Raw genomic sequence first — 144,088 nt, 5'->3', positions numbered from 1 at the left:
CTTCCAGAGATGCGTTTCCTGCGCTCTGCTTCCCACTGGCACAAATAGATGAACAGATTTCCGTCTCATAATAATAATAATAATAATAATAATACATTTTATTTATATTGCGCTTTTCTTATACCCAAAGCGCTACAGTGCAGTACAAAAATAAATACATTAAAAATACATTAAAAAAAAGAAAAAGAAAACAACAACAAGTATAATAGAATATACATCGAGTGTCACCAATTAGGACACAGACATCTTAAAAAGATGGGTTTTTAACTGTTTCTTGAAACTTGTTAGTGTTGGTGCATTCCTAATAGTTGAAGGAAGTGCATTCCACAATCTGGGGGCGGACACAGAGAAGGCTCTTTCACCCATCGTTTTCAGTCTACAAGAAGGCTGTTTAAGTAGAAGAGAGTTGGCAGAACGGAGAGATCGAGAGGGCATATATAATCTAATTAAATTACATATATATGATGGTGCAATTCCATGTAAAGTTTTATACGTTAAGATAAGAGTTTTAAAATCAATACGGTCATGGACCGGGAGCCAATGCAGGTTCCTAAGCACCCCAGAGATATGTTGACGAAAAGGAGTATGTGTAAGAACACGAGCAGCTGAATTCTGTATATGTTGGAGGCGCTTAATAGATTTTGCTGGTAGTCCAAGATAAAGGGCATTACAATAATCAAGCCTAGAGGTCACAAGTGCATGGACAAGCCTTTCTGCATCAGGTAATGAAAGAAAGGACCTGATCCTAGCAATATTCCTTAGATGGAAAAATGCAGATTTTGAAATGCTCTTGATATGTGCTTCAAGTGTCAAGTGAGAATCAAAAATTACTCCAAGGTTGCGTACTTGTGGTGATGCAGACAGTAGATTGTTTTCAATCTCCAAATTAAATTTTTTACCATTACAGGTAGCTGCAGGGGTACCAACTAAAAGAACCTCGGACTTTGTACCATTTAATTTTAGAAAATTTTGGTACATCCATAATTTAATTTCCTGGAGACAGTCAGAAAGGGTTTCTGATACACCTGTGATAGTTTTTGTGCTAATATAAATCTGTGTATCATCAGCATAGAAGTGGTACCCGAGACCATACTTTCTGATAATCTGCCCTAAAGGAAGCATGTAAATATTAAAAAGTATCGGGCCAAGGACAGACCCCTGAGGAACACCATGACACACCTGTCCAACGTTAGATTTATTATTTTCTAAAATAACAAACTGGGTACGATCAGTCAAGTAAGATTTAAACCACTCCAACACTGTTCCAGAAATACCAAGCCAGGTCTCGAGTCTCTCAAGCAGTATAGAGTGACACACCGTGTCGAAGGCTGCACTCAAATCTAAGAGCACCAAGATAGTAAGGGCACCAGAGTCAGCAGAGACGAGGAGATCGTTCATAACTCGGACCAAGGCAGTCTCAGTACTATGTCCAGAACGAAACCCAGATTGAAAAGGTTCTAAAAGATCGTTCATGGACAAGTGTGAATGAAGTTGTGACACAACAACACGTTCCAAAACCTTCCCCAAAAAAGGAAGATTAGATATTGGCCTGTAATTAGACAGATCAGACACATCACACCCAGGCTTTTTGAGAACTGGTGTGATGGAGGCAACCTTAAGGGCTTGAGGAACAAGTCCAGTGGTAATGGAAGTATTTACAATGTTCAAAATGAGAGGACTGATAGCTGGCAGACACTCTTTGAGAACATGAGTTGGAATAGGATCCAAGGTACAGGTAGAGGAACTCATAGTCATAATTAATTTGGAAATGTAATCAATGGTGACCGTTTTAAAACTAGAGAACCAAGTAGACGGACAATTTAAAGGCTGAATCTCAGGAGGTACACTTATAGAGGCACAAGTAATAGACTGATAAATATTATCAATTTTATCAGCAAAAAAATTTAAAAACGTATTGCACTGCTGCACAGTGGAACAAATAAGTGAATTGGAAGGTTTAAGAAGTTTGTTGATTACTTTAAACATCTTATTCGGATTAGCAGTACCATCATTAATGATTTGAGAGTAGTATTCAGCTCTTGCTATTTTGAGGGCATCGCTGTACTGAACCAATTGCTCATCATACATAAGTTTATGGACAGTGAGCCCTGATTTTTTAAATTGTCGTTCCAACTGCCTATTTTTTGCTTTTAGAGCCCTGAGCTCAGTAGTAAACCAGGGTGATGATTTCAAAAATGAAACAACACGTTCCTTCTTGGGGGCCAGCACATCTAGTGTTGATGATAAAATTGAATTATAATGATCAACAGTATTTCCTGCAGAACTGTCATTTATCATACATGAAAATTGATTAAGATCGATATTTTTAAGATTCCTAAAACTAATAACCCTCTTTTGCAGTTTTTGCAGAGAAACGGATAAGTTAAAACTCAAGAGCTTATGGTCACTAATACACAAATCTTTACCTTCAAGCTGATTTATGTCAGCACCGGCTGTACATACTAAATCCAGTGTATGACCTTTTCTATGAGTTGGAAATTTGACATGCTGTATCAGGTTAAAACAGTCCAGAATCTCCATCAAATTAGCAGTATGATTACAACTAGGATTGTCAACATGAATGTTAATATCTCCAATAAGAATCATAGATGGACAAAGGGGATTCACAAATGCAATTAGCTCTGTGAGTTCATCAAAGAACAGAGGGTTACTCTTTGGTGGCCGATAGATAAACAAGATCAGAACAGGAGAAGCACCGCTAATTTTAAAAACAATACTCTCAAACGATAAAACAGAAGGAACAACAATTTCAGTTACAGAGACATCAGAACTGTACACAACAGCAAGGCCACCGCCTTTTCCAGTTGCTCTGGATTTGTCAAGATATCTATATCCCGGTGGAGTACATAAATTAAGATTTAAAAAGTCATTCTGTTGGTGCCAAGTTTCAGAAATACAGAAGACATCAAGTTTTTTGTCCAAGATGATGTCATAGAGTAAATCAGACTTTTTGTTTAAAGAGCGTACATTGAGATGGGCAAACCTGATGGAACCAGGGCGTACTTTATCAGAGTATGTTGTAGACACTTGTTGTGGATAACATAAGTTCGCAGGGCAAACACCACGAGAGATGTTTTGTTTAATAACAGTACATGCGGGACGGGAACATAAGACCTTAATGTCAGTCCCTGTGATGTTAAAATTCCGCTGTGAACCCCTATGAACATATTTAGGTCGACGTAGAAGGTGAAGTGATCGTAAAGTTTCACGAACACGTATATTGAGCCCCAACTGGTGTTTCTGTGAAAGCAGTTCAGGCAGAGAGTACCTTATCATAGCGTGGTCCGGGAGTTCGAGGATCCGCTCTCCACAGAGCCCAGTCACTGGCAAAATACAGATGACAGCAGATAGCAGACAGATCCACATAGCAATGTCAAAATAAGGACAAAGATGTTGTGATGAGCCTAAGATCAGAGACTGCTACACAGGACACCGTTAGATCCAGCCTAAAATGTCCGAGTAAATCCAAAAGCGCAATAAAACAGATCTTCTGAAGCACGGTTACACGAGTGAGCGCACAGGGTTCTGGTTCCACTGAGTGATTGTGTGTGAATTGCACTTAATCAGCTCCTGTGTTCAAATATCGGCTGTGGCTGCCAAGCACTGGGTCTGCTTATACACTCATTAGGTAAATGATAACAATAACAGCAGAGTGTGTCATTTGTATTTGTGATGTCATTGTTATTAGCGGCGGGGCTGACTGCATCAACCTGTTAATGTGCGGTTTGGTGTCAGACACGGCCAATAAAACCGTTAGCGCTGGTGATGTAACACTGAAACTCTTCTCTGCTGTCCGTATGTGGAGTCATAAAAGTGTATGATGTTTTCTTTTCCTCTCTTTGTCATTTTAGTAGCTCCCTCTCTCCTCCGAGGCCTCTGTGTCAACATCTAAACTGAATTATGCGGCTTATCCTGAACCGAGAGAAGGTTTTTCATTTTCAAAACAAATCATGAGAATATTCAGCCCCTGTCCGAGGAAAGGCAACCCGAGAAAGTGTCGTCTTGCTCAGTTGCTCCCATCTGACTTCTGTGAAGTATGTAAATACAGTCAAAACGCTCACACCTCGAGGCAGAGGAAGACGATGAAGGTCAGTCGTGGGCTGAAGCTGTTTTGTGCTGCAGTAATGCTTGACAGTGTGCATGAATAAGTCCTGTGATTTGTGCATTGCACCTGACACCATTCTTTGAACTATTCAAATAATGTAATGGCAACTGTGGTAAAGCAATACTTTTAAATGAAAATGTTTTGAAAAACAATTGTGCAATATAGATAGGCAGACAGATGTGACATTAATTATAATAGATAGATGTGACAAATTAAATTTACATTTTGATCATTTATTATACATTTATAATAAATAATAATTACCAATACTTTTCTGCAGAACTTTTTTTTAATTTAAATTAATGAAAATTGTTTTTTTAATTGCAAATAATTGAATTGATTATATAATATTTGATACTTTATTATACACTTGATTAGATTTATACAGATTTATTGATAAATATATTTCTTACAAATAAAAGATGCATTTTGATAGTCAGACATTGATTTCAGTAGATAAATGCAACAAAATTAAAATATTTATAATTTATGTAAATAAAAAAATGATAAATGTTGCAAAATTTGATTAAAAATACTACAAACATTTAATAAATAATGATTTATAATGATATTTTTAGAATTTATTACACCATTTTATATTTTATTCATTTTTATTTTCTATTAAAACTATTGATATTGATACAGAATTAAAAAATATATATAATGCATTTAAATTATTTTTGATTATTTAGAATGTATTTTCGTTTTGATGGTATATTATAAATAATTTTAATAGATGATTTCTGGTGAACAAGAGACTCTCCTTCTTTCCATTATGAAAGTCAATATTATTACTAATTCTATAATCTTACTGTACATATCCTATCTTCCCATCTTATTTACATTTTTCAGAGAGCATGTGGATAGCAGTGAAAATCAAATGCTCATATGTTGTTCAGTGTTTAATGTGGGTTCACATAAGCCTCTGTTCTTCAGATGAATACAGCATCTCTTCATCATACTGTAGGGTTTGAATATGTAGATTTGGAGCTCTGGCTGCAGTCTGTGTCAGTGATTATGGCAAAAAAAAAGCCTGAATAATACTCCCTCATCAATGACCTCTGACTCCTACGGCCCTCATTTCTGGCCCCCAGGCATTTAGTTGCAACAGAATGACTCCAAATCACTCTAAATATACAAACCAGGTCTACGAGGACGAGGTTATATATGCAGAAATGTGTGGGAGAGAGCTTCTCATTGCAACCTCTAACAAGTTTAAGCCATGCGTAACAATCTGTCAGAGAGACTCACGAATATCACCTTTTCAAAGCTGACATCTTGATAGGAAAGTACTTAGTTAAGGACATACATGTATTTCTATATTTTTATGTTACTTTTACCACTTCCTGCATGCAACACCTTTAACCTGATAGTAATAAGAGGCCAGTTTCTTTGTTTCTTGGGTTTGCAAAAAGAAATTACTCTACAGTAATTATTCTACAATAAATTATTCGGCAGACAGAGTTGAATGAGCTTTCGTTCAAGATATATTCAATGATTTTTCACAAGAGTATCTTAAATTGCGTTTCATGAGGACTGTTGTTATTTGTGTTGCAATACCAAGCAAATCATGCAAGGAAAAGAACTTAGAAATTATATTTTATTATTTTATTAAAACAACTTTCCTGCTTAGTACATTAATACAGCTGCATCAATTCCCAGTAGTGGACAAATAGACTAATAGCTGTAAGTTAAATTTTTCACAATGTCGTTTTCAGTTTTGATTGTATTAACTTATAATGTGCAACTATGTACAAACAAGTGAAAATTAGATACAGAGTCAGATCTTAAATACACAGTCCTATGTTACTAGCATCTTAATTATCTTTGTTAAATCATTATAATTTCAGATGTGATATTTCAGATGCATAATAATAACAGGTGATGTGATAGTAATAAAACATTTAGAAAACTGCTAAGTGCTTTTCCATATATTTTAAGTTGTAAATATTCAAGACTAGATTCATTGGATATGCATTTGAACTAGTTTGCTTCCAATACAATATAAATGTATTTTATACTTTCTGTTTAGAAAACTAAACAGAAAACTGACACTAAATAAAAAATGTCTATTGTGTGTATATATATATATATATATATATATATATATATATATATATATATATATATATATATATATATATATATATATATATATATATAAAACAAAAAAAACCTATTCATAAAAAAAAAACTTTAATTAAGCAAGGATGCATTAAATTGATGAAAAGTGGCAATAAAGATGTTTATAATGTTACAAAATATTTCTATTTCCGATAAATTGTTCCTTTAAACTTCATAACCATCAAAGAAACTAGACAAAAAAAAAAAAAAAAAATCACAGTTTTCACAAAGAAATAATAAGCAGCTGCTTTCAACACTTACAATAATAAGAGAGCACTAAATAAGCCTATTAGAATGATTGGCGGCTGTAAATTGCTTTAAAATATAAACATATATTAAAGTAGAGCAGTTGTTTTTAAATTGTAATATTTCACAATAGTACTGTTTTTCTTTTTCCTTTTGGCGAGAGACTGATATTAAATAATCTTACCAACCTCAACCTTTTGAATAGTATTGTGCATCCCCTCTTATGAGAAATACTGTAACATATTCAATGGACAGGAACTAAAAGGCAACTTACAACAGAGAGCTAAACGGCGTCTAATATTGCAGAGGGACATCATGCACTGCTCACCAGTCGTTTTTCAGAATGATGTCATACTGTGTGCTTGCCAGTGCCCTGTGCTCTGATAAAACATGACCCTCTCATGTCCACACTTTCATGATTTGGAGCATGCGAGGACAGCCTCAACCCATTATGGAAGGGGCTGTCATTATTTAGATATGCTCTGCCTAATGTTGTGGTGTCACATCATGTCTTCCAGAATCATTTTCTCGCACACGCTCCATCAGGTGACACTAAATGCTCTCCCTCCTGCTGAAATGTCCAGTCCAGAGCAGAGAAGCTCCATCTGGGGCACCATCTGCCAGTTCGCTCTCATTATCTGTGGGGGCTGAAAGTCCAGTGCTCCCCATGTTCTATCAACAGGTAAGCAGCCTCGATTGATTTCAAATGCCAATCTCGTCCTTTACGAACCGGAAACAGTGCTGCCTCATGTCTTATTTTCTTTATCTGAGTGCATTTCTTTACTTCAAAAGAAGTTTGGATTAATAAAAGCCCTCACATTCGATCGCTGCCATTTAAAGATGCTCTTTGTCGACTCTGCGAAATGAAAATATAATTATGGCAATCCCGCTCTCATCAAGGCGTTCTGAGATTCACGGTTGAATCCGAGCCATACATGTGAAATAAGCATCAGATGCTGTGTTTCTCCACCCCCATCCACTGGCACTAAATTACAGACCAGTGTTTGTTGGTCCTGAGAGCCTTGAGTGGGTTTTGTGCATCGTTATCCTTCTCATTCACTTCTTTTTATTTATCTCTTGTGATAGTGTCTCAAATAGATATTCTTGGATAATAAGAGTTCTGTGAAAGTGAGCAATAGTCCTGTGTCATTTACTGGTGTCAAAAGTCTTACTTTAAATACATATATTTGCAAGACAGTCTTGACAGTCTTTCACCCTCTATTTTCTTCTTTTATTTCTGTTTTCGCTATAAGTGGAATACATTTACAGACATCTGCACCAGCTTTTCACAGATAGGAGAAAATGTTTTAACATAAAAAAATGGCATATGGACCTTTTAAAGAGTTTGTTCATCCCCAAAAATGCTAGTTTTCATTTATATTTTGTTAAATATGAAAGTTTGTCATATTTACTCACCCTCATGTGGTTTTACTGTAAACTCGTGCACTGATATTCCCAGTGCAACACACACACAAACATAAAATTTTTCTCTACAACAATAATTCTGGGTGTAAATCAGTAACTGACGAAAATCCACCATAAAAAAGCTATGTGACTATATTTCAAGTCTTCTGTTTACGCCTGTGTGATCACACAAACCCCAAATCTTCACCTTCACATCAGCTCTTACATGATATATGGCACTTTTGCTGCAAGTTGGTAATTACATCAGCATTTACATTTATGCTTTTAACAAAAGCAATTTACTGTATTCTGCATTCAGAGTACATTTTTATTAGTTCATGCATTTACTGGAAATCAAACAATGACCTTGACAATGCTAGGGCTAGTGCTATTGCTGTACAGTCAGAGCTATAAATAGCATCTGTAGTTTTGTTTCTGAGATATATTTTATGTTAGAGTCAATGGAAATGAAGATTATTATTATCAGGCTATACGTTTATAAGAAACTGTGTAAGAATATTTTGTTTCATCTTTTTTTTTTTTTTTTGCAGGTTTTCTTTTTTTGTAGTATAGAGTGCTAGTTTAGAGCACCAGTCGAATACATTTACAAGTATCTGCACCAGGGCTTGTTCAATAATTCTTTTTTAATTCTGTTATTTTTGCTTAGCCCCATGTGGTTTTAAACTAGCTTGTGTGCTGATATTTTGATTGTAAAACACACACACTTACACAGAACTGACAGCAATTATTCTGAGTGTAAAACTCAGTAACATGATTAAAATGCCATTCGACTATATTTCAAGTCTTCATATATTTCCAACCTATTGTAAGTCACCATTCACATAAACCATCACTGCAGCTCTTAAATTAAAAGTGGCACTTACTGTATGCTGCAAGTTATACATCAGTTTACAGTTTACAGCTATGCTTTAAACCGAAGCAACTTACTGTACATTGCATTAAGAGTACACATTTTATTCAGTCAATACATAACCTGGGAATCAAACTCATGACCTTGGAGTTGTAAGCACCATTGCTGCACAGCTTGAGCTATAGAAACGTCTTTAGATTCTTTACAACAATGTTGTAGAAAATGTTGCAACAATAACTCTGTGTGTAAAACTCAGTAACTGACAAAAATCCACCATAAAAATGCCATGTGACTATATTTCAAGTCTTTTAAAGTCATACTGTAGGCCTATATTTCTGTGTGTGTGATCACACAAATGTATTAAGTCATTTTTTACTAATCTTTACCTTTGCTGTGGCTCTTAAATCAAATAAAGCACTTCAACACTTTTAAAATTGACTTACTGTATACTGCATTCACTGTACACATTTGATCAGTTAATGCACTCCCTGGGAATTGAACTCATGACCTTGTTTTTTTTAATGCTATTGCTGTACTGTTTGAGAAACATCTTTCATTTCTATTGCCAAGCAACATTTTATTCACAATGGAAATTAAGATTATTCCCAAAAATAGGCAATTAAGTGTATACAATATATTGGATATTTCATTGCAACCAAATCATAATTTTAAAAAAGTTATCTTTTTTAACATATCACAGATGCCATAAATCCTACTTTTATGTTGTTTTCTTTTTAGACATTAACATTGCCACTGTAAAGTTTTTTTATAAATTAAACAAAGATTTATTTACATTTTCTTGTCAAACCATGTGTTCCATGCAAATAAATGAAACAACATGACTGCTAGTAAATTAAATATATATATATATATATATATATATATATATATATATATATATTTTTTTTTTTTTTGAGTCAACAATGTCTTTAAGGAACTCGAGGGTTTTTTGCATGAGTTTGGAGTTTAGGCGTTTTGTTTTTGACTTTATTATTATTTTTTTTTCTTACCAGAAATCTCTTTGATATTACCGGCAGTAATCTCCCACTCACAGGAACACAATGTAATCTACAGACAAGTGCTTTGGGCCTAATAGAGCTGTGTATTCCAGTGATTTTGCAAAGTCATTTCCTTTCTGATATCTGTTATGACCTTTAACATCTCTGCATTTAATTTTTAGGTTCAGACTTTAATGCTGTGAATACCAACCATGCCATTAATCTCCTGGAGTTCCTCCTATTGGTTTACAAACAGCTGTGATTTTGCAACGGTAAGCTTTTCCACAATTTGTTTGACAAAGATGCTGAAGGTGATCATTTTCACCGCATCCGGCAATGCAATCCAGTGCTTAATCTCCATTGCAGCATGACTAAATGAAGTCTGGGGCTTTCATTGGACTCTTGTCAAAGGGAAGCTTTGACTGATTTGATAAATTTCCTTTGTGAAGTATTCTGGTTGAAATGATCTGAAGACTGACACTGAAAACCAAAGCAGAGAGACAGAGCGAATGCACATACATGCATGCAAACATCCGGAATCCCTGTCTCATGTGATAATGAGAGTTTGAGCAGGTCTTAATTCTCAGAGATTGGATCTGTCGATAGCAGATTAATGGAAACTAGGTTTGTGTGTTTGTAATGCATTAAGGGTGGCCGCATACCCCTGAGGGATAAGAACGAGACTTTGTGACGTAGAGTCCGGCAAAACTCTACATGCTACTAGCTCAGCCTTTTTCCTTGCTGATGTGCAAGATTTCTGTAATGTCATTTTTGTTATTTTCTTCACCGCAGTGTAATTTCCATCACATCTCAAAATGTTTTAATAGCATTCTGTGATGAAATGATGATAAAAATGAAATGGTTCATTTGTTTTTTTAAGGCTGATTTCATAGCTAATATTTTTGAGAATAATGACAGATAATAAAAAATATAGCTGATTATTTTTATAGCTTAGTAATTTCATAGACACATATTTTCCTGTTTTTTTGCAACAGTTGATTAAACAATTTGATTGAGGATCACATAAAAATACTGTAGCTATATAAGTGAATTTTTATTATTATTTTCTAACAGGCCTCATTATTATATGCTCTTCAATCATACTGTTGTCCCCTTGATCAATTATATAAACTTTTGGAAAGAAAAAAGTACTTGAAAAAAAAAAAAGGATTATAAAAAATACTGTTACATTTTTTTTAAAATTTCATTAAATTGATCAAAAGACAGTTTTATATGTTTCAAAAGACTTCTATTTATTAAAATGCTGTTCTTTTGAATGTTCTACTTATCAAAGAATTCTAGAAAAAGAATCATTAGAATGATTTCTGAAGGAAGAGACAAAATCATGTTAAAAAACGTAACAGCCAAAAGACATAAGAATGTTCAGTGTATAAGGGATATTTATCTTGATTTTTATTTTTTTTATGTTTACTGTTACATCTCTTTTTTCTCTCTTTTTTCCTTTTATTGACATATACAAACTTTCAGAAAAATAAATAAATAAATTATTGGGACAAATCAGTAATGTTCCTTGCTTATCAACTTTTTCAGTAGCACCATGGTAGCTCAGTTCTTTTTTGAAAAGTGTGCTTTTCCATTAACAATTTATATTTCCCAGTGCTATGCTGCTGTTAAATAGCTTCAATGTAGTTACTACTGTACATTTATTAGTAGCTTGCAATGTAACTACCTACATTTTAAAAGGGTTATAAAATAGCCTGTGGCTTAGAAAGCACTGTGACACGTATACTTTGCTTGTGTGTCATGTAACCCCTCATGAACGCACCGTTGCTCCGTGAGATTAGCATGAGCACTCCTGAGGTGAGGTGAAGCCATTGTGAGGTCATTATGATGTCTCAGGCCATCACACCCAATGCATGATGTTCCTCTATTAAAACACTCGATAAACTCAATGCAGCTGTCAATGTGAAAATCCTTGGCTCTGTCTGCTTTCGGAAATAATTGCCTATTTACAAACCCACTGAAGTGTTTCAGCACAAATAGAGTATAAAATGCAAGCCTGATGAGGCGATGGCAGCCCTGTCAGTGTTGCAGCGAGCCCGGCAGCGTCCTCCCGCGCCACCCTATTTGAGATTTCTGTCACCCCACACGCTCGTCACACAACTGTCGCATTACGCTGTCTCTCTCTTGTCTTCCTGCTTGTCACCTTTGGGATATTAGAGGGCGTAATTTGTGCCATTGAATTTAAACTGTGAAAAATTGTTTGAGGCCCAGATTCAATCTATCCCAAATTCAGACGAAGCCTTTCGTGGGAACTGTCATTTGTCATTCCAAAGGATGTCTTTAATGTACAGGCAAAATAGATATATATATGTGTGTGTTTGTGTGTGTGTGTGTGTGTTTGTGTGTGTGTGTGTGTGTGTGTTTGTGTGTGTGTGTTTGTGTGTGTGTGAGTGTGTGTGTGTGTGTGTAAACAGAATTTAGAGTTGTAGTAGAAAAGGGCTTGACTCATGAAATGGAAATTTGCCTTTTATTCGGCTTCACAAATGAGAGAAGTGCAGGACTTGATTTTAATATTTAATATTAATATATTTTTTTTAAGTTAAGATTACAAGTTGAAACAATGATGTATTCAGATAAATATTTTATTATAAACATTGAAATATTGAAATATGTTAAATGTTCAATAGTGTTTATAAATGCATCACATCTATACTTTTACATTTTTAAAAAATACATTTACATTTAAATTTTTTTTATAATGTTTTTATAATCAGTTTTGGTATAATTTTATTTTGTGTCCTTCTTACAGTGTAATTATACATTTGAGAACTGATTAATTAACTACATGTACTTATGGTTAGGTTTAGCTTAGGGTTACTTGCATGTAATTATCCATAATTCATTTATTTTATAATAATTAGTACACGTAACATGTATAATAAGGACACCTTAAAATAAAGTTTTACCTCATTTTGATTAATATGTAAGAGTAGTTAAAACAATATAAAAAAAACTGTAAATATAGGGTTTTACAGGTGTTTTACTCGTATTTAGAATTTTACACTGCATGCATTTTTTTAAGTTAACAGAAATGTCAATAAAATTAGTGTAGAATGTCTTGTGCAATTAGCTGGCAGTACTTTTGCTGGATTCATTTTTTACAGCATTTTATGAAAAAGAGCTGCGTTATTTCTATAATAACTCTATAATATTTGTGTTCTAAGGTGCAACTTGATTAGATGGACAAGCATTGGACATATGGTTATGGACTTTTTCACATTTCTGTGTTTCAGAGGAAGTCATCATAGTTGGGTTAACTTGAAGAGCAGTGACAGTGCCATAAATAACATTTTTTGCATTCCCATTTGCTCAAATAGCAAAAGAAAAACTCCACTTTAGTGTTTTCATGACTTTCAATAAAAGGAAAAAAATAGAGAGAGACTGATAACGTCAGTCAGAATAGAGAATGATGTCAAATTTACCATCCCTCCCATAGACGCTGCATTAGAAACACATGCATATTAGCGTAAAGTAGTGTTTTTTTTTTTTTTTTTTTTGATGCAAAGGTGATAGGTGAATAGTGTTATAAATGTACATTAAAAAAAAAATATATATATATATATACTTGGAAAAACTTTGGAGGATTACGATCGTTAAACACATCATCACAGTCTTGTGAAAAGAATCCATTATTTTTTAAGTATTAAAGTTAAAGTTGACTTTATTTGTTATTTATTTTTTTTTATCCAAGAGGTATGTGTTTGCTACTGGAAGACATTCTTTCAAACAGAAGGTTTAAATGACTGGAAACTGGCAAATGCACCATATCCACCTACCATCACTGCGCCCTGCTTACTGATCGCTCCCTTCACCACGAGCGATTAATCCAAATCTCCTCTTTTTCACACTCTGCAACAGTTGCAGCTATCTGCAACAGCCTCCCTAATGCAATATTACCATTTTCATCTGCCTATTTGTCTTCGCACATCAGCAATTTGCTCTTTTGTTTATACAGTGAAAATCATTTCAAAAAGTCTAGAGACTGGCACTTTTCTCGGTATCAGAAGTGCATAATTGTTCAATCTTAAACGGCTAATGGTTCATTAATAGGTCATGATTTAGCTCTGATAACTGCTGTAGGAAGCACTCTAAAAGATCTATTATACTCATTGCTGGAGTAGATATCCTCTAAGTAATCTAGTGGCTCTGTTCTAAAACCACCCATGTCTATCCTGTAATTCTCTGTTTATTATCTCCTCTCTGTCTGTATATCTCTCTCCATTGCTCCTTAAGCCTCTCTCGTTCCATAGAAGATAAATGTAGTGACATGACAGATGGGCATTTTCACAATTTGGCTGTTTCCTGAGCCTCCTACCTGAAGCCGAGACGCCGAACCATTATGATATTCCCAGGTGGTGGCACAACAGGCTGGCGGTGCAGGACTGTCTGTTGCTTTGGTCACTCTACCATTGCCTAACGCGGTAAATAAATGAACACTCTCTGTCCCCTGGACACAACACATTTTTCACACTAATGACAAAAAGTATGATTTGCACAGCCACATCTTAACAATCCATTACTTCCATTTCCTAAACAACCATTCATATGCCCCGTTTACACCTAGCATTAACATTTATCAATTAGTGGACAGAGCTAAACACAGGTGTCTTGGATACACATTGTGATCTGGTCACGGAAACCGCTTTTGGATGTTGTCATGGACACATTGCATATAAATGCTAATGCACCTCAGGCAGCATTTGAAGGACCCCCTAGTCATACAACATGCAATCATTGTGCCAAAAAAAAAACAGTTTCTGCTTTAATAGAAACAACCCATACATATATATTTACACAAAACATCTAATATCAGTATGCAGTGACATACTAATGTGGTCGCCAGGGATGCATGTAAAAGGCATTCTGTTTCAGTGTACTTGTAATCAGATCACCGCAGGCAGATGTTAATAACCAGTGTAGGTGTTACATATGATATAATCAGTTATTTTATTAATATCCATGTCAAGTAATATTTATAAGATCTATATAGTAGAAGTTTTATTTATATAACATAATAATATAACTATCTATCTATCCATCCATAACATAATAAATTCTAATACATATAGAATTATATATATATATATATATATATATATATATATATATATATATGGGTAAAATAAAATGGCATAAGCACAATAAATGATACATACTTTTTAGTTTAACTTAAGCCATTATATACACTGATAGACTGCCCACTTCTGGCGTATGTAGTGTAAAGACCGAAGGCAGACAGATTCCTCCATGAAATATGAATATCAAATTGCAACAACAGGGAAATGAGTTTAAAGTCATTTGTTGGCTGTCCTAAAGCACATTTACTTTGTATTAAATTTTTAAAATGGTATTAGTGCAGCTGAGAAACCTTGTTTCACCTTGACCTCGGTGGTTTATTCATTTCACGAGAGGACATGTGAAGATAAATCTGTGTTAAAGGGGTCCTCGGATGCCCATTTTCCACAAGTTGATATGATTCTTTAATGTCTTAATGAAAAGTCTGTTACATAAAAACAGCTCTTTTCAGAGCAAGCTGTTTTTTAGCATTTTCATTTAAATTTTAATGAGCTCTGCTGACTCCGCCCCTCTCTGCTCTCTGAGGGACTGTTTACTTTCGCTGCATTCATCATGAAACTTGCTAATTAGCACATTATTAGGAAAGGAGATTTGCAAAGTGTGGCGAGTGGGGCGGGGCCGAGAGGCGTGGGAACAAGGAGTGAGGCCAGGTGTAGTGATTGGAGATGAGCTACACCTGCGCCCCACCGCCAGTATCGAGTCCCACGTAGGAGATGGAAGGATATAAAACTGGAGTGACGACCGTGAAGGACGAGAGAGGACCAGGCCTGGGACATTATTTTATGTTTTGGCTTTTATTTGTGCGCTGTTTTGTTTATTTTTGAATATTAAAATTATGTTTTGATTGTGCGCCGGTTCCCGCCTCCTTCTTCCCGATGATTACAAAGATTGTATCGTTACAGTGGTGCCGAAGCCCGGGAGAAGGAGGGACGCGCTGCTGTGGTGAATCCGCGTTGCCCTCGAGCAGGCGAGGTATGTGCCGCCATGGACGCTGGAGGCGGTGGGCTGGAGCGAGTTGCCGGGGACGGGCGAGCTCGCTGCCGACCGCCCACGATATGGAGGGGCGGCTGCCGTCCGTGAGGGAGCGGAGGAGTCGGCGCCGTTCGCCAGGGGGCCGGAGCCTGCCGCCTCCGTGATGGAATCTGGAGGGGCAGGGAACGGGGGACTCCTGCCGCTGCCCAAAATCGGAGGAGCCGTCGCTGTCCACCGGGCGGCGGAGGAGTGTCGTGCTTTCGCCGAGGGCCGTCCAGTGCCACCGCCGGGCACCGCGGAGGAGATCACCCAGCCGGTGGAGGGCCGAGCAGCAGTGCGTCTGGGAACCGTTTTTTTTTTTTTTTTCCTCTCTCCCCTCTCTCGTCCCTGTCGCTCCTCCTTCCATCTCCTTTTCTCTCGCCTCGTCTGTCCTACCCCCAGGTTCCCGCAGGTCCCCGTGAGCGGTCCCCCCTGGAGGGAAGGGGGGGGGGGGGTGGGAGTAGAGCGCAGTCTCGAGGGTACCCCCCGGCCTGCGAGGGGCGATGGGGGTATGTGGCGAGTGGGGCGGGGCCGAGAGGTGTGGGAACGAGGAGTGAGGCCAGGTGTAGTGATTGGAGATGAGCTACACCTGCGCCCCACCGCCAGTATCGAGTCCCACGTAGGAGATGGAAGGATATAAAACTGGAGTGACGAGCTACATGCTACATGCTACATGCTACATGCTGGATTTTATTTGTGCGCGTCAGCCCCTCACGGCGACTGACGCGCACAAATAAAAGCCAAAACATAAAATAATGTCCCAGGCCTGGTCCTCTCTCGTCCTTCACGGTTTTGTTTATTTTTGAATATTAAAATTATGTTTTGATTGTGCGCCGGTTCCCGCCTCCTTCTTCCCGATGATTACAAAGATTGTATCGTTACACAAAGATTCATTTAAAAACCTTATACTCACTTCTTCTGGAGGTGAAGCCGGACCATGAATGATTTGTGTGTGAATGATCATGGATGCATTTAGGTAGATTGGGGCGCATCGGGGCACAAACAAACGTAATCCAATGCGTCTTCAGCGGCTCAGATGTCAGGAGTAAATAACGACTGCTATGTTCATTATAACATCCAACAACAGAACACCTCAATCGCTTAGGAGTCATTCTCTACATCTGATCCGGCGTCGAAACAATGGTGGACTGATGACGGCTCACTCAGGGTGAGTCTAAGGTAAGACTCCAGTCCAGTCTGTGCTGAAATGTTACTGTCAATCAAACTATTGTAGGAGGGGCTCGATTTGAGATCTGTTCGATTTGAGAAAGGGGAAATAATTTATCGAGATGGGGGGATTTTTTATCATTATAGGGTGCTTGTGTACACACACTGCCAACACACATTTCAGTTCAAACAACTTGTAAAAGTGCATGTAGCATCCAACAACTTCTTTAAGGCTGATAATATGATAAGCCATTATTGTCGTCCACTCTAAGGTTATAATTTACTACTGAAATCATGCATCCTAAATTTACTGCTATTCAGAGTAAAATAACCTTGCTGTAAGTGTTATGTATTAGAAAGTTAAAGATGTGGATCAAAGCAAAATGGCAAGTAATTGCCAATTACACTGTCAGCATCTGACTTCTAGACTGTGGAGGAGCGACTTGAGTGAGAACAGAACACTGTAACTTGCATTTATATTGTATGACCTGAAAGGAGAGAAAACTGAGGTAGATCGACAGATAGATGGAGGGTGAAAGAGGAGGCAAGAAAGACGGAGAACTCCGATGACAGCAGCAAGTGGGCTGATGAATGTGAGCCAAATGGACAGGTAGACAAACAACTTATCGACAAAGTGGTTGGTCTATTGACTGACTGCTTGACTGATTGTGAGTTTTGAACTAGTTTCTTGAGTTTTCCCTTTATTCCTTATGCTAGCTCTGATATTTACCCAAAACCCTTGGGGACTTTTGATAAATTAAGACTAATTTGGTTATTTCTGGAGTAGGAGCTCATTTTTCATCTGCCTTCAGAGCTGAAAAAATGAATATGGCCTTAAGTAAGTTTGCTCTTTTGATTAATTTTAATCATGTTTTCATTTTACTAAATAATAACGAGAGGTTTTGATATGTATTCTTTGTGCTTTGAACAAAACTATGTGAATTAATTAAAGCCAATCAGCAAAAAATTGAGTTGTTCCAGCTGAGATCCTGCCTTCACATCTGAATATTTAATTTTTTAGGCCCATGCAAGGAATAGAGTCTTATGGGAACTCTGAATAGTTTATGTTAGTAATTAATTTGGGTTATCTGTGTTTATCGTTCGGTTTAGATCCTTTAAGGCAATTCTGTTCACTCTGCAACCATATTTGTAAAACCCTCTGGGCCTTACGCCATTCCAGCCGTACAGCTCTTGTTTACTTCAATGGAGAAAAAACAGAATGGCTGTAACTGTTTGTCAAGATTGTGTTTTTTAAATCAGGAAAATCCATCTCGAATGTGTCTTGGAGCATCATAAACTGCCCAGCCACAAAATTAAAACCACTGACAAGGTGAAGTGAATAGCATTGATTTTATTGTTACAGTGGCACCTGTCGAGCGGTGGGATATACCCGGCACTAAGTGAGCAGTCAGGTCTTGAATTTCACTTTTTGGAAGCAGGAGAAATGGGCACATGGCAAGAGAAAGTGATTTTGCCAAGGTCTAAGTAGTGCAAACAAAAAAGTTTTTACTTTGTGTTTTTTGATTGGTTTTGCTTACACACTACAATGTTCTGCGGGAAACCTTGGCTCTGGGCATTCAAGTAGAAGTTACTTTGACATGTACCCCCTGCAGACCATGAACACCCCTTCATGGCAATGGTATCCCCTTACAATTGTTCAGGAATGAGTTGAGGAACATGAGTTGAAGGTGTTGGCTTGTCCTTTAAATTCTCCAGATTTCAATCCGATTGAACATCTATGGGATGTGCTGGACTGAAAAATCTGATAAACCTTGTTAGATTTAAAGGATCTGGTCCTAATGTTTTCAAACCAGATACCACAGGACATTTCAGAGGCCCTGTGGAGTCACTTGTTTTGGGGTCCCTATATTAGGTTTTTGCCAATCAGTGTATTTGTGAATCAAGGAAAAATACATTTTGTGCAACAATTTACCTTGAAAAACAAATGCATTTTTTGGTAAGCCTAAAAACAGGGAGATGCATCTTTTTCTAGCCTACTATTTTACCAAGCTGCTGTTGGTTAATTGGAGCATCTTATTCGGTCTTTTTATTTGCAGAAGGCTGCTTTTTGACAGAGGGCAACCCTCAGTTGCTTGTGTTTCCAGCTCTGTTAACTCAACAGATTGACAAGCACACATATGAAGGAGCTGGTTTCTGTTCCTTGTGCCTAAATTGCACGCATAGCTGGAAAATATATTTTAAACAGGAACCTTGACATTCGAAGCTCATGCAAAAAAAATCAGAATTACTAGAGCAGCCTCTCCCGATGAGGGTGGATAATTATAATAGCAGCAACAAAATCATTTCTGGACCATGTCAGTATGAAAATATTATTAACTAACACTTTATAGTTGTTTACAGTTCTGTTTGACTGGAAACTGAACAGCACAAAAAGCTGAAAATCTTTTTTTGAAAGCTTGTGGGTGCCCATACTTACTGTAGCTGCAGTGCAAAGGAAGGACAGTTTTCTGCAGTGTTCTGAACACCTCCTGGCATAGTTTTCACAGCACAAATGGCAGCTTGTTTACCAGCTGACAGTATAGTTGCTGTCATTTTTTTTAAACTACCTGAAATGGATTTCTCAAACAAACCTGCCTGTTACAGACTTGACATCAAAACATGTTGCATTTTGGTGGCTTATCTGTTAACTTGGTAGCCTACTAACACTGCCATACTGACTCACACCATTCTTAATGCCCATACAAAACACTGTGTACTATGGTAATACAATGGTACATTTGCAGTTCAGTTTTGTTTCACACATTTTCAGAATGTCCTAAAATGGATGTTATGACCTTTAGGCTTTATTTTGATGAACTTGAATAGATGTTGACAGCTTGGCCCAAACAAACTGTTTTTTTGCAGGGAAAATGTGAAGATTAAGTGAAAACTGTGGAAAAAGAGTTGGCATGTGCAGTTTCATGTGTCCTTGCTGATCAATGTAACGCTGGCTTTAAACAAACATTTTTTTCAAACAGAGATGCTGCTTTTGATTAACACACTGTCAGGAAACAGAAAACAATTACCTCAAAATACCTCAAAACCATTTTTTTGGATGATACGAGGATATCTGCACTCTACATCCGTAAATCTCAGTGCCATGAAGTGGTGTCTGCAAAATACACGAGTCAGGCAAGTGCAACAGTACAATCAGTACGATCTGTTTAAATACGGTAAACACTCTATTAATCAGCCAGTATTTTAAAGAGGTCTGTCAAATCCAAGATCAGATGTGCATTACATTTAAAAATGTTTTAATAATGTCACACATTGTGCATGTACAATTAAGAAAACAGAATTCACAATTGTGTTTAAAAGTGTTTTTCATTTATTACTCACCCTCATGTCGTTCCAAACACGTAGGACATCCGGTCATCTTCAGAACACAAATCAAGATATTCTGATGGAATCTGAGAGCTCTCTGATCATTCATAGAGAGCACTGTTTACGTTCAGTATGTACGTTCACATGCATGCTAAACATAAACAATGCTGATTACGTTGATTGCCTTTTGGGAAACTCTCCAAAATGATGGAAGATGGGAACTCGGGGAGAAGAATTGATGAATAAATTGTTATTATTGTTTTCTTTGTGCACAAAAAGTATTCTCGTAGCTTCATAAAATTATGGTTGAACCCCTGATGTCACATGGACTATTTTACAGATGTCCTTGCTACATTTCCATGCCTTGGTAATCATTGCTGTCTATGAAGGGGTCAGAGGGCTGTCAGATTCCATCAAAAATATCTTAATTTGTATTCTGAAGATGAACACAGTTCTTAAGCCCCATTCAGACTAAACATTTTTTTTTTCTGTTACGACAGTCACTGTGTCAGATTATGCGATTTTGACTAGATAAAATATTTTTGTGTCGTAGGTACCAAACATGCCAGACTACACATGACCAATCCTGACCAATCATTTTGTGACAACTATGACGTGCTCAAGAAGCCATACAGACTGACTTCTGTAAACAACAGTGACAATGAATACTGAAATTGTTTGTTTTGTACTGGTTGTGTTGTCTTCAGAAAAGCGCAAAAAAAAGAGAAAGAATTAAAACTCAACAGTGGACATGTTCCTGGCTTGCTCAAAGAGGACAATATGGGCTGTCAAAGAGAACTTGAGGTAAAATATTGTTTGTTAATAGTAAAAAAATCATGCTAAACTTAAATTATTGTGACTGAGAACATAGTGAGTGATTTGCTAGCTTACATGCTATTTCCAGTAGGTCACCAGGTTGTTGAAGCGCCTCCGCTAGTATCGATCGCCAACATTTCTCTTTTTTTATTCTGTCGTGGTAGTCCCTTGATGACACATCTTAAAAGCAAGCGTACTCTTGCCATAGCTCCACAAAGCTTTCTTTCATTTAGTAAGTCCACCTAGCAGCACAGTCATCTCTTTTGTTTTGCCATGTTTAAATTCTGTGTACAGAAGAGATTCTGTGCTCCTACTGGTCAGTGTAACTCATGTTATGGAACCCGTTGTGGACAATGAAAAAAAACAAAAACAATTAAACATGCTCAGACGTTCTGTGTTGACGACGTGAAGCGGCACAGACATGGCATTCAAACCTTACAGGTTTGGAACGACATTATGGTGAATAATTGAACACTCGCAAAGTCCCCTATACACACACACACAAGTTATAAAATCTGTAAACAATACAAACAATACAGTTGCTGATTGGATTTTTTTCAAGAAACAAATATAATATATAAAATATAATAGGGGTTTGCGATACTGAAAAAAACTCTTCTGGGATTCGAATTCTTAACTTGAATCAGTCAAATAGAATAATAAGTAATTTGTTGGATGTCACCAAGCAAATTAAATCAGTATTGACAAAATTCATCTTTGCAAAGCAGATGAAACACAGAAGCTGCATTAGAAGTGGCATTTAGATGCATCTGCACATGGTTTAATGCAGGACATAAATGCTTTAACCTGCAGTTACAAATGTATTAACACTGTTTTATACATATTTTAAACAGTATATACAGTATATAAATATAACATTGAACATATATTTTTTTATGAAAATATATTTAAAATGTGAAATTAAAACAGTATGTGCAAGTCACTGTTAGTAAGTGAGTAAGTGCGACTGAACCGAATATTTTATTCATTCAGGAACGAAACACCGTTCTGTTGCTCAGAGATGCAAATGGGAATAATATTTCTTTGCGATAAGAGAAAAAAAACAGTCAATATTGTCTCTAATGTAAGTGTCTTAATATTAAATTATTATTAATTAAATTGCTATATAGTCTTCACGTGATACTAATTATATATAGTATATATATATATAGTGACCATTCTAAATGCATTTTAATCAACTGAATCATGCAGTGAAAGAACTCACACTGGTCTAACCTACTACTAGACTACTAGAATATTTCACACCCCGAAAAAGAAAAAGGTGAAAGGTGCTCAAGACCCTTTTTATGTTTACAGTATGTGTGCATGCACCTGCACGTGCCTGTTATGTATATGTACAGCATGTACATCGATCAAACGGACATATTTGTCAACATAAGCCTATTAAAAATATTATAGTAGCCTACGTTTTATTTGAAACTTTTCTGCTATTCGCAAAATCCGAAAAATCCTCGATAGGCTCCAAATGCTCTTTACTGTCAGCTAACTCATCGGCTCTCTGCTCACTGTGATTCGGACGTTTACGGTTGAATGAGTCATAGAGTTGTTCAATCCAAAGCGTTGAGCGAATAGTTTAGTGAACCAGTTCGAATGATTCATGAAAAAGATCCGATTCTGAAAGAACGATTCGCTCATGGTTCGGACATCGCTAGTGTAACACGGTGTAAGCAAGAGAAAGGGAGGGGGGCGGATTTCAGGAGCTCTCCACCACAAACGTGTCATTACACCACAGGAATGAATCAAATCAAACGGACGCCAAGCACACAGTTCTTTTGCTTAACTTCATGGTTTATTATCTAAATCAGCGTCGTTTTAGTTTCTCATAGACATAACAGGGAAAGTTTTATATCTGAGAAGGAATACCTGCCAACGAACGGAACGCATCATCCGCAAACCGTCACACCTTCGCCTCAGTTGAGGAGATCGGATCTGCTTTCGGACTGCATTATCTTGTTTGTTTCTTTTTGGGGGTGAGGGACAAGTCCCTTGAAGTACGTATCATTTTCTTTTACAAAATGAGTTTCAGTAGGTTTGTGCGGATCATCTTGTGAAGTAGTTTTAGTTCCCGTAGACTGTTGTGTTGTCTCCCTTTTCTCTTTCTTGGATGCTGGAATTTAAGACTGACAGTCCCGTTCTCTCCTCATGCCCATGAAAACAACTCTCGGATGGTAAGGATTCCAGAGAATGGTAAATGATCGATGGAAAATCATGAACAGTGTTTCAGAACTCGAGGATGGACAGCAGCATAAATCGCAGGTATGTTGCACGCGCATCATGTAGGGATCTGTTAGACCCGTGTCAATGCATTCGTGATGCTCAGGCAGGTCAAAAACTATAAATATGACCATATACAGCCCTCATTGCGTTTATACAGGCAGCAAACAAATTCCATGAGATATTACTCAGAGCTGAATATTTTGGAACGCATGCTTCTATTGGCAAATCTCGAACACGTCATGCTTTCAAATCTTGAGGAATAAACTATTTGTTTAAACAAATGTTTGATTAAATTATTATAAATTATTATAAATTGCTATTCTGTGTCTTGTAACTAATTGCTTTGGATTAAGGGAGTATGACTAAATATTTTATATATATATATTGATATATGCATGTGTGTGTATATATAGTTATATATATATATGTGTGTGTGTGTGTGTGTGTGTCATTCATAGAATAGAAATTAGAGCATAATAATTGCACATACAGAAGAGAGTCCTTTAATAATAAGAATTAAAATTATAATATTTAAATATTGATATACATAGAGAAAAATGGTCTGCATTGCATACTCTTTGTGAGAACATGTACAATTTTAGTGAAAACAAATAAAATGTACAAAATTGGTGAATTTAAAGAAGCATTTGCTATACACAAAATTTACTAGGAATCACTCAAAATGATTTAAAAGCAGAAAATCCGTAAATTTTGCAACCGACGGCCATCCAAGCAGATGCCGATAATCAGTCATTACCAAAATATTGACTAAAGATTCATCTGTTTAAAATAAGTTTATTGCTAGTAAAGACTAAGCGCCTTTAGTTCTCAAGCGTTCAGAGTGATATTGTACCACTGTCAGATGATACCTCTCTCCATGCCCTCCGCACATGAGGGAATACATTTGTTTCTTTTATGCAGCTCACATACAACTAAGGGATTAAGCTCAGCCCCTCCATATATGAGCGACTGCATGTCTGCCAGAAAAATTTCACTCAGGAATGCTGGAAGTTCATGCATTCACTGCAGAGAGAGCACATCACAGATCTGACGGTGGAGCTCAGCAAGCTGAAGGGTGTTGCATCTTTGCTTTTTTATCTCTCACTGTCTATTTCAAAGCTTTTTTGAAAACAAATCTATATCTTGCCACTGCCTGCATTTCACAGCTACTGTAATCTGCTGCCGAGCATTTATGGGGGAATGTACATAACTTGCTGTTTATAGCAATCCTGATTATAGAGGTTTAAGGATGGGATCACGGCTGTAACAGCTGTTTATTACTGCTATCATCCTCACATGGCATCCTCTAACCTTCTCTCAGTGGGGGTGTGAAGTGTGCATAATACAATGCCCTTTCAGGAATATGTCAAGCTCTGCTTTGAAGCGTCAACATCAACACGAGCCGCTTGTTCTAATGGCACTTCTTTATTTGCCCGTCTTGTGTAACTGAGTCATTTTAACACGCAGCACAACCGAAGTGCCGTGCCAGTTTATCAAACTGCCTGGGCTTGTTTGCTTTGTGCTGCATAAGTTATTTTAGGTCTTGTTAATTAATCAACGTGAATTTGTCTGCCATCCATTTCTGACTGATGTTTATTAATAAAATATTCACTTGGGAGAGAGAAAGCGAGCGAGAGGAGGGGTGGGATCTCATGGGATGAATAAAACTGTTCACCTGCTGTGCTGGAGTGTTCAGACTTTGATGGACACAATTTGTAATTCATCGTGCAGCTCTTTGTGCCTTGATTTTTTATAGTTGAGAGTATAATAAGTGAAGCCTATGGTCCATTAAGCAGTGGTTAAAATAGGCTTAAGGGTGTGAGACAGGCGTACAGGTAAAAGGATTTGCATTTTTTAGCTTTCCTTCAGCGATGTGATGTGTGTGTGTTATATAATGGCCTAAGGAGTCACAGTAAGATAAGTTGCAGGTAGTAACATTATTGTATGGTATGGTCAGATGGACTCATTAGCTCCTTGTTCCCAGAAATTTTTCATTGTCGGCCCACCCGTGTTATTTTTTAAGGTCTACTCTTGCAGACACACACACGATCACACTCTGGAACAAAACAGCAGCAGTGATTTTTAAAACTCTCTTTGTGTCATTATTTACCAACCTTCATGTCTTTCCAAAATCGTGTGATATTCTTTTTTCTTTTTTTGGTGGAACACAAAAAGAGATGTTTAGAAGCCATTTTATGAAAGGACCTTAAAAAGACTTCACGAATCATGCACTACTGTACAATCTACAGGGCTGTTCACACACCAAGAATGTTAACTATATGTTTTATTCTTATGTAACATTCTAATTCTATGAGAAAAGGTTCACTCTGGAAAGTAAAGGTTCTTTATTGTCATGTTAAAAAAATGTTCTTCAGATGGTATTGTGTTCTTTGTGCTTTGAAAATAACAGTTCTTTTGGAAACCCAAATTGGTTCTTCACCATGAAAACCACCTTTTGGAACTTTTATTTTTAAGAGTGTATGCCCACAGCTATAATGATAATGAAAGAGAGGAACCATATTGTTGATTGTCCAGCTGATAAAAATATGAATCAATCAGCCAATCAGAATGCAGCTGATTTTAAAGAGGTCGAGCATTTAAAGTGGCAGACGACATCACTGCAGTTTACGCTTCTAATAACTAAATGTAATTGTTAATTGGTGTGGACACTAATATAATTATAATTTTTGATTTGAGTGAGCTTCACGTATTGTTTCTCAAATCCAATTCACTCATTCAAAGGTTCAAAGTCTGTGTCTTTTACCTTATTTGTGACATGCCCAATTTGGATGTTTTCATATTCACATTACACATTGAGTGCAGGTTATGGAGAATTGATCATATTCCTTCTGACTTGGAATATCGTGCACAATATGTATGGACTGCTGTTTTTATGATGCCTCAAGAATTTTGTATGTCATTTCTGGAGCTTGACAGCCCCTGGTCACCATTGACTGTCATTGAATGGGAGAGAATAGCATGAACATCCTGCCAAACATGTCTTTTCCTTCTCTTCTCGGGTTTGGAATGTCTTGAAGGTGAGTAAAGAATGACAGAATATCCGTTCTTGAGTGAACAGTCTTGTTTCTTTAAGCCACTACTGTATTTTTAACCCTGGAAACTGCAGGCTAAAACATCTGACTTGTTCTTCAGAGCAGGTAATTGATTTGCTTGTCGGCTTTTTGACTTACAGGCATTTTACTATGAAGTGCTGGAGGGATTGAGGATTTTGAAAGCTGTAAGAAACATTTGCCATCCTTTAGAGCCGAAAAAATGAGCAGTGGCCATTTAAACTCGCAGCAGACTTCATCTCAGCACAGGATGATAGCAGCAACCTGAAGTTAAATAGGGTTTTATCAATTCATTTTCCTCTCAAATGTGTCAAGCTGCTTAAGTTGTAGTAGCTATTAGGATTTGCAAAGTGAACAGACGTGCTGACAGCCTGGGTAGCTTTTCATCAGGATGGAGCGTAGATGTGGAGGAACCCCAAACACTTTTTTTTCTAAAGTTAATCTTTGGAGAATCTGTGAAGTCGTGTCCAGCCGTTGTCTGCTTTCTGTCCAGCAATTCTCCAACGGCGTGCGCAGAAATTCAATGCAGCCAAAGAAAGACAATGTGAGAGATGTTTACCAATTGTGCACTGGACACAATGGGGATGGAAAGTCCAAACATGTGGGCCGAATTTCATTTCTTCGGGATGCTTGTCAAACACGGCGCTGCCAATTAAACACTCCTCCAAAAAACCTGGAAGCCTGCTGTTCTGTAATGAAAGCTGTAACCGCATGACTGAACGTAGCCATTATGTGTGTACGGGATAAAACACTGGATACCTAGCATGTCCCCCAGCTTAATAAGTATGCTGCGACGACTCTAAAACACTTCCCGTTTCATTATGTCGTGATGCTCGTGTGCTTTTCCAGCCGTATTAATGACAAAACCCTGCTTATTCTCTTCTCAAAGCCATTTATTTCGTCTCACAATAGTACTTATGGTATTTTATGTTTAAACCAGGAAAAAAAATGGTTTAAATCAATCAGCTGTTGCTCGAATTTAATAAAAATATCCTTTAAAACCCCTTCGCTTTCCATAGTTGTGGTGTTTCACTGTTTATTGTGGCTGGAAATGCTTTCAGAATTTCATCCCTATCTTTTCAACCATACCTTATTTCTCGTCAATCCCTCCTGTATGCATAATAAAGTCTTCTGGCCTTGGTTGTAGCACATTGAAAGTGGATGGATGTGAAAGCTGTAAAGTCCCTGCAGATATATGATTTTCCCTTCTCTGCTGTTATATGTGTTGGATATCCATCACAGGATTGTGGGGCTATTTGGGGGCGTATGAAGCCCGATATATGGAGTCTCACGGGCGAGGGTCTCACTCTAAGAGTAGTTGTATAATTATAGGCCATCAATGGCTCTCCTAGATGGCGCCGGTATATCAAACTGTCATGGATCATTTTTTTAGTGTGATGGAGCGAATGTTATTTGGTTTAACCTCTGACATGATTCGGATGATCCCCGACGTGTCTCCTCCCTCTCACCTTCAACAATAAGGAATGATTTTTAAAGTAAACAATCTAATTTGCTCTGGGTCAGATCTGTTGACATTTTGCAAAAGCCACTTTTATTTAATTCAGGACTATAGACACACCTTTTGGTATTTATCTTGTGTTTGACATTTCTTCGCTTTTGAGATGAAACCCATTTTTTGTCAGCCTGAATGAAACGGGAGACGCTGTGCTCAGATAGCTAAAAAAAATTGGACATTGTCGACTAATTTAAACTCATTAAACAGCTGCACTGCTTTTGGACACTTTATATTTAAATGCAAAAACATGCATCTTGTTAAATTTCTCAATGGAAAGGTGCAGCATGCAAAATGTGTTCAGCACTTGCAAGGGAGAGCAGGACAAGATTTTATTACACTTTCAAAGTGCCACTTTGATTCTGCAGCACAATGTAACTCTCACCAGAGCAATGGACATAGTCAGTGATGTTACTTGACCGGTTGTGTTCAAGAGTCAGCAGTTTTCACAGCTTTTATTTTTGGTGATTTGTGCTATTTTTATTGACAGAGGCAGCAGAGAGGTGACAGGGAATTAGTGGGAATGAGAATAGGAGGCAGACCTGGATCTCCCATGAGGACCACAACTCAACTTGTCTGTAGAGTATGTGTGTGTGCTGCCAGGCATGCCATTTTTATGTAACATTATATATATGAAAAGTTCATATGCAAAAGCCTCTAAGTGCCGTTCGAAATTTTCATCTAACATTAGCTTTTTTTTATCAGACTCCTATGTTCATGTTTAGTGTTTTTTACTATAATGACAATGTAAAGATGCTTTTCTATGCAATTAAAGTGAAATAACTGAACATAAATATAGGAGCCTATTAGTGTTTAAATGGAATTTATATGAATTTCTTTTAAAATGAACAGTACTTAGTTTTATTTATAGCAAACAAGCGTATTTTTGCATGAAGGGTGTGCTTAAAAATAAATAAATAAAGAATACCACTTTAATATTTTGCAATAATAATTCAATGCATTTATGTATTGTTTAGTCAGAGGCCTTGAAACAGAGCAGTGTTAAAAGGGATAATGTGATGCATTGCGACAAATACAAAATAGACATAACATGGTATCAACACAGTTCTCCAAGCCAATAAACAGCCACATATGGTGGAATAAATACAAATAGACTGACATTTGCTATATTAAAATGAGCAGGGGAGTGTGAAAATTATAGCCACAAAGCCTATTAGTCCAATGTATTAGAGGAAAGATAATCATGTAAAGCAAGTGCTTAAGTCGGTCAGTTCTTGTTTGTCACCCGGGGAATAAAAAGCTGATTTTGAATGTGGTGGATTGTGTTATTAGGCGACAGAATCTCTGGAGCCAATTGGGATGGACAGATTATGATCTAGGTGGATTGAATCTGGACGTGTGAGGGATTTGTCCATGACAATGGCTGGCAGAGAATTGTTCAATGTATGGGAAGGTCAGAGCATGCAGTTTTTGCTGCTGTTGGAATTGACCCTGGAGTGGCCTTCCACTCATGCACTTTTGTATAGCAATAACAGACAGTGATAACACAGATAAAGATAACTTCTTTGGTGCCATGACAAAACCGCATGTTCCTTTGCTCATACTGCATGCGGTCTGGCTTCACAGAACAGAAATGCATCTGTTGTCTTTATCGGGATGTTTCAGGTAAATTCATCTGAGACTTTTAGCGTTGAGCTTTCTAAAACATCCACCAGTTTCTCAGTGGTATTTCATGAAGGAATTTTCCACGAAGGCTGATAAGTTAATCAATATCAGGAACACTGATTAATGATTGTAGTGGGTCGATATACATAACAAAACAGCAAAATACTTTAACATAGTCAAAATAAACTTAATCTCTTAAAGTAGTACAGTTAATTTAAAGATTAAAAATCAACAAAACACACTATATGTACAGTACAGTATGCACATAGAAAGACATATATACATTATGCATGTAATTGAAATATTGTATCAAGATGTAGTCTTGATATATAGATATGTATATATACTGTATATAAAAATATATGTGTGTGCGTGTGTGTGTGTGTGTGTGTATATAGTATCAAGTTGAAGTCAACAAACAATATACACATAAACAATCTCTTAAAAGTTAAAAAAGAAAATGTTAAGTTACTCAATATAAAAAATATGTAAATATACTCTGTACAGTATACATACACAAAATTGCTTAGTTTTATTATATCAGAATGACTTGGGTATGACACAGGTATTACAAGGAGAGGGTGACTTACAGTATGAGGACAAAACCCATGTGCCCAATTTTCAAAACGCTTATAATTCATACAGAGGTTTTTTGAGAAAGTAGAAATGCACAAAGTTTCCTGTGATGGTTAGGGTTGGTGAAGGGCCATAGAATATATAGTTTGTACAGTATTAAAGCCATTACGCCTATGGGATGTCCCTACTTTTCAACGTGTGTGTGTGTGTGTCTATATATATATTATATATATTATATATTTCATTTTGACTATTTTTTTTAGCACATCCTCACTGTCTCCTCTTACAAACCATTTCTGCAAATCCTGCTTTTGCTGTTCAGATTTCTGTTCATGTCTCTTAGAAGGTCTTTAGTCCCTTCAACACTCGGGGCAATTTGTGGCAGTTGTGGCAGACAGTTCTGTTGATGTATTCAGCCAGTTGTTAAACTAGTTTCGTGCTATCATCAGCAAATGAAATGATCCTGACACTATGGCTTGCAGTCGTAAGTGAAATGTTGAGAACATCTTGTGGTTGAATTGTAGGTCTGTGTGCTAATGAAGTTATATTGGCCATTATCATGACTGGGGGTCTGCTTCTATAGCTTCTATCAGGAAATCTGTGTACGCTGGCTTTTCAGTTGATTTCTGTACAAACGCTAATATAATTGTCAGCAGCTTGCAGGACAGGACGAGCTGCTTTCTGCCACTCAATTGGTTTGATTTACAAACTGGATGATGTTTTAGGTGCTTTGAGGAAAGGGCAGTTAATGTGAAAGATCACCAGTCTTTTAAGACTATGTGCAAGTAATGATTTAAGACAAGATGCCTCGGCTTTTCTGATCTCAGTCGCTGTGGTGGCCATTTTGAAGCTGAGTGGTTTTAAAAAGGAGAGATGGAGATTAAACACGTCTGAAACAGGACTCAGCTGTTCTGAGCTCTGGGAATCCCGAAAGCCTTCTGCATTTTTAACCTATCGTGCCCATATTTTCCCCTCACCAGACCTAGGACTACATTGCTGGGCAATATATATTGAATATTCAGAATTTTACAAAGGTAGTCCATCCAAAAATAAGATCCTGATGAGTTTCATTCTTCTGTGGGACATAAAAGAAGATTTTTTTTGAAGAATGTTGGTAACCAAACTCTTGATGGTCCACATTGGCTTGCATTATGTTGGAAAAACAAATGTTATGGGAGTTGTATTTTCTTTGTTTGTTTGTCAAATTCAACAGAACAGCATAAGGGTTAGACTTTTCCTCTTCGTATGAACTATTTCTTTAAGGATAATTGTGAACATTGCAATATTGATAATGTATTTTTATGTCATGACTTTTGAATTTAAGATGCATCATCACTTAAAAAATATGATCAGAAGTCCATGTTTGGCATTTTCATGAATGTAAAAGTACGTGTAGCCATTTATTATTTTGTTATTAATTTTAGTATAAAATATTTTTTGTTTTATGTTAGTATATTAATATTTATTGAATCATATTATATTTGTTGCTAAATTATCGATTATAATTTGTGTTAATTTATTGTAAATTATTTTGGGAAAACATGACTTGATTGATGACAACAGTGGGTTAACGCAGCATACTCCGCAAGTCATAGCAAATACAGAAATTCTGTATAGACTATAAATATATATATATATATATATATATATATATATATATGTGTGTGTGTGTGTGTATATATGTGTGTGTGTATATATTTATTGAATAGAAGTTTTGTTAGATATATAACCAGTCCTGTCTTTGTGTTTGTTTGCTCTCTTTTTTGTTTTCTGTTTTAAAGTACTGTGCAAAATCTGATCTTTCATTCTTCTTCTCAGGTTGTTAACTTGAATATGATGTGATTTTATTGTGTGGAGATTGCTACACTATTTTATGTATTGTGTGCTAAGGCCAACATATGTTTTTTGACTGCTCTGCAGTTAGGATGTCACATCAGTGATCTAATGGCTTTTTGACGTCAAACAAAACTCCCTTTTTTTGGTAGCCAAGCAACAGCAGAACAATCAAATAATCATTCTTTCTCAAAATGAACTGAGGAGGAGATGATTGTCTGCTGATACAACAGTGTTGCATATAAGTCTACATTTGGAAAACTTTGGCTTTGTTGCTGACAGCTCCTTCACTGTAGCTTGAAGCCATATAAAGATGATGCTAATAGCCATTCTGCCCTGTGTAATGTCTCACAGAGCCTTATATCTAAGGCATTGCTCATTACGACATCCAGCTCTGCTTTCTGCCAACCACCCACTGACTGTACCTAAAGATTTCCTGTTGTATCGCATTCAAGTTTCTCCATAACTTCCCCAAACCTTTGCTGTCAATAGTGGCCAGTAATAAGCCATTTAAAGATAATCTATTTCCTCATCTATTTTAGCCTCTTGTAAATGTAACACTAAAATCTGGCCAACCAACTTTACAGTGGCCACTTATATATCAAGTGTCTGATTGGAATGTGACACCTTGCAACATAACCTCAACCGAATGGAAATGAAAAATAATCAGAGTAACGTCTCCCCCATATCACATCTTACTGAAACATGGCACTGGCCTTATTATTTGAAATAACAATTATTTCTTCCTCCACCGGCTTTGTGGGTAGACACATAATATATAAAGCATATATAATATATGCTCTAATAGACTACTGTATACTGTATGTTCTAAATAAGCAGATATGCAGCATAAATCTCCAAAAAATAAATAAATAAGTAATTTCTTTTTTATTTGTTTTTGAAAGTTTCTAATGCTCACTAAAGCAAAATTGTATTTGATCATATTTTGATTAATAGAAAGGTCTAATTACATTTTTTTTTTATTTAGAAATTTATACAATATAATGCCCAGTAATGTCCCTTTTGATCAATTTAATGTGCCCTTGATTAATAAAAGTATAAATTAGTTTGATAAAAAAGATGGTAGTGCATACTTTAACATTTATTTCTACACGTTGCATTAATTTTTTTTTCATTCTAATATTTTTGTTCATATTCTGTACATATTACTATTGCTGAGATAATTTTTACTGTGCGAAGTAAAGGTCTGTAAAGATTATAATAACCCCGTCTGTTTTTGAGCATTATAAATGGTACTAATATATAATAATAATCCTACTTTTTATTTTATGAATAGAAGTATTACATTTTGGAGCTCCGGGTGAGATGCCATTAACTCTTTAAATGTTAAACCTCTAATGTAGAGCTGTCAAGAGCTACTGAAAGTAATGAACAGATCTGGAGAAAGTTACTTTTAAAAGTAATACATTACAGTATTGCATTACACCATAAAAAAGTAACTATTTGAGTTTCTTAGTTACTTTTATGGAAAGTAATTCATCAAGTTACTTTTATCACATGAGCTGGGATTTGATTTAAGGCACTTTCACACTAAAAGTTAAATGATTCAGCTTCAGCCTGAAGGAAGTGCCACTGTTCCTCACTCCCAATGTCGCTCAAGGGACAGGAGAGCTTTCAATGAATAAATGGGAAAACAAGTAACTTGTGCTACTTAATTGAAAAAGTAACTCAGATATTTGTTAACCCTGTTAACGAAGGACAGTTTGACTGTTCAATCACTATTACTAATTATAGGGAAGTCGTGGCCTAATGGTTAGAGAGTCAGACTCGCAATCGAAGGGTTGTGAGTTCGACTCTCGGGCTGGCAGGAATTGTGGGTGGGGGGAGTGCATATACAGTTCTCTCTCCACCCTCAATACCACAACTTAGGTGCCCCTTGAGCATTGAACCCCCAACTGCTCCCCGGGCGCCGCAGCATAAATGGCTGCCCAGTGTGCGTGTGTTCACTGCTCTGTGTGTGTGCACTTCGGATGGGTTAAATGCAGAGCATGAATTCTGAGTATGGGTCACCATACTTGGCTGAATGTCATGTCACACTTACTAAATCATCACCTTTTTCTTCTGCCTAGCATAAAGACTTCTTAATCAATTCAACCATTGGATCAATGCCAATGCCAATTATCACTTCCTCTTAGAAAAGTTTAGCTTTTCAAGCCCCAAAGGAGAGAGAATATGCTTTATCATTAATCCCATATATTAAAACGTGATGCATTAATTGTGAAACTGACTTTAATATAGGTGTTTTATCATTTGCAACATTCAGTGTGGTGGCTCTAGGAAAGGATTGCTCCATGCAAAATAGTAGGATCAATCTGAAAAGTTTAGTTTTTTTTTTTCCAATTGGTGACATGTTATATAAAACATAATCTTGGCACACAGTTTGAGAGATTTTGGGGCTTTATTCAAGTAGGTAGGAGTAGCTGTGTCTGCTTGGTATTGCATTGCCTTTTCTCTCAACATTCAGTGTCATCATTGAAAATGGTTGTGGAAACATTCTGTTTTGCTTTCCTAGGCAACCGTGAAGCCTTTTTCAGTAAACTGTTTTGTGACCATTAATAGGTCCATTAATGTTAAATGGCCCATTTGAGGAATGATTGGTCGGGTTGTGTATATGAGGTTTAGCAGAATGCAAACAGAGAGAAGTGTCAGACTGCCAACAGTTTATGAAAATATCACAAGTGGAGCTTCTGTGTGACCCTGTAAATGGTGAACCTCGAATGATGTTTTTGTTCAAATGTAAACCATTAGATCTTCATCTGGATTTCTCTTGAGCATCACAGCCTAAAATCTGACCCATGCGGATCAGTCACTAGGCGAACAAGTTGCATTAAATCAACCCAGACCACCTTTACTTTTACTGTGCATTTGTGTTGAAATAACACCCCAGAGCTTGTGCATGTGGCTTGGGATTTCTGATGGCTTTTAAAAGTCTGTGCTGCAGGTGGTATCACATCCTGGTGTGATGCCACCTGCAGGAGGTGCAAATGGATTTCACCTCTGCGGAGAGAGCCGGTCTTCGACTAACAGGGATTTTAGAAGTGTATACCCATCATACTTGGAAAGCCAGAGATGAGGGGACGAATTATTGCACTCAGACACACACAAAAAGCAGCTTCATACTTCACAACTGCTTTGGCAGCTGTCAGGTCACATCATATAAAGTGAGATGGAATCCATTATGGACAATCTAATTAGTTTCTGCACTGTGAAGCCCTAACCGGCTGTGTCATTTGAAATGCTCAGCACATGCCAGGATTCAAAACGCACGCCATTCAGGGGGTTTTGTGTGCAAATTACCGGCTAATTCTTGAAGGTCCCCATTTTGAAGCGAAGTGCATTTCGTGATGGTGTTCATAAGTGTGTGAAAGCTGCGATTTATTGAATGTCTGTGCATAATAAGCTGAATTTTAAAAAGATTTGCATTGGCAGTATCCTTCTGTTCTTTCTATTTTGGATTTTTAAAGATGTGACTTGAAAACATTTTGTCTGACCTTTACAATACCGCAGCGTTTTATGGAAATGTATCTCCGATTCTTTCAGCGAGACATTTCCTTCCCAGTAGTATTTCCTGACACTTTTTTAACTATGGCATTCTGGGGGAAAATTCCTCTCTGTAACAGAAATAAATGACCATTATTAAGCACCACAAGCTGGGACTTCCCATGAGTGATAGAATTTTTCCATTTGCTTTTTCTTTCTCAATTGCTGAGCTGAAACACTTCAAAGTCCTGCATCACCTGTGTTTTTAGAAATTGTGTGCCCTTTAGGATTATATTAGGGCATATAAGGGTAAGACCATTATGTTTTCTGTTCAATTCAATTCAATTGAAATTGAATGTGGTTATAGAGAAAATACAATAAATATAGATGGTCACAGCATAGTTCATAAAAGGATAGTTCACCCTAAAATAAAAATCTATTTACTTATGTCATTGAAGTACTAATATGCACTATTGAGCTGTAGTTAACATACATAGGTGTACCTTTTATTTTTATATATTTTTTTTATTTTCTCTAGCATTGAATTTTAAAGGAAGTATAATTGGAATTTGAGTTGAATCAACAATTGCTGCAGTTTCCCCAAATGACCAGAGTTATTTCAGTATTATTTATATTATTTTATAGTATTTATTAATATTTTAAATTGGCTTTTTTTTTTTAAATATCAGTTTTCATTTTAATAACAGTTTTAGTTATTTTGTTATATGCTGTAGTCATTGTTCTAAATTTGTTTTTGTTTTTTTTAAATATGTATATATTTCTAATTATCTTTGAATTTTGTTTTTAGTTTATTTTATTCATAAGTCTTATTTTTCATTTTCTTTTTATAATTTTAATAATTCAACTATTTATAAATTAATTTATAAATATTTTGTAAATAAATATTTAAAGAAAAATTTCCAAGGAAACATTTTATTGAATTTTTTTTTTCATAATTTATTTCTATATATTTTGTTAATTTATTGATTAACTTTATTTCAATTAAACAATTTTTTTTAATAAATTTAGTTTTAAGGTAATATTAATGACACTGTAGATGACTAAGTTTGTTTTACCCAAAACTAGCAAGTTATATATATATATATATATATATATATAGAGAGAGAGAGAGAGAGAGAGAGAGAGAGAGAGAGAGAGAGAGAGAGAGAGAAATTCTCTAGTTTCTGTTTAACCAAACTTTTTGCAATGTTTCAGTGAAATGATGTCAAGTTTTTTTGAAATCTTGTTCATTTCAGACTCCCAAACTAAGTGTCACAACTGGATTTCTCCTGAAAGTTTCTCATTCCTTTGAACTTTTGCTTGAAGGATGTAGAACGTCTTGTGCACAAGACAACCAAAACAACATTTCACTTGCTGCTCAAATACGGCGAAATAACATTTTGAGATCTGTTTGCTCACTGCTGGCATCACAAATAAGAGGCCCTGTTCGCTTTTAGGTTTTATGCATTTACTTTCTCTCATATGGCATCCATTGGTCCGTGTGTGTCTCTGTGTGTGTACAGGCTGATCTTTTGTCCCTTCCAGTTTTGATCCAGCATGTCAGAGCAAAGCCAGAGCTGACTTTTGTGTGTCAGCCATTAGGGAGCGGAGAGGAAGAGTGTGAATGTTGACTTATGGCATCCTCGCAGAAGCTGCTCTCTGGAGCCCAGAAGAGGCCTGAAAGACAAATCGCTGCCTGCACACATCGCTGCCTGTCCTTGGAGTGCACTGACAGGCAAGCCTGCAGAGAGAAGGCACTGTCACTGCTGCTTGCCACTCTGCCGAGTTACGCATACACAAGCCACACACACACACACACACACACACACAAACATGCACCACATGCTGAGGCTAAATCATCTCAATAGTCAGTTGAGTGGACACACACTACAGTTGCAAACTATTTTAGTTGTATATAGCAGTAAATATATGTTTTGCCTTGAAGATATTGTGCACACTCCCAAAGTTTATTTCCTCTGATAAGCTGATTTGGTGCTCAAGAAACAATTTTTATTCATATATATGTTTATGTAAAAAACTAGTGCTGTCAAACGATTAATCGCGATAGATCACATCCGAAATAAAAGTTTTGTTTTCATAACACTTGAGTGTGTACTGTGAATATTTATTATGTGTATATAAATAGAAACACATGCATGAATATATTAAAGAAAAATATGTTATGTTAATATATGAAATATATTTATATAAAATATAAATATATAAATGTATATACACAATATAAATGTAAATATTTTCAATATATATACTTAATGTGTATTTATATATACATAATAAATAAACAGTACACACAACGTAAATATATTATGTAAAAAAACTTTAATATTGATAATATTGATTAATATTTAAAACAGTTATTTTTTTAATTATTATTATTATATTAAATAAAGACAATAACAAAAGACTATGTAAATAAATAACAATAATAAATGTAAGTATAGCACAGATTATGTTATATTGTAAGATATTTTGAGACCATATTGAAGTCTTTCATTTTTGATTTTTAAAAGAGCTCAATTGTGATTTTTCTTTCCTGTAGCTGAAGAGGCAAGAGAATTTTCACACAGTCACATAAGTCCAAGTTATCTAAGGTTTGCAGAAAGGAGGTTTAGGGTCAGTGGAGGAGGACTATGATTAAAAATTGATGGCCGCAATTTCAGACCCACTTTAGCTGCACATGACGGCCATTTCATGAAGCAACATGTACCGTGGAAGTGTTTATTTCCTCTATCTGCAGTGGCACCCACTTATTTCCTTTGAGATGGTGAGAGGACAAAGAGCTCAAAGTTTGACTTCTTCTCTGCAAATCCCTTCGATAAGCGCTACATTGTGCTTTCACTCAAAAAGACCTGCAATTTTTATACAACAAATTTAGTTTTTTGACCTGCACTTGTATGTATCTCAGTTTGACATCTCTACAGTTGGGGAACCATTTTTTCCTTTCCATTTTAATTAACTGTATGTGTGCTACGAGAGAATGCACATTCGTTTTGAAGTCATATCCCCTGCCTTGTTTACCCGTCTCATCCTACACAGGAAGTATAATCATTTTTATCATTCACCTCAGGCTACAACGAGTATGTTGCATTGCTTTGACCCACTACTAACTTCTCGGAGTGTCGGCGAGGCATCGTTATCTGCTTTAGAGATGCTCGTGAGATGTTTCAAAGATATGCAGAGGGCCCTTCTCAGGATGTCATCACCTATTGGCTCAGAAAAGCAGTATCATACTTTAGCAAGATGCTGTTTTAATAGCCTCAGTGGAGCTGGAGGAAGGGGGAGAAACAGTCTTCTTTTGACAGCTTCGGGCATATCCCCCCCACCCCCAGCCCTCCCCACACAATAAACTATTTATCATTTCAAACCGGCTAATGAAGCCACATATTCTGAGCCAGCACAAATTGTGCTGGTACATGCGAATGCATATTTGTGTGTGTGTGTGTTTTAATTTGTGTGGCTGCGGCAGTGCGGATCTCGTAGTGAGTCAGTACTCAGGTTCCCGCGACTTACTGCCATGCAACGTTAGTGATAAATGAACTGAAGAAAAAGAACTAGAGTTGTGTGGCCATTTTGCAGATTAAGAATAATCCCCTACATCTGGTCTACCCAAAGCGCTAAGATTTACTCGTTGGGATTTCTGCTTTCACGTTGTATCACAAGATATTTCTTAGGCCTCGGGTTGCTGTGTAATTCAGGGCGAACAGCGTAGTGATCCCTTAATGTGTGTTGACGAGCGTTGCTTTCAGGCGTTTGGCCTTACAAGTGTCTAATTTGTAAAACAACTGGAGCTTGGCCACATTTAAGACTTGTGTGTTTTGAAGGGTCTGAAAGTGCTCTAGGGGTCTTCGGTTGAAACCTTGATATAAACCGTGGCAGCAGCTTGAACCTGAGTGCAAAATAAATGTTAAATATGTTATATACAGTGGTGTGAAAAAGTTTTTTCCCCGTCCCGTCCCGTTTTTTTTTTTTTTTTGCATATGTCACACTTAAAAGATTCAGACCATCAAACATTTTTATATTAAACAAAGATAATGCAAGTTAATACAAAATGCAGTTTTTATATTATTTGATTTATTTAGGAAAAACATTTGTCCAAACCTGCCTGGCCCTACATGAAAATGTAATTGCTCTCTCCTATTAAATCATGAAAGTACGGAGCCCCGCACATGACATGCAAGAGCAAATAAAAAAAATTGCGCGCACGATTTACTAATTCATTCCCTCAATGTGCTAAATTGTGCACACAATTACTATTGCGTTCCCTCAATTTACTATTGCGTTCGCTCGATTTAGCAAATCGAAGGAGCGAATTAGTAAATCGTGCGCACAATTTATAAATCGAGTGAACGCAATAGTACTCGTGTGCACATTTTAGTACATTGAGGGAATGAATTAATAAATCGTGCAAGCGATTTAGCCTAATATTTTTACCTGCATGTCATGTGCGGGGCTCCGTATGAAAGAAATGTGATTAAACACATTACTTTATAAAGCTGAGTTGAGTTTCACTAGCCACACCCAAGCCTGATTACTGCCAGGCCTGTTGAATCAAGAAATCACTTAAATAGAACCTGTCTGACAAAGTGAAGCATGCTTAAAGAGCAACACATCATTCCACAATCTTAAAAAATTCTAAAATGAATGATAAACTAAATAGTTGACATGCATTAGTCTGGAAAGTATTATAAAGCCATTTCTAAGGCTTTAGGCTTTAGGACTGGAGAAAACTTGGAACAGTGGTCAACCTTCCCAGGAGTGGCTGGCCTACAAAAATTACTCCAAGAGCACAATGATGACTCATCCAGGGGGTCCTAAAAGAACACAGGACAACGTCTTAAGAGTTGTCAGTGTTTATGATTCAACAATAAGAAAGAGACTGGGCAACACAGTATCCATGGGAGAGTTCCAAGGCAAAAGCCACTGTTGACCAAAAAGAACACAAAGGCTTGTCTCACATTTGCCAAAAAAATATCTTGATTATCCCCAAGACTTTTGGGCAAATATTCTGTTGAACTTTTTCCGAAGGTGTGTGTCCCCTCACATCTGGTATAAAACCAACATAGCATTTCATAAAAATAAAATCATACCAACATTCAATCATGGTGGTGGTAGTGTGAAAGTCTGGGGCTATTTTGCAGCTTCAGGACCTGGATGACTTAACATAATTGATGGAACCATGAATTCTGCACTCTATCTGAAAATCCTGAAGAAGAATGTCCGCCAGTCAGTTTTTGATCTCAAGCTCAAGCGCACTTGGGTTATGCAGCAGGACAATGATCCCAAACACACCAGCAAGTCCAGCTCTGAATGGCTCAAGAAAAACAAAATTAAGGTTTTGTAGTGGCCAAGTCAGAGTCTTGAGTTAAATCCGATTGAGATGCTGTGGCATGACCTTAAACAGTCCATTCATGCTCGAAAACCCTCCAATGTGGCTGAATTAAAACAAAGAGTGGGCCAAAATTCCTCCACAGAGATGTGAAAGATACATGGCCAGTTATCACAAATGCTTGATTGCAGTTGTTGCTCCATAGGGTGGCACAACCAGTTATTTGATTTAAGGAGCAATTGCTTTTCACATAGTGCCATGCAGGTTTGGACAGCTTTATTCCCTTAATAAATGAAATAATAATAATAATAATTATTATTATTATTACTGGTATTATTATCTTTGTGTATTATTAAAATTAGTTTGATCTGAATCATTTAACTGAAAACTATGCAAAAAATAAAAAATAAAATAAATAATAATAAGAAACAGGAAGGGGGCAAAAACCTGTTCATAGCACTATATGCAGGTTTTTTAGGTGAGGAAAAAAAAGATCAACATTTGAAATGAACAGTAAATGATGCCTTACATTTATTAATTTGAGTTTTTTATCTAAAATCACAAACAGAAAATAAGGAAATAGTTTTAATAGCGATTTGAGTTTTAAGCATCCAAAACTTTAATAAATCTTTAGTACACAGACCTTTACATTTAGTAAACACAGATACATTTGGAAGCATCATTCATTTTCTTTCATAAAATAACTAATAATTACAAAACTCACAATCTGCATCATTGACTACATATTGTCATATAAACAATCAGTCAGTAACCACTGATGTATGTGAAATCAAACATGCTAGCAGTTCAAAAATTGAAGCTAAGTGAGTGAGTCTGGGAAGTTGTGGCCTAATGGTTAGAGAGTTGGGCTCCCAATCGAAAGGTTGTGAGTTCGAGTCCCGGGCCGGTGTGAATTGTGGGTGGAGGGAGTGCATGTACAGTTCTCTCTCCACCTTCAATACCACGACTTAAGTGTCCTTGAGCAAGGCATCGAACCCCCAACTGCTCCCCGGGCGCCGCAGCATAAATGGCTGCCCACTGCTCCGGCTGTGTGTTCACAGTGTGTGTCTTCACTGCTCTGTGTGTGTGCACTTCGGATGGGTTAAATGCAGAGCACAAATTCTGAGTATGGGTCACCATACTTGACTGAATGTCACTTTGACTTTTCACTTCACAATCAGAAGGGATTTTGATTCAAGAAAAAAAAATCAGTTAATGAGAATCAAAAAGAATACATCCCATTTCTAGAACCAAAACTAACAGAAATCATTCAGCTTTTTTTAGTTCCGAATAAGACCTCTTTCTCGGTTGTCAACCCTAATGAATATAAATAGCCTTTATTCTGAATGTATGCTGTTAGTAGGTCAGGTTATGTACACATTAGCAGATGCTTTTTTTGTCTGTCTGGTATTGGTTTTCTGCTGAAGCATTGAAAACTTTAAAAGGTCACTCATCAAGACCCGTACAGTAGTTAATGAATACCCAGCACTCTTAAATCAGGAAGATCTGTACCTTAGGGGAAAAAGTAAACAACTACATATGTCTGACCGCCAGCCTGTTTATTTCACCCTCCCAATGTATGTGCACAGCTGGTAGAGCATCTTTCTAACTTAAGCTCTTATAAGAAGATTAGGTCGTGCCTAGATTAGAGCCTTGAGGCACCCCAATATTTCAGCAAGAGCTGTAGATTTGTATTGCAAGATAAAATAACCCCTGAGCTAAAGCAAATATTGTGGTAAACATTATCAAGTTTGTTATCAGGTGCTGACCGGAAGTGCTGTCCATCTGCCTGTAATGTAAAAACATTATTAAATGTTTATATTTAAGCCCTTTTTCATCTCTTTAGTGAGGACATTAACTTCTATCTCAAGAAGATCTCCGTAACATATATTAACAAACTGGCTGTGCAAATGTTGACATACTTGTGTTCTTTTCGGTTTAGCAATTTTTGACGGTCGACTGACCACTGGTACAAATACTAAGGTAAAAAATGTAGTTTTAAGGTCATCTTTGCAACAACATTATGGTACATATTAGAACATATGATACCTAAAAAGTGACTTTTAAAGCTTTGGCCTTACAATGAAGCTAAGCTGAACAGACTGTGAATCACTATTGAATCTGCCTGCAACCTTGCTGGCTGTTCATTGTATTAAAAACCCTTTAGAATACATGCATTCATTGAAAAACCAATATAAACCTGAGGCAGTTCACAGTCTCATGGTTTGTAATTGGCAGAGCTGCATTTATAAGATTAGAAGGACACACAAATGAAATGAGGTTCAGGGTTGTTTCTTAGTATTGATTGCATTATGATTAAACTATATGTGTCTCAAGGGTAGGGTGCTGACCCTTCCAAAAAGAGAGTCCTATTTTTCAGGAACAGAGAGAAGACCATTTTCCTTGGTATCTCAACTTCTATTACCTACAGTTAAACTAATGGTGAGCGAAACCACCCAGAGGAAATTTTATTGCTTGGAGGTTGCTTTTTCATAGCTCTGGAGACTTAATGGAGTTCTTCAATTATATTTAAACTTTTTCTCAGATGTTTCTCTTAATTTGTTTAGGCCTTGAAAACAACAACAACAAAAAACAAAAAAAAACAACAACAGAAGAACCCAGCCAAGTGGTTAGATGATGTGAATTTTAGAGGAAAACAAGATTGTTTAATTAAGTTGAGAAAGCCTTTTAAAATAAGTCTGAATTGAGGTAGCCAACAGCATGCAGAATTGTAATTTCAATTTAGATATTTGAGTTTATAAACTGTATTTTAAATTTCAGGTAATATTTTTCTCAATATTTTATATTTTATCCTTTCTGTCTTTCCCATTCAAATTACAGAATAACTTCCTGTGGCATTTGACCAGTTAAAGGGATAGTTCACCCAACAATTAATGTTTTGTGATTAATACTCACCCTCATGTCATTCCAAACTCATAAGACCTTTGTTTATCCTCGGAACACAAATCAAGATATTTTTGATAAAATCTGAGAAGTGCATAGACAGCAATGAAACTACCACCTTCAAGTCTCAGAAAGATAGTAAGGAAATTGTTAAAATTGACATCTGTGGTTTAACTGTAATTTTATAAGGCTATGAGAGTACTATTTTGTGTGTAAAGAAAACAAAAATAACAACTTTATTCAAAAGTTTCTTCATTCATGTGTATGCATTCCTCTCTTTGCAAACAAGCTGCAGTACATCCGGTTTCTACTTCTGAATTCTGGCTCCTGCATCGGCAGCACCACATGCGTTCATGGTAATCTCGTGAATGTGCTGTGAAGACAAACACGGAAGAAAAGCATTTTTGTAGCTTCATAAAATTAGAGTTGAACCACTGATGTCATATGGACTATTTTAATGATCTCCTTACTACAAAGCTGTCTCTGGAGGGTCAGAAAGTTCATATATTTCATCCAAAATATCTTAATTTGTGTCTTGCTAGTTTGGAACGACTTAAGGGTGATTAATTAATGACAGATTTTTCATTTTTGAGTTCTTCATTTCTGGATTTTGCACAACTCTGAATCAGAGTATATCTGAATTACTAGGGTGATTTTTCTCTAAACTTGCTCTCCATTAATTTCTATTTAACCTTATTGTTGTCATTTAGTGATCTTGCTTTAATTTTGCTTTGTTATAGCCAGGCGATGCGTTCTTTCTTGTGCATTTTCTTTTGTTGGAAACCACTGTCAAGAGAACTCGACACCTCACCTACATCTCCCCGAGTAAGCAATCACCGGCTCTGTCATGTGACATTCCCAGGGTGTCAATGCGCTTGACCTCCCTCTTAGTACCTGCAGCTGGTATCTATGTCAATCTGCTGTAGGTCTTACAGGTCTAAAAAGGGCGTTGGAAAAAATGTGGCGTTTTTTGTTCGCCGGCTCCCCTGTTTCACCTCTCCTCATTCAAGAGCCTCGTCTCAGCACGACAGATAAAAAGCCCTTATCAAATATTGTCTGCGCTCAGCTAAGCGTGGCCCTCTAATCTCAACCTGTGTCTGCTCAGGGGGCATCTGAATACCTGCTGCCCACTAGACTGTGAGAGGGAAGTAAAGGTGCGTAGACGCCTCAGAAGACGTCCACGGTCAGGGTCTACAGTCTAGTTAAGATGCAGGTCGCGGAACAGTGACCGAATGTTTTCGAGCCCTCGGTTTTTCTTCTAAACACCCGTAGAGAGGCTCTATCACAATAAAGAGGAGCAAGATTGATGGTGTGTGTGTGTACGTAGAATAGATGTGCTTGCTGTCTCATTGTGTCGGTGAGGATTTCTCACAGGGCTGCTCTGGAGGAAAAGCCAGGTCTCGCCCATGTCTTTGTTGTCACACGGCTGTTTTGTGATACGCTCTCAGCAGAGGGGTCAGATATAAGCCCAGCTAATTCCTGCAGACAGCAGGTATTGTTGCTTTATTGTAACAAATTGATCTGAGACCTGCTGCTGCATGATGAAGTAGGCCAGAGTCTTTTGTGCACATTAATTATCTTTAAAATAAATATGACAATGCTTATGCTCGGTGTGGGAATAGGACCCTCTTCACCAGGCTGCACTTGTGCTTTTGTTCATAGGTGTCTTGTACAGAGATACTTTATCACACAACTATGGAAATACAATATGCTCTGAAAAAAAATGTATCCCTTACTCAGGGACAGAACACAGGCATCGTAAATTTAGATGTGTTTTACTGGAACTTTTGCATGAGAGCAGGGGCTGTGTTATTCACCGCAATGACTGCTAAATCAACATCTCAGAGGGTATATGGATTGATATTGCATTTGTGGTTTTGTGTTTGCGTATGTGTGAGTGTATAGCACTTGGTGATTTGACTTCACATGGAAATGTAGTACCACTTCATTTACATTTACATTTACTTATTTGGCAGAAGCTTTTCCATAGAAGCTTAAAATGCATTCAGATTATTATTTTTTTCCAGTGCATGCTCTTCCTGTCAGACCCATGACCTTGGTGTAGCTAGCGTCACACTCTGTTGTTGATTAATGGCTATATGTTCAGTTGTGCCATCACTGTATCTTAGTTCTTTGAACATGCATGTGGACATATGGTTGCAAATAATTTTTTGCTTCGGTTTCAATTGGTTAAAAATCAGGTAACTATTATTTTTCAATGTACTTTTTAAAAATTTTTTATCATTTGTATATTTTTGCTCTCTTGTTTTTCTGAATATTTTGTATAAATTTAGTTACCCTTGTAGGGAAGGCCACACTGTGCCCACTGGAGAATGCAGTCTGCATGACCGGTGTCTAAAGCACGTGTGAGACAATGCCAGTATATTGGTCCACCTGGCCCATGCTGTCATAGGCGGGATGCCCGGAAATATATGAGTGCGCCTGCTGAGTCTTAACCACACAAATCTTGCTGTCTTCAGGAGCCATCTATTTGAAATGTGTGATTGACCAGGGCGGATGAGCGTTATGGAGCGTGTGTGCCTCCATGCCCAAGGTTTCTGACACTTGAGGACACATATGTTCTATGCGTCATGTTTCTTGGTCAGGATCTTGGATCTTGTGCGATCAGTGTTTGAGGGTTCTGAACATGCTCATTTTGAGTGTGTCCGACGAGAAGCTCCATTTGCGTTCGTCTCTCTTGTGTATCCAGGCTTATATGGCTCACATAGCATAGCTGTCTGAGGATAGTTGTACTCTTAACTTGGGTGGGATGTTCCCCTTGATCTAATCAGGTTCCATATTTCTGCCAAGTTGTGTGTACATCTGTTGCTTCCTTTGCTCCCCCACCAGTTGGACAGGAATGTGTTCCTCAGTGTGGAGCAGCTTGGAGTTTCCTAGAAGGGGAACGTCTTGGGTTACGCATGTAACCATGGTCCCCCTGAGAGGGAACGAGATCCTGGCACCCTCGCCATGCCTTTGGCCTGCCTGTTTAGACAGCTAAGTGGATGATGTATTCAGCAGGTGCCCTTTTAAGTGTGACGTGACATACAGCCAAGTATGGTGACCCATACTCAGAATTCGTGCTCTGCATTTAACCCATCCAAAGTGCACACACACAGCAGTGAACACACACACACACTGTGTGTTCACACACCCGGAGCAGTGGGCAGCCATTTATTCTGAAGCACCCGGAGAGCAGTTGGGGCTTCGGTGCCTTGCTCAAGGGCACCACAGTCATGGTATTGCCGGGGCGCGAGACTCGAACCCACAACCCTAGGGTTAGGAGTCAAACGCTAACAACTAGGCCACAACATTTTATACTTCCAGGCACCCCACCTATAACGTCATGGACCAGGTGGACCAATTGATGACATTGACATTGATTCACAAGTGCTTCAGATATCGGTCATGCAGACTGCATTCCCCAATGTCCACCCTAGGGGGTGCAGCATCTCGTTCCCTCTCGGGGAACCATGGTTACATGCGTAACCCAAGACGTTTTAATTGCACATTTTAAAGCAAGTTTAACATTTGATGAAGAACATGAGAAAGTTACATAAAAACGAGAATAAATAATATTAAAAACAAAATGCTAAATATACATTTAAATGATGTATTATTAACTACTTAGTTCATAATTGACAAATAATAATAAAACAATGAATGTCATTTTTGGTTTTTAAATGTAAAAACAAATGTAATATTTCTACTCCCCTATTCTGGCCAATTGTTCAGATATCTGTTTACCAACATATTTACTGGCCTAAGCACAAAAAAAATATTTTTATTCACCTGACCTGAAATATTCCTTACTGCTGATCCCTGTAAATATCTTATTGCAGCTGTGTGCTGCTTCAGCCTTGAGTGTCAGTGATTTAATATCAATCATAAATGGCACATGGGCATTGAGTCACTCTGGCATATATGTAAAAGTGTGACAAATAAATACACAAAATGTACTCGAAGCTCACGATAGGGACCAACACCCGCTGTCAAGTGGAATATTGAAGTGGCACTTGAATAACAGCGGGGCGAGCGATGCAGGCTCCCGCTGAATAAAAAGACATGGCAAAATGATAAGCAAGGCCTCTCCAGTGCCTGCGTGGCATTCCCTAGTTTCCCATCAAATGTTCTTCACTTCATTTGTTGTTATATCTGCGATTGTTACCGAATGCACACACACACATCCGCACACTGGCACATACTAGCATAGATGAGAGAGTTGTCAACTCTGGGCACTTAACCAAACCGTAATATTGAGCTGTAAGGCTTATGTCTGTTGTTTCTAGTCTTTTGCCCTGTGGGGATTTGCCTTCCTAGATCCTCAAAGGAAACACTGCTCATCTTGTCGTTTATATTCCAGCCCACCACTTGGGCCCTGGGCAATCACAGAAATCAGTGTAAAGTGTTCACAAACGATCTACTGCCACTCCTCTTTCTAATGTACACTGGTTCTGGCTTTATGCTACATTTTTAATGCACAATAAGAACAACAGAATCTTACTTGTATCTCAACCTCATTTTTGAAAACGGATGTATGTCTTATGTTTGAAAACAGTGCATTTAAAGTAGGGCTGTCAATTGTGTGATACAAAAATGAACGCAATAAATCATGGCTCCTACCCAACTTGATTGCAGAATTGGAAAAATTATATTTTGGAAATAAACAGAATTATGAAATATTATTAAGTTATAATATCATAACATTATAACAGACCCCTTTCGAGTAGAGACCTTCACGATCGCGGGACCCAACGCAACAGAGTGCGGCACGGAACACTTGATGGGCGAGTGCTGGTGTGGGCAGATGAGATTCGTGTGTGCGGGATGCAGAAGAATAATTAGGGTGTATTCATACTAGGTAATCTTAACCGTGCCCAAGCCTGTTTGAACCCCAAAGCCTGGGTCATTTGACTAGCGTGACGCTGGGGCACTATTTATTTAGCCGTCCCTAGGTTGGTTGGAAAAGGTGGCCCAGAGCGTGGTTCAGGTACAGTATATGTAGATCATTGAGTGTGAGTGCTAGCATAACTTATGATGCATGCAGCATGATAGCATAAACATTTCTGAGCAGCAAGAGTGATAGATATGTAAAGTGAAGAGGACTGTGTGTCACCGTGTCCCAAACGACTGAAAATAATACATCACAAAATTAAAAAAATAGTAATCCACTGTGCTTAGCGAGAGCACTTCTCTGCTGTTCAAAATAAATGAAAAGTATCCGATCATAGTAGATTTTTATTTTTTCCCCTAAATCGGATTTTATTGTATATAAGTTTTTGTACATGAACTAGTTTGTACATACTATTTTAACGTGTAAGTTACCGTTTCTTTGTAACTATCTGTGAAATCTACTTACAATTTACTTACAAATTGTACTAATATTGATTTTTTTATCAGCATATCAAGTACACAATCATTGCATTATCTCAAATTCTAGCACTAATTTACAGTGTTTTCACTATTATGAAAATATGCATTGACATGGCTTTTTTTTATTTTATTGGATAATCTGTGTTAATTGTACTTATTTTGATTTCTAGGAAACATGAAAACATCTGTGTAGTTTCCGAAGGGCAGTACTAAATGAAAAAAAAATACAATATTTGAACAACTGAACAACATGTTCAAAAGTTTGCACTTCTAGCTCTTAATGCACTATGTTTCCTTCTTGAGTGACAGCGATGTTTCCACCTTTTGTAAGAGTTGAGTCCTCCATCAGTTGTCTTCATTGTGGGAAGATGGATCTCAAAATCTTAGTCACTGCTAAGGGTTCAGTTATGCAGAAATGCATTTTACTTGAAGAACTGTGGGCAGTTTAACTGCTCAGGACAAACAAGGGACTCAGGAACACCTTTCAAAACATTTTGTTGATTCTACAACACAGTATTAAGATCCAAGGGTATGTGAACTTTTGAACTGGTTCATTTACGTGAATTTTGTTATTATTTTGCCTTGGCGGACTCTATGTAAACATCAGTGCTGATTCAGGACAGTAGTAAATAAAAAAAAACATGCATTTTCTTTAATCAACACATTTTGTTAAAACTTTTAACATCTTGTATATACTACAAAGGGTATGTATGTAAATTCATGAATGAGTAGTATTTTAGCTTTCTTGCTGTTCATAAAACATAACATTTACTGTGAACCAAACAGCGCACTCAAAATGAAAATGTAATTACCCACAATATCAGTTTTCATTTGCCACAATTCTTTATCATAACATTCCCAATTCAGAAAATCTGGGCTCAGAGAAAAGTCCAGAGTTTCCTACTAGAATATTATCATCCTGACTTAAATGATTTGGAGCAGGGGATGATGATTAGGTCTTAGGCAACCGAGCAAACATAATTTATTTTCCGTATTTTATAAACACCTTTGTGAAAAGCCTGAATTTATGCATTCGGTAGTCTTCAGGTATTACATAATAGCAGATTAAACTTTCAAGAAGCATCTCCATGCATGTTTAATGCTCAACAGGGATTTTTAGAAATTTGTAAGCTGCAGTTGTGGGGAACCTACTTTTGAATCTGTGTTATCGGTGTATGTCAGATTTGATATGGCCTCCTGCAAGTTTAATCGGCATGTATTACTTATACATCAGCTTTACAGAGTTCTGTTTAAGATTAAAATGAAAAAAAAAAAACATACACACATTTCTGACTGTCTTCGACGTGCTGGTCATTTTAATGCTTCTTTTCAGACTTGTGTTTTATTTCTGTATGCTAATGTGTCTGATCTCTCTGTTTTTCTACAGAGGATGAGCTGTAGCTATCTCCTATGCACCATCTTGCTCTTTGTTGCTGTGTTACTGGCTGTCACAGTAACCGGGATCATCCTTCTGATGAACCATTACCAAGCACCCAGTGGCCCGGACGGCCCCCCTCTCATCAGCACCAACCAGGATGAGGGTAATGCCCTGGTAACTATCGAGAGAGGCGACGGCTCCCGCATCAACATCTTCATTGACCCCAACTGCCCCGACTACAACAATAACTTCCTGCGTCTGGAGGGTGTGCAGACCTCGCTGCTGCACTCGCTCACTGACCATGACACTGATCTAAAGTCAGTGAAAGGGCAAGATCGGGCTCTGCTTGTTAAACTGGCAGAGGAGGTGGCCAAGCTGTCCGCCCATGCCAGTCAGTTGAAGATGGAGTACAACGCGCTGAGACAAGGCCAGAGCAACATTGGACAGGAGCTCAGCACCCTGCAGACCGAACAGGGCCGACTTATTCAGGTTAGTTATTCAGGTAGTTAGTTAGTTAGAAATTTTACTGGTGCTTCAAGAGTAGACCCAACCAATCAGGCTGAAACTAAATTGTCCCTTGTAGTTGCTGCATTATCCACAAAGCCAAATTCCAGTGTGTACCAAGTCTGAATTTCTGGCATGAAGAACTTAGAAAACAAGATTTTAAAATCCATCAATGCTGGGAGGATTCACAATGAATGAATGGTGCCGTTGATAGTGCTGTTTAATTTGCATGTGTTGTTTGCATTGTTTTAGCGCCTGATTTGAAAGGATTTATGCAAATGCACCATTTTTCAGGCTGGTTCTGATTATGAGGTTGTTGGGTGATGCTGCACACCATGTGATCTGGCATAATTTGCTGGGACTGTACAGCCCTTGCCTAACCACTGCGGTCCAGGTACCTGACTCGGCTCATTCACCTCACTGGTCTGGATACGCTCCTGGTTATAATGGAACAGCTATTCTAAATTTGGTTTGCCATCTGCTCTCTGTGGATGTTAATATTGCCAGGCTCAAGAGCTTTTTTTTTACATAGGAAAAGCCATGTTTATATATATATATATATATATATATATATATATATATATATATATATATATATATATATATATATATATATATACACTATAAAAAATTTCTTGTTGTTTTTACAAAAACTTTTTGGCAGCTGTGGTTGCCAGAATAATTTTGTAAAAATACAGAAAACTGTAAACACATTTACGTCAAAAACTGTTAATTTTACAATATAAAGCTGTAATTTACAAACAAGAAAATGTGAATATAAACCAGTAAATTCAACAACACACAAAATTAAATCTGTTTTGTACCTTGAAAATACTGACAACCACCATAATAATAAAGATGGTACTGTATAAGAGAAAGCCACATGAAGTATCAAAGCTCATCACAAGTAGCTTCATCCCAAGCAGAAGTATATATTAACATATAGAAGGTGCACATTTATGGAAACACAAAACACCATCATGGTAACACACGTGATACTTAAATAATGCAAAAAACTTTCATTAAGCAACAGAAGATGGAACATAAAGCTCAAATGTACATAACTGATAACAAGAACTATTTAAAAACATGATTATTTAAACAAAATACTTTCAAACGTGGAGTGTCACGCAGGGAATTCTGGGAATATCAGTTTACAGTTTTAGACTGTAAATTATACATTGATTTGTTCTTTTTTTACTTCTAAAAGCTGTATAATTAACAGAATTTTACTGTAAATTTACATTAAATGCTTTGTTAGATCTTTTACAGTTTTTCCCTGTATATAGTACGGGAACTTACTGTTAACCTATTATCAGTTTTTTTCCGTAGCGTTTTTACAAAATTTTACAGTTAAAATTACACTTATTTTTTACAGTGTATATATAAAAGTGAAAGTGAAAGTGATGTGACGTGACATTCAGCCAAGTATGGTGACCCATACTGAGAATTTGTGCTCTGCATTTAACCCATCTGAAGTGCACACACACACTGTGAACACACACCCGGAGCAGTGGGCAGCCATTTATGCTGCGGCGCCCGGGGAGCAGTTGGGGGTTCGATGCCTTGCTCAAGGGCACCTAAGTCTTGGTATTGAAGGTGGAGAGAGAGCTGTTCATGCACTACCCCCACCCACAATATATATATATAGTACAGACCAAAAGTTTTGACACACCTTCTCATTGACTATGACTTGAAAATTGTAGAGCCACACTGAAGGCATCAAAACTATGAATTAACACATGTGGAATTATATATGGAATTATATAGCCCTTGATGCCTTCATTGTGGCTCTACAATTTTCATAGTCATGAAAATAAAGAAAACTCTTTGAATGAGAAGGTGTGTCCAAACTTTTGGTCTGTACTGTATGTCTGTTGGGATGGACAATGTATAATAATGAAAGCTTTATTGTTCATGCCGAATATAGCCTGCAGGAAAAAACTGTTTTTGTGCCTGGCTGTCCTGGTGGTCAGTGCTCTGATGCGCCAGCCAGAAGGCAACAGCTCAAAGAGAGAGTAGTCTGGGTGTGAGGGGTCCAAGGTGATTTTCTCAGCCCTTTTCCTCACTCTGGAGATCTAAAGATCTTGGAGGCTTGGTAGAGGGGCACCAATAATCCTCTCAACAGTCCTGACTGTCCGCTGTAGTCTCTTGATGTCTGATTTGGGTAGCTGAACCATACCAGGCAGGATGTAGTATGTGTGTGCATGTATGAATTTGCAGGCTGACTTTATTTCATATTAAAAGTAGGAAAGCACAAAGCTTATTGCCATTATTGGATTTCAGATGCACTACAAACAATGTTCAGTAAAGTTCACAGATCAACAGAAAATAGCATAGAAGATTAGTCTTGAGATTTAAATATCCATACCAGTATTGATTAAAAACTAGAAGTTTGTTAATCCAGCACTTGTGTCCACAAAGCTGACAAATATTTCTGCAAAATATTTGTAATGGTTCTTATTTGTATCCATGTTACAAAACAGTTTTAGCTGCTTAATATTTTGTGGTTGTGCACAATTCAAGTAATCCACATTGTCAATACAACCCAACTTTGATACACTGTATATTATGCTTCTGTGTGGCATCTTATTTCATGTGAACAGGCCTTGACACCTACTTGAAAACCACAATTTGCATTTTGCTGAACTTTTTACTGATAGCAGTTTTAAAGTAGTTTGGCTCAACTTTATAAGTACCATATCGCTTGCCTCTCCTTCACCTGTGTCATTATTATAAAAGCCTTCATCAGCACCGTCTGGATTGTCGAGACGAAAGACTGAAAGAGAATCACAAGCACCATTACTCACAAAATCAAGCGCACACTATGCAGCCGTATGCCAACATCCCCACTAGGCACACACCTCATTTTCACTGTGCATTTGAAGATGAGATGACAGAATTCATTGGAGCTCAGTGGTGTCAAACAGTGCAGGACTTTATTCGATGTGGCAGAACAAACATACATGTATATATTTAGGAAATATTTACTATTTTACTATTAAACATTTACCATATTTATATATGATTTATATGTAAATATGCATATATTTCTTATATTCATCTAATTATACACAGTACACACACATATATTATGTTTACACAGACTTTTATTTTGGATGGGAATAATCTTGATTGCTTTTAATCGATTTTACAGTCCTAAATATTACATAATCATTTTATATCCAGAAATATTATCATATATATATATATATATATATATATATATATATATATATATATATATATATATATATATATATATATATATATATTATGTACAGTTGTCTTTGTGTGTATATGACTGTGCTTTATTGAGATTGAGATTTGCTGATTTTTATTGAAAATATTTTCGATGTTAAAATAATATAATATAATATAATATAATATAATATAATATAATATAATATAATATAATATAATATAATATAATATAATAATTGCATTATCTCATTTAATGTCCACAAATATTATAAAATGTTTTATATTTATTTTATTTGAAGATTTTTGCTTTTGATACATGCATATTATAATATATATAGTAGCATTTTATTATATTATATTATATTATATTATATTATATTATATTATATTATATTATATTATATTATATTATAGTAATATTATTCATATATATATATATATATATATATATATATATATATATATATATATATATATATATATATATATATATATAAAATATACATTACTTACAGTTGTCTTTCTATGACTGTGTATATATTTCAATATGCTTTATCGTGATTCGGCTGTGCGGCTTTTTCCTGTAAAACATTTACAGTTCATACTTGTCTTATATGTTTTTTCAACATATTCTACAATATATTCTATCAAATCAGCTATTTCTATGTTTCCTAGTATCTCATAATAGTAGTTTTTAAACACCTTTTTTGGGGGGGATGTCTTGATAGTCTACTAAAAGTCTGAACAGTCTCTAAGTTGTGTAAGTTATGGCGTAATTGTCCATTTTTTTAATATATATATATTTATTAAAGTACCATAGGTGTCCTGTGTGTCTGATATGTGATAGCATCATTTCAGACCTGGCTCTGGAGAGCAGGAGACAGAATGAGACACAGATGGGATCTACGGCCCCTACATTCAGATCAGCCAGTAAACTAAGACCATGCTTTCATTAGATTCCCTGGGCCAGACAATAAAAACACAGCCCCATCAATAGGGATGATTGGGTTGAGAAAAGGGGGTTGTATTCCTCGGCCTTGTGGAGTTTAGACTTTACAGACTGGTGATTTCATGGGAGCTTTTTATTATTTATCACAGAGTCAGAGATAACTTCATGATATGGATGGATTTCTCAGCCCAAGGGACACATACACTTGTCGTGGTTAGCTTGATGGGAGTTATAAACTGGTTTGCACACTCTCTCCCTGAAAACCGCAGGATAAATCTGAAAGCAAATATGAGGCCATTGAGTGGAATTACAGGAATACCGAATGAAAGTTCTGGAGGGTAATTTCAAAACTTAATTACAGATATACCATAATATCCTGGGCTCATGTGATTAGATCTGTCTATAACCTGTGTTTACTTAGCCTCTATATGAAATGAAGTGCATTATCTGCTCAGTGCTCACTAGAAAATAGTGGATTCGATATTTTATTTATTTTTTATTTATTCCTGTGATGGCAAAGCTGAATTTATAGCAACCATTACAAGATCCACAAAAATCATTTTCATCTTAATATTTTTTTTTTCCAGGTTTATTTGATGAATATTTGAAATAGAAGTCTTTTTTGATCAATTTAAAGCATTCTTGTTGAATAGAAGCATCAGTTTCTTCCGAATTTTTGGAACTGTTGAACTGGTAAATATCGTAATATTTTGCAGTAAACTTAAATTATGTTCGCACTTATCATTACTTAATGGAATTATCAATTTATCAAATCCTAAAACAACATTATTTTTGTGTTGTTTACGAGTTGTCAGATCTTGCAGTTTGTTTCATCCAGTGAGTCCATGGCTTAGATGTAAAAAATGAATGTAATTTTTTTTTTTTTTTTTCGGAACCAAGGCTGCTGAAAAGTGGCTGGTTGGGGTATTTGGAATCTCTTTATTTTAGCAATTCCAGTTTTTACCACTAGTGGTGCAAAAATCCCATGTTCGACCTTTGATCGTTAGAAGGCTTTCTTCCAGTGACAATGGAGTTGCAGAGATGCTAAGTAAATCTATCCTCGGGGTGTCTTTGAAGGATGGATAAAGGTTTCTTTTGTGGATCCCAAGGTGTTAGCAATCTGACTCTGCAGAAGCCCTGGATCATTAATGAGGTTGGCTGAATCCAGGCCTCCTTAGTCATTATCCCACCTCAGTGCTCCCGAGAAACTAGAACACGGGGAACATGGTGACGCATTGGAGTAAATATGCCACTTTTATAGCATAACTTCCACAAAATGTGTTATACAGTGAGGGCCAAAGGTATAGCTTCCTCACTGTTGAACCCCATTGCGTAAACTCTTTAAAAAAGTGATTTTCACAGCAGTTTCATTGGAGAACCTGCTCTTTTTTTGTTCCCCAAAGAACGCGTTAGTGAGCAGCTTTTGAAAGACCTATTTTTAATGTGAAAAATCTAAATAAACTTTTTCCACTGAAAATAATCTTTAATGCAATGAAAAGGTCCCACGGATGTTAAAAGAACACACATTTACTTACCATCAGGCAATCCAAGATGTAGATGACTTTGTTTCTTCACTGGAACAGATTTGGAGAAATTTAGAATTGTATCACTTGCTCACCAGTGGATCTTCTGCAGTGAATGGGTGCCATCAGATTAAGAGTCTAAACAGCTGATAAAAACATCATAATAATTCATAAATAATTCACTTGACTCCATCTGGTCAGTTAATGTCTTGTAAATTGAGAATATGTTTTTAACTTAAAACCATTGCTTCCATAATAATGCTTTCTCTGTTGAACAAGCCATCTCATCTGAATCAGGAGAGAAATATTCACAGATCAAGCACCATTTACAGGCAGAAACAGTTCATTCTGATGTGATCTTTTCACTGGAGGAATTGTTATGGATTATGGTCTTGTATTTTGGCCAGAAGTGACAGTTTAAAGCTAAAACATCCTATTGGTGGATTTATTCATTACAAAGATGCCGTTTTAATTTCACAAGACATAAATTGATGGACTAGAGTGGTTTGGATTACGTGTGGATTATTATGATGTTTTGATGTTATGTTATGATGTATCAGCTGTCTGGACTCTCAATCTGACGGCACCCAATCACTGCAGAGGATCCATTGGTGAGCAAGTGAGAAAATGTAAAATTTCTCTGATCTGTTTCCATGAAGAAACAAACTACATCTACATCTTGGATGGCCTGAGAGTGAATAGATTTATGTTTTTTGTGTGGGCTATTTCTTTATAGGTTTCATATACCATAGACACTGATAGATAACCATTTTTTAAAGAGTATGAGCTATTAAATTCAGTGATTAATCAAACTTTAATCTCTGTATTTCTATTGCAAAGTCAGCTCAAGCTAAATTAAATCGTCATTTTTAAATTGCTGCATGTTGTTAACTTTCATGGAATATAATTGGTTTCCGGTATGAAGCACAAGTACCTGGCATCTCCCTCTGCTCGTTAAGACCGGAGCGCTCACAACTAGGTCACTGCCACGGCTGCAGAGTTGGCAGCACATCTGAGGTGGCAGGAGATCAGTAACATGCATTTGGGAAAGTAGTTTGCACCTCACTATTCCACTTTAACAGCATCTTAACACCAGTGTTCAGTGTGTCATGAAACCTGGATTTTGTAAAGGGCAGGTACTCTATGACAGTCTTTTTTTAAACCCATTTTGGTCTTGCAGGAGAACTTATTAGTCCTTCTACAGGACCTTATTAAAACTCTCTTGTTAATTATGAGTGTAGACTCATTAGTGCGGTTGCCCGGGGAGATTGCTCTGTGAAGAGACAAGCTTGCGGCCTTTCTTTATTTGTGATAAACTTTTGGCAAAGAGACCACTTTCTTTTGCCCTTTGCTTTGGAAGGTGGGTGGAGGAAGGAAATGTTGACTCATCTGTCAGCTAGACTTTGAAATTAATACATGCTGACACTTTCCCTTTTCTCCTGGCAAAACCGCATCTGTCGTCTGCCGTGAATCGCTAGGATGGTGTCTCGAATGAACGATCAGTTTAGACTTAACTTTTTTGTGATTGTTGTTATGCCTTGACAATGACATTGTTGTTAATTATTTGATTATTTAATTATGACTTCACTCTCTTTCAAAAGAATTTTAGTGACAAAGTAGATTATGGAAAATTATTGTTATGTTTATGTTATATATATATATATATATATATATCGTAACAATAATTTTCCATAATCTATTTGTCACTAAAATTCTTTTTAGTGACAAAAATCCATGACACACTGAACACACACACACACACACACTCTATTTCTTTTCCCGATGACCTTTAATTCTAAATACTACAATTTCTAACTATAATCTGGATTATATTTTATACATTCATATTTTATTTATTTATGTACTATTTTATTTATTTCTTTATTTATTTGTAAATTTTTGAGTACAGTATTTGTACTATTATTTGAACACTAATCTCACACATAAACATGTACTGCATTAGAAAACAAAATAACTAAACCATAATATACATATGACAATGACATAATACATTTAAGCATAATTTATATGTTCAAAGATGTCCACATTTTTTTTGGCCATTTTATATTATAATTTATAGGTACATGTTGACTTCGCTATTAAATTAAGCCTGAAATTACTTAACAGCAGCATTATCTGAAAGCTATAGAACCAGAGACTTTAAAATGAAAGCACAATCTATAGGAAAGATTGAGAATCTTATGTTTCAGTCATTTGCATACTAAGAAAGTTTTGATATGTCAGCAAGTAGCACAATTTTTCCCTTTGGTCTCCTCCTGTTCGATTGTGCTTATTAATCTTTTGCCTTTGATCTATAATCAGTCATTTCCAAAACTGAGAGCTGTGTTCCAAACTTGGATGCATACTCTGTTGGCGAGGTTATTGATGATACGAAGTCTTGCGGAGGAAGCTCGTTGGAATATGTCTTTGATTAATGGAAGCCCCTCAAACAGGAAGCAGATTTCTTTTAAATAATGTTTATGCCATCGATGTCCTGGTCCAGCCTGGATATGACAAATGGGCCAGGCAGCACTTATTTAAAAGAGAGGCTATCTGTGTCTCTTTATCTGCTAAAATGTTTTGGCATGAGACTCTTAACCTCAGTTCAGCTTGCTTCATCATCTCTTAACTTGGTTTTAGAGCGATGGACGTATACAAACCTCGGGGATATGTGCAGTCAGTAGGTGCTCATGTGGCCGGTAATAGTTTACTACCTTATTACTCTTGTTGTTTCTGCAATATACAGTACAGGTATACAGGTATATTCACATAAAATACCTGCATAATACTACGTTTGCCTTATAAATCAGAGTTTACGGCATGAAATAAGACTTCCCACAATGAACTGCGGTTGACTTGATCTTCCAATTACAGTGTGATATACAATCAAGATATAATAATAATGTATCTCATTATTGACTCATTATTTGATTGGATGACCAAACTGTTAGAAATTTAAAAAAAATATTTGATTAAAAACTCAAAATGGGTTTTATTTCCGAGATGTTAACAGATGCAATGCAGTGTTAATGTTGTTTACATTTACTGTATATAATTTTCCGTTTAAAATTTAATTGAATTTTCTAGTGTAAATGTAATCAGCATGATCTAAATATACTGAGGACATGAATGCGCTTTTCCTCCATTTTTCTTCTGGAGGATGCACTTTTGCATTATATTTTACTGAAATTTTGAGTAGTACTTGGACATAACTCATTTATTCTCATTCATGTCTTTAACAATAAAACAAGAGCAGGATGACCTTGGTTTTTACATTTATGAAATGTTTAAGAGTCATCCTTGCTGCAAAAATGTGTTTCTGCAGTAGCTTGACTTTTTAACTGTCTGTGTCTAAAATCTTCTGAAATTATTTTTGATTTCACATGCACAGATAAATATGAAAGTTCTGTTTCTGTGGATACTCAAATGATAATACAACTAATTTATTATAATTGTTGTTGTTGTTATTATTTTGAATATCCATAATATGCTCATTAATAATTATTAAAATAAATAATTATTTTTTTTAGCATCATTTTTTCTGTCTGTATCTAAAATCACCCAAAATTGTCTCTTTGGGCATGCACTTGTAAAAGTGATTGTTCTTTAAAAAATCTAAATAAAAATCTAAATAAAAAATAAAAATAAATATATTTTTATTATTTATTTTTATAAAATTATATATATATATATATATATATATATATATATATATATATATATATATATATATATATATATATATATATATATATATATATATGTGTGTGTGTGTGTGTGTGTGTGTTTGTATGTGTGTGACTTATTTATATAACTTATAAACTTATATAAATAACTAATAATAACTATTTCTTCAATAGTTTTACTTCAATAATAACTGTCAGTATTTAAAAGAACCCAAATTTACCTTTGTTTAGACATGTGGATATTCAAAGAAAAATTAAATAAATAATAATACAATTAATAATAATAACACAAAATAAGATAAAATAAACAACAACAATAATAATAATTGTTATTATTATAATTATTATTATTATTATTATTATTTAATTTCCATGTTAATAATAATTCATACAAATACACAAATAATAAAAATAATTCAATATTCAAAATTAGGTGCTTACCTGCGCTCAAATTCTGATAAATACAGGCAAACGCCAAATGGTTTACATTTTTGAGAAAAGGGAATATTGATGTTTACAAAAATGGGCAAATTCTGACTACTTCTCAAATATTTTGAATATGCATGTAAACAGTCTTTGAAACATTCAGCATGAAATAATGGCTACTGTTTGACATACCGACATACTCTTTGTTAACAAATATATGTATGCAGTAAACAATGCATTCTGTTCCAAACACAGCCATTGAAATTGATAGTTCAAGGTGAGTTTTGAAGGCCTGGATCTTTTAATTGGTCGTTTCCTGCTGTGTGCTTTAATGAAAGAGAGGCAATGTTGTAGTATGTGGTGACTGAGGTCTTGCGTTCTGTCGAGTGTGTGCCAAGAGGTTCGAGCCATTCGACAAATGGGTTTAGTTTGAGGTTATATCATGGAGTGCTTTGTACTTTTAGGGACACAATGTTTTTTCAGACATGTGATGTTTTTCTTTTGATGCTGGATGGCCTCGTAATGATAGACGTGTTGCTATGGCAGCGTTTTGAGAGCTGCGAGTGCTAATGTCCTGACCATTCGCTCAGTGCGTCAGCCGTCATCAACTTCAAGCGAGTTCACACACACACCAGCTCACACTTAGCTTGCAGTGTGACACAGCGACATATGCAGACATGCAGACTTGTTAACGACACACTCTCAAAGAACTCGATGCTCGTTCACACCCCAAAGGACAGCTTTACGCTTTCATGTGTCATAGGAAACAAGCTTCACTTTAGGGCTAATTTTTGCTAATCGCCAACCGAGCTTCCTACATCCTCAAGTGCCACGTTGATTCATGATGTTTGATGTGAGACACGAAGATCTGTCCTTGGAGAAAGGCGCACAGTTTGCCTCACTCAGAATTACGTTTTTTCCCCCATTGAGGTGACCTGAACGGCTTTGCTGATGCAGGCAATAAAGAGAGCTGTCTGGGAAACTCAAACCGAGTGGTTTCCAGAGCCGCTGGCCGTGAGCCCGCTAAACTGAAGCGCTATCAGTGTTGTGCAGCACAGTGCACCTGTTACTTTAATGCAGTGCCGGGGACCACATGCTGATACAGAGACTCCATTGTTGTTATTGTTTAAGCCTGGCTTTTAGGAAAGGCCAAAGTCAACCAAAGCTCTGTTATAACGGCACAGAAACGCCAAAGAAATCATGTCCAAACCAGGTATGAAGCAACATGATTTTAGCACAAAAACTTTTTTCAGCAGTTTGATAATTAGAAATGTTTCTTGAGCAGCAAATCAGCATATTAGAATGATTTCTGAAGGATCGTGCGACAATGAAGTAATGATGCTAAAAATTCAGCTTTGCATCACAGACAATTATTTTAAATTGCAATATTTCATAATTTTTCTGTGGTTAATGTATTTTTTTTTTTTTATCAAACAAATTCAACCTTGGTGAGCATAAGCGACTTATGAACACAAATTGTAATTCTTAAAAAATGTTTAACAGTAAATGTGTTTGTGAGTGATTATTTGGTTAAATTTTGTAAGTATTTGTAGAGTAAATGTTAAATTAATGATATTTTTATTAAAAACTATTAAAAAATTAAATTATAATTAATAGTATTACAATAATGTATGTGTATATAATTTTTTTATATTTACATTTCATAAATAATAATTTTAAAGCATTAAAATATGTTTATATAAATAGTATTATATAGTAATTTTTTACATAAAACTATATATTTTAAAATAACATTTTGATTTCATATTTTAATGCTTAAAATAAAATATTTCAATTAAAATTTGTGATTTTTATGTTTTAATAAAAAAACTATTTAAAGATAAAACTATAAATAAAATACATTATAACAAAAATTTGACAAATCCATTTCTATTTTCTAAATTCTAAATATATATTTATAAATAAATGAATGTATGTGCATGTGTGTGTGTGTATACATATGTTTGCAAAGCAGGGCTGTGCAAATAATCGATTGCGACGATCGCATGCATCTCGCAATATAGCACTCATTATCGCAGGTAAAACATCGCCGATAATGAACGTGATATACTAGCATAGCTTGTCAGTGAACTACGGCTCTGTATATTAAATGCCGCTCCATCTGAAAGCACGTGATGGAGATTTACTACTAATCACAGATGCACGTTCATCACATTCGATTATTTACACAGCCCTATTGCAAAGTGATTCAGAATATTTGACTCACTTTGTACAGTGGCTTTAGTGTTCTAATGGAATCGTCTGACTGATTTAAACATGCGAGTATGTAAGTCTTAAGTAAAAGAAATGAATCGTGTGTTCCTCTGTCCTTCTAACTTTCTCATGCTTTCTCTCTCCAGCTGCTGTCGGAGAGCCAGATCAACATGGTGAAAGTGGTGAACTCTGTGAGCGATGCACTCAGCTCTATGCAGAAGGAAACCGGAAACATCAAGAGCCGTCTCAAGGCAGATCTGCAGAGGGCTCCGGTGCGCAGTGTCCGGCCCAAGGGCTGCGCCGGTGGAGAAGGTAAAAAAACCCTCATTAGCCACATATTCTCAAGTCTCCAGCCAGCCCTAATGAATCCTAGAATGGTTTCACACATATTCCCTCCTAAGCTTTCTAGCAGTGTGAAAGAGACATGCCACTGCTTAGACAGCAGGTGCGAGATGACAGTTTTGGAGTCTGAATGCTTTCTTTTCTTACTCCGTACCTCAAACGGGTTTCTCAAAAAACAAAAAAACAGATGCATTTATGGCTCGGCGTGTACTGTAGATTGATGATGCTGGCATGTCGTGTCTTCTGGCAGGTTCCAGACCCAGGGATTGCAGTGACATCTATGCCAGCGGGCAAAGAGAGGATGGTATCTACTCTGTGTTCCCCACACATTACCCAGCAGGCTTCCAGGTCTTCTGTGACATGACTACTGATGGGGGCGGATGGACGGTGAGTTGCGCAATTCCCAAAGTCAGCATCGTACAGTACGCCGGCAGCTTGGGGCAAAATTTGGACGATGAATCCAGTCACCTCTGAGGGTTTTTTATATATATATATATATATATATATATATATATATATATATCTGAATTGACTAAACAGACGTAGAAATAAAAATCACTAGTAATGAGTCACTCCATTAGGCATTGACTTGTTAAGTGTACTCTCCCACGCGTTAGTAAGCAGGTCACAGATACACGCATGAACGCATTCGCATGCACAAACACGCTTCAAACCGATGTTTCACAAGTGTACAGTTCATTACCGCAGCTGCATACAGAATAGACAGAGCAAACTATCTTTACCGAGAGCATTGTCTTCACGTTCGATGCACGCAGGAGAGTTTTAATTTCATGGTCTTTTGAATAAAAAGAAAGATAAGTTATAAATAAGAGTATGTATCATGCTGTGATAGAAGAGTGCCAGTTGGTAAAGATTCTGCTGTGCCGTTTATGCCCAGCTTACATGCATTTAACAAGTCTGACAAGCAGAAAACTGCGCTCTAAAATGTGTCACAGACAGGTGCTTCCAGCATTTTGGCCTACAATGTGAATGATTTACTTTAGGTGGGTTTGCACTAACTGATTATTCAGTTGCTATCGTGCATACATTCGTTCTCTATCTATCTATCTATCTATCTATCTATCTATCTATCTATCTATCTATCTATCTATCTATCTATCTATCTATCTATCTATCTATCTATCTATCTATCTATCTATCTATCTATCTATCTATCTATCATGCGTTCGTTCGTTCTCTATCTATCTATCTATCTATCTATCTATCTATCTATCTATCTATCTATCTATCTATCATGCGTTCGTTCTCTATCTATCTATCTATCTATCTATCTATCTATCTATCTATCTATCATGCGTTCGTTCGTTCTCTATCTATCTATCTATCTATCTATCTATCTATCTATCTATCTATCTATCTATCTATCTATCTATCTATCTATCTATCTATCTATCTATCTATCATGTGTTCGTTCGTTCTCTATCTATCTATCTATCTATCTATCTATCTATCTATCTATCTATCTATCATGTGTTCGTTCGTTCTCTATCTATCTATCTATCTATCTATCTATCGTGTGTTCATTCGTTCTCTATCTATCTATCTATCTATCTATCTATCTATCTATCTATCTATCTATCTATCTATCTATCTATCTATCATGTGTTCGTTTGTTCTCTATCTATCTATCTATCTATCTATCGTGTGTTCATTCGTTCTCTATCTATCTATCTATCTATCTATCTATCTATCTATCATGCGTTCATTCGTTCTCTATCTATCTATCTATCTATCTATCATGTGTTCGTTCGTTCTCTATCTATCTATCTATCGTGTGTTCATTCGTTCTCTATCTATCTATCTATCTATCTATCTATCTATCTATCTATAGTGCGTTCATTCGTTCTCTATCTATCTATCTATCTATCTATCTATCTATCTATCTATATATCTATCTATCTATCTATCATGCGTTCGTTCGTTCTCTATCTATCTATCTATCTATCTATCTATCTATCTATCTATCTATCTATCTATCTATCTATCTATCTATCTATCGTGTGTTCATTCGTTCTCTATCTATCTATCTATCTATCTATCTATCTATCTATCTATCTATCTATCTATCTATCTATCTATCTATCTATCTATCGTATGTACGTACGTTCATGCGTTCAACCGATCGATCGATACACACACACTGCATCTTTTGTAAACAATGATTTACAGGCTGTATACACACTGTGTAGAATTCCTCATACTGTACTATGATGTAACTTTTTACCTTATTTACTTTATGTTTTTCTAGCACCATTATTAAAGAGTCCGCTTTGTAAAATTGCAGTTAACAGTGGCGCACCGTTGATTGCTTCAAGTGGCATGTTTCCAGGTCTTGCTTTTCAGACAGCATGTTCCTTTTCCTTAAAAATAGTTTAATCAGTTCTCAGGGATGACTTTTTGTGCTTGTTGGTAGGTAGCGGTACTGCTTTCTAAACATGTGGCTTCAGATCTTGTATTCATTATTTTCAATCCCCTAAGCACACGAAACAGAAAAGCACTCTGTTTTAATTTAATTTAGTGCTATTGTAAAACCAACTGATTAGACTATGAGAAACGCATCTGATAATGAATAACTGAAAAAACACTATTACCGCCATATCCTCAGTTGCTCTCTGTCCTCAGAGAAGATACTTTGAACAATACTTGGGGAACATCACAAGCTTTACGTAAGTCCGTCTTTGTCTATGCAAGGCTATTGCAATGAAAGGAGATATTTCAAATAGCAGATGGTGTAACTAAGACTTTGAGCATCCTGATAAAGACACAGTAGGAGGCAGACTGACATCTGCAGTAAAAAGGAAAAAAGATATTTGATGACACATCATCTTTATGGTCATCAGCCTCTTAATGTATTTCATTAAGGTCATTGGTAGAGGCAGCGAGGACAGGACGGCACAGTACTGAGTTGCCCTTGTGTTGAGAACAAAACAAACGCAATCGCTTCCATTCCGATAAATCTGCCAGGACACGTATTGTCATATTTGCTCTCGGTGGCTTACATACATAGTGCTGAAAAGGGTGACATATTGTATTCCCTGATTACAGTCAAAGCAGCTTTGCAGCAGCGAGAGCGTTTGCTTACCACGTCGTCTTTCACCGTTAAGTGTGCCGGGAGCGCTGGGAATCTGAAGAGGCAGAAAGGAACTGTTACAGGGAATTAATAGATCCAGCGCCCCTATTCATCATCTGCGGCCTCCAGCTGTTTTTGATGAGGATGTGGGGCTGTTCTGCTGGTAGCGGAGTAGATCAGGCCGAGTTCAGACGGGTCACGGAGACGGGGGATGGGGGAGGGGTGTAATTTCACATGCTCGGACATGCACACAATCTCTGCCATGGACATTCCCAGTTAGCGGTGGAATGAGCTGTCCTCTCTCCGTCTCTCCAAGCGCTTGGTCTCTGGTGTTTTATTAAAGGAATAGTTCAGCCAGAAATACAAATGCTGTCATTATTTACATACCATCGTGTCATTCCAAACCCACATAGTGTCATTTTTATTTCTGTTGAGCAAAAAGGAAGAAAAAAAAGACGATTTTTTTTAATGCAGCTTTTTTGCTTTTTGTGTCAAACTCTGAAAGGAACACACAAATAAATAAACAAATAAATAAAAGCACCAAAAATGAAAGCGTCATTTAATATCTTGTTGTTTGAATTAAGAGGATTTAGAATACATAGTTATTTCAAAGAACAAGCTTACAAGAAATATCTGTTCACAGAGAGTCATTACTCCAATTCAGACAATTATGTGCATGTGTTTTGAGAGTGATTTTTGAGATTTTTGATTAAATCTTTTTAACCAATTCATATGCAAAACCTGGCCCAGAAGAATCATTTGTTTGCAGTACAGTTGTTACACTGATTCAGACTGTTCAAAGCTGATTTTTCACTTTTTTTAACCAATGCATTTAAAATATATTGTTCATAAGAAATAATATGTTTTGCATTGAGTTGTTACAGTGATTCAAATCAATGTTTTGTAAGTTTAAGACAGATTTTTTAGTTTTTTTTTTTTTAGCCAATCATCCATTTGCTGTGAGTCTTTACGCTGATTCAGACTGGTAATTCATTCAAGACCGACTTTTTGAAACTTTTTAACTACATTATTTAAAAGATCTTGCTCATCAGTATCACTCATTCAGAATTAACATTGATAAAAATCGATGTTTAGGACTGTTTTTGATCGATTATTATGATTTTTTTTAAATGCGTTTTAAAGAACTGGCTTAAAAGAATCATCCATTCACCTTAAATAAAAAAGGAGGAGAAAGTGCACATGGGGGTGATGAAAAAAGCTACAATCCTCTTAAACTAGAAATGACAGTGGCAAACTGTGGTTAATTGGAGCAGATACTTCATTTATACAGTAATCGGATGTATAAACATCTGGAAGACAGCTGCGCTTGTCTGCCACGTCTGGAAAAATGTCCCTGTTCTACCTCCATCAGCAACACAGGTGCATTCCTCCCCCAAACAGCGTTCCCAAACACCACTTTCCTAAACACACAGTTAAATCGACCAACAGCAAAAAGCCAGAGAAAGCCCAGTCCTGGCCCTTTCTTTCTTTCGGTTTGTAGGTTTTTATCAGTCTAAAACAATCTACTACATAATCTTCACCCCAATTGTCTTTCTCTCAGCATACTGTTTGGGAAGAAAAGTGTGACACGACTCAGTGTGATGTGAACCACTGTTGGAAGCTTGTGAATAGAATGTTAATGTCTGTGCAGAAGTGAGGAAACAGAGGAGTGAAGTGACATGAACTTCACGTCCTCACACATTCCATCAGCTTGCTAAACTAGCACCTGTCTGAGCCCTGTTGTTTTCATTTGAATGAACTGTGGTGAACTATGAATTATACAATGACCGTTTTAAAGGAATTTCTATAGGTAATTTACACACACAGTCTGTTCAGAGTCACCTCATGTAACCTGGCTTGTCTTTATGCACCCTTGTAATGGTGTACTAAAGATTCATCTTATTGAATAATTCAAACCAATAACAGTAAAGTATCATTCAAAGGTTTGTTGTCAGTTCTTTTTTAAGAAATTAGTACTTTTATTCAGCAAGGATGCATTAAATTGAATGAAGTGAATGTAAGGATGTTTATAATGTTTCAAAATATTTAGATTTTTTTTAAATAATGCTGTTCTTTAGAATTTTCTATACATCAAAGAATCAAAGAGGAAAAAATACACGTACGTTAAGCAGCATAACTGTTTTGAACATTTGTTAGCATATAAGAATGATTTCGGTATGTTGAAGAAGTTATAAAGCGTAATAATATTTTAAAAGCATTTCTGAATTTCTGTTTATTCATTTAAACAATGATCAATCTTCAAAACAGCTGTAATGCGGATTCAGACTTATAATACGTACATTCAGAGCTGATTCTTTTAGTCGTAACAGATTCATTTAAACAAACTGATGGTTGTGTTAAACCAGTGAGAATGAGCCAATAGAATAATTTGTTGTTGTTATTTCATAGCACCTGATCTTTCTCCCTCATCACAGACGATTCAAACTGCAAGCCAAAACTCACAACTTAGCTCAATTGTCATTTCTTTTGCCACTGCACTGTAAATACAGTAGCACCGTAGGAAACACTGTCAAAAGTATTTTAGTGCAGCATTTGTCCGCATACAGATAACCTAGTACCCATAAATGGAGCTCATAAAAAATCATTCAGTTTCAATATTGTTTTAAAAAAATGGACCAGATTTTTTTTGATTCCAACCATATATCAGCCCCTCACCTCTGCTGGATTTCTAATAGCTAGGGATCTCATTCGGCATTGTCAGATGGCACAGCTGACATTTGGATCTTCAGAGCTCATTTAACACCGAAAGTTGCATACTGTTTCCTCCAAGTCCCCCAAGACTTTCAAGAAATTCTGATTATTTTGCACTTGAATGCATTGATTTGTTTCTTTGTGTAATATTTCCCCTCCGTCAGGGGCGTAGTACTATTTGTCAAAAATAACAATGCACTCCCAGGCAAAATAAAAATAAAAATGCCTCAAATATTGGAAACCAGAGTCCCCAGAGGCATTTTAATAAGTAGTGCTGTCCTCCTCTGTGTTTTTTTTTATACCTTTTTGCTTTTTTGGGATGCATAATGAATTGCTTTAAAAATGCTCCGGATGTTTTTCTGTTATTTTTTTTCTACCTTATCTTAATCAAGGCTCTTAAGCTGCTTTTAAAATGAAAATTGTGATTGTTTACTCACCCCCGTGTTCTTCAAAAAACTTTTTTTTGTTATGTGGAACACAAAACAGAAATTTTACATTTTGACTAGTGTATATAATTAGTATTGTAGTCCATGCAATTACAATGAAAGGGTTCTGGATCTTCAGAACTTGTAAAAAGCACCATAAAAGTGTCTCCTGAAGCCATATGATTCAGAAGACATAAAAATTAAGTCATTATTTATTGATAATTTTCTCCAGCAAGCTGTTAACTACTTTGACTGAGTCACTTAGTCAGATTTGTAAAATAATCATTCCAATCATTTTTGTGATCTGGATCAACAAATTAATTTGAAAGAGTTATTCAACCACAAATCTGACATGGCTAACTTTCTCATGACCTCTCATGTGGTTTTCAAACAGGGTGACCATACCGGCCATTTTTACCGGAAGCGTCCTTGCCAGGATTTCTGTATTGCCTAAAATATCCAGGTTTTGGCTTTTTGCACAGTGCAGATCGATCATTGTATGACACTGACGAGATGTTTTTGTCTTAAGCTTCTGAATCTCTCTCGAACATACACGTGTGCGTTCTTGCATCATTTTGGTCAAACTACTTGGATGTTTTAGGCAATATAAAATCATTGCCAAGACATGTCCCGTATGAACGGCACATATGGCCACCCTATTTTGAAATGACTTGAGTGTGTGTACACATTGATATTTTCTGTTGTTTGATTGAATTTTTTTGTTCTTTTGAACTCGATGCAGCATATTGGACGTAAGCTGTTTTTTATTTAAGCGTACACACTGCACTTCTGCGCGGTTCATGAATCTTTTTTTCTTTTTTTAAAGACCCTTGTAACTCTTGAGAAGCAAGTCTGGAGATGTGGGGGGGGGGGGTAAACAGGGTCTGTTTTTGATGGCAGATCTTAAAAGGTGATGACAGTTGAAAGTAACATTATTGCCAGAGGGGGAAAAGTCTCGGCATATCTTTCTTTCTATTTTCCATCCTGACGGTTTGAATTTTGCATGACCACTAAAGGTCTGGAGGTCTAACGATTCTTGAGGTTGCTCTGTTTATACTCAGGCAGTTAGCGCTACCCCTAGGTTATTTCAAAATGGCCGGGTGCCGCACACCACAGCGGCAGACGGGTTTCTCTCTGGCATTGATCTTAGCAGAGAGTAATGATTTCTCCTGATAACAGACAGGCTGGAATTATAAGGCTGGTCTCGAAGGGGAAAGAAAAATGGCACTGTCCTTTTTTGCGAAAATTTCAAGTGTAATCACAACACTCGGGAAAAAGCATTATTTACTGTAGTATAATTTCCTGTTTTTTAAAAGCGGCCTGGTGAAATGAAATGCTTTATCTATTATAGATTGCCAGAGGATGGCACATGAGGTGGCCCTGTTGAAATATTTACCTCTTCTGTAAAGTGAATCTTTACGTGCGTGCTGTCAGGCCTCAGGCCTCAGACAGCATGCTTTTGGTATTTTTATTTTATTTTTTTACTTTTTTCTGAGTTAAAGTTAATACATGGACCACTTTCAAAGAGCACGTAAATTTCCATGCAATTTGTTGCCTTTCTTAAGTTTTCCAGTGGGACTGATGTTTTATAATATTTGTGAATAAGCCTTGCCGTGTTGTTATTTCCTGAAAAGCCTTTGCTATTCAATTAATCTGTTCTGTAACACTTTAGCCCTTTAGGACATATTTGCAGCTCTGTTAAGTTTACACTCTCTTTTTCTGTAGTTGATGTGTTTGCCTCTGACACCATTCATTCTTCAACACATTACAAATAGAGCTCATACATATGTATCAGGGGCGTTTCCTCCAAGGAGGCAAAGGAGGCAGTGCCTCCTAAAGAAATTGGATGAGAACGAAATTGAGGTACAAAAATAAAACGACGCAAATATAACTTCAAAAAGTGTATAAATCATTCATTTTCTAAAGAAACATTATCCAACATTGACAGCAGCAGTTAAAGTTACAGCGGGTGTCCACATCTCTCTTGCCTTCCCTGAGCCCATTGAGTTTTAACAGACCACCTAAAGTGTGTGGTGGCTTGAGGTGATTGAGAATGAGTGGAGGAAAGTCACAAGAGAGGAGGCAAACTTGAAACCGCAACCTTTGGGTTATGAGTCAGACTCTCTAACCATTAGGCCACAACTTGGCTGTAATTGGTTCATGCGATAAAGTCCGCCTCTTTTGTTTGTGCGCATTTGCGTTTGCAAATCAATATGAATTAGGGTGACCACAGTCCTCAAATTGGGAGCTTTGTCCCACGTCCCACAAAATGTAAGCTGCATCCTGCATTTTAATCATTTCTGTATTAAGTACAGAAATGTAATTAAAACAGTGACTGGCACTGAAAAACTCATTTGCTCAGCTGTCATGTTCTATCTGTTAAAATAACCAACTAACATAATCATAGAGAGGTGTTTTGCTGTTGATGACTGTGTGGACAGCGCAACTGAATAAGTGCAGACCTCATCAAGTGCTCGAGTACCACATATGGAAATGGTCGAGCAGCACGCATGGAAAAACACAATATTCTCCATTCGTTTTACAAATTAAAAAACTGATTGCAGCTTTCACACCTTACATTCTTCTCATTTTAATAATTTGTTTGAGGCAGCTTCTATGGAGGTTTTAAATGTCCAGAGCGCAGTATATGCCAAAGCGCATCAAATGCACAAGCACAAATCTCTCCACTCGCAGGTGGATTCTCTTCACTCTCACACAAAACGGAAGCACTCTCTATCGGTCAATGTGTGCACTCAAACCTTATCTTCTCTCCTGGATTTAATGTGGCCAGAAGCACAACCTTTATGTAGTGTGGGCATCCACCAGCAGAAACATAAATTGGTGCATAAGCCAATGAATGCAAATCAGTATTTACACTCTAAAAAAATGCTGGGTTAAATACAAACCATTTTTTCAGTGACTGTTTAAAATGATGCGATTAAAAATGATCCAATAATAGCTGGTGAGAAGTGAATCAACTGATTCGTTCAACAACACCGATTCGTTCAGGAATACTACAATTGGCTTTATTTATGAATGAGCCACTGAAGCATTGACACAATTGATTTATTAAAAACTATCTGTCTTGTATGTAAATACGTTATATATTGAGGATGTTTAATATGTAAATTTTGAGGCTTAATCTGAATAGAGCGAGTGTTCATTAAAATTAATGTTACCGTCTGCAATCCACCAGAGATTTTACACCCACTAATGTGCTTCTAAAATGGCCAAAAAGTATGTGCACACCCAAACATTATGCCTATAAGTGCTCATAATCCAAAGACATTTGTGCTAAATCTGCAATAGATATATATATATAAATAACTTCAAAATATTTTCAACCATTATTACTATACATAAATATTCTGGCCTTTTGTGTGATTTTCACAAAACTTATTCCAACATAAATCCAATAGTTGTATTTGCCGCTCTTATTCATAAAGAGAATAAAAAATCTGCTTTTATACCCCTGCGAATATGTTCAAGCACACAATGATTCTCCTAATATAGCTCACAACTCATATAATGATTAATGTGGTCCAGATAAGAGGAGAACGTTTATGTTCACCTTGAGAATTAGAGGGTAAGCCCTTGAATTCTAGCCCCATTCACTGCGCTTTACAGATACCCTGTTCGCTACACAACCTTCACCTGAGATATTTAGTCTGAGAAGACATTTAAGGCTTATCAAACTCCTCGGCTGCACTGCTTATACTATTTATATGCTATATATGAGGTTTAGTATAGCATGCATTTATTTGTGGTACTGTATTAAGCAGTGCACATCTGGAAACCGAACAAGAGTTTGTCACAGATGCTATCTGTGCAGTTCTTCACGGCACGACTGCCTTTTATTGATTCTCTGGTGTTGGAAGTCTGAATGTCCAGTGCCACAGTTCAATTTGAACCACATTAGAGGGTGTAAAATCGCTGATGGGTTGCAGATGGTCCCATTGATTTTAATGGAGACTCAACTCTCCTCTGATTTAACCACACAATCTGCATATTAAACACCATTAATGTGTGTTTAGAAAATTATGCCTGGAGTTTATCAACCTTACAGCTATTTATTAGATGTTTACTGCCGAAGTTTTAAACTGAAAATTAGTTTGAAATGATGGCACGTCTGGCTCATGAAGTCTGAACCATTTATTAGCCATCATTTCTACCTCGTGTTAATGTTCCAGCTACTATAATCTAATCAGAAATGGAAAAACACTTAAATAAGGGTAACTGGGATTGCATCACAGTCTGATCCAAATTAAGATTTGGATTTAGGAGTAGTTTTCTACTTTGGTGCTGAAGAAAAATGTCTTAATGTTGAAAACAGATGTGCTGCTTAATAGTTTTGTGGAAACTGTCATACTGCCATTTTTTTCTTTCTTTTTTTCATTCTTTGATTATGGAAAGTTCAAAACCACGGCATTCATTTTTTGTAAATGTAATGTAAATGTGCTTACAGTTACTTTTGATCAATTGAATAATGCATCCTTGCTGAATTAATGTATCCATTTCTTTTAAAAAACCAATTACATTCTGACATCAATGATGTATGTAGTCATGGAAAGAAAGACCTTCCCCTGCGACATAATCCGATCACAAGTGGTCACAGGAGACACGTTTGAGAAGCATGTTAGATTGGTTGACCAGTGTAATTAGATCACCCATGACTGATGGTAATACCTGGTGTAAACAAGGCTGAAATTAAACTGCAGTTTTGTTTAGAACAGTCTGCATTGGAGGAAAAGGGAGCATTTGAATGATGACACTGCTGAGCCTGACAAACTCGAACCATGCAGCAAAGCGGAATAAGCACGTATGAGCCTGAATGAAGGAATCCTTTTTTCAGACTTGCGAGTTTTCCCGTTAGTGGACCTCCTTACTTCAAAGCGTGTTATCTGCACAGGCCCAGCCCGGATTAAGGGCTGACATGATTAGGTATGAAATAGCTCTTTGGCCTCCGAGAGCCTGGCCCTTTGAAGTGTCAGTGTATTTTCTGGACAGTATTGTGTGTTTGGATCAATTTACACTCTCACAGTAAAAGACAATGGCACAAGAATGGCTGACTTTACTCTGCCTGGAAGTACAGCTCGGATGCCAGGAACTTTTTATTCTGTGGTCACACTATATAGAGTGTCATGACCCTCTAGAGGTTTAAAAGTTATTTGTGGCCATCTTAATTTTGTCCCACTGTGGCATTTTCAGGATATTTTTAGTTGGGGACAGTGAAACTCTGAGATTGTAGGAAGTCGCATATTTAAATCGCTATGGTAATTTTATAGACTTCATTGATTTCTATCACAGGGAATGCTAAGTGAATTTAAATGAGTAAAATATAATTTTGTTGGTTAGAACAGATTTTGTCAGCTCAGTAGGTAGATCATTAGTTACAGTTCTGTTTGACAAATATATGCCAATTTTGGGGCATATTTTCTCTCTCTGTTTTCATGTTTTATAGCAATGTTTTTTTTTTTTTTTTTTTTTGCCAAATAATTTCAGCAGCTTAAATATATCGGCCAAAAATCACAGATGTTGTTTTCTCATCAAAACCATGTGATTTCCAACATCTGCTCAAACCAAAGTTGTGAAATGATTTCAGATTCACCCTTTGTATTCAGTTAGTGGAGAAACTGTGATGAAAGAAGATAAAGTAGTATGATTTCCTTCTTTTTAAAAATCCACAATAATACAAGCACCATCAGTCTCTATTTAGATTAAATATGATTTGGCTTTGGTAATTTCCTATGCCTTTTCCCACGTCAAAATTTCTGTTGCACAATCTGTTACAGCTGTTGTTTGTTTATATTTTTTGGCATATATTCTCTCCCTTTTTTCATTTTCTTTTTAATTGAGCCAACTAACGGCACCCCAAAAACTCAAATAATTGTTACTAATGTCAATGCTGTTGTTTTTCTACCAAAACCCATGCCATTTCCAACATCTACTTATATCAAAGTAGTAAAATTATTTAAAATACACCCTGTATGTCCACTTTGTGGTGATTTGTGATAAAAGAAAATTAAGCAGTATGATTTCCATCCTCTAAAAATGTGAATTATATATTTAATCCATTACATTACCTTTATATGATGAGGACATGAAAATATATTGTAGAAAAGGAATGATGCTGATGCTTGTAGACAGTATAATGATTTTTCTAAGTTAAACCAAAAAACTCTCTCTCTCTCTCTCTCTCTCTCTCTCTCTGTCTCTCTCTCTCTCTCACTCTCTCTATCTCTCTCTCTCAGGACATTTTCCATTGCATGTCCATTGCAAATTCAGATATCCAACTTTGCAGTACATTTTTTCACTGGCTTTGTTTCAGTCTGATCATTTGTGTGTAAAGTAACTGCAGCGTTGGTCAGAAAACTGATTTAAACAAGAGGTATCTAAAAGCTTTTTCTGAGTCTTTTCTTCATTTTGCACTGCAGGTGCTTTGCCAGAACACGATGCGTCAAAGTGAACATTCTCAATCATGCGGCGACAGCCCTGATCTCATGAGCAACACTGACACAGTTGGCACACGGCTCAAGCTACCAGACTGATAATAACCCGAGCAGCCAATCAGAAGCGAGGGTCGGGTGTTTAAGTACAGCTCGACTCTGACCGGGTTAGTGTTGTTTGTTAGCGAGTTTATCAGCGTTGACAGGATTACATGGCTTTGATTTGTGGAGGTAAGAAGCGTGGTCCTTCACAGGTGGCGTAGATCATTTAAGCGCCTGTTCATCCCATGTGCTTAAACTTCAAGACATGATGGGTAATCCAAACGGCTTAACTGTTTGACCTTAAGCCGCTGAGCGAGGATCAGGGTCACCAGCGACCTGAGACACAGATTGGATGCATATAAGTGAAGTCTATGCTCTATGTCATTTAAAGAACACCTATAACACCCACATATTTTAACGTTAAACACTAGGCTACTTCTTAATATAAGTCATAAATGATAATTAAAGTGATCGTTCATGCCAAACATGGACATTTTCATCCTTTACTCACCGTCAAATTAATGTATGGAACAAAATACTATGGAAGTCAATGGCTACCGGCAACTGTTTGGTTATTCACATCCTTCAAAATATCTTCAATAGTCAGTATTAATAGACTGTCTGCTTAATATCTGCAAACACTTTATTTTGATGGTCTCCCTACATGCATATTAATATATAGCATATATTGTAGTTATGTTTTGCTAAGGAATTTTTTTTTTCGTCCTCATTAAAGCTTAGGTTTAGTGTTCCTTTGGAAAACAACATACAATGTTGAGAAACGGCACTAGAATGAAATAATGACACTTTTTGTTTTTACAAACCATTTCCCAGCAACAAACTGAAGCGAATATTAAAAAAGGGATCAGACTCGGTCTACAATACAAAATGCCCGGCTACACAAGAAGATTAGAAGATTAGTCTTAATTAAATACTCCGAGTATCAGTAAGAATGTGTTGTGGTCTGAAATCCACCCCTGTTTAATCACGTCTTTTGATGTACATGAAGAAATGCTACATGCTTTTCTTTTTGTGCATTTTTTCATGACTATGGGAGTCAGGTGGTTTATCTGCCTTAATAAAGAATTAATAGGTTGTTCAATATAGACACTGTGTGATCTGACTGAAAAAAAAGAGTGCGGCTGGTTTCATTCGTGATGCTTTCTCTGTAATTTGGAGAGCTGCTGTTGGTGAGAAGCAGAGAAGGAAAGGGTCAGCACTCAGAGTGTGATCTGACGTCAGCTCAAATGACTTTGTGTCAGACACTTGCAAGCCTTTTATAGAGAAGTGTCTCAAAGACGCTGTGCATTCTGGTTGGCTTTCGGTTAGTGCAAAGTCATTTTTACAATGAATTCTAGTTATGCAATAGATGTCATGGGCAATTTTAACTCTGCATGACTCCAGAAAGAAGCAGAATATGCATCATAAACTGAAGAAAAAAATGGGATTTTTATCATTCATCCTGTTACGAATATTTTTATGAATTCTATAGATTTATGTAGTTGCAAAAGGGATCTAGGTTCACCTGTGCACTTTCACATGGTGTAGAAATGTTGAATTAATTATATGGTGGCTCCAAAAAGAATTTGGACAATAAAATACCACTACAAATAAATAGTTATTTACCATTTTTCTCAGAATTAGATTTTTTTTTTAGTTTTTTTTTATTGTATTCATTTATTATTATTATTTATTTCTTTTTAGTTTTTATTTATTTTCTTTGTTGGGGGGGGGTAATATTTTGCTATTGGTTTTTGTAATAATATTTTCGTATTGAAGGTTTAAATACAATAGATTTTAATTTTGAAAATATATTTCCCTAAACTGCGCCAGTTACAACATATCATTAGTATAGATTTTAGTTACGTTTTAGCCAGAAAAAAAAAAAAAAACAGAATAAATAAATTGCAAATTCCAGATTTAGAAAGAAATATATTATCGGATTAAACAAAAAAATTATTGTACATAAACATTAAGGCTACAGCAGCTTAACATAAACTATAGAACATAAAATAAGATAAATTAAGAAAGTTGCAGTTGTACTTTTGGTATACTAAATTGTAACAACTAGTTTTGTACTTAATGCACTTTAATTGTGCAGAAGTAGTACAGAAGTCCAACTAAATATATACTGAAGGATATTTAATTGCGCTGAAGGGAAACTGATGCAAGTATACTTTTGGTACACTTAAAATATCTTGCATTTAAAAACTGTTAAAACTCTATTATTCAAAGATCTTATACTCCTCTGTATTTTCCGGACTTTTTCATAGTTTGACTGGTCCTGCCACTTATAGTCAGGTGCAACTTATTTATCAAAATTAATTTGACATGAACCGAGAGAAATGAACCAAGATAAAACATTACCGTCTCCAGCCGTGAGAGGGCGCTCTATGCTGCTCAGTGCTCCTGTAGTCTACACTGAAGACATAGAGCGCCCTCTGATACCGTCGGCTGTAGACGGTAATGTTTTCTCTTGGTTCTTGGTTCTAAATAAATGCGTCTTATAGTCCAGTGCGACTTATATATGTTTTTTTCCTCGTCATGATGTATTTTTGGACTGATGCGACTTTTACTTTGGTGCAACTTATAGGTAGTACTCCAAATAAAGTTTAATTATTATTTTTATATCCGTGATATGTCAGTAAATATGTTAATATATTTTGAACTATACTTAATATGAAATAAATATATGACTTTTTTTTGACTAGGGCTAACAAACATCTTTTTGTGAAATGTGTTTCTTAGAAAAAGCATAATGCAATAATTTGTCATATAATGTAATTTAGAGCATTTTGAAGTATAAATTAAATACTTTTTAGACTACTCTTAAGATGAAACAAATTGAAGGAAAACCAATAAATTGTCAATGAAAATCCTTGTGCTGACTTATCACTAATACGACCATATTAATTGCTCATTAAGCCGCTCTGAACTGCTCTCTCATGTTGTGTACCGTCAACATCGATTTTTAGTTTTGGAACAATACAGATGACGGACAGTATTGCTGTTGCTGGAAGCGGACACATCTGTGGCGCTCTAAGGGCGCTCAGTCACCGCCTCTGACCCTCCGCCAGTGCAACCAGAGGTGGAGATGCCACAAGTTTATACCTCTGTTGATTGACAGCCCTCGGGGAGACCATTGTCAAATCCTCCACCTCTTTGCCCTGTGTGTGGTCAGACTCTGTTTTCTGTCAGAGTGACAGGAGGAGGCTGTGTTTTTTGGCACTGAATGTCTTCTCTTGTTCCAGCCCAGCAGATTGTTACCAGCGGTCTGTTGTGCAACTGCTGGCTGCGGGAGGGATCTCAATGGGGAATATGAACGAACGACATGATTTGATTTCAGATATTTTTTGCAGCAGGGTTGTTTTCTCTGCTCTCAGCAATATGAAACCAAACCTGCCAGTACCTAGTGAAAAACAGCCCACACTGCTGCAGCGTTTATAGCCCACAAATGTTCCACTACAAGCTCAGAAAGGCTGTTTACCTAAAGGAGTGACAGTATTTGTATATTTTGCAACATGTGCGGTTAATAAATGTGAAAAAAGCGTATCATTGAAGTTTAGGACATTTTTTAATTACAGGTTTTGTCTGGTGTCCAAATAAAAGGTCACTGATTTCTTTCAGAAGTCTGTTTTCGCTGTCACTCGGTGGATATTAAAGATCCAGTTCTGCATGCAAAGTATTTTTATGCATTTCATTAAGGAGGCTAAATTATACATGGCCCATGTTGTTTGTGTGTTTTATTTTACAGTGCTGCATGTCATTGACTGTGTTTTTGATCAAATTTGATGCCAGGACATAGGACAAACAGTTATTTGTGTTGATGTTTGCTTTCTGAAACCACTTTTTACAGGCCAAATCAGTAGTTTTATTATATATATATATATATATATATATATATATATATATATATATATATATATATATATATATATATATATATATATATATATATATATATTTTGTTTTAGCAAAATTAAAATACATTTTAAAATAATTTAAATTAAATTAAATTATTTATAAAAATGTATAATTTATTATAATGTATTTTAATAATAATAGTAATAATAATAATAATAATAATAATAATAATTGTAATTATTACTTTAAGTAATAATAATAATAATAATAATAAGTAGAAGAATAGAGATATTGCATCCTCCTATTATTATTAGTAGTAGTATTATATAAAATATAATATCCGTAGCATTTAGGAAAAATATATAATGTAATTAGCATTTTTCTTATCAATCACACAGCCACTTTTTTATCAACTGATAAAATAAGAGTCAGCTACATAATTTCATTTTTTTATTGTGTGTCATCATTTTATGTGTTGTCATTTTATTCATTAAAATATTTGTTGTAATAGGTGTTTTAATAGCCGGTTCTACTGAGGCAACATGCCCCACTGTTAAATAAACTATATTTCTTAGAATGACAGTGGAAACGTGCATTTTTTTTGAAGGCTTTATTGGATGTGTCTTTCACAAATAAAGAATCATCTGCAAGAAAACACTGACAACAAGATTTGGTCTCCCCCATGTCTTATCTGGCCTGTGGATAATTAGTTCTCTCTTCTAACCAACCTAGCAAAACAATGAAAAATGAGGTAGATTACAAAGGATATCTCTTGAGAAATTACAGAGGTCATTACCTGCACTCCAAAAGATAAATCAGATATTATAGAACCGTTGTAAGACCAATAAACTCTCACTTCTTTTCCTCTTCTTTAGAATTAAACCTAGCCATCGGCTGCAAAACGGTGAAATAAATTCGTAATCTAATTCGCTCAAGGGAGCCAAAACACTCCCATCATTTCTGAATATTCAACACAATTCTCATTTTCCTTTTAATCTTTCACACACTCCCCTATCTTACATTGACTGCAAATGAAATACTTCAGCTAATATGAGAGAGGTTCAGCCTCTGAGAACGATTATTAATTTTTACCAGCTCGCTAGAGGAGTTTCAGAACTCCCCGGGCCTCGCTGTGTGCCGTCTGCCGTTGTGCCGCAAATCAAAGCATAGATAATTAAGAGATAGCAAGACGATTCTTAAGGCCGCTTTCCTTCTGAGCGAGTGACTCAAGTGAACTGTCTTAAGGAGGGAAGATTGTCCGGCTCATTCTCTGTCTGAATTGTGCACTTGCGAGTCTGTGGCAATTGTGAAACTGAAGAACTTCTCGTCTCCCGTGGAACAAGGTCATCCATCTACGTTAGCGCTTCAGACAAAGTGTGTGACCGTTTGCGGCCCGATGCAGCGACCTGGAGCTGAGCCTCATCTGCGTCGAAGGACTCACGTCTGCCGCCGTGTGCTCTGCTGCCATTGGAGATTCATTGTAACTGGAGAAATTGCTTTTGGGACACATCAGCTGGAGTCTGGCTCTGGAATTGGGCTAACGGAAATAGATGAACGGAGGAAAACAAACGCAAAAGCAGTACACAGTGGTTCGCTTCTGTTTATGACCACATGATAATAATATTGATTAACATCCTTACTAGGGCTGTCAATAATTTCATTATTTCAATTATTAAAACAATCACATGTAAAATATTATTATTAATATTAACTATTTTGAATGTAACTATTTATATATTTAGTTACATGTAATGATATGCTGTGCTAATATTTAATGTTACATATCGGTGTAGTTTTAGTGTCAGTGAGAGTATTAGAGTATAGGTTTTATTTAGGGATGCACCGAAATCAAAATTCTTTGCCGAAACCGAAAACCATAAAAGAGAAAACCAAGGCCGAAAACCGAAACCGAAACACCGAAAGAAATTATGCCAATTATTAGTACCATTGCATTTATTGCTATGACCGTGTACTAACTTTACTAAAATTAAGACATTGCAATTGCATAAATTAATATTAAAGTTTCAAAGATAATTACAATTACAAAAAAAAAAAAACATAAAAATACATAATTACAAATGATGCAAATATTTATTAAGCACATTGCAACAATGCACAGTATAAAATAAAATTCAAACTAAAAATGTATCCCACTCATGTGTATATTTAATAATAATGTACAGGCGTACTGGCCTGCAGAAAGGTTTTAAAATGAACAGTTCTCTCATAAAAACAAAGTGCATTTAGGTGAAGTGCATTTGAAATTGTTCTATGTAGGACTAGAAAGTGCATTACTTCTCCATTTGGCAAGACTGTTATCACTTCTGGGGATGGGGACTTCAGACAGATAACCATCTAGCTGTTGAGCAGTTGAGCTTGTCATCTGCCTGACATTTGAGAAATATTTGAGAGAGTGTATTTAAATAGGGCCAGGGCATAAATAAACATTTTTATCAAATTAAAGCAGAAATCTAGCAGAAAATCTAGCATAAATATGGCTACAATCTGATATTATGTATGTGTGTGTGTGTGTATATATATATATAGTAGCCTAAAGAACAAAATAGCCAACGTATTATTATTATTTGAGGCACTTTCTTGCAGAATTCCACTGAACATATCAGACAACGATGGTGCATGCCCCTCATCTGGTGCAGAGACGAGTCTTTTTTTTCTGCACTCTGATCTGTCTCCTGCGCTTGGCGCTTCTCCGTCTCCACACGGGTTCTCCGTCTCCACACGGGTTCTCCGCCTCCAGCGCGGCCTGGATCATTTCTCGTGCACGCTGCCTTATTTCCGCATCCAAGTAATGGTCTTTATAACGCGGATCAAGCACATTCGCGATGAAGTGCAGAGGATCCGAAAAGATCTCAGTGAGACGTGTGCTAACAGACTCTATAAGACTGTACTTTTCTTTGTTTTCACTTCGTGGTCCGTCTTAATCTCTTTGTTAGGAGACGCTTTAGTGCTGCGAATAAAGGAATACGAAGAGAGAGAATGTTCTCACTGGTGTTAAGTGAATGTCGCATGGAGCTCATGGTCTGCGCTATGCAGGTGCACGTGCAGGTCGCGGTTTCTGTTTGCGTCATCACAACATTTCGGCCGTGTTGTTTCGGTGATAAAAGTCTATCGGCCGAAAATTTTCGGTGGCCGAAATTTTGGTGCATCCCTAGTTTTATTAATCGTTTGGATCATTTTTTTGTTTTTTACGTCCTTTGTTGTCTTTTTAATTTTACACTTAATTTTTTAAAATTATGTTTAATGTTTACATTTACCATCCTGTTTACATTTACATTTAGTCATTTTGCAGATGCTTTAAAGTGACTTACAATAAAGTGATTTTTTTTTTCAAGATTTTTATTTGTTTAATGTTAGTAAAGTGTCAAAGTTAGTAGTTATTTCTATATCTATATCTATATAATAAGATAAATAAATATACAATTAATTATATATAATATATAATTATATATAGTTCTTTCAATTTGTAAGTTATTTTAGCAAATCAAAATAAGCTAAATAAAAATGAGAAATGTTGCTTTGACAGCTAGCTAAAATAAAATATTTTTTTTCCTGCTTTATTTTACTTTTTTAGGTAACGAAAATGTTTATATATATATATATATCGTTTTCATTAAATTAAAATATTATATATAGCTATTATCGTATACATGTATTTAGCAAAAACGTGTATTATTTATTTGATTTTGACAGCCTCATGTATTGATTTTAAGTTATTTTACCATTTACAGGTTTGATGGTGTATTTTACCCTATATAGTCTGACAGCCTGCTCCGATATGTCCTACACAAAAATACATTTGTAAAATTTATAGCCCTAATCTCTTCAAGAGGCTGTCAAAAACACCCACAAACAAACTCCGGACCTTTATTAACATTTGCCCCCATTATATATAGTACAAATTAGATTGCCAGAAAAGCTCTCAAACTCCAGATCAGCTGCCTATTGGCCAAGAAATATGAAAGAGGAAATGGGGCTGGATAGGTCACATTCTGTGCAAGATCCCTGAAAACGTCACCAAACAGGCAATGGAGTGGAACCCACAAGGAAAGAGAAGAGTGTGAAGTCCAAAACTTGGAAATGATGCATAGAAGCAGAGAGGAAGGCAGCAGGATGGTCGTGGGCCCAGCTGAAGAGAGTTGCCCAAAACCGAGCTGGCTGAAAATTGTTGTTGAGGCCCTGTGCTCCTTCGTGGAGACAGCGGAATATGAAGAATCTTTATTTGCATATATTTAGTGCATCAAATGTTTTTAGTCGGCTGTGCATTGACATAACAGGCCTGGAGCCATCGGTCACCCCCAGTATCCCCTCTCTGAACCCTAGGAATGCCTCAAAATGTGTCCACCTGAAATATGCATCTGATTTTCCACCATCTAAACGGCGCCTCGCTTGAAGTCTGCTCATGCTGCACCGGTGGGAATATTCAGAGCAGCACTTATGAAATATTTATCGGAACACGAAAATTTCCCTGTATTTTAATTACCTGTTTTATACTCGAGGTACAATAAAGATTAAGTGAGCCCACTGCTGAAAGGTGACTCAGTGTTCATTTACAGAGATTATGGTGAATAATTCAAATCTTTTTGGTTGCTCTGCGGATTGGAAGGGGAACCAATGAAAGGATTTATTCAGAGTCAAGCCACATCCATTAATTTTGAATGCGGCCCAAAGCACCTGCACAGAGTGTTGGCATGTTTTATTGAGAGAGCGGCTATGTTTTCCAAGATCACATGCCCGGAAGGTCCCACTCACAGGTCTTCTTGTGTTGTCTGTTATCACACATAAAGCCCCTTAGCTAAACATAAACTCCTCTAATGAGAAAAAAATCATTTTCAGTATATTAAGCACTGAAACTCCTACGTGAGTATGTGAATCCATGCGTTTCTAGTGACACAAACATGATTTTCACATGTGGCAGCATTTGATTGCGCAAAGTACCATATTTTCCGGACTATAAGTCGCAATTTTTTCATAGTTTGGCTGGTCCTGCGACTTATAGTCAGGTGCGACTTATTTATCAAAATTAATTTGACATGAACCGAGAGAAATGAACCAAGAGAAATTAACTAATAGAAAACATTTTTTTTATAACTGTATTAAAAGCAGTGTATTATGAGAGTATACATTTTTTTGTAATTTCATTTTTAGTAGTTTTATTGTGCATTTGTCATTTTTACTACTGAGTCAAATAATCCTTTAAAAATGTAATTGATAAAACTGATAAAAGTTTGGAATGACACGAGGGTGTGAAATTTGACATACAGTAAAAGTGAACTATTCCGAACTATTATTATTAATTCCTAATGAAATATTCATGCTAAGTAATATTTGCATACCTCTTAAATTCTTGGCTTATTTTAAACAAACACGTTGACATCAATGTCATCTGATAAACAGGTAGATGGTTGTATTATTTCTAACTGAGGTCAGAAAGTGGTTTTCCTTGAGTGTTGAGTTCCTTGAGTTCTTCCTGACTCCCGTTTAGGTGAGGGTGTTCCTCTGGGAACTGTCCCTGGAGGCATGTGTGTTTTCGTCTTGGCAGGCACTGGTGAGCAAGTGAGAAGGGCGCTGTGCTTGGCTCATTTACATTGATGGCAAGACTTCTCCTTTGCTGGCATTTTCAACAGCCATTGATCCACGGCCTGCCTGATTAATTCTATAAAAGGATCAGGAGTCAATTAGTGTCTGAATTTCACTTTGAATTCCACGTATGTGTCACCTTTCCCTTGAGGACCCCGACCCGTCTACATGTGTCCTCTGCACCACACTCCTGAAATATCCATCTCCAGTCATTTTATGTTTCCTCTTCATTCTTCTCAGAGTAAAGAATACATCTGCATACCAAAGACAAAGGATGTACCTGCAGGAAAGAGACGTGTGTGTTAGCTACCTAGAGACTGAATCAGGTTTCACAAGGATTCATTAGCTTTCTGTTTTTAAGTAGAAGCAAGCAGAGGGTTGACATAAGATATGACAAGATAATGCTGTGCTTGCCTGTCTGATAATGGTCATGGGTCTAACTTTGTGTTCCAAAACCTAGGGAGCTGCTTGAGAGGATTTTAATGTAACAATCCCAGAATGCCTTTAGTCAAGCACAGAGAAATGTGAAGTGGAAGTATATTTGTATTTATTTCAAAATTGAAAGTTAACTTAAAAATTATAGATGGATGGTGCATAAAATTCTAGCCAATTCAGATAAGTTGATACAATTTTTTTGATAAGATATTATGACTAATAAATAATAACTAGCTGATTTAAAAATTTTATACTGTTTTGATGAAATAACATAAAAATAAAAGACTAAAAGCTACAAGTGCTACAAGTGAATTTAGAAATTGCAACATTATAATATACTGTTTAAAAATGCATGTTAATTTTACAATTTGCTAAAGATATCATTTTTTAGTATATTTAATGTTTTGTAAAGACTAATTTTATGTGAGTGTTAGACAATGGCGAATCTAAGTGTAATCTAATGGTAAAAATTTTAAATGAACATACACAAAATAAAAAAAACAATAAAAAAAGAAAAAAATATATATATATATTAAATAGTAAAAAAAAAATGTAATATCCATCATATGATAATATATCATTCATCTCTCATTGAAGCAGTTTAGTCTGAAGGATGAGGATTATTCCTGCTGATAGATGTTGTAACTTTACCATTCTGAGGGCTAAATTACTCAGGGAAGGCTACAGTTTGCGTTAAAGCGGTGTCTATAATAATTTTCCTATTGTAGGCAGTTTATATATCACCTCTGTATGAATATAATATTGATAACAGTGTGTTTAAATGTAAAACTATTAAATTTTTTTCTTTTCTTTTTTTTTTTCCAGGTGATTCAACGCAGAGAAGATGGCTCTGTTAACTTTTTCCGTGACTGGGAGGCTTATCGTGAAGGATTTGGCAAGATAACAGGAGAGCATTGGCTTGGTAAGCCTTCCGTATCACTATCTGTAATGCAGTCTGTCGGGAAAATTCTTTAGTAATATTAATGCCACTAAGAGACGTATAGAAGAACATTTCATTTTTCTACTCATTCCTGAGGTGTTGCAAATGTTTAAAACAATGTTTAGTTGCATGCAGCTGTAATATCCATTTCTGCATATTAAATAATTTATATCATATTTAGTGTATGTTAAGTACCACATATTATGTGATTATTATGTGGTTCATAATATTTTTATTAAACACTTTCCGTTGAAGAAGTGAAACTAACACGAATAGCTGATCATGTTGTCTTTGAAATGTAAGTAACTTTCTATAACTTCTTGTTTATAGAACTGTTGTCTGAAAGCACACCCGCAACCGCGAATCACAGTTTCACACTTTTTGGTTTTGAATGGCAGTAATGTCTTTAAAGCAAGCTGAGGAGTTATTCTGCTTCTGTCGTGACACACACACACACAAACATGCTCATCATGTTTGTCACTCTTGTATATATGACTTTTTTTCCCGACGACTGTAAGGAACATGGGCAAGTACAGTTTTTGCCACGGTGAGCTGCCAGCACGGACAAAATGCCAAGCTGTGTGTCCAAAGCCGAGCGTAGCAGATGGCTGTGGGTGGACAGGGAGCAGAGCTTTATAAAGAGGAAACTCATCATAGCGTCCACTGATCAAGCATTGGACATTTTTTGCTTCTATCCAATACTGTAATTATAGATTAGGCTTTTTGATTCAGATCACTGTTATTTAAGGCAGTAGTTTATAAAATTTAAGTGCTGTCATTATTTAATCATCCTTTTATTCAAAACCTGTATTCTGCTGTTTTTTTTCCGATGAAGAACAAAAATAAAATAAAATACAATTTAAAATATTTAATTAAATATAAATTAAACTAAACTTAAATAACGGTGATTCCTGAATGCTTTGTGACAAGGTCAGAGAAATGTGAAATATAAATATATTCATTCTGTATATCATTCAAAATGGAAAGGTAACTTTTTAAAAATGACTGTCAATACAGATAAGCTAATTGGATAATATTTTTGTTGTTGTTGTTGTTATGACGGATAATGCACAAAAAGCTGATATTACAGTTTTATTATATAGCATATGCTATTCTTTAAATTGGTCTAAAAATATAAAATATAATATATATAATAAAATAAAATAAAATAAAGGAAATCTCAGACAAGCTCAGGGAAAAGTATGAATGTATTTGAATTTAATTTCAAAACTTTACTCAAATTCAAAATCAAATCAAAACACCATATAGTCTGTTTCTCACACAAAGCTATGATATGGCTTCAAACCTGGTCGTATACTCTACTTTTAAGATACTTGACAAACCAGGTGCTAGTATGAACTGTCATTGCATGGGAAAAGCTTAAATATTCTCAAAAAAATTTGTGTGATGATGTGAAAAAAAAATAACAAAAAAAGCATGTGAGGTGATTCAATGACAGAGTTTTCATTTTTTGGATGACCTATTCTTTAAACCTGATAGATGGAATAAGGAAAACGGTGTTTTTTGTGTGTATTCTCTGTGACAGCCGGTTGCTCTCCAATATGTTGGACGTGGAGAAGATAAATTGCATTTTCGTTTATTTACTGCAAGGTTGCTTCTCTTTTGAGGACAAAAAGATGGAAATATTTTCTGCGAAGGCGATGCTTATGGGCTGCGTCTTGCTTCTTTTTTCTTTTTTTGCCTTTGCCTGATAAACATTTTCAGTCTAGACTTGTAGAGTTGTCGTCTGTAATGTGCGCTCAGGGTCCTGTGTCTCAATCCACCGTGATGAACTATGACAGGCCCGTCATTGAGTGTCATCTTGGAGAGATTGACAGCTTCACAGCGAGTCCAGGACAGCACTGGCTAGCAGGGTCTCTCACGCCCGCTGTGGCTGAGAATGACTTTTCCCGTGGCCTGCTCCTTTTTCTTCACAGTGAGTAAGACCAGCCTAGAGCAATTCCACAGGCTGTTCGACACAAGATATTACTGGTCAGGGGTTCGGGTCCCTGTGGGGCAAGCCCAGGATGGAACAGTCCTCCCTGGAGTGACGAGGTTCAGGGCCCTGCCTCATGGTGAAGATGTGCATCGGTGCCAATGAGTTGAGCTTCTCCAGGCCACGCTCTTAATCAATAAGAGACAATTAACCTCCAGGGCTGGAGAAATGAGTTCCAGAAAACATCAACAACACAGATTCATCAGGCATGAGGTGACAGGGAAACCGGGGAGGGCAGAGGACCTGTAGCGAGAGACAATCTAGCCTCTCACCTCCAACAAATAGGATACGGAGCACAGTTCACAATAGCTCTGTTGAAGAAATTGCTCGGGCGCCATTATGAATTGAATTGGGAATTCCTAATAAATCCCAGTTCAGTTGCTGGATTTTAAAAAATCTAATCAAAAAGGATGCAGAATTGGCATTTTAGCTTATTAATAGTTAATAAGATTGTTGTTAAGTTAAGGTAGGGTTAAGTGGTCTAAAATATGGATCTATTTTTATAGTTCAAGTCAAAAAGTTATCATCACCTTGTTCCCTTGATAAAAACAATAGGATTTTTCCATTGGTTGTTGAATTATTGCATAATTTAAGCTCTGTGTCCAAGAAAGGTTTATGATTCCTTCACATTTTGTTTATCATGGTAGTCTTTACAAATGAACACAACTTTTATGAATTTTGAAGCCTAAATTGGCAGAAGTAAAAAAGATAAATGTAGCCTATAACAAACTATTGCATGACTTTGATGTCACCATCACCAAACAAACAACTCTTTCAGTCTTTGTTTAAAGGTTTAAGGTTTAAAAAGTTTGTAAGATCGCAATTATAAATCCAGCGAGGCTGTGAAAGTGGACTATTGAGTTGTTGTTTATTTGTTAGCTGTTACGACATTTAATGTCCCTGACAGCTTCCGTAGTCCATTTGGCTACATGCAAACAACAAGCCTTTTTCAAGTAAAAATCTTAAAAGAAAAATCATGAATGGGGTATTAGTGATGTATTTTATATTGTAGAATTAAATGTGTAAATATCTTGAGCTTGTGTTAACCATGGACCTTTTTAAAAGCATTTAACAAAATAAAATATTTAAAAAAGTAATTAAATGAATAAATAAAAGGATAATTTACAGGGTTTGACCTATGAAAATATGTCATCCCTGCAGTACTTTATTAAACTTTCATTACATTCTTCTTGTGGGACGTGACTAATATAATAACTGAAATTACTTGTAAACTGATTCCATTAGAGATTTACATTGCTAAGTTATAAGTAGGATACTATAAGCATAAAAATGAATTAAGTAATTAAAGTTTTTATTTAAAAACTCAACTGAACTTTTAAAAAATACTGAATAAATATGCAATCATATTTGTCAGTATTTCTTTTGGTTTCTGGAAAGAGCAAACTACAGACAAATCTGAAGTTTCTCAGAGAAACTTAAGAGCTACTTTTGGTGTGCATGCAAGCGAAGATCGTTTTAGTGCCACATTACCAATTAGCATGAAATGCTTATGCATGAATGTAAGTCGAATATTAAGGGTGCAATATGAATATTAATGCACAAGAGTGTATTTTTGTGTCATCAAAGGAGAGGTTTGAATTATCATTCTATAATTTCCTTTTGTAGTGTATTAGCATATCCATTTATGATCAACCTCCCAGAGCACTATAAATAAGTCTTTTATCAGTCATTTTCACATAATTCTGTTGAATTGCTTATAATAAGTCATTCCAATTCCCTAAATATTTACAGATGAGTGTCGATATAAGACTCAAGTGCTCATCTAAAACTCACGCACTTATACTTGTGAAGAACTCTTATGAACTGCTATTGTTATTAATAATTATAATGATTACATCATTAAGACTGGCGAACACGGTGCAGGAATGATGCTGAAAATTCTACTTTATATATTACATTTTAAAATATTTTAAACTATGAAACAATTATTTTAAATTGCATTTAATTCAGTTTGTTTTTTTTTTTACCAAGTTTGTATTATTTTTTTTCTCTAATTTGAGCTTTAATGAGCATATGAGACTTATTACAGTTATGACAACATTTAAAAACTCTTAGTGAATACCAGAATCAATTATGAGAATAACTAAAATGCACACAAATATAATTATTTACCAAAAGTAAATGTCTAATTAGTTTTTTTTACTTTATTTTTATAGATTAAAGCAAATTGCAAACAATAAACTAAACATTCCTTGACAAAAGCGGTGACTTGAAGAATAGAAATGATACAAATAAATAAGAATAGTAGAAAGAAAACACATACAATATTGACAAATAATACAACAGGGAAAAAAATCAAGTTTCCTTACTGATCAGTTCATTTTCAATTCATCCAAATACATAGTAAAAGGTGTCCACCTTTGTATACAAATGTCCAGTTTCATTTGGAGTTGGGCAGTCTCCATATATATTCCATTCTATAAAAATATTCAAGTTTTTCTGTCCACTTTGACATATTTTGGAGGGCGTGGCTTCATCCAGTTAATTGTTATGGTTTTTCTAGCACTTAAAATGAGTTCATGCAGAATATATCTCTGGTTTTTACTACATAAATCATGGGGTATCCCTTTAAGGAAGAAAAACAGGGGTGTAAAAGGCAAGTCTATATGAAGAATTTTTATAATTTCAACCTTTACCCCATGTCAAAATGTAGATTTTTTTTGGCATTCTCAAAATATGTGTGTGATCTCCTACCTTTTCCACACCCTGCCCCAAAATTTCTCTGCTTCTGGCCCATTAACAAATTTTGATATCACCAATGGCGTTCTAAAAAAGTAATTTTTGTTTTCCAGTCAAACTCTTTCCAATTATAACTATTGATGCCCTTGTGACGTAAATGTCCAATTACACTAACAATTATATAGTCTATAAACGCTCCCAAAATTATGTTTGTATGCACGTTAACATCAAAAAATAAAGCAGACATGAAATTGTGTGGTGAACTTTTTGCTCAGTATAATGAACTTAAGGGGAAAAAGGGTGTATTTAATCACATTTACTCTATCCCTGCCGTATCCCCACAGTCATCACATAGCATTCCTGAAAGTCTGTCCAGCTCCACGTCAGCAGAAAAAAAGATTGTCGTCTATAATCTCATCGACCCTCACAAGCCTCGTCTCATCACAAATGTGTCCTGACAGAAGTCAGAAATGGGCACAACTGTTTACACTACAAAAGATTTAGCTATTCGTTTGCTCTTTGTCATGTTTTTGGATACAGGACGGGACAGATGGGTGTCTCTGATGGGCTTTTTGGTGATGTAATCTTACTAGAGAGACCCTGAGAGACTCTGTGAGAATATTTCAGCATAATTGATATGAAACGTGTCTGGTTTGCCACAGCATGTGGTGTTAGCGACGTCAGTGGACACTCATTAAAGCTGAAATCTTTAATATCGTCACAACTGGAAAAATAAGAGGTTAATAATAGACTCCTGTCTTTTCAAGGAAGCCAATAAATCTCTTACTTATACTTGGGTCTTTATATTAAGGAAGTAGATTGATAATGAAACATTTCTAACATGACTCATAACAAATGCAGTGCAGTTTGTAATTGTGTGTCCCCATGACTCATAACAAATGCAGTGCAGTCCTTATCATCCTGTCACAATATCAAGATAGCGATAGAGTCAGATACTGCTTTGCAAAATATGCAATGACAGACAGTTTAGTCTGACCCTTTGAACTTCCTTCTGGCAAGGAAACTTTGCAGAAGTTGGTTAGACTAAAGGCTGTGGTCGATATATATAAAAGACTATGCAGAGGTAAAGAACAAGAACCATTATTTCATTCATTGATTTTCTTTTCTGAAGATATCATATTTCAGGGCTCACCAATAAGGATGGATTGCCAGGGGGCCAGTGTGAGAGTGTTTCTGTCACTTGCCCAGTCTCTAGTAAGCACACATATATCTCCAAGATGTCTGCAAAAGAGCACTTTATCTGGAAAGCATAGCTTTATAATTATTGTGTACATACTTTGCATGCGTTCCAAATCATAAAGGTCTCGAGGACATCCATCTTTTTGATGAAAGAACATGCATCAAATGCCATCTATGTGAATTAGAACAGATTGAAAATTACAAACCATTGTGGAATGTTCTGTAGGTTGCATATGAAAAAAAAACTGAGAGAGAGTTTATTATCAGTCCAGAAATCTTCGAATTATTGTCATAAAGCAATTTTTTCTCTTTATCCTTGTTAAAATGTTAATTATTTAAATTCAAGGATGCATTAAACTAAATTTATATTTATATAATATATCATTGAACTTTCTATTCATCAAATAATCCTAAAAAAAGCATTTATCATGCTATCCACAAAAATATTAAGCAGAAACAAATGCTTTCAGCTCCGATAATAATACATAGTAATTATGCATTTATTTTGATTAGATATCAATAATTGAGCAAAGTAATTAATTTTAGTAATTGAGCAGCAAATCAACATATTAGTAAAATTCAGCTTTGCCATGACAGAAATATATTATAGAAATAATAGAAAAGTTATTGTAAATTGTTATAATATCTCACAAAATTACTGTATTTTAAATCAAATAAATGCAGCCTTGGTGAGTTTTATTTTATTTTTTACATTTTTTGTTAGGGCTAAACTATTGTCTCACATGGACCATTAGAAAAAGAATCTTGTTTTTTAGCCACTGTATTGGCTTGCCTTGTCATGGTCAAGAAAAAAAAATATCTAGCTGTATTTTGTTTTTATCTGCTTCTTTAACAGAGGCAGTGAAAAAGACTTTTGTACTTGTTGAATCATCGGCTGTGAAAGCATAAAAAAATCATTCCTCAGTCAACTTCACTGTCATGTGCATTTGCAATTTATTTACAGAAATGCACTCTTGCTGCAGCTTGCGATAAATGAAGATGTTATCTCGAGGGCTTTTTGACCCATTACATTCTCCTTTTTTGTGGTGGAGCATGTAAACAGCATGAGCGCGTCTCGTAAGTGAAGAAAGCGAGGGTGGATGGATGCTGTTGAAGTGAAGTGACTTAGTTACCAGCAGAACAACTCAGAAAAGCTTGCCGGTGGCTTTTAGTTCTTAAAGCTTGAAATACGACTGTAACTTCCATTTTCTACACATGCATAAACTGACTGTGCCTCAGGCGCTCGTGCTGGTCACGAGAGAAAAAAGTTGTTTTTTGGTTTTTCGGTTTTCCCTCGCCTTTCTCAATGAATTGCTGACTGTCGGAATATCGTAATCCCCCTTAAATCTCAGCTTTCTTGCTTCCTGGTTTGTTTTCTTATTCAGATGTTGAAGTCCTGCTGATTTCATTAAGCTTAGACAGGCATTTTCTCACCGCTGAATGTGGGCTCCATGCAGGCTCCCCACGTCTGGCCGAGTGAATTTTAAAAAGTGGGTTAAAAAGATGGCCGCCTCTCCTGGGTGTTTCTCCCGTCTCTGTACTCATTACTCAACACAGAATCTCCATTAATAGACTGCTATGCATTCTAATAGCCTGAGCCGCTTCAAAAATTAGCCACGCTGTGATAGGAGCCTGTGAAGTCTGCTTTTGGCCACCTGGTCTGGTTTATTGTCAGTCTGTCATATGCATCCAATATATTTAAAAAGAGAATTCTGTCATCATTTACTTAACCCTAATCTGAAGTTGACTTACTTTGTTCTGTGGAACACAAAATAATAGATTTTTTTAGGTGAATATTCTGGCCAGTTTTTATTTTTACACATTTTTGATTTAGTTAGTTTTTCTATTTTAGTGAATATCTTTTACATTTTGTAAATACTTAATCATGTCAAATTAATTTATTTTAGTCAATTTGACCAAAATGGCATTTCAGTTAATTGAATATTTAATCAAACATATGTACACTACCATTTAAAGGTTTTATTATAAAATTTATACTTTTATTTATGCAAATTTATCAAAATTGGCAGTAAATATATTTATAATTTTACAGAAGATTTCTGTTTCAAATATTAACCAACAATTCCTGAAAAAATGCATCAGTTTCCACAAAATATTAAGCACCATAATGTTTTTTTATAACATTGAAAACAGTAAAAAATTAATAAATTAAAACAATGGGGATAATAGTATTAAATAAATCAAATGAAAATTAAATCTTATTGACCCCAGTATTTTAAAAGGTAGTGTATATTATTTTTGTCTAGATTTTCCTTCTTCAATAATATTGTTCATGCAATCATATTTTGCAAACACACACACACACACACACAAACTTAAAATATGTACTTGAAAAGAAAACAGGATGACTTTGAACAGCATCGTTGTAAAATTGTAAGAAACAGCTGAGCAAGTCTTGCACCTGTATTTTCTGGTCTGAGAGTGACTTCCTGCTTAAACAGAAAGTGATGGATAGCAAAAAAGGTAGAATTGTATGTATGTGAAAGGAGAATGTATGTGTGTGAAAGCAGAAATGCATGTATGTGAAAGGAGAATGTATGTCTGTGAAAGCAGAAATGCATGCATGTGAAAGGAGAATGTATGTGTGTGAGAGAGAGTAGAAATGTATGTACAGTATGTGAATGGAGACTGTATGTGTGTGTGTGAGTAGAAATGCATGTATGTGAATGGATAATGTAAGTGTGTGAGAGTGCCAGAGTGAATTATGGCTTGTAGGCCCCCTCATAGTTTGACAGCACTATTAAGTGTTATTTTTAGTCATAGTTTCATCTAAAGTATGTTTTAATTAAAAGCATCTCATTTTTCATAATGTATATTTATGTCTAAACTAGTTTAACACCATTTTCGTTGACAAAATTAAGATTAACCCTTTTTTTTGAACAGATGAAATAATGACTTTTTCTTAAAAGAAAGCCCCAAACAAAGCAACAACAACAAAATATTCTTGCTAATTTGAGTTATTTCCAACTCTATTTAAGCTACACCAAGGCTCTGCTGGTTTTCTCTCTCTTTCTTCGGATCCTCACCTCCTCGAGTCTTTTTGAAATTCATGGTTTGTTCTCTCACTCGCTCATTTCCAATCCGTATCCTGCTATTACACCCCCAAAACCCCCTGGATGTTACGCCAAGATGTATGGCCGAGATACTGCTGACAAACATATTTTCCTTTCGTCGCTTGTCTCTACTTGGTCCTGTTTTTTTACTCTCTCTCTTTGTCTCTCTCTCTCTCTCTCTCTCTGTGTGTGTGTAAGCTCTCCTTTCTGAATCACACTATTATTGTTTACTTCCACAAGATGGAAGAATCCACTACAGTGACCTCCTCAATATTTAAAAAGCAGAGGATTTCAAAGAACACGAGTCGATACTGTGACTCTCTATTGTACAGATGCTCAAGCGAGATGTTTCTGTCAGAAAGTGTTAATTCAGAATACATTTTTAACCAGTCTAAAGTGCAGCTGATGCTGTAGTGTGTTCGATCACAGCTGCGGGAGAGAAACCTTTACCTCTCACAAGCCGAGAGAAGTGTGATATTTTTGTTGATCTTCTAATGAACACAAGACTCGGCAAGGTGCTATAAGTGGTAGAATTGTGTTTAAGGTGGCTTATTGATGAGAGCAAAAACAGTCTATAGTGAAGCTACTCTGTTGAAAAGTAGTTAGCTGGACTGAGTTATTAACAAATGTTGTGGCTTTTAAAAAGTTTTAGTCAAGCTCTGATTTAGTCAGTGCAGCCTGTAACGTGGGTGGAGGTGAGAATTAGCAGTCAAGACTTACATTCACCTTAAGTGCACTTTCATTATGTATTCAGAAAGTTAAAGTTGGAGGTTCAAGTACTGTGTACTGGCATCCTGTCCAACCTAAAAAGAAAACTCACTATATTATAAAAATATGTATAGAAACACCATTTTTATATAACTAGAATATTAATACATAAAAAGTATCAATATTTATTAAATAAAGTAAAACATTACATTTTTAAATATTTATAAGTATACTTATTTATTATAAATATTTGTTTTGAAGATGAAAAATTAAGTTCCAGAAATATTAAAGGATGACTCATATGAATAGGTGAGTCAACTTATGAAATGAACAATCAAAAAACTAATTTACGAAAAAGAATCAGGTTGGACAACAGTATTTGTGGAAAAGTTAACGAAGTTTATTTTTTCTATCCCATTGGGGTTTTTTTCAGGTTTTAAGCATACACTCTTAAAAATAAAGGTGCCCTAAAGGTTCTCCACAGCAATGACACAGAAGCATTTTTGGTTCAATAAAGAACCATTCAGTCAAAGGTTCTTTAAAGAACCATCTCTTTCTTACCTTTTTATAATCTGAAGAACCTTCTTTCACCACAAAGAACCTTTTGTGAAACAGAAAGGTTCTTCAGATGATAAAGGTTCTTTTTGGAACCATACAGAAAAAAGAAGAAGAAAAAGAAAGGTCTATTGCATCGTGAAGCACCTTTACTTTTAAGAGTGTAAATCTAATAAACTAGTGATATTTATGCTTAAAACATTTTAAATTATTCACTGATTTACTTTCTCTGAAAACAAGTCTTAATAAGCAGTTTTGCTTTTCAAGTACACTGATCTTGTTTTAAGGATTTCTAGATAATTTTTACTGGAAAACAAAACAAAAATACTGAGTAAGACACTGTTTTTTTTTATTATTATTATTTTAGTTAGCTGTTGTGATACCTGTTTTAACAATGCAATTCTCTCATGATGGATTTTGTCTTCCAGTTAAAATTTAGTCTTCTACACAGGTCAGGTTTCCTCCGTGAGATCTCTGTGTATTTTCATACATCTCATGTAAGGTAATAGAGAACAGCGTTGTGTCCACATCCAGCAATCGTCGTCTTGGTCTGTAGGTGAAATCCCGGATGACTCAGAGATATAAAAATAACGGACAGACAAAATACATAGGGTAGATCTTTCAAGACACATCCATCGTCCCTTTCGATGGAGTGCTGCAATGTGTCTATAGACTGAATCTAAGCAGGGAAATAGATGGATTTCGAATCAACATGGTCCCCACTGACTTGTTTGGCGCTATGAAAATATTGGCTTTTATATTGAGTCTTTATCTGTGATTTATCTGTGAGTATAGCTCTCAAGAGGCTCTGAATAAAACATGGACTTGCTCAGCATCCACAAAGCGTTCCATTAATCGCCATTTGGATTGTTTTAGACCGACTACTTATCTCGCACCGTGGATTAACCACGCGGCACTCGCTGGCCATGCACGGATGGCCCTGAATTTTATGGGGGAGATGCAAGCTAAAATTGAAAACTCCTCTGATCTTCTTCTCCTCCCGTCCTTGCCTTTCTACATTATTTTCTATTTCTCTATCTTTCTTCTTCCTTCTATGGGAATGAGATGCTATCACAGCTTTCGGCTTCGCTTTTAAACACCCTAATCCATTATAAATGTTATCAATCCCAGTGTTTTCCTCTTGGAAAAGAAAAAGTGATGACAGACACTGTAATGCTTCCCCAAGCATGCACGCCTGTGTTATCGTTGCATATTTTCACAGTGTTTTCCAACCGTGTTTATTTTACCTGCACAGACCTATCCGGAAACATCACTTCATCAACACCAGAAAAGTATCGCCTAGTATGAAGCAGTTATGTTGATAAGAAGATCATGACAGAACTTTTGTGACAGGATTGGTTGCATACTTTACTGCTGTCAGTGGTTCCATGTAGAAACTCTTAACTTGTCAGCTGCACAAAAGGTTCATTATATTGGAAAAGGTTATTTAGAGTATTTAATATCCACTTTGGGAAAAATGGTTCTTTTTAAGATCTGCTCACTGAAATGTTCTTTTGGAACCCCAAATGGATTTGGAACCTTTATTTTTAAGAGTGTACAGTGACCCCATAAAGTATTTGGACATTTTATCTGCACTTATAAATGTCTGAATGCCATTGCATTGTATAACAAAAAAAAAAACTAACCAAGTGGCATTTATTTATATTATTTTATTTGTATAGAAAAAATATTATTTTATTCAACAAAATGTATAACATTAAAAAATAGTTATTAAGCTAAAATTTTTACATGCATTGTATTGTATTATAAAATAATTTTGTTAAAAAAATATGTAATATCTATACACTACCATTCAGAAGTTAGGGATCAGTACCACTGATCTATATAATGACTCTCTATTATAAATCAGTGATATGCTTTTTAATTTCATTTAATTTCATTTCATTTTGCAAGGATGCTATAAAGCGTTAAAGAAGCTATTTTTACTGCTCCAAAAGCAGCACCTAGTGGCAAAGAATGAAATTGCATTTTCATTCAGACTAACAAGAAGACCAGGTGTGCAGGCGATGTCCTAATGTTTCACGTTGAGGTCAACATGATATAGATTGGGATTCATTTAAAAAATGACTTGTTTCAATGATTCAGAGTCTATTCTTTCTTTTGAGAGACAATACATTTATACACGGTGCACTTTCAGATTTAAAACTTTGCAGAATGTTTTCATTCACAGAGAGCTGTGTTACACACTGCATGAAAGGTAATTAAAAAAAAATCCATAATGTGGCACGTTAAATAGCAGTGCTCCACTGAATGCTTCAGATTCCTAACGGGAGCTATTTTTCAATGAGTATTATTTTTCTAGTCTCTGTAACCTTCAGGATGCTCTACATATTTTTCTGTCCCATGGCATCCATTCATTTAGCCAAACCTGAACTGGTAATGAACTGTAATGTGTGTTTTGTGAAGCGTTTCAGAGGAATAGGCAGGCGGCGAGCTGTAGACATGAAACCGGGTCAGCACACAGATAGGATGCTGATATCCCTGATAAGATTTCGGCTGATGGCAACGCAAAGTGATGCTATCAGTGAAAACACTCCAGCTAATTTCACACTGTTAACCAAAAGGCCATTAATACCTCATAAATTCATAGATGAATGTGGGGAACAGACCTGGCCTTCTTATCTTATTAAAACAGCATACACCACGATGGGGAACTAGAGGATAGTTCAGGCAAAAATTAATATTCTCTGTTCATTTACTCACTCTCATGTTGTTGCACACTTGTGTGACTTCTAAGAGTACATTAATAAAAGAAAGTTTGAATACTGTGCTAGTTACTCATTTCCATTCAGTTAATAAATACATAATGAAGCTTTCTGGCTTCAAAAAGTAACCAAAAGCATTATAAATGCATCATCGAAGTATCATAAATGTAGTCCATATAGTGCACAATATTTAAAATAGTCTAGAACTATATATATATATATATATATACGTATATAGAATTTATTCACCCTTATTAAAAATTTATGATTTAAAATTTTTTGTTCAACACAAAAGAAGATATTTTGAAGAATGATGGAAACCAAATGGTAGCCATTGACTTCGACATAGTGTTTTTTCTTTTTTCCATGCTGTCAAAGTCATTCTTCAAATATTCTTCTTTGTGGTCAACAAAAGAAATAAACTACAGATTTATGACAACTTAAGGATGAGTAAATTATGACAGAAATTTATATCCGTTTAAATTAAGCAAGGTTTCCAATCCTCAAAAAGCAAATCATACAGGTTTGGAATGACATGAGTGTGCAAATGATGACCAAATTTTAATTTTTGAAACTGAGCCTTTGTGCGACCAGCAGTAAAATGCAGGAGAAAAGTCAAACTGCTGTTCTGATCTCAGCTATAAAGACTCTTGGAGTCTGAATGTATTATTTAAAACATTCTGATTTATTTAGTTTTCCCTATGTATAGATGAGTGAGATGGCTGCTTGTGTGTGCCACTGTATCCCAGCACACAAATTAAGTTTTTACCTTAGTGACACGTGAAATGGTATTTGTTGTGACAGTCCCTACATGAATAAAGAATGTGTATCACGCTGGATCCGATGACAGTCTTGTTCAGCTTCATTTTTGTCAGTGCCAGTTCAAACATGCTCTGTTGGCACATATTATATTAGAATGAATTAATTTCAAATTCATGGTGCTGGTTCAGTATGTGTGCTCTTGTGCTCAAGCTGGAGACACAGATTCAAGTCAAAAACCAAAGTTCTTATGAAGCATATGCATAGATTTACAGCTTTACAGCATTATAAGCCAGTTATATATGATTATTAGATTTGCTTTTCTAGAGCTATACTGTTATGCAGTGAACAGTTCGAGAGGCATGTGGATCCATTTGCAAAGCTTTAAACAGGCTAGGGTCAGACAATGGCACACGGGTATATCGAGGGTAAGACAAAAGAGTAGTCCAGTAAACATGTGTGGGTCAATCAATGGCGAACGTAATCCAACAGGGCAAAACAAAGAGATATAATCCAGGTACATGTCAAAAGTCCAGGCAGAGGCAAACAGAGTCAGAACTGCAAGACGAGAGGGTAATCCAAAATACACAGGCACGAATCTGATCACAGGAAAGCAGGCAAGGCAAGAATATGACTAGACTAAGAAACCTAGAGCAGGCTCTGTAAAGTAACTGAAGCTAGGATAGTGATATGTGCTTACATTACTCTGCCCTGAACTGTGTTTAGAGCCTCGTTTTTATTGTGTGTGTGATTGGCTACAGGTGAAAGTGTGAATAGTGAAATGGAACATGGGAAATATGGTCCAGGGTGACATGTACCAGACGGTGTAGTGTGAGGGTCAGTATAAATCAGAGTTTGTCTTATGTTTGCAGAGCAAAAAATTACAAAAAATTGCAATTTAGTTTCTCAAAGATAGGTTACTTAACATAATATCAACGTCTTGTACAGGTGTAACAGTACACAGAAATCACGGTCCAGTATGTACCTCAGTTTTGGGGTCACGAGTTCGGTACAACATAATTTTCTTTTTTTTTTCATCTGTTTTGAAAAGACAGTAGTGCTAGATGCATGTTACATGAGCAGTTGTTTTTAAATTGGATTAGATTGTATAATTTCAAGTTTAAAATTTATTTCAAGCAAAAACAGAATCGTCTGACTTTAGATTTGTGAAATTATGCTACATAAGACACTTACACAAAACAAAAACAGCACATGGACTGAATGAAAATGCAGATTCATTCTCTGACAGCATGTGGCACTTATGGAACAGCAGCGATACAGCGTTTCCTTGGTTACTGCTGTAAACAAAACAGTTGTGCTAATAAACACTACTTTAATATGCATTAAATGGCGGTAAGATGAAAAGAAAATGCCATTGAAATATATCTGAAGATGGTCAGTTCCTCCCAAATATACATTTATATAAATCCCCACATTTGTCTTCCTTAATTTTGGAGCATCGCGAACAGTGAGCTTGATCTGACTGATACAGTATTTTCTCCTCTTTACAGACCTCATAAAAATTCCACAAAAATTACATTTTGAGAAATGATTGCAATGCAGTTTGTGTGGAATTCTGGAACGGAGATTGGCCAAAATAAAACCAAAAATCAGTTCCGATTTATAGCTGGTGTTCTGGCGATTTGTGATACCAAAAAATGCTACCTATCAGATTGTGCTACCAGCATCTTATTAATGTGGTTTGAGGCTTTTTTTAATGTCCATACCTTACACTGTAAAAGGGTTGCTGTAAATTTTACAGTAACTTACTGTCAGCTGGATGCCAGTAACTTACTGTAAAATAGTTTACCGTTACAGTGTACCCTACTCTAAATCTACCCATCCATATGCACCCTTACGCTAAACTTACCCTTAAAACAATACAAATATATTTCTGGTAGCACAATCTGATAGGTAGCATGTTTCATCAGTACACCGGCATGCCATCTGAACTCAACGTTCTTGTTTTGGTTTGGTGTGTAGATCGTCTCTTTTCCTGTCGTGATGGTTAGCATTGCATTGGATTTGGATTGATTGACTATGACTGACTGTATTCGTCGTCTAACTACATGAACCAAACCATGACATCCATATCGTGACGTTTCGGGATGAATACATGTACTGTTACACCCCTAATGCCTTGGTTAATTAACTGTTGTATAAAAGAAATTAAAGAAAAATAATAGTGATAAAAAGTTAACATTTTATTAAAGGTACAGAATTGACACTTAACCAGATTTGTGCTTTTGTGAATTCCATAATAAAAAAAATCTGTGAAATTAAATGCAAAATGGTGTATCATAGATATGTATCACAGCAGTCATAGAAAAATTACCCTTCTTTAATGGTGCAGAGCTCATTATCAGCATCTTTAATTGGATTGGTCAGGAATGTATGAATGGCCAATGATATAAAGCAGGTCTCCCGGTTCTGTAGCTTCTATGTGTTCAGCAAGTTGCCAGAAGCACTGTGTTCGTTCCAGTCTCTGGAGGCAGGTCTCCATATGCTCTTTTTAATTGCGCTGAAACAACTTCATTGATGTGAAGTGTACTTACAGATGTGTTTTCAATAGCATATGAACAGCTGTTCGGCTCTGTTTTACACCTTGTCCATTTTACTTCAGCTGTTTCCAAAGCACTGTGCTCTGGTACCTTATTGAGTCTCTTATTTAATGCTGTGATCTGGTGGAAGGGTCGTTGCATATTCCTCCAGAATCCCTCAAGGGACAAGAGGCACTTTCTCTATTCTGAACATGTAAACAAGAGCTGCATCATGTGTAATTAAATCCCTTTTTCTTGATTTACATATAATTGAACTCAAGGCCAAAAATGGATTTCACAGAGGCTTTGGAAAATTAGCAGAATCGATATCGGTGCAGTCGACAGCACCCACCTGTAAACAGCAGCCTTGATGTGGCTCGCTGGGAAGGGACAGGCACGTTAGGTGTGATGATTCATCCTGCAGAGAACTGAAGAAGCGCCGGATGCTGTGTCACTCTGCTGGCAGGTGTTCAAAGCCCTGTGTGCCGCGACCTCAGGGCACAGTCACGTGCACATTTGTGTTTGTGTGAAAGTGGAAACCCCTGCCCTGAACTCCAATCTCTCTGCTTCATTTCTTGAATCTCTCGCTTTTGTCTGACAGGGCGCAGGGAACGGCTATGTGAGACGCATCTCATAGAATGGTTTGCGGCAAGCAGCAAAGCCCTCACTGTAACACAGATGGAGCAGCTTGATTAAAAATTAATAGTAGAGGACGGTTGCATGGGGAGAAAATGAGTGCAGCTTTTGGCCTGTCAGAAAGAAATCTGTCCTCTGCTGGCACGGCTCAGCACGTTTTCACTATTGCCTCACATCCTCAAGTGCCTCGCTTTAGTTGTAATTGCAACACCAATTGCGCTTCCTTTAAAGAGGCCTCAGATGAATTGAAGTGTGGAATTAAGAAGCCCAGAGTCCAGCAGTGAATCAAGTAATTTTACTGTTTAGATGCAAAGAAGGTTATGAACTATACAGAACTCAAATTTAAATGTAAGGAAGTAGAATTAAAATGACTTGAAATTCCCAGAAATTAATGTAACTGTAAGTTTTCATTAGAAAAGTATGGAATGTAAGTTTTAAAAGTTTTAAAAGCCTTGATGTTTCAGAGTTTATAGTCCTGATGGATGGATGGATGGATAGATAGACATATAGATTACTACCTTTTACACCTACTAAGTACTTTGTACTAATTCAGGGCAGCATGTTCGCTGGTTGATATATCTCTAAGAAATAATTGTTACTTGGGTTGAGTGAGTCTCTTGAGATTTAATTAAAGGCCTGAATGTAATTATGTAAATTTAGAGGAAACCCACAGTTTAAACGTAACTACGGTACTTACATTTCAAAGATTTCTGTTTGATGTCAGAACATGTAAAATTTTATGCCTGAAGATATGTAAATTTTCATTCTAATAGCCAAAAGACATTTTGACTCCTTTCAGCAAAAAATACAAGGCTGTGTTTTATAGACAATACAGGGGAAAAAATGAATGATGTTGTAAACTGACGAACATGTGAAAAGTTCAGCTTTTGAGATGCTTAATTATTCAAATTTTTTTAGACATGCTAACATCTTTTTGGTCATTTGCGTGGAAAGAATTTAATGTTTGATTTTCTTGTGTGTAAAGGCCCTAGGTTGTTTTTGTGGCTCCACACATGCAGTATAACTACAAGGATGATAGGAAACATTTGAATGAAAGTAGCCTTGTTTATTTCTTCTTACACATGAAAAAAAACCACATAGTTCCTAAACATATCATGCATCAAGAAGATGGGTCTCGTATCAGGTTATCTGGAGCCGCTTGAAGCCCCGACCAGGTGAAGATAATCATACGCACATTAGTTTTTACATGAAGAACAGCACAGCCAGCCTTCTGTCTTTAACACGGCTCTTCAGATATATCGCACCACTGTGTAACATTTCTGAGTCCCTGGGGCGAAACAGAAATGACCTTCGAGTGCAAATGGCCTATCCATTTAGTCAACGCGGAGACCATTAGAAGGGTGTCGGTGCTTAATAGAGCCTGATGTTGCGCTCGGCTGCTGCTGGAACGGCACCACACCAGTCCCGCTCCATTCACAGCCATCATAACCATCTCTGTCATTATGCCAATATCATTTGAACAAATGTTATTCTATTCTGCAGGACTGGAGGTGGGCAGATAAACTGCCGCTTCTCACCTGGGCTGTCTTATAACTTTAGATTCTCAAAGTGTGCGGCACTTGATGGATCAGTATGTACCTTGGTTTTAACAAGGAGGCGGGAACCGGAGTACATTTAAACATAGTAAAATAAACACAAAACTGAAAATAGCGCAACAGCCCCTCTACAGACAAAAGAAGTGGGACACACCTCTTGTAAAAAATCAAGCATCTAGCCATGCAGTTTTCATTTACAAACAAAAAAAAATGGATCAAAGAAGAGTTCATTGAGTGGGAAGAATTCAATCATGACACTGATAGTATGCCGTCTTTGCAATAAGTCCGTTTGTGAAACTTTGTCCCTGCTAGATATTCCACAAATTGTAAGTGGTTTAAAAGTGGAAGCATTTAGAAACAGCAGCAACTCAGTCATGAAGCAAAAGACCAATGATCTGCTAATTCTATTGCTGAGATTTCCACTGGCACTAATTCAGTATCAACACAAAACTGTGCAGTAAGAGCTTCATGGAATGCATTTCAGTTGCATGCAACCCTTAAATCACCAAGTGCAATGCCAGGCATTGGATGGCGTGGTGGAAAGCATGCTGCCACTGGACTCTGGAGCAGTGAAAACCTGTTCTGTGGGGTAACAAATCACGCTTCTACGTCTGGCTTCTGTGTAAAGACAGGTTTGGATGACTCATTTAGAGCCCTGACCTTATCTCCATCAAACACCTTTCGGATAAACTGGAACAAAGATTGAGAGTCAGACCACAAAAAATGCTTTACTGAACAAATGGGCAACAAATTCCCATAGGAACACTTCAAAATCATGTGTAAAGTCTTCCCAGAAGAATGGAAGCTGTTATAGCAGTATGCAAAGGGGAACCTAAATTAATATTGAAATATATGTATTTGAAATGCAATGTCATACAAGTCTGTTAGTGTAATGGTCAGGTGCATATATATGCATGAGTCTAAGTTGAAGTACTAAAATAACTGAAACTAAAATTTTAATAAATATAAATGAAAGCTGATATTATAAAAAAAAAAAATATATATATATATATATATATATATATATATATATATATATATATATTTAAAAAAAGTCAAAAGCTAATAAAAATGCCAAAATCACATAACAAAATATGTGAAAGTTTAAACTAAAAAGTAAAATGCTAACTTATAAAAGATAATTGAAAATATTAATTAACATTATACATAAAAAGACTAAAGCAACATGCATAATAAATAATACTTGCATAAATATTCATCATAATAAATGCACAATTTATAATGTTTTTAATTATTTATAGTCTACAATTATTACACTTGTTAAGTTACTTTAATACAGTTACTTTATTTTTATTCTTGTGTAAGATTTATTTAGTGCAAATTTTTCCTACTGTTTATTTTTGGATGACATAATGAATTCCTCTTTTCATCATCTAATCAATTCCTGATTGATAATGTCAGGTCCTACCCTACATGTTTTCTCTCTGATTATCTTGTTTCATTTTGGAATTTGCCAGTTTATGCAAATGAAATGGGTTTTGAATGGCTTCACGTGGACTTTAAAACAATATCTCAGTGTCAGTGCTTATGTTAATAATTGTTATAGCCCGTAGCCCTTTTTTCGGGAGATATCTAATGGCTGTTGAACATCTGTTAGGCACAGTATGATACTTTTTAAGCAACACATTCTGTTTAGCAAATTTGGCAACATGCAGCTAGAGTTTATTCACCTAACACCTCACCCAAACATGTGCTGCGGTCACAACAGCTGAAGACCAGCAGCAAGCTACGATTAGACCTAGCAAAACTCTGCTGTATTGATTTTCTGTCCTGGGGGTGCAACGCACATGCCAGCGAATGTGCTACAAAGGGAATTCATTTGTAGGCAAGCACATTAGTTTCCTGTCAAGCGCCTCTCCTCCTCTCTCTGAAAACTGGGTGGAATATTAAGAGCAGAACTTACTAGAATCTGGGTCTCCCATTGAGATATTGATCCCAGGAAGTAGACCAGAGTCCTTCAAGCCGGTCTAAGCTAAGAATGAGACGTTATGTCTCTAGCAGGCCCGCCCCTGTGCACCTGGTGCTTTAAGAAGCAGACTGTTGCATTGGATCCCATAAAACTTTGACATGAATGTTGTTGTGGACTCTTAAAGTTCACTGCTAGTTCTTTTCATGTTAGACAAAGAAGTTTGAAAACAAAAGCCCAGCTGCAGGTGTTAGATAATAAAGGTAAAGTATAAGATTGAGGGGAAAATGTCTGATTGGCTGATGGTTTCACTATTATCAAGACGATTCTGAGCTGTAAAGGCACCAAACAGGGGAAATACAGTATAGGACAAATAAATCAATTTCTCACTTTTAAGAACCCTCAACACTCCAAAAAGAGTCTGTAAAAAAAAAAAAAAAAAATAAGGCCCAGTGTTAATATTCAGGAACTGTATTGTACCGATATTTCAGCATATTTTTCTTATAGATTTTTTTTCACAGTTGTTTTTCACATATTATGGATTAAACACTGAATTGTTTGTATTTTAGATTTATAGAAAATGTCTGTAAACTTAAAAGGCAAAAATATTACCAGTACCCTTTCTGTATTTGTACTGATTTTTTTTTTCAAACTAAAAACAAATAGGTAAACTTGTATAACAAAGAAAAGAAAATACATTTTAAATTAAAATTTAAAAAAAAATTTTGCCTGGTAATATCAAACTCTGCTACGTCGCTGTGCTTAGTAGACAGAGTCTGGAAGGGCAAGTGTTTTCTTTCACATGGGGGGGGGGGTTCTTGTCTGAAGTTTAAAATCATTGGTTACCAGTAAGCCAATCACATTACGTTTGGTTATGATGTGTGTTATGTGCCGGCTCAGCCGCTTTGAACTTCCTGTTTAAACACAGGTATGCTGTGAGAAAAACAAAACCATTGAGCCAGTTTCACTGCCTATTTAACCTGATCCTGCATTAGAGCAACCAAGTGGGACAAAATCAGTTATCGCACTGCCTATCGCACTGACTTTGGCCTCCTCAGTTTCTTGTTGACGATCGGTAACAGTTGATAAATTAAAATTTTCCCAAAACCTATCGCGAGTAGGGCCACAACATCACCTCCATTCAAAATGTGAAACAAACACTCTGCAAATAGCATCCCATGTCTCCATGTCCACTGTCGTTTTCGATTTCCCTAACTTAAACTCTTAGACAGTAAAAGAAATGGACACAGCGACCCCAACTTTTGCTAACGCAATTGAAGTTCTGCTACAAGATGACGGCACATGGATGACTTCAACTTCCGGTTGACTTCCTTGCCGCCTTCCTAAACTACGATCTTACATTCAGCGCTTAGCCTCTACGTCATGGCTCTCAGCCTGCCCTCTGTTCCTTGATTGGCCGGCTGTGTTGAGGTCGGAGGAAAACTGGTAGATAGGTCGCTATCTCAGACTGAGTACTGAAGCTAAATGAAATTGAGCGGAAGTACGAAGTCTAACGTAGTCAGGCTAAAAAAATAAAATAGGAAAGAAGTGGGAAACAGTAGGGGTGTGCTAATCTTTTCCACAGAAAATCATTGAATTTCCTCATTGAACACACACATCTATCATTACTGTCTAAATAAATGTTCTAGTATCAATATGCCCATATGTATTAAAAAGGGAAATTTATCACGAGGTGTACTTGCAAACTGAGAGTAACTCATATTTGCATGAACTATAATAATGAAATCCACATTTATAATGTTTTACCAATTATTTATAGTCAGCAGTAATTTTTTTAATATACTTTCTATTATTTGATCTCAATATATTTTTTTAGGAATGTTTCCTATGCACAACTTGCCATGGGCGTTCTGAGTGGTTGCAAATGTTTAGCTATGTGATTATGTTTTGCCTGTTTTTTAGCATGTTGTTGGCACACCTCTCCTCAAGTCTCATAATTTGAGGTTTCATTATTGTCTGTAGCAGAACCTGGTTACACACACTCTTTCAGCCTTCTGTACATTCAAATAAATCTCATCTGCACATTTTTCCGTTAACTTAATCTAAATCTCTTTTTCAGGCATGAAACGAATCCATGCACTTACCATTCAAGCCAACTACGAGCTGAGGATTGACTTGGAGGACTTCGAGAACAGTACCTCCTTTGCGAAGTATGGCTCTTTTGGAGTGGGTTTGTTCTCTGTTGACCCCGACGAGGATGGCTACCCACTGAGCGTTGCGGACTACTCTGGCACGGCAGGTGTGCTACACACATTATTCTGCTTTTTACTGAGAGTTCCTGTACTTACCTGCAGTATGGAGCCAGAAACTATTACATTTATTGCAAAGGCAAAGGTCTTGCAGAAAACCATAGGTCATAGTGTCCTGCTTTTAAAGCTCTGTATTCTTAAGAAATCCTGCACATTAGCAGCTCAATCGTGGACCTGCATTGATGTCTGGAGCCAAAGTTCATGTCAGGTTTAATGGGGAGCCTCAGGTAAACGCTGGTAAAAGCTCTTTGGCTGATATGTAGACTTACCTAGACAGACTTTTGACAGATTGTTCTGGCCAAGAACACCCACTTTAGAGCATAAGAGATGATTTAACTGGCATTTATTGTGTCCAGTTTCATTACAAAAAATGCAATTTATTCCTTTTAGGGACATCAATCTGAAATATCAGCAGTCTCTGCAAAACAAAAGATAATGTAACAATAAAAAAAGTAAGAAAATTACAAATGTATGATCAAAATTTATATCGGAGTGTAAAAAAATAAATATTGATTATTTCACTGGCAAACAAACAAATAAAAAAACAAAAAACAAGTAAACCAAAAAATATATATATTATTTATTATTCTGTGGAGCCCAAATGGAGGTATTTGACAGAAGTCTTGGGTATTGAAATAATGAAAATAATGAAAATAAAGATGAAAATAATAATGGTTGCACTTTATTTTACAGTATGTGTACTTACATGTACTTATAGTGTACTTACAGTGTATTTATCTAAAGAAAGTCCTGGTAATACAAGGTAACTACATGTGGTAGGGTTAGGTTTAGGGGTAGGTTCAGGGTTAGTACCTAGTTATTACATAGTTATTGTAATTACTATAATAAGTACATAGTATGTACATGAGGAACAGGACTGTAAAATAAATTGGTTACTTCACAATGTATGAAATATTTCTGGTTTGAACCATAAAAGCGAGCCATTGAATATCACACAAGCAACATGCAAACTTTGCGCAAGTGCGTCTTAATTCACTATACAGAAAGTGAAAGTAAAATGTAATGATGGAGCTTTCATCAACTGACGCCGCATATTCTCTCAGAAACTACAAGAGACGAATCTCTATGCTGATAATGGTATATCGATGTTTTCATTAATATTTATCTTGTGGCTCGTTGATAGTAAATATATATTTGTGCATACATGCATGTATGTGTCTCTAAAAAATAAATGTGTCTCTGTGTGTGTTAGCAAAGTTTGTGTGTTGAAAACAAAGCCCATGTTAAGCACAGAGAGGAAATCCAAACTTAGCAGCCTGAATTGCACCCAGCAAAACAAAAAAGATCAGCCCAGAATAGAAACTATCATGAAGATCACAAGACTAATTTAAAGTTTTCTGCCCTGTTGTCAGCGGTGTTCAGATATATTCCAGCGGCACGCAAAGCAACGGGGGCCGCAGGTTATCGCCTGTGCCGAGGCAAAGTGATGAGCAATTCTCACTGCTTCACCTGCGCTGTCGCCGGGGCCTCTTTTTAACATTAATTGGGTCCCGCACTCTATTATTCTCAGGTGTTTTTCCCCGAGCACTGCCCTCCTCGCTGAGGCCGGACGCGGGCATGACCTTCGCCGTGTGCTGGAAAGGGCAGGGATAATGAAGCCATAGAATACATCTATGGCATTCCAATAAAGCAGGCACTTGGTTTATTATTGGAGACGTAAACAAACACCCCTATTAACATAAATCAAGAGGAGAATACTGCATCCACGCGTCTAATTAGCGAGGCTGTCTTAAACATCCCCCGCTGGAGGAGTCATGCCACATTGATTCCCAGTCTTATCAATTACATCCTGTTTGGAGTTTTACGCCACTGTCTGGATTTAAATGCACGCGTGGTCTTTTAAAGCATTAATGTGTGCATGAATGGTAGGTTGGACTGACAGTAAGCATTAAATCACATTTTGATGTTTCGTCTGAGCTGTGTTAGCTCAAGTATGAAACTTGGTTTTGAGTAAAATGCTGTAACAGAGCACAATGAAATCAAACAGCCATTTTTTCAAGAGCAAAAAAAAAAAAAAAAACAGCAGCTAAAAACAAATTTAAGGAAAAAATTTGCAAAATGTGGCTCCTAGAAGGCAAAATTGTGAAATGTCCTTGACAACTTTAATAACGGTTTGTCAGACAAAAGGCTCTGAGGAGGTTCAGAGTCCACCCGTCACAGAAATTAGAAAGAAAAAATTCTGTCACAAGGTCAATGGCAAAAGGCACAATGTGGCCATAGAATCAGATGGAAACAATTGAATGTGGCAGGCATCTTAAAATTCAACAAACAGCAGAATTTTAATATATTTTGGCTTTATCTGATGCACTTTCTCTGAACACAAAGCATCCATTTATCTGATATTAACAATGGAATGAGAAAACTTTCTGATGTGGCATTTTAATTTTGGGTTTAATGATAAAGTGGTTTGAGACAAATTTCAACTGATCAGACAAGCAGCTAAACCAGTGTAATCTGGTTTAAACTTACATTGTACCAGCTTAAAGTGTCCCAAGTTGGTTTTTGGAAATTAAGTTAAGTAAATTTACTAGACTTTACTGGTCAAAGGTATTCCACCAGCTCTAACTTGCTTGACCAGCATAGTTCAGTTAACAAACCAGATCTCAATCACACTGAGCAAATTTGGGGCGAGTTGGAAAATAAATTGGACAGATAAATTGTACATTCCAAGAGAAGTATTTGGCTTGAGTTGCAGAAGGGATAGCATTATTGATGAAGTTCTCTGGAAATATATTGACACTATGCCAGAGAGATGTGCTGCTGTAACTGCTGCAGAAGGTGGATATACCAAATATTGTGGATAGAAACAGTTCGACTCACTGCATCTGGTATTTGTTGTGTTTAAAGCAACCATCTGCATGCTTCATGAACATTATGAAATGAAATCATGTTTTGGAGGCAAAAATAAATAAATAAATAAATGAACAATTATTTTCAGATCTGTAAGGCAACCACTGTATATATAATATCTATTGTTATATACTATAAAATAACTGGCAATAAGTTACTGTATAAAGTTAATGCATAATAGTGTTGTATAGGAAAATCATGAAAAAGAAAAGTAAGAAGATTTATAGGCCTTCATAGATAGATTTCATCATAATTTTGAAGACATGTTTTTTTTTTTTAAATATGTCAATTTATGTGGCATCAAAACCACTGTGAATCTCATTCATTTCAGGCCATACTAAACTAAACCATCCAAGTGACTTCTTCAGCAGACGTCTTAAACTGTGCAGAGCTGCTGTCGGAAAGTGTTTTAGCGATTGTGTTGATGCTGAAGTACCCATTTGATATGACATTATTTCAATACGACAGTGCATCCCTGTGGAGATGAGATGAGCCGTACCTCTGTTTTTCATGCATTACTCTGGTGTTTTTTTTTTGCAACTGAGATAATAAAAGAACATCTTCTGGCGTTAAAGTGTGCCTCACACACCCTTTTCTTGCATGCTAGAATTTTTATATCATAGCTGTTTGCAGCGCACAAGCATGCTGTCTTTAATGCCTCTCTGGTTAATGAAAGGCCTTTACGATAGGGTAGAGAAAGAGCGCTCAGCCACAGCGGGGATCTCTGGGAAGATATAATTACCTGAGATGAGTTTTTACACCCATGATGCCCTGATCTCTGTAAACACTTTGAGTACTAATACAGTACCAACTTCAAAGCGCGCTAATGACAGTTTTGCAAGTGCACAGAAATGTTTTTACTACCATTAGGGAGGCCAGAGTAAGAAGCAAAATTGCATGTGAGTGTTTGATTATTTTGTAACAATGCTTGTCCAAGTAGAGCAGTGTATAATTTCTCTCTGATGTTCTTTCAGTGTTTTCCGGCATTAATGCGTTTATGCATTCATGCACATAGCTAATGACTTGTATCACCCTCCTGAGTGGGTCTGTCTCAAGACATTTCATAAAAGTCTGAGATGCACCTTCATGCTGACACATGCTACCCCCCCCCCCCCCCACAGGTGCACAGATTGTGAAGTCTGTTTTGCACAGAATCTGCAATTTACTGCAATGATTAATCATCTCGTTCTAGCAAATGAGTATTTTTCCCAGTGTCGTTTGTATGATTTGGTATTCTTTGAAATGTAACACCTTATGAATATTACAACATACTACTATTGCAGGGGCAGCTTGATGAGATTTGTTCATACTGTATATTCAAGCAGCTTCCCCTTCTGGAAGAATGATTTTAAACCAGCCTGAACTGGTTAGCTAGTTTCCAGAGAATATTAGGCTGGTCTGTTTCGGTTTTCAAGTGGTTTGGGGTATCTTTCAGTTTGCCAGCTACCTAAACCAGATTGTCTGAACTGACCACATTATACCAGTTTAACGTGTAAGTTGGTTATCACAGCTACTTTATAAGATATTACTGGTCCAGTGTGTTTTATCAGGGTGAGTGTGATTTCACCAAGTTCAGCAGGTTCCTGGATCAACATCCTTGTTGATCCTGGAACAACATTCCAATCAACCAATTAGAACTGAGACACAACTTTTCAGGTAATATCTGTTTTAGGCTGACAAGACCTACCTATTTTAGACCTACTTTAATCAAGATGGTTAGCTAGTTTCTAAAGATCATTAGCTTGGTCTGTTTTGATGGTTATTGACATCTTAAACCAGTTTACCTAACCTGGTTTAAACTGACCAGTTTTCCGGATTAAGGAGTTCCGGTTGGTTGTTGGACCATGATAGTTTGTTGGAACATATTACTGGTCCAAGATGTTCTACACTAGCTTAAGGCTCATCTTAAAGGGTTATTTCACTCAAAAATGAAAATTCTGTCATTATTTACTGACCTTCATGTTGTTCCAAACCTGAACGACTTTCTTTTTTAAAATGGAACTTTAATTAAATTAAATATTTGAATATTGTTAATATTGATATGGAGATTAAAACGGTTTGGTTACCAAGTCAAGTTTGGTTAAAAGACATACAGGTTTAGAACAACCAAAGTATGTCCAAATTAGACCGTTTTGGTTTCCACTGACTTCTATTTCATGGACACTAAATACAATGGAAATCAATGGGAACCGAAACTGTTTGGTTACCAACATTCTTTTAAAATATCAACTTTTGTTTGGCAAAAAAAAGTTATACAGGTTTGGAACAACATGAGGATGAGTAAATGATGACAGAATGTAAATTTTTGGACGAACTATCCTTTAAAATCAGCTTGAGACAGCCAAAGACCATAAATGACATTCTTAGACATGCTAAAAACCAGGTAAAGCCAGCTCATGTGTCATGTTTCTGCAAGCAATGTCTCTGCATCTGTTCAATGGCTCTCCTTCACAGTCCAGGTGTTGGCATTTAATACCACATCATTCTGCTGATTCGTTATCTGCCAGACCACAATGATGAATCTATGAGGCAACCAAAAGGAGTTTATGATGTGTAACACATTTTACAATATGGCATAACAGCATCAATTGGATCTCCTTTGTCCAAATAAAATGGCTATCATGATACATATTGCAGCAGAGTGGAATTAGAGTCAGAGGAAGTGGACAGGAGAAGGGTTTTACTGCAAGGCTGGCAATAAAAGGCTGATCTTGTCAGCAAGGCCAGGCCCAGTGGAGCCAGGCGGTATGGAGGCAGGAAACTGGGATTAGATTAGCCTAGCTGCACACTGCTACATTACGTCCCTGAAACATACATCACAGAGCTTTATAAGGGCACATTAGCGGCAACACGTTAACATGCACCTGTCTTCGGGTTCTGTCTCTCTATTCACTAGCAGGGCTAGCAATCTCAGTATGCAGATATGAACATACTAAGGTGATTGTGAAATTTTCAACTGATGTGTTGCGGCTCGATATATGAGCCTATAAGTTTTAGCATTGCTAGTTTAAGCAATTGGATTTTATGAATTGAAGGCTATAACAAGCAAATGTAAATCCACTAATGTAGGCTGTGCATTATGTACAGTGCATGCAAAAAAAAAAAAAAAAATTCACTGCAAGTCTTTTACGCTCACAAAGACAGGATTTATTTGATCAAATACACAGTAAAAAAAAACAGTAAAATTTTGAAATATTTTGGATAATTTAAAATGACTCTTTTCTATTTTAATATAAGTTAAAATAGAATTTATTCCTGGAATAGCAAGTTTATTTTTCAGGATCATTACCCCAGTCTCCAGTGTCATATGATCCTTCAGAAATAATTCTAATATGCTGCCTAACATTTCTAATTATTATTCACATTAAAACAGTTGCTGGTTAATATTTTTGTGCAAAGTTTAGGATACTTTCATTAATATAAAGTTTAAAAACAACAACATTTAATTAATGTTTACTGACTTCAAATTTTTAAATGGTAGTGTATTAACTACATTTTAAAAAGAAAAATAACCACTAAAATAATCACTAAATATTAAATGTTTAAGAAATCTGTGAAGTTCAACACAAACTTGCTTGCTTTTATTCACTTGCTTATTATCAATTTTATTGGTTAATTGTGTTCAGCCCTAATGTAAGTTAAAAAAATATTTATCAATCAATTTTTCGGAGGAAAAATCATCCAGTAATTGTGTATTTTTTTACAACTTATTATTATTATTTGAGGTTCCACTTGATTTAGGATGTAGAGCAAGGTAGCTCAGTATGTATTGGAAGAAAACTTCTGCTCTTTATTGAAACTGTGTCCTGTTTTACTGCAGTAATCTAAACTTTCCATGATACTGATAAACAAAGACGCTGCGGTTGAGTGACTCACTTGTTCTTTTGTTTCTGTCTCTTTTTTCTCGCTGTCCCTGTCTCTCACATGCTCACTCTTCCACCCATCCTCTGTCTTTCTAAATTTTTCTTTCCATCATGCATTGATCCGACGCTGCAGGCGACTCGCTGCTCAAACACAACGGGATGAAATTCACCACTAAGGACAAGGACAACGACCACTCTGAGAATAACTGCGCGTCCTTCTACCACGGCGCCTGGTGGTACCGCAACTGTCACACCTCCAACCTCAACGGACAGTACCTGCGCGGCCAGCACACCTCGTATGCGGACGGCATCGAGTGGTCATCCTGGACGGGTTGGCAGTACTCGCTGAAGTTCACCGAGATGAAGATCAGGCCAACCAAAGAGGAGAATAAATGAGTGAGAACTAGAAAACATAACAAAGAGCTCAAAGGTGGCTGTAGGTGTTAGAGACACTCGATGCAGAACGCAAGAACTTTCCCACGACAACTTCTTTCTCATGTTTCTGTTTCTATCCATCTTTCAAACCCCGTTTTCCCACCATCTTGTAGTGTTTGTGCTAACGCCCAATGGGCTGATGTTTTTCTCTTGATCTACTGTTCAAATCTCTGAATATTATTACAAAACATTGCAGGTATTGTCAAAAATGTACTATATATACATATAAAAAAAAGATAGTTGTTGTCTAAAAAAAAGAAAAAGAAAAAAACAAACTTCTGTAGCTGTGAAATTTAGCAAGAACGTGTAGCTTTTCATAAAAATAAAGACTTTTAACTCTTCAGACATCTGACGGAGAGGCCGCTTGTCCTATGTTATTTTTGTTCAGTGCTTAATCAATAATTCGTAGTTAAACATGACAAGGTTGCTATTGGCGTGTCCAGCCCCTGCTGTAATATCTGGGATGTGACTAGATTTTCCCACATGACGAGTAAACACGTTATTGATCACCAGGGATGCTCAAAGAGTATATGTGTCACAGTGGTGGCTTTCAGAGTGATGGGCCACAACAGGCGCATTTTTCACTGTGACAGGTCAGTCGGTGGAAGGTTTTATCAGTAGAGAAGCTGAACGTCTCGCAGAAAACACAATAACCCTTTGGTGTTACTGCCAGATAGAAGAGTGTTGGATTTTATCTTCTGCACAATAGGTCAGATTCACCAGAAATTACAATGAGATGGATTGACGGAGCTTTAAGGCTCCAACTTGGAGAAGATCCGAGAACTGAACTTGGGTCGAACAGCTTTTTGTTGTTGTGAAGAGACCCGACTCTTCTGTTTTAATAGTCAGTTCATCCTGCAGATCATTTCAGTAGCTTATTTAGTAGCTCATTAGTTTTTAATTTAATGTCATTTGTTTCAGGTAAACTGTGAAGTTCTTAAAATCTTATGCTGAAAGGAATAGTTTACCCTAAAATGCAAGAGGTCAAGATTTGAATTACATTTAAAGCATGCATATTAGGCCTATTACAAACAGACTGGCAAAAACACCAGTGCTTTGTTGGTTTTTGAGGCTCTTTTAAGTGGAAAATGAACCTCAAAAGACATATATTTTTACAACAGTTAGTTCTCAACCTGCTTTGTGGGGATCCTTCAGCGACTCTATGCATGTTACATTGTTACACCAATAGGTCGCAATTAATAAGTGAATCATTGATTCATTTCCATTCGAAGAACACAGATTCATTTGGAAACAAACAACAGGCTCTTTTATGAGTGAACCATTGAATCATTTACTTGCCTGACTTGTTCATAAAAATGTTGGTTCATTCAGAACGAAAGAGTGATTATTTATATGTCAATAGCTTACTGATTTAATCCAAATAATGAATCATTAAGAAAGAAACACCACTATTTGTTTGTTGCTCAGAGGTGCGCAACAATTCTGTTTTGACTGTTTTCATTGGCGGAGCAAAAATAAAGTATCTGGCGATACAGTCTAAATTTCTTTAACTGTTGTATAAAATCATGAATGTGAATGTAACTCATTTTACTGATTTTGGTGTAAACTATTCCTAATGTTGCGTCTCTTTCTGTTTGTATTTGTTTGTTCTTTTCATCTATGCAGAATTTCTCTTTTTTTTTTCATTTATGGCACTGACGCACGTCCTGATTTTGCCAAGTTCAATGTGTTCCTAGGTCAACATATTTTGTTGACCCTGGAACAACATTTTACTCCAAAAATATATTCTTAACCATATCCCTACACCTAAACCTAACCTTAACCATGAGTAATCCCTAAAATCAGAGGAAATGATAGATGAATGACACTGATGTACAAGCACCAAACACTGATTTTAAGCATAAACTTCACAAAATCTAAAACTGGTTCTTCAAATCTGATTGGTTAATCACAATGTTGTTCCAGACATTGTTCCAACGATGTTGTCCCAGGAACATGTCTCACTTGGTAAAATCAGGTTGACATATGTCAACTTTCCAAACAATCAACTTGCAATGTCCTTTTACCCATTTACAAGTGTTTCATGAGTCTTTGTATTAGTTTTGACTGCACGATTTTCAACATGTCAACCTGCTGTTTTATTTGTATAGTAATGTTATTTATCCTGTGATATCCATGTTAACTAACCCAGTGTTTGAATGTGAAAATCAGTTTCATAGGTTTATTTGTATCTTTATATTTGTTGTGACTGTACATTGATTATCGTATCAAAGATGAGCATTGTCTGCACTTTAAACGGTAACATCAAAATTCTAATTGTAAAATCACTAATTAGAATCACTTTTATATCTATATTGGAAGGAATAAAAAAAAAAAAATAGTTAACCCTAACCCTAAAGATAACTAATCCCTCAGATTATTTGAAAAATGCAAAACATTTCAGTATCATCTTGTTTTATTCTTCATTCATGATTCAATTGCCAATTTACAGTATATACTGCAATGCCTACTCCTTCTAAAAACCAATTATCCACCGTCAGAGGAGCTCAAAACTACAACAGAGCAAACAGCTGTCACAGCCCAACCAAACGGACGGGTTTTGATCAAGTTTGTGACACATTCTCCCTCAATAAAGAGAACCACAGGCATTTCTGTGAGGTAAAATTGTTTAAGAATGCCGCTATGTAGATTGAATTTCATGGTCAGTTTTCTCTGGAAACCATAGGAGGGCTTTCGATGATCCAGTTGTCCTGATGTACTAGCATTCACATTCACTTTCAAAACGAAGAGAAAACACTAATAAAAAACATCATCTCACCTCATCCTGCGATGTTTTTTTTTTTTTTTTTGCTCTGCAGGTATTTTTAAAAGAAATGTTGTTCTTTTCTGGTATGAAACTGATAAATGTAAGATACGGACTGAGATTGATTTTGTTGCGCCAAAGGAGAGAACGTGCGACAGCTACTGCTTTTGGGGAATGACAGATTCTCAGTTCATGTTGCTTTCTGTGAACTTCTTGGAACTCAGGAACCCCTGCCGATGGCCTCTCAAACTACACCTGTCTGCTGACGGCACTTGCTAGTCATCCGTGTAAATAATTTAACCGTGAAATTGCGCATGTCTTGCAGTATAACAACAACCCAGGATGACAAGAGGACGTTTTCCTTTCTTTACCCATCCTGCCCTCCCTAACATCCCCCCAAACCTACAAACCCATCCTTTCTGACCAGTTATGAAAGCTATGAACGCAGATCTTCTGTACAATATTAACATTTGGTATGCTCTGCTACATTTTGGGAATTATGATGGACTCCTGTTCCATTTTAGGTCTTGTATTAGCCGTATTTTTTGTTGATCATTAAAATGTGTTTAATGAGTGACATTTAATAAACATCCACACTTTCTAAAATACTCGCTTACGGTGTGACTGGAGCATTTCCTCTGTCAGAAAAAGTAAACTAATTCCACCTTAGCAGTTTGGGAGTGAATGTCAGCTGAGGTCAGCTCATTAGCTGGTAATTGACTAGGTAGGCCAAGGAAAGATCCCTAGGAAAAGCTTTTTTATGTGAATATTGTCGCATTTGCCTTGCTTTTTTGCCAATCTCAGGCCGAGATGGCATAATGAGGCTCTCGAGTGATGAATGTTTCAGGAATGTCGTGAAAATGCATGACATTAAATGGTGGAAAGGAGAGATTTTGCTTTTTTCCGTGACTCTCCTTGAGAGTAGAGAGGAAAAATGGTTAATATCCAGCAATCATGCAGCATTCATTTTCATAAGATGACAGCAGGCTTCTTTTTTAACATTATTTTTTATTTCCTAATATAATTACATAAATCCTAAATATAATGTGACTAGATGTAACTGTCACAGGAGTTTGCATTGCACAAGGCACTTTTCATGAATTTTGTGTAACCATTACAAAGCATTAGTGACTCAAAATGGTATTAGGTGTGCTTGATGTTGCTATTAAATAACAAAAAATTTACCTACCGTGAAATGTAACCAGCAGTTAGTGTAACATAAGCTAAACTGTCACATTTTTGGGATTTTCAGATGTTGGATATTGGTATTCAACAATTAAAATAATGCCAAAAAAAGTAATATTGCCCATATTTGTTGAGTTGATATTCAAGTCACTGTTAAATTATATAAAATTATATTTCTTAAAATTGTGACACCAATAGAAACATGTTACTGTGTATTTTTTAGTTCATCCGTCTAACACAATTCATGGAAAGTCCCTTTGTAATAGAACAATAATTTCTAAAAAGGTTACTAACTCTGCAAAAGGGACATTTCACATCAAATTATATTAAAATTGAAGAGCATCAGCCAATACATCTTGTAAAACAATTATAGCAAAAACTTTTTTGCAACAGCACTACAAAATCCAATATGCAAAGGCTTTACTCTTTTGACTCATTTTTCATCTCTATTCATGCTTTTTAATAGTTATAAAATAATTGATTTACTATCCTCAACTGTCCAAAAGTTGATTTTTTAAAGGTTTTTAAAGTCTTTTATACTAACTAAAGCTGCATTTATCCAACCAAAAAAAAATGCAGTTAAAATTGGAAAATATTACTACATTTTAAAATAACAGTTATATATTGTTATATATTTCAAAATGTAATTTCTTCCTTTGATGCAAAGCTGAATTGTCAGTATCCAAATCTTCAGTGTCACATGATCCTTCAGAACTGTTTGTGAGATTCAATCTTGTATTATCTATTATGTGTGGTAAAGAATGGCTCTGCAGATCTGGCTTCCAAGAACAGCTGCAGTCTCTGTGGTTCAAGAAGTGTTAGAATGATGTGCATCTACTCAGCAGAACTCAGGATCAAAACCAAGTGAGGGATGCATCAGAAGCGAGAGGCATGCTGATAGAACGCTTCAGATATTCAACACTCAGCAAGTCATAAACACATCTGGCTCCTTATCTCCACTGCCCAATATCTTTGACGCCCATACTTGTCTTCCACCCAGACAGATTTACAGAAGATGCTGCCCTATATCTCTCTCCTCTCTGTTTCCAGCACACACAACACCGTTTGGGGCCTCCCGACCAGCCCGATCGATAAGGCCCATCACATTTTAAGCTTTTGCATCATGAGGTTTCTGTATTATTGAATTGCATCTTCTCACAGTGATTCATGAGGGTACAAACATCTTCTTTTTCCATAGAAAGCTCTCGGCCCCTCACCAGCCACCTGCTGCAGTCATTTTGATGCACTGGTCCCTCATGTGATTGCTGTTTAATGAAAAACAGGCCCGCATAGCCCTGCTCTCCTATTACAGAGTAATTGATTTGAGGTGAAGAATGTCCCTTGTAGAGGTGAATAGTTTTACCCGAGTCATTAATCCCTTTAACCAGATAGTGAAACCCCCCTGACTGCCCTCTTTAGCAAAAATTATCTCCCTTGCTCTCTTTCCCTCACTCTCACCATCTAATCAGCTGTCTTCTGATTTGGCTCATTTTAGACAGTATGTATCATCCGTGTCAATGTTTTACAGACCATCATTCACTCATCATTTATCAGCAATTATTTGCGGCTTTCGAAACGAATATTTGGCATGCAAGTGACATTTACAGATTTAAGAGAAAAAATTATTTCTGGCACCCCCTGTACAGTAATGAAATGTGACCGTAAGCTCTATGACTACAGTCTGACTGTGATGTTTGTGCGACTTTTTATGCAGCTTGCTATTTGAATGGGAGATTCCTGTTTGAGTAGTGAGCAAATGCAAGGGTCTTCTGAGGGGTTTTCCACTTTATCTTTAAATGATCCTCATATGATTAACAAGATCGATAGTTTATTCTCTAGGTGAGTGGATGGTGCTTAAGTGAAGAATTAAGAGATTCAAACGAGATGAGTTCTACACTACATGCAGAGAATAAAGGACACAGTAGAGTGTCACTGTATCATTTCTGTGTTATTCATCACCAGAAGAACCACGTTTTGGTCAAAATCTCTTTAAATGAAAAAGTTCACTGGTTTGGGCAAAGGCTTGAGTTTATGGATTAGTATAAAATGCTAATACACAAGGCTCAAACTATAGTTTTAATGTTATATTTATATTAACAATAATAAAGTATTATTGCTTATATACAGTAGCCTACTTTTAATAAGGCCATGCATGATAATGATAATCATAACAGGAAAACAGGATGAAGAGTAGGCTATTTAAAGAGGCTACCTGAGGAACTGTCACTTTTAAGTAATTGCATAATATTTACTTTTTTTTCTCACTTTCTCTCTTTATGGTTCCATGATTTATGACGTGTCCGACACGCCACTTTCATTATTAACAGAGACGGGTGAGCGTGAAAAATAAAAACAGCAGTTAAACGCGTCCAGCATATTGGAACCGCAGGTAGTTTTTTCAAGCCGGGACTTTCCGTGTTGACGGATATGACGGCCAGCTTCTGAGAAAGAGAGAGAAAGAGAGCGAAAGAGAGAGAGAGATAGAGGCTGTGGTTCAACACTTAGTTAGCTGCCTATCTAGACTCCACTTTTGGGCACCGTCAGCGCTATCCTAAATGACAGTATTGTAGTTACGGGAAATCAGATTCATTTTCGCGAATCGGTTCTCGGCTCATAATGTTTTGGTTCACAGAGTTTGGAGTGGGCTACCCAAGAAAGCATTGCATTAAGTGAAACTGATTCATTGCAAACATCACGAATTCTTTAGGAAAGTACAGCCTATAAGTGGCTTCACTTAAGGACCTGTTTTTGCGAAACTTTTTTATTTTGCTTTTCAGGTCATACTTCGGACGCAGCTTCGAGTCTGGCTGTCACCGTAACGTTTAAACTGATGAAAATTAGTTCAGTTAAATAAACCCCCCTGGAGGTCATTTCGTTTTTTTTTAGCATAACACGCATTGTACGTGAACGCTCTGTAGGCGGGGTCGAGCTAGCGAGCTGCTTACATAGTCTTCTTCTTTTTGTTTTAGTACCCTCACCTCACTAGGTTTTGAGACAGAGCCACGGTGAAACGTGTCTCCATCACGTTCACTTAGCCTATAATTTAAAAATAACCCCACACCTTTTTTTCTTTCTCTATTTTAATATTTAGTAGACTTTTTCCACTAATTATTATTAGCAAGATCCTTGCCTGACAAGTGGGCGGAAAACAGCGCAATATTTCCGGGTGTTTGATGAGGGGGAACCCCGTGGTGTTTTTCTACCGTGGGTATATCACGAAAAAGTCAAAAGCATATCATTATGTCATCATAACCTGCTGCTGGTACAGAGACTTAATCAAAAACCTCAATGGCTTCTGGATCAGCTGTTTCAGACCCGTCGTTAAACGGGGTTTCGTCCACACCGGGTGAGAACGAGTACCCGTCGGGTTTCCCTCAGAGCATCTGCGATGAAGTCCCGAAGGAGAAGTACTTGTGCAGCAACTGTAATAATGTGTTGAATAAAGCGCGTCAAACCGTGTGCGGTCACCGCTACTGCCTCGCGTGCGTCAACTGGCTGGTCAGGTAAGAGAAGAACCAGAAGCGTTCAAGTAGAACAGCCGCAGTTTCATGACAACACACAGGACATGGTTGACAAGACATTAATTTCGGTTTTGATAGTAATTGTATGTTAAGGTAAAAAAAAAATGCTTATGATCACAGTGCGATGAATAGCTACTTAAATATATATATAAAAAAACATGAAATTTTAAAAAGGTGTATAGATGCGTAGGCTAGAGTGAGAAAATATAGCAAAGTGAAACTAACATCCAAACTGCTAGGCTGTGTTTTCTTAAAATGTTATAAATTAATGGTATTAATGAATGCTTCCATTTCATTATTTCATACAGAAACAACAAGGATCTTGTGTGCACAAAATGTAAAGAAGAAGATCCCAGTTTTGAGAATGACACTAGCGTATTGACTCTTGACCAGGTAATCAAAACTACATCCATCGATCGATCTTCCAGATCTATCTATCTATCTATCTATCTATCTATCTATCTATCTATCTATCTATCTATCTATCTATCTATCTGTCTATCTGTCTGTCTGTCTACAGTATCTATCTATTTATCTATCTATCCGTCTGTCTATCCATCCATTCATCCATCTTTCCATCTATCTATCTATCTATCTATCTATCTATCTATCTATCTATCTATCTATCTATCTATCTATCTATCTATCTATCTATCTATCTATCTATCTATCCATCTTTCTATCTATCTATCTATCTATCTATTTAATCTCTTGATAAATATGTAATGGCTACAGAGGCATGTTCACCTTCAAATCTGTCAAAGGCCTGATTTTGACAGTGGAAGCACCGTGACTCATATTTGGAAAGTTATCATAATTTCCCCTATTGTTTAAACCGTAGTTCTTCAACGATGCCGCCATTAATAAGGAAATTTTGGATCTGAAAGTTCACTGTGCCAACCAAGGCTGCCCCTGGAGAAGCACCCTGAAGAACTTTGAGGTACTTTTCTATAGAAATTCAGTTTATTTACCTTGCTGAAATGTAGAATGAGTAGAGATCGACTTGTTCTCTGACGGCGATGTAGAGACTTCAATGGATCTGTAATGCATTGACTTAACACTATACTGTCTAAGCAGATGAATGATCAAGGCCGTATTTTCTATATTATGTATTTATTTATAGCATGGGAAAAGCTTTTTTGAAATTCACAGGACATGATGCGAAGATCACACATGTCAACCACTTCCTGAGCCATCAGATAAAGTCTAATACTTTCCACGGTAGATCAGATTAGAACATTGAGCTAATAAATGTAAGACCAGAGATCAGGGCTATTTACTGGCTGCTAAACATTAATGTAAAACCTATAAAGCTATTGACAACACTGTAATGCTCTCAAATGTCTTTTACACTTGACTGAGTCAAAATCAATGTGGATTACGGGGCTTGTATCGATTACATTAGCTACAGTACCATGGCTTTTCTTTTATCACATTGTTAAATCATAGGAACTCATTATAAATAGCTGCATTTCATGGCAGGCAGTCATACTAGATTACAACCACAAGATACTATTTTACAGGAATGCCAACAGGGTAGCTTTGTGGTCATTTCATAACATGGACCAGCCATTAAGGCATTAATCGTACAGCTGTTGTGCAGATGCTCTCCAGTGCAGTGAATCAGTCCTCAGTCTGATTGAGAAGTAACAAACTCATACTTTAGGATTTGAAAAGCCTCTTGTATACCTTTTAGAGGTCAGTGTGTTGTTGAGGAAAATGTTCTATGACTTTGACCCTCATGGCTGCCTAATGGAAGTCTTTTATGTTTTTACCTTCTTTCTGTACTCGAGAGTCTGAAAGCCTTTGAGAATATCCTATTATTCACAAGCACCCTATTACAATAGAAGCATGTACTGTAGGTTGGGCTTTAGTTTTTATGTTTTTCAGCGGAAACTGTATGGTCAAAAGCATAATACGTTTTAGAGGTTAAGTGTATAGAAATAAAGTAGAATTATGTCATTTAGAGAAGTAGTTCACCCTAAAATAAAATAATGTCATTACTTCCTCACCCTCATGTTGTTTCAGATCAATCCGCTGTAATTTTTTTGCACTAGAAAACCAACTGGGATGTTTTAAAGGATCCTCATACAGCATTTACCATGCAATGACAGTTCATAGCGACCGTCAAGCTCTGAACCTGGCAAAAACAAGCAGAAAAATAAGTCTTTTAAAGACGAACAATAAATCTATTTACTCAAAACTATTTACTAATTTATTTTTCTGGATAGGCATTTTTTTGGATGCTCATTATGAACTGTCCTTGCATGCAAAAGAGCTCTTGGATAACAAAAGTCTTGTTTTACTAAGAAAAAAAACATACATATGTGACATTTGATTAAATGCATTTTCATGTTGTATTTGGATCATTCCTGTAATATGCTCGATGACTCACTCAACAGGACCATCAGAGTCAGTGTGAATATGCCCTGATCCCTTGCAACATTGGCTGTGGCTTAATGGTGCAGAGGAAATCACTGGCTACACATCTGGAGAGAGGCTGTCCCAACAACAAGACCACATGTCCTTCTTGTTCAGGTGTCCTGACACCGAGAGAGCTCCAGGTAGGGTTAGAAAATGACACCTCAGAGACTGACAAATATTATTTTCCAAATCAGGATTTTTGCATCGTTTATAATATCTAAATTTTAATGAGATCCTTTAAGCAAGCTACGTTTTGGAAGCAAAATTGTAAAAAAAAAAAAATCAGAATTAAAATGTTACTTTTCTTATAAAATATAAAAATAAACCTAATTCAGTATATTTTTCGTGAACGCAAGACTGTCATACACATATTTTACTTCTCAGTGGAATTATTTTACGGTAAGTATGTTTGGATATTTTATTGGAGAACAGTTATATTGAATATGTCTTAAAAACCAACACACAAACAACGTATTTGTGCAAATCACATACTATATACATGTACATATTGTGTGAAAAGGCCCATAGTGCAAGATATTTGGCCTCTTTAGTTGTTGCTAAAGTGGTTTTGGGTCAGCGTGCCCTTGCTTGAAGCCCCATGGCTCGGTTTTAAGCCACAGATGGAGTCTCCAGTGTTTACTGCTGTCCCATATTACTTTCTTTTCCATTTCACCCATCGGGACCTGCACTCTGGGACATGGATTAGAGGAATAAAAAGAAGGGGGGAAAAAAAGCAGCAATCCAGTGAATTTAAACATCAGTCATCCAACGCAACACATTAGTCAAGATATCTTCAAATGCAATGTGTTTCACACTTCAAATTAAGATAAAATGTTTTGGAAAGTTTGTGGCACAAAATTATTTGAGCAAAACTTTCATCGCTGTTGTTAGTGAAAGTGACATTTCCTAATTTTTTTTCGCAGAAGCATGTTTGTCCCAGTTCAGGTGATAAGAAGACGACGAAGACAGATAAACGACAAAAGGTAGAAAGGCTGATGGATCGCTGAATATTGTATCCTGAAAGTGAATGTACAAACAAGAACAATTCTAAAGTATGATACTGTTTCCTTTGTAGAATAATCACCCAAGCAGCTCAAAAAAGAAGGAGCCATGCATTTTCTCAGACGTTGGTTGTCCTTTTAAGGTTGGTATTTTAATAACAGAACCTGTTTATGTTAATCATGATGCATTGTATTATATAGTTTTGTGGAACAGAGTTTTATATTAAGCAAAAACTTTTAGACACTTGAGCCGCATTAAAAAAAAAAAGATCTTCAAAATATGAGAGGATAAGTTTTAAAATGTAAATATTAAAAATATTTTAATTAAAAAAAAAAATTCTCTAACATTCTTATATTAGCTAGACAGAGAAAACAAACATTTTGCCGGAAAAATGATTTAAAGGGAATAATTTTCAGGAATTCACAGAATAAAATATATCATGTACTATACTTTTTTTTTTTGCATAAAAATAATAGTTTTCTGTTTATTCCTGTATAAATTTAGTTTAGCTTAAAATAACTTGCTGAAAAATTTGCTTTTGATTTTTGTTTGGAAAATAAGCAAACAAAAATTATTAACGGTGTAAAAAATAAATTAATAAATAAAATAATATATTCTTATATATTAGAATGTTATTGCAATGGAGAAAGTAGTGTTTAATGGGAATGATACAGTTTTGCTGCAACGTTTTATTTTCAGGGCAATGCGGACAAAGTAAAAGAGCATGAATCCTGCAGCCATGTTGGCCATCTACAGCTTCTCTTGGATGTGACCAGAGCTCTTCAGCGTACCTTGAATTCTTCAGCTGAGCGAAGCCACCATGAAAGCCCTGATCTTCTTCAGCCTGGACAGTGTGGTGCTTCCCACATTTCTCAGAGCGAGGGTGAGATTGAGAGCGACGGAGGGGATCCAGGAGTGAGTGATAAGGCCCTCAGTCTCCACGACGATCAGGCTGAACTTGCTGTAGGCCAGCAACTGGACGCTCTTCAGCAGAGAGTGCAGGTTCTGGAGAACATCATCTCAGCTTTGAACCGAGAGGTGGAGAAGACACAGATCAGTGTTGTTGCGCTGGAGAGGGACAATTACAACAGTCAACACCTCATTCAGCACTTGGAAACCAAGGTAAATTATGAAATAAATCTGTGTCGTGACACTAATGGTGTGGGAATTTCAACTTTGAATTAAATTAAATGGTTTTGTAAGCCGTGGTTAGTTTTAAAATGCTATTATTATAATTTATTTTTTATAAGAAATCAGATTATAAACACCTAAGGAACTTTAAGACACTGTACAGATGATGAAATTACATAGTGATGGTGCTGCCATACTGATGCACGCATGCAAATTATCTGCTAATGTCCTGTTAATCATGTCCAAGAGTTTGAACATTAGAATTACAGTACAATGCCTTTTTGGAAAAAAAGAAAAGTCTTCTTGAATTGATTTTGAAATGGTCTTTTGGTGATGGTCTCAAATAAATAGGATAACAGGAAGAAATATTTACAGAATTGTGGTCAAACACATTTAAATGTAAATAATTATTCCTGTTTGTTTATTCTGTGTTTGTAGAAAAAAAATTCTAACTTCATAGGCATAAGCTACCGTCCAAATATCTGTATGATTTCTAAATGCATATATATATATATATATATACATATAATGTACTGTATACATTTGTATGTATGTATATATATATATTTAGGGGAAACATTTCAGGATTCTTTGATGAAAAGAAAGTTTAAAAGAACAACATTTATTTTTATATTTTTACTTGTCATTTTTGATCAATTTAATCCATCTTTGATGGGAAAAGTATATATATATTAATTATTATATAATTATATATATATTATATTAATAATACTTTTTTTTTAATTTAGCACCACAAATATCCATAAATCCATCACATTGTCTTTAATTAATTGATAATGAAATATGCCAGGTTTATGTATAAAACAAATAAATGCAAATTGTGCTTTACAAACATCAATTAAACATCATTAATTTCACATAATGTTTCTTTAAGTGTGTTTATGATAACGTTTATGGTTAATTCATACTGAAGATAACCTGTATAATTAAAAGCTACACTTACAGTCGATATATATTAATGTCACTTTATTTTAATTCTAAATTCCGAATCAAACTACAACTTGCATCCTGCTGCCTCATTTCAAATATCAGGATTTCAGTACACTTCTGAACAGTGCACAACGCTGATATCACATTATATCCATCCTGGATTATTAAAATCAAAGCACTTGCTTTTAACTGTGTGTCGCTAAATAGCAACAACAGATTTCATTACTTTGATGTGTCCTTGCAGTTAACTAGGCATTGATCTCATGCTGTGAATCTGCAATATGGTTGGAGCTAACGAATTGTCTGTGTTTCAAAAGAGCTGAGATTCTATATAGGAACATTTGTTTCCTGTGATGTGTTTTTTGTTTGTAGCCACTGGGTTGCATAACTCCTGCTTTAAATAAGGACTCGCATAAAACTAACAAAGGTATTCTTTTGGGGAGGTCTGAAATGATCATTTATTTGTCACTGTGCTCATCTTAACACCGGGAGGTGATAACAAATGATTACAGCTGCATTCTGACGCTCGACCTGGAGGGGTTATTTAACACACGGGAACCGAGATGACACTCCTGAAATGCTGAAAATGAAGAGATAAGTTGAAGGAAGGATGATGAGAAGGGAAAGGGTGGTAGAAAATAGATTTGTGTGACAATTCTCCAAGTGCGGTTGAGAAAAAAAAAAAAAAGATGTGTCTAATAGGATGTCACCATCTCGTTCTTTTTCTATATTTCGAAGTGTCTCACACAAGGCTGCCGACCTTAACCAGCTCCGAAGGTCCATTATGATACATTAATATTGCGCTTTTGCAGTGAGCCAATCTGTACCTCTGGGTGATTCATCCGTTATAATGGTTTTCCATCACATTCTAGGTAGCGGAACAGCAGCAGAGACTGGTCAGGAAAGACATTCAGATCAGTTCATTGCAGCAGTGTATCAGCGCCCAGCAGGACATCTCGTATGATGGCACCTTCCTCTGGCGGTTGTGTGATGTCAGCCAGAGCCTGAGAGAGGCTGCCAGCGGCGAAAAGATCAGTCAGTACTCGCCAGGTACCAAAGCACATATCTCTCCTGTACTGCTCTGAAAGGGAATAAGCATTCGGTCATTTACTCTCATTTACTCCGTTATCATTTATCCTCGTGCAATTCTAGACCTTTATGACTGACTTTCTTCTTGAACTCTCTTAACTACTGTAGACTTTCCTCTTTCTACAACCTGAATCTGGAAAGAACAGTCAGTCATATATGTATAGAATGGCATGAGGGTAAATGATAGATATATATGTGTGTGTAACATACCAAGACTGTTTCATTTATGTTTCTGATATTGTGTTACAAATCTATCTATCTACCTATTTAGCTAGCTATGTATCTATATGTGTATCTATCTATCTTATTTGTTGAAGAAACGTGAAAGAAATTTGCTTTCAAAATATGTATAAAATGTAAATATTAAAAAAATGTGCATTTATGCACACACACACACACACACACATGAACACACACATATATACTGTAGGTGTGTGTTTATGTGTACTTGTTTATGCTATATGGAAGGGACCAAATGTCTCCTCAAGGATAGTAAAAACTTACATTTTTGAAATTGTGGTAAAAAAAATTGGAAAAAAATATTACAAATCTATCTAAATCTAAATCTATCTATCTATCCATCCATCCATCCATCCATCCATCATCATATCATCATCTTATTTGTATAAGAAACTTGAAGGAAACTTTCTTTCAAAATATATAAAATGTGTATATATAAAAAATGTTTATGCACATACGCACACACACACACACACACACACACACACACATATACTCTGAATGGATTCACAGATGGATTTAGTGAGTTCATTAAGCAACAGATCCATCAGACTGATTCAAATGGTAATTCCTGACTTAGTGAGTCATCTAGAGCGATTCATTAAAAGAACTGGCTCATAAGAATCATCTGTTTGTGAACTGAACTACACTGGTTGCGCTGTGTGTTTTTGGTTGAATAAAAAGAACTGGTTTAAAAGAATAATTTGTTTAGGAGTTAGGGCTACGCTAGTTGTGCTACATGTCAGGCTGTGGTTTTACCAGTAACCAAGATAAGTGTTGACTAAGGGCTGCTCATATGATCTCTGCGTCATATTCTAAATCATATGATGGTTCGTGTAGGGAACAGGCCACCTTGTGATTCTGAAAAATCCTGGTCCCCTGGGACTTATTCTTCTAAGCATGTTCCATTTGCGGTTCCAGTTGACATAATCAATATACTATTGACAGTCACTTCTCACTTTTGTGCTAAGGCAAAACTGTTTTGCCAGCACTGAATACTTTAATGCGTTGGACTGGACTCATCAGGAGAGCTGTTGTGAATGAATGTTAGTTGTTGTCGTATATTGAAGTAGAATCGATGCTCATTCATAAGACCAGTGCTAAAAATTGAGTTGGTACCAGTGAAAGGGAAAGCGAAAAAAAGTAAAAGCAAATGTGAAGCAGTTATAAAAGCTGAAATGTGGTTGTTTGCCCAGTAGTCATGTGTCTGCGTGAACACAACCATAATAGACATAAAGAAAGAGAACGACTGAAAAAGAACTGAAGATAATTTCATTGACTTGTTTTCTTTCACGTCATTACAGAACAGGATATCAGAATAACTGTTCTTCCAATACAACAGTCAGAAAAAGGAAGCCACGCATTTGATTTTCTAGATGGAAGGAGCTCTATGGTTATCGGCTGCTATTTTTAAGAGTTTTAACTAAAGCCCATCACGCTTCACATAAAAATGACAATGCATTGTGTTTTTCAGCGTTCTACACTGCCAGGTATGGATTTAAGGTGCGCATGCGGCTCTACTTGAACGGAGATGGGGTTGGAAAGGGAACACACATCTCGCTTTTCTTTGTTATAATGAAAGGAGAATACGACGCCATTCTTTCATGGCCATTCAGACACAAGGTAAAGCGCTATAATCAAGCTGTCAATCAGTGAACCAATCAATCCTTTTCTGAACATCTGTGTTGTCTCCTAGCTAATGATGATGCTTACATGCGAATTCATACAAGGACTCATCCTTGATCAAATCCTTGATCTTTTGAAACAGAAAAAGCTTTGATGTATTATGAAAATATACTGCAGATATGTTGAACTCAAATGTAAATAATGAACTCAAAATGTTCTTCCCAGTCCAGCAAGACTATTTGTTCAAATTAGTTGAATTTGAATGCTAAGCTTAGAATAATGAATCCTAACTGATTACTATGTAACTTGCAATATCATCTTCATTTATTTTTTAACACAAAACCTAAATGATCTTATCTAGATTCATATTCTTAAAAAATTTTTTTTAATGAAAATAAAGCTCAAATAGCCTTGACAACTAACTAAAATATAATATTTTAACTTAATAAAATAAAAATAAAATGTAATAAGTATTACATTACATCATAAACTAAATTAAAAATAAATGAAAGCTAAATAGATATTTTAAAAATCAAGCAAAAATGACCAAATGAAAGCTAATTCATAATATTAGTATATGCTATATAAATATAAATCGTGCTAAAATATATTTTCCGGACTATAAGTTGCACTTTTTTTTCATGGTTTGGCTGGTCCTGCGACTTATAGTCAGGTGCAATGTATTTATCAAAATTAATTGGACATGAACCAAGAGAAAACATTACCATCTCCAGCCGCCAGAGGGCGCTCTATGCTGCTCAGTGCTCCTGTGGCCTACACTGAAAACATAGAGCGCCCTCTTGCAGCTGTAAACGGTAATGTTTTCTCTTGGTTCTTGTTTCTTGGTTCTAAATAAATGCCACTTATAGTCCAGTGCGACTTCTATATGTTTTTTTTTCCTTGTCGTGACTTTTTTTTGGACTAATGCGACTTATACTTAGATGTGACCTATAGTCCAAAAAATTATAGTCGTGATTGTTTAAAATTCTGTTCACATGTGAAACTGTCCTGCTTCTGTCTTGCAGTGATTATCATTGTAAAATTTGCATTATTATGTTCTTCTCAAGAGGGCTGAACACTTGAAGTGAGCACTCAGAAATGAGTACTGAAGGGCGTTACAGTCTCATGTGTGCGTGTTTAGTACATCTAATATGAAGACCTATGTCAAAGAAGCAGAACAAGTCCAGTTTTATAGTTTTATATAAATATATTTTTAAAAAAAAAAATTCCTATCTTATTCTAGCAATTTGAGTGGCACATTTCAGTTTAGATTGCTATATGATACTGCTGTTGAAGGCAGTTAAAAACACACACAAAAAATCACATTAAAGAAAGCATTTAGGTAGAATTTTCAAAGACAACACAGCTAAAAGCAGGTCATTACATTTAAAGTGATCAAGAGAATATAAAACTAAATATAAAATATAAAACTATTTATGGAGCAAAAAACCTACTAAGTGCACCTCAGGACAAAGAATTAAATAATACATGTATGATATGACCCCTTTAATAGTGGCTTCTGTTGTAATGAACCAGCTTTGGTTCCCAATCATGTGCCATCAGCATTTTTTCCTGACCTTCTGCTGACATCTCCTGCACGGGCCTGGCAGGTCACATTCTTTCTCATAGATCAGAACCAGAGGGAGCACGTCATCGACGCTTTCCGTCCAGACCTCTCCTCTGCATCTTTCCACCGCCCCGTCTCAGAGATGAATGTGGCCAGCGGGTGCCCCCTGTTCTTCCCTCTGGGGAAAATGAGGTCGACTAAGCATGCGTACTGCAAGGATGACACCATCTATATCAAGTGTGTGGTGGACACCTCCTCCTGAAGCATGAAGGCCTGGCTGTTAAAGAGGACTGGATTTCTTAAGGGAGCATAACAATTCTGGATCCAGACAAAATGAATATGGAGAGAAGAGAAACAAATCCAGAAATATTTATGAACTGAAAAGTTTTGTCTCTGTTGCATTTTGGTTCTTTGGGTACATGAATAAAATAATATTTTTAGATTGACACCTGGCTCTTAATGTTTTAAACAGTGACTCTTTCTGGTGTTATTTTGGATGTACTGCGGTTTTATTTATTATGGAATGAACTGGATTTTGAATATCATTCTGACAGTTTTCCCATTTTACATGTTATAATAAATAAAATGTGTTTACCACCTTGTTTTTTGTTTCCTCATAGAATGTTTTATCTGCTTATTAGTACATGTCTCAACATTGCAGATAAATTATGATGCTTTGAAATGTTTGTGGTGATTTATCTCTTTGAAGTTTAGAACAATCAATATTATTTGCATTTATGATTTAAATTGAAAGAAATGGTTCACTCAAAACCTCACTCACCCGCATGGCTATCCAAGATGAAGACGAGTTTGTTTCTTCCTCAGAACGGATTTGGAGAAATTTAGAGTTGCATCACTTGCTCACCAATGGATCCTCTGCAGTGAATGGGTGCCATCAGAATGAGAGTCCAAAAAGCTGATAAAAACATCACAATCCACACATAATCCTCCCCATTACAGTCCATTAATCAATGCCTTGTGAAGCAAAAAGCTGCATGTTTATAAGAAACAAATCCATCAAAATTTTAGACAATTGTTTTTGTCTAAAATATAAAGGCCTCTATCGCCTGCTTTCTCCAGTGACAAAGTTAAAAGAAATATGCACAGATCAAGCACTGTTTTTAGATTAGATTAGCAACGAAATACAGTTAGCATCTAACCAGAAATGCAATAAGCAGTAAGTTTAGAATATACAAGGTCTACAATATGTTACAAATGTACAATAAATGTACAGATAAGGCAGTATTATGGACATAATTTACAGATTTTTAAAGCATGATGGACAGATAGGTGTACTATGAACATACAGATGGATTATGTAAAAGTGTATGTACACTATAGGCAGAAACTATGAACATATGAACATCCAAAAGTCCAAAACAGTTTTACATTCCAAAACAGTTTAAAACAAATATGTTGGTGGATTTAGATGTGAGAGGACAACAAGGAATTGACTTTATCACTGCAGGAAGTGTTATTATGGATTTTTTTGGCCAGAAACAACAGTTTAAAGTGAAAATGCCTTGAAGGATTTGTTTCTTATATACATTATTTCTGATTACTGTATTTAATTTATTTTGTACATAGGTCCTTAAAAAATATAGAATCAGATAAGCACATGAAAAGGGCAAGTAGGGGTGTAACGATACGCGTATTCGTATTGAACCGTTCGGTACGACGCTTTCGGTTCGGTACGCGGTACGCATTATGTATACCGAACGGTTCGTTGGAGTAATTAATTATATTTGAAAAAAAAAAAAAAGAGAGAGAAAGAAATATAATGATATGCGTTCAACAAGGTAGCCCAATAACCCAAACGACGTAACAGGCAACGCCCCTGACACTCCCGAAGAAGAAATAAACACCATCTTATATGTTTATGTTAGGCTACTCAGCAGGCGCTCGCTCACTCAGTACACGCTGAAGGCTCGTTGCAAAATAGCCAATGCGTTTAACAGACTAGAAATGAGAAGATCCTCCAATAACCAACAGGTCTGGTGTTTGGGTGCACTTTGGATTCCCTTTAAGCTATAATGGTGATGGCAAGAGAGTGGTGGATAAAAAAACAACGGTATGTCGCATCTGCAACATGACAGGGTACACCAGCGGGATTACAAAAAAAAAAAAAAAAAAAAAAACAGCGGGAATATCTGGGATATATGCGTCAGTACTATCTGGGAAAAGACGAAAAAAAGGAGAAACATGCACGCAGCAAACTATCCCTGCAGCATTTAGACACTATAGCTTACAGGGAATCCAACCCAAACACCAGACCTGTTGGTTATTTTAGGATCTTATATTTCTGGTCTGTTAAATGCATTCGACATTTTGCAACGAGCCTTCAGCGCGTGCTGAGTGAGCGAGCGCCTTAGGGGCCGTTCACATATCGTGCCTAAAAACGCATGGAAAACGCTAAGCGCGTCTTTCTCCTGAGGCGTCTGTCTTTGCTAAGCAACAATGACGTGCTCTCTCCATGAGACGCGGAAATTTCAGCGAAGGATAAATGGATTTGCAGCTCTAAAAATCGCTTGCAGTAGCTCTGCTACTGAATTTATTTCAAAATTGCAATCCATATACAACTATGATCAGCTGTTCCTTCATCTTGGCTGAGCTCTCAACGTTGTTACGGGAAAGGATGAAGCTGATTGGTTGGTTCTTGTCACATGACCCGCGGTGCGCTTGCGGCATTCTGAAAAGTTGAGATGTTTTTACATTTTGCTGTATCTAAAACGTATCGAACCGAACCGAACCGAACCGTGACATCAGTGTATCGTATCGAACCGAACCGTGAATTTTGTGAACCGTTACACCCCTAAGGGCAAGTGGGCTCAGGAATTTTTATTTTTACATTTTTTAAATATGTATTTTTGCTATAAAGATTCATAATTTTTTTCACAGAACATCCGATGCCAACCACAATTTTTGCATATGAAATGTTATTTCCTTTTAAATAAACAATGGAAATTTTGCTGAACGAACACATGCATGCAGATTAATGTATTCATAAAAAGTTTAAATTTATAGCTGTGGCAATGTTTTTTCTCCCTTGCGTTCCACAACACGTTACCTTCCTGTTAACACACACACACACACAAAAAAATCAGCCCTGTTCAGCTAGCAGTTTTTAGAGAAAAACTCCAGCTACTTTCCCCTCCTGACTTTTTTTTTTTACTTTTAGTTTTAGTTTTTTTTTCTCCCCTCCTGTCTTAAACACAATCAAATGTTCACAGTATCAAAAAATCTTAAAGCAGATTGAAAGACAAGAAAATAACAGGTGGTTTCTCACATTTGAAAAGGTCACGTTGTACAATATGTACAAATCATCACTGCATCAAATAACTAAATACACTTAGTCATGTGGTATTCATAGCCCCTGAGTATGGCTAGTTTTGTTCTGTGACATAAAACATTTCATTTAGTCAGCTTTCCGTGACCTTGTGATGTCTGCCTGAATCGCAATGTCCACATTTCACAGAAATCTAAGAATATTAATGTTATGCCAGCAAGTATGAGCTGTTATGTGTAAAAAATGTATCTGCACTGCAAACCTTCACTGAAGCTGAAAACATATGCTGACAGCTCACATATCTCATTCATCAAAACCATTACACTTTTATTTTACACATCATATCATGCTCAAAGTATCAGTAATGTCTATCTATCTATCTATCTATCTATCTATCTATCTATCTATCTATCTATCTATCTATCTATCTATCTATCTATCTATCTATCTATCTATCTATCTATCTACTTAGAGTTCTACAGTGAATTGGATATAACAGGCATAATCTATAATCTATATGAAAATCTAATAATATCTCGACTGTATAATTTCTATCTCTCTATCTATATGGATAAATCTGGTGTATATTGTCAGTTGCATTGAGTGTCTTGTTGTCATTGGAGCAGTGCTCCTGTAGCCCCTCCTCCCAGCGCGCTGCTGCTGTACTTCCTGTACGCGGATGATGATGATGATCGGGTTATGTTAATTACATAAGCAAAACGTAAATGATTCGCGGGAAAAGGTGAAAAAATGGCGACGTTCACTGACTGCGTTCCTGCGCCGCTTGAGCTGTAAAAACACCAGAAACTCTTATACCTCCGCAAATGGGATTTGGGGCTGCCATTGGAAGAATAGCTGCACTTTTGGCGCGTTTTACCCGCGGGATTGGAGAGAAATCAAAGCGGTATTTATCTCTGCAGCATTATAGTGAGTAACACTCACAGCTGCACTGATCTGGCGAACTTAATCATGCATATGAAAGAGTAATAGTGTGTTCTGAGCATGTGTTATTAGTGTGACAACTTGTCTGAGTCCCTGAGAGAAGTTTTGGTAGTGCGCAAGTTTTCCAGCATGCCCTGATGATGATGCATGTCTTCAAATGGGGAGGGAGTCCGTGTATATATTCGTAGAGGCTATGATTTATTTATATAAGCAACTGAATTGATAGACTCTTGAGAAGTGGACGTGGCTGTTACGTTAAGTGCTTTTTCATGCATGCATGCATGCGCGCGTACTTTTACAGTCAGATGCAATAGTTTTCTGTCACGCGGAGATAAAGAACGCGCATTTTATTCTTATAGTTAATAAGAGTAACGTTACTGTTGAAAATCGTTTGATTCTCGGCCGTTGGGTTCGATTCATTTAGTTATCTGTGAAAGGGGTCTGGTGCATGGTGGCAGAAGAAAACTGGCCGAGATCAGTAAAAGTCTGAAGTTCACATCCTGATGATGAGTCAACCAGCTCTGTTTCTCAGCTCTCTTTTTAACTCATCAGGGTTGAGATTGAGTCAGGCAATATTCCCCATGCGCACTGTTGTGGTTGGACGAATCTATTTGCAGTTCTACAGAATTCCTGCGGGGTTGTCAAAACCATCATGCACATAGAGTACATACTTGCTTACCTGGATCACTGTAAGTCATTCCCAGCAAGGGGTTTATGGATAGGAAGAACTTTGTTTGCCTATAAACTTCTTGGAATTAATAGATAAATAACGACTAATAATTAATCTCATAATTTTTACATAATTAAGAAAATAATTTTTAGCTGAAAACGTTAATATGTGTTGCAGTATTTGTACAGCTTTTTATAAATTAATTTGTTAGACTCTCATATTTTTATAATAGCCAGATTTTTACGTACAGTCATGGATTGTTTGTATGTTAATTTATTCTTGTGTAGCCACTGTGGGTCTGGAATTTATGGCAGCTTTGATTGGCCAAGGCCCGCCCATGAGGGCGTTTGACCGACATGTCAAACAGCCAATCACAGTCCGTTTCACTCATTGTCACATTTCGAGGCATGGAAATGTCGCCACAATAACAGAATGGTGTGTTAAACTCTCGGACATAATTTAAAGATTCTATGTCTCGAACATATTTCACATACTTTTGAAAATCCAGCATTTAGTTGATTCTGATAAGCACTCGTCACATTTGTAATTGTCACATAACGGAATGTTAAAGAACGCGACACACACGTCTCACGGAAATCCTGTAGAATTTAACGAATCCGTTGACGACTTCGACACTCCTGAAGCGTTTCGACTTTTGTGTGCCATATGCATCAAACGTTCAGCCAACGGTCCGTGGGTGTGACGTCTGAGGCTGAGACTAATGTTAATTCAACTCAAAGATTTGAATCTGTTCGCCTAAAAGATTTTGTTCACATTGACTCACTGAGATTAATCGTTACGCAATTAGGTGGTGACAAGTTTCGAGTCATTGAATCACTCAGTTCAACCAACACTCCAACACTGAATCATTTATTGTCCTTTATTTCTAAATTTATGTCGATAAAATCTGTTATGATGCTCCAGAAGGAAGCCGTGATAGGCTGAATATTTTTTTTAAAAGCTACCCTAGCTGTGTTGTGGTCTAACATGTATTCTAAAATGTCCTTCTTATTTTAAGAGGTTTTCTTTCAGTACTGCTTTGAGTCTCATGCAGACTCGAAACAATGAATCGTTCATTAAAGGGGGCGTGTATGGAGTCAAAATAACGCCTTATATATATACGCAAAAAAAATTAAGATTTGCAAAAGAAAATTAAAGTATTGAGGAAAATAAATTTGCTTTTTGCAAACAAAAATTAAGAATTGCAAAACATAAATGAAACAGCGCGAAAGCAATGATTTTGCAATACATATTCTCCATGGTCATATCTATTAATTTATCTGCAACGCTGATTTTATTTTGCATGTCAGTCTAGTTTGAGCTTGCGATACCGTTTTCCCTTTGCACGTCTCTCTTTGTGGCACTGTTTTGACGTGGGGGTGGAGTCCAGGGACGGGGGCGTGTACAACATGCCTCCCTGGAAGTGACGTCATCGGTCCGAGACGCAGCTCACTGATAATAAAGACAATAAAAGTCTTGGGATAAACTTATTAATGTATTGACACAACTGCAACTATCCTTTGTGTTGATTCCAATCATTTTTTGGAACTTGAAGACTTTCATATTTTAAAGCCCTAAATAATTAAGCTAAATGAGCCATGCCTTTAGATTGATGGTGCTCTGCATTTATGCTTATTGATTAATTGCACATATAAATCCTAAAAACCTTTTTTTCCGAATATGTTTTGGATTAATTTAGATTGTAAAACAACTAGAAGACTTTTTTTGTGTGTGTTTATTTATATATGCAACTGTACTGACCAGTGAGCAATCCCTTTATTATGTCAATCTTTACCTTGGTTTTTATATGGGAGTTTTTAAATAGAGATATGTGGTCCCTAAAGTTTTTGTATTTACTGTAATTCATTTTTACATAGAAAACCACCTATAAATTCCAAAAGGGTGTTTTTATATGAGATAAAAAATACAATTAATTCCACTGGGAATTTTCACATGTGATACATTTGGTGTAATCTGCATATTATGTTTGATTTGTTTGTTCCTACTTTACTTTCAGGAAGTGTAGTTGTGTCTATTGTCAGAATGTTGGAATCGGCCTGTCGGGACGGATATCTGACAGTTGGGTCGGAACCTCTAGAAGCCAAACACTTGCTTCCCAAGAGAGAGAAAACCTTCAGCGACCAGGAGACCAACTTGACCGTGGGCCAGTACGTGCTGTGTCGCTGGTCTGATGGCCTTTACTACCTGGGCAAGATACAGAGAGTGAGTTACTGATACTATAGAGGTTTATATACTCTTGAACTGACGCACAGAACATCTGTTTTACTACACACACTGTATATCCTCCTGGGACATGGCAACATGAAGCATTGGAATTAAGTTGTTATAGTGCTTGGAGAATTAAAAGTATAGTTTACCCAAAAATTCAAGACAACGATTTGTTTCTTCATCCGAACAGATTCAGAGCATTATATAATTTGCTCACCAATGAATCCTCTGCAGTGAATGGGTGCCGTCAGAATGAGAGTCCAAACATCTGATAAAAACATCACAAGAATCCAGATAGAAATCCTCATGACTTGAGTCCTTCAAATAACGGGTGTCTGTAATAAACAAATCCATCATTAAGACATTTAAACTTCAAACTGTTGCTTCTGGCTAAAATACAATTCCTCCATCCATAATATTGCTTCCTCCAGGAAAACAGTGGTGTCGTCTGAATAAGGAGAGGAATATGCACAGATCAAACACTGTTTACAAAGGAAAACAGTTCTAAACAAATGTTTTGCTTGATTTTGATGTGATAGGATAAGAGGGAATGGTCATTTTCACTGGAGAAAATATTATTATAGATTTTGACGCCTTAAAACACCTTAATGATGGATTTGTTTTTTGTGAAGAGCTTTCCTCTTCACAAAACATTACCGATGGACTGGAGTCGTTTAAATCACAATGGAGTAGATTATTGGGATTTCTTTTAATTAGCTGTTTGGACTGTCATTCTGATGGTACCCATTCACTGTAGTGGATGAGCAAATGTCATGAAGCTAAATTTCTCCAAATCTGTTTTGATGAGTAATCAAACTTTTTAAATGTATTTATTTAATATAGATGAATCATATTTGGCACATAGCCTCTAAACTGTTATTAACAGTATTTTTGTAAATAATATTTTCTTTCTGATTTATTTCATAATTTGTGTAAAGGTGGAAAAAATATTGTTCATTTTTACCCTGCTCAAAGTGAACAGACATGATGTACTTATCAAAGGACCTTGTTAAAATAAGGAGATATCTTTCTTACAAAAGAAAATCATACTGTGCTTTGAAACCCAGGATGTCCACTTTAAGATATACCAGATATATCAAACTGTGCCATTTGAAATTGCCAAAAATCTATTTTCCCTACAGAGGACAAAAATGAATCACTAGGTCCCAGGAGAAAACATACAAGAGATGTTCATGACTTGATTGCATGCTCTATAATCATGAATAATTTATTTTGCAAATATATATTGATGTTATTTAGAATTTTATGTTTGCGTTTCACAATACATACATTCCTTATTCCATTTCCCTATAGGTGAGCACCTCAAAACAGAGTTGCTTTGTGACGTTTGAAGACAACTCTAAGTTCTGGGTGCTTTGGAAAGACATACAGCATGGTAAGAGGTTGAGTGGAAGATGAGTGGGATTTTTAATTTCAAAAGTAGCAGCAATAATTCATCAGCAAACTAGAAATTTAGTTTGATATGTCAGTGTGTCCTGTGAGATGTGTGTGTGTGAGACAGTGTGGTATTACTGCTTTGTGACGAGGTAACGGAAGCTTTATTCTCTCGCTCTCTTGCACAGCTGGTGTCCCTGGGGAAGAACCCAAATGCTCAGTGTGTTCTGACATGTCTCTAGTTCCTGGTAATGAAATTCTTATCTGCGGGAAGTGTGGAATAGGTGAGTCTGAGGCAGACATGGTCGCCGCCTGTATCCTTGCTCATCATGTACCTCACCAAACCTGGATCTATCACAGTAAAACAGCTTGGTTTTGCTTGGAGAAAGTAGTGATTCATTTTGAGAATCTATTGACTCAGTAACTCAGTAGTGATGGTTGCAAATGTCCAAGAATTTAAAATGTATTATTAATAAAAGTAACAATTTATTTGTTATTTGCTGTGGTAAATGAATGTATTACAGTACATCTGGACCAATAATAATATTAATTATTTCTATTTTATGTGGGTTTGGGTGGCATGGCTGATGGTTTTCTGTTGGTGTCAGCCACCCAGGATACACCCAAAGCATCAGAGCAACTGTTTAGTCACATCCTGGCAGCCTAAAATTGTGGTGGTGACCAAACCCATAACCATGTCTTTGGGAGGACCTAACGGATTTTCATTTTTCCATTTGATTGTAAATTAATGCATTTGAACTATTTGCAAAAAAGAGATATTTGCAAAAAAGCTTTAAGGAAAGCGAGATAATCACATTCATTAAAATAATTCAACTAAGCACACATTCATTCTTAAAGGGTAAGTTCATGGATCCTCAACCAGCGTTGTACTGTTACAATGTATAAGTAAATGAACAATGTGTATTAGGGTCTTTCTGTGTCAACTCAACCAGAGGTTCCTGGCTCTGATTTTTGATTTTGCTAATATTTTTTTCTGAAAGAAGATAAACATGTTTAGTGATGAAAGTCAAAATATTAAATGTCATGGATGAATATTTCCTGAGTTATCTACTATTTTGTAGAGTGGGGTCAAAATGGACATTTTCGCCTGATTATCTCTAGAACCAGACCATATAGGGCCTTAAAAATTAAGATACCAAAAGAAAACTTTGTTAAGACCCCAAATCTAAATGTACATTAATATATCTTTAATACTTGTATATGAAAACTGGCGTGCTAACTTTGGAGAAAAAAAATTGAGGGTTTTTGAACGGTCGGTCACCATTGGCACATACTGTAATG

At 36.2% G+C, this 144,088-nt stretch overlaps 3 protein-coding genes across 7 annotated transcripts in view; all 3 read left to right on the top strand.

Moving 5' to 3' along the window:
- Nucleotides 1–22,881: 22,881 nt before the first annotated feature.
- fibcd1a (fibrinogen C domain containing 1a) lies at nucleotides 22,882–118,426 on the top strand. Its single transcript, XM_026269503.1, has 8 exons — nucleotides 22,882–23,199; nucleotides 23,382–23,464; nucleotides 50,557–51,036; nucleotides 63,200–63,365; nucleotides 63,646–63,782; nucleotides 86,834–86,930; nucleotides 109,406–109,585; nucleotides 116,463–118,426. The coding sequence occupies exons 2-8, from the start codon at nucleotides 23,393–23,395 to the stop codon at nucleotides 116,723–116,725; spliced, it is 1,395 nt and encodes a 464-aa protein (XP_026125288.1). The 5' UTR covers nucleotides 22,882–23,199; nucleotides 23,382–23,392; the 3' UTR covers nucleotides 116,726–118,426.
- A 5,023-nt stretch (nucleotides 118,427–123,449) lies between these two features.
- traf1 (TNF receptor-associated factor 1) lies at nucleotides 123,450–134,858 on the top strand. 2 transcript variants are annotated; one of them, XM_026269500.1, is made up of 11 exons: nucleotides 123,450–123,917; nucleotides 124,018–124,216; nucleotides 124,543–124,627; nucleotides 125,076–125,174; nucleotides 126,637–126,798; nucleotides 127,582–127,641; nucleotides 127,734–127,802; nucleotides 128,360–128,782; nucleotides 130,615–130,792; nucleotides 132,546–132,694; nucleotides 134,308–134,858. In XM_026269500.1, exons 1-11 carry the CDS (start codon nucleotides 123,887–123,889, stop codon nucleotides 134,524–134,526), a joined length of 1,674 nt encoding a protein of 557 aa, XP_026125285.1. In that variant the 5' UTR covers nucleotides 123,450–123,886; the 3' UTR covers nucleotides 134,527–134,858. The 2 variants fall into 2 exon arrangements, with proteins under 2 accessions (XP_026125285.1, XP_026125287.1); XM_026269502.1 differs by having other exon boundaries at nucleotides 123,452–124,216.
- Nucleotides 134,859–138,208: 3,350 nt separating this feature from the next.
- Nucleotides 138,209–144,088, top strand: part of phf19 (PHD finger protein 19) — a 33,851-nt gene continuing 27,971 nt past the window's right edge. The window contains exons 1-4 of one of the 4 annotated variants that reach the window (XM_026269497.1): nucleotides 138,209–138,477; nucleotides 141,180–141,385; nucleotides 142,706–142,787; nucleotides 142,975–143,070. In XM_026269497.1, the coding sequence (XP_026125282.1) occupies nucleotides 138,375–138,477; nucleotides 141,180–141,385; nucleotides 142,706–142,787; nucleotides 142,975–143,070 (487 nt within the window). In that variant the 5' untranslated portion in view covers nucleotides 138,209–138,374. Of the gene's footprint in view, nucleotides 138,478–138,501; nucleotides 139,182–141,179; nucleotides 141,386–142,705; nucleotides 142,788–142,974; nucleotides 143,071–144,088 lie in introns of those variants that run through there. The other 3 variants (XM_026269496.1, XM_026269498.1, XM_026269499.1) reach the window with 3 other exon arrangements.

This window comes from Carassius auratus, chromosome 8, assembly GCF_003368295.1.
Source record: "Carassius auratus strain Wakin chromosome 8, ASM336829v1, whole genome shotgun sequence".
Lineage (NCBI taxonomy): Eukaryota > Metazoa > Chordata > Actinopteri > Cypriniformes > Cyprinidae > Carassius > Carassius auratus.
Note: the sequence above shows the minus strand (reverse complement) of the source record. Positions and strands in the feature narration are given on the sequence as shown.

Excerpts from the sequence above, each read along its gene's own strand:
- fibcd1a (XM_026269503.1), top strand. The coding sequence starts at position 23,393 with ATGGTAAATGATCGATGGAAAATCATGAACAGTGTTTCAGAACTCGAG. Across the intron at positions 51,037-63,199 it reads AACAGGGCCGACTTATTCAG|CTGCTGTCGGAGAGCCAGAT; the intron begins GTTAGTTATTCA and ends TTCTCTCTCCAG. Across the intron at positions 63,366-63,645 it reads GGGCTGCGCCGGTGGAGAAG|GTTCCAGACCCAGGGATTGC; the intron begins GTAAAAAAACCC and ends GTCTTCTGGCAG.
- traf1 (XM_026269500.1), top strand. The coding sequence starts at position 123,887 with ATGAGGGGGAACCCCGTGGTGTTTTTCTACC. Across the intron at positions 127,642-127,733 it reads AGACAGATAAACGACAAAAG|AATAATCACCCAAGCAGCTC; the intron begins GTAGAAAGGCTG and ends TTTCCTTTGTAG. Across the intron at positions 127,803-128,359 it reads ACGTTGGTTGTCCTTTTAAG|GGCAATGCGGACAAAGTAAA; the intron begins GTTGGTATTTTA and ends TTTTATTTTCAG.